Source organism: Amblyomma americanum, chromosome 3 (assembly GCF_052857255.1).
Source record: "Amblyomma americanum isolate KBUSLIRL-KWMA chromosome 3, ASM5285725v1, whole genome shotgun sequence".
Lineage (NCBI taxonomy): Eukaryota > Metazoa > Arthropoda > Arachnida > Ixodida > Ixodidae > Amblyomma > Amblyomma americanum.
Genome location: NC_135499.1, coordinates 108,986,023 through 109,092,097, shown reverse-complemented (window position 1 = coordinate 109,092,097; position 106,075 = coordinate 108,986,023). Strand labels below are relative to the sequence as shown.

The following is a 106,075-nucleotide window of genomic DNA, read 5'->3' as shown; positions in this document are numbered from 1 at the left end:
TCGTGAAGAAGTACCAAGTTCATCCTCGAAGGGGCTGTGAATGCACGAAGCGTCATTTCGAAGGTTCAAAACAGAACGTTACGCGTACGCCGAGATGACTCCCGGAAGGCATTGCGGGGCGGGAGCGTGGCTGATAGAAAAATATATAAGCAACGCTGAGAAATATTTGCTCTAGTTTCGCATAGCGCGCAACTGTTAACATTTGGGGACTGCATTAAACAAAGTATGACAAGTATGTGACAAAGTATGCTACGTCATTTCGAAGATATCATCTTAAAACGCCACGATAAAACTACGTCGTCAAGCCAGATACCCCCAAAAGGTGCTTTATGCACCGGCTATTACCCCGAATAGCGGAAGCTTGTCGTGTAATCTGGCATTTCCGCCGCGCACACTTTATTGCCTCGCAAATACTGCCATTCAAACAAAAAGCAAGGTTTATATTGAAGGCAGCCCTCAAACAGCGTACACGACAAATGACCCGCGCACTGTAGCATGCTATTTCGAGGTATTTCGTCCGTATCGCTGATTATATTGCCGTATTATTTGCAGAGTTTTCGGCTCTTGGTTTGGCTCTTCCCGAAGTTACTTGCTATATCACAGGTTATCATCCTTCCATATTGCCTCTCAGCTTAATATCTCTCGAAGCATTTTGCCAAGTGCCTGGAAGGGCAGATACTGTGGAAGCTTGGGCAAATTGGTGTTACATGTTTTTCAGCAGCGCAGGGGACAAAGGACGTCTGTGTCTGTGCACTTGTCACGTCCTTTGTCCCCTGCGCTGCTGGAAAACCTCGAAGGGCAGCAGAGCGAATCCGATGAGCGACAAAAATTAATTAGACCCTCGGTCGACGTGAGCTGGCTTGCGCTCGCCAACTCTTGTTGCTCAGTCCTCGATCTTCCACTACGCGAGGTCCTCGCTGTTCTCGCTGCCATCGGCCGCGGCGTCGAGTCCTGAGGGCGATCTCTTCGTCCGATCGTTGGGTGCCGTTGAGTGCGGCCTTCTCCAACCCATCACGTTTCTGATGTTCAGATAGTCTACGCTGGCCATCCCCTCTCAGTCTTGTGGCAGCGCTCCCTTTCTTCACCTTACTTGTAAAGGAGGTGGCGGGGATGACAGCGTACGGCTCGGAGACGGCAGCCCGGGTTCCTCCCATGGCGTAGAGGAGAACTCTGACTTCATACGGCGAGCAGGCTTGTTTGAAGCAATGTGACTGTAGCCCCCTGGAGGCGGCTGAGGCTCGGACGTGGGATGAAGGGAAGCTTTCCGTGCTCGGTTGGTTTGTCGCTTGGTAATTAAATCTGCCGCTGCATTGAGCTGCGCATACTCCTGCAGTCGACAAATATGAGTTGCTCAAGGTAGGCCAGTAATGACATGCATGGCTTCGTGGTTGAGTGCTTCAAGTGTGGACCAGTGTGTTTTCGTAAGTTGTTGAAACAGCCTGGTGTACGAGCCGAGGTTCAAAGACAACACGAACAATACCGCGAGCTGTATCTGAGCAGGGAGCTCCAGTACAATTAGCTATTATGCGGATAAGGCCAAATGTGTTTTTAGCACTCTTGAACATAGCTGACAACCGAGCCATGATTTTGCCTGACTCATGAACTTGCAGGCCCAAAATATTGGTATGTTATAATTCAGGACGTGGCGCATTGTCAATAGTGAATAGGAACGGAGTGGCTCTGAAATTATGGCAGCTAGTTTTATTGGCCACATGGGCATAGCAGGATTTGGAGAGGCTGAGGGAGAGGATCGTGTTGACAAGAAATTTGTGAAGATTGAGGGAATTTCGCAGGGTGTGTTGCTGCACCTGACCTGGGCGGTTTGTGGACCAGAGAGTGATGCCATCTGCATATGCTGGAACATGAACATTAGTAAGAGTGGAAAAAAGTGTGTATGAGATGAATGAATGCGATGTAAAATATAGTAGGGGCTAAAACGGAGCCCTGCGGTACTGTTCAATTAGAATTTAAGCGTCCGTAGGGTGTACCATTAACGAGGATAGCGTACACCTCTGTGAACGAAAAGCATGAATTGCTCGACAAATCTGCAAGGGCATGCCATGTGATCACATAGTGTTGAGAATAGCTACGTGAGGCCTTCGTGATATCTGTTACTAGGGCTGCGCGAACGAGATGGCTCTGAGGTGTGCGACACGTGTTACGTCGTTGGCAAAGTGGTCAAGACCATCCTCGGATCAGTATCCTGGTCGGAAACCAGTTTGGAAGGAAAAACGTTCCTGATGATGGTCGAGCCATTAGGAGAGTCGAGTGGGAAGCACTTTTTCATACAGCATGCGAATAGATGGAGTAAGACAAATCAGACGTAGTGCCCCAACAGTTGTGGGTGATTTGCCGGGATTTTGTACCGGAATTACCGCTGAATGTTTCCAACGAATGGCATTGCACTGAATATCCAGATTTAGTAAAAAATTCTGAGAACTGAAGTCTATGCTTCACCGTCCAGATTCCCGAATAGGCCATAAGGCCATGTGCAGTGTTAGAGCGGATGTCTTCAATGGCATCTGTAAGCTCAGCAATAGTGAACGGGCATGTGATCTTAAATTCTGCCTCATATTTGGGACTGACTGGAACAGGTGCAGTTGGGCAGTCATAATTCGGAAAGAACTGAAGGGCCACTTGCGAAGCGAATTTGTCTGGAGAAAGACGAACGACAAGGCAAATACTCTCGGTGTAGTCTTTGACGGATGGCTTGCGTTCCATGGAATGAAATATGGCAATGCTGCTTTCCGTAATTTTCATACGAAAAATATTGAAATATTGAATGCTGTCATCAGAAACAGGCCGCACAGGAGTGCGCAGGAGTAGCACAGGGTTAGACACAGTACTAGGCTAGGTGGTAGAGGGTGACGATGAATTGCCCCCTGCAAGTGAAGACGGCGACTTGAGAAGCGGTGAAATACCGGGGGCAGGAGGCTCTGAGGTGCTGAGGAGACATCCTTGAGGCTGAAGGGTAGACGAGACCGCGGAGGCATTGATAGCAGGATGTGATCTTTCCATTTTATAACTACTGTTCATGTCAATCGGCCCGGCTGAGGTAGGCCTAACCGCCTCTTAGAATGAGGCATTGTGAAGGCAACGTCGGAGGGATTGTCCTGAGATCCTCTGGCTCTCTTGGGTTCCTCAGGCAGCGTGTGGAGGTTACACTATGGGCAGGAAGGTAAACACAGCCCATCAAAGCACAAAAGTATCCGATCGATTGTGGTTGTTGTTCCTCAAAAGCGATGGTACATATACTCACGGTGGGGGATGGGCCAAGATTTGGTGCAGATCCAAACAAAAAAAAAACTCATCCAGGTTTATCTCAAGCGGGTAATGAATATAAATACAGGGATCTGGGAAGAAAAGTCACAAATTTTGAGAGATCTTGAGGAAATCGAAATAAAAATTGAGGAAAGAAAGCAGTGAGGATTGATTAACTAAATTTTAATGCAACATTCTGAAATAAAGTAATTTTAAGAGAAAACTAAAGCCAACGAGAAGTGAAGACAAAAATCTCCCATTTTCGATGACATACCTGTGAAGAAGCTCGCATACCTGCCTAATGGCATGCCATTTGACGGTTGCAACGAAGGAGAGGAGGACGGGATGAGTAAACGGCAGCCCTAATTGAGCAAGAGGATTTTGCAAAAATTTAATTCTCTGCCGTGCAAGCCGCCGGCAGAAGAGGATGAAATATGTGTCGTTTCAACGTCCCCGGCTGAAGCAAATAGATCCTACGTTGTGAACCATGAACGGCATAAATAATGATTGAGGCGATGAATCCTGCAGCGCAACAGCGTCATGGAAACCTCACATTGCTTTGATGAGCGTGAACATTTGTTCCATAGGAAGTGTCCGAAATCCGCTTTACGAACGATGGACTCATGGCTCAGGCTCCGGTAATGTTGGAAACGTTCAGTGCAGACAGGGCGACAGCCCTATTTCGTCTTCATCGGCATACTCTGTGTGCGCACAGTTGAGTGTGATTACAATACTGTTTTATTTGCATCTTGCATATCAGATGGCAAGGCGGCTGGAAGAAAGCTGCATGCAGGCAGCTGGACCATCCCACTGTTCCTGGTTTCTTTATACCGGCAGAAGGCGCACATCGAAAATATACGCACGGGTCTGGGCACTGGCATGAGCTGAGCCACAGTCGCTGGCACGTGCAGGCAGTTGAGGGTTGAGAGATGTGAGAGCAAAGATTGAAACAACAGACGAACATCGCAACAACCTTTCCTGCCCAAGCATCGACGCTGGCTGTAATAGATATCCCAGTTCCCTCCCACCCCAGTACTGGATCACAGACAGTACTAACCCGTTGTAAAACAGCACCTTTACCCTAAAGCCAGCACGTATACTAAGAGCCGAGGAGACTTTCGGAAAAATGTGTTCGAAACAGCTAGGAGATGCTAATTAGAAGGCTGGTTACCTGATATTGAATTGTATCTTTTTAACTATTTCTGTTAGGTTACTTCAGTATTGAGAGGTGTGTAGCCCACCGTAAGCAATATCCATATCAGTCTATAGAATTTCAAAAACACCATTAGCTTCGGCGCTACGGTCTGACAAATGTTGGATATTCCGAAGATTTCCGTTCACTGCAGAGGTTGCTTTCCTTGCAAGCTTCTCGAAAACGCATGCATTTTGGCCCGATTTGGGCGAAATTGGTTGGGTCACAGCGCCGAGGGTAACCGTGTTTTTCAAATTCTCAAAACTGATATAGATATTACTTACGATGGGCTATACGCGTCACAATAATTATGGAGCCTAATAGTAATCGATAAAAAGTTAACTATTCAATATTAGTTAGCCAGCCTGCTAGTCAGCACGTTTTAGCTATATTCTGATGTACTTCACACCTGACAATGCTATGTCGAAAAAGGGCCCTTTCAACTCAAAAAGCTAATTTTTAAAATTTTTGTAAAATCTTAGGTGAGACACCATGTATAAAGAAGCGCCCACTTGCAACTGATAATGTCTCATTTTCTACCATCCGCAGGATGCATCTGAAAAGCGGTACCAGGCTACTGTGCAGCAGTGCCAAAAAAAATGTGGTACAGATTGAATCTTCATGTTAAAAAAGGGATAGAACTATAGCAGAGCGTGGTTTCGATCCACGGACCTCTGGGTTATGGGCCCAGCACGCTTCCACTGCGCCACTCTTTTTTTTTCTTTATTGCCTGGATTTGACCCATAACATTTACACAAAAAACACTCAACAAAAACACACAAAACGCTATGTACATACGACACTGTCGTGGTCAGCCATCATGAGTCTGGCTTCGTCATACTAAAATTCACGAAGCATACAGAGCGGCTCTAGCCTCGAGAGCCACTCGGGAGGCTCCGCAGCTGCTTTCTGGATGGCCAGAAAGCAGTAGCGGTAGCGGGTTAATTGGTCCAAATGCCTCGGACTCTGGCATGGATGGTGGCTATCCCACCCGGACCATTTTGCCAACGTACCGTTGACGACGACACCGGGCAAGTATTTGGGCGAACCGCTCGATGCTTATCGCGAAAGCGAGGAGTATTGGAAACAGCAAACGAAAGAAGCACGTGACAGAGCTGGAAAATGGAAAGGCACCAATCTCTCCATTTTCGCCAGATCTACAGTCTGCAACCTGTGTCTTATTAGCAAGCTCTTGTATGTGATGCAGGTTTTGCATTGCTCTCGGGTGCACATTCAGAAGTTACACCGGATTTTTGCCGTCTTTATATGGGCTTCCGAATGGGAACGTTGCAGCCGAACGAACCTGTTCCGGCGGGTAAAAGACGCGGGGTTGGGGCTAGGGCACCTCTTTTTAAGGCAGCTGGTGAACCGTTTTTTTGTTTTTTCGCGACGTCTCAGACCCGTTCTTGCGCACCGTGTGCCAGGTGAGGCTGCGGCGATTGCTGCCCGAGTTTGTTGTTACCACAGAAGAGCTCTCGGGTGGAATTTTTGGTTACTACAAAGAGATTGTAGCAAGTGTTAGGTTTCTTTCAGCGCGTTTTTCTAGCGATTATTTGTATAAAACTAAAAGAAAGAAGTTGTACCATGATCTTTGTGATATTGTTTTCCCAGAGCCTATGTACAGGGCCTTGTACAGTGGAGGTCCTGGAGCTGATGTTTTAAAAAGGGTAAAGAAAATGCAGGCGCCACCAGGAGTAAAGACCTTCTTTTTTAAATTACACACCGGGACACTCCCAGCTCCACTGCGCCACTCTGCTGATTGCGCTGCATAGCATCGTAGCCTATGTTAGAAGGCAAATGGTAGTACAGATTGAATATTTCTGTTTGAAAAAAAATCAAAGCTATAGCAGAGCGTGGTTTCGATCCACGGACCTCTGGGTTATGGGCCCAGCACGCTTCCACTGCGCCACTCGGCTGATTTTTTTCTTTATTGCATGGAAGAACTTCTGTAGAAAGGAGGAAACTTCAATCAGACTAGCTCGCGTCTCAAGTTACCGGGCTGCTTAATATGAGCCCCCCATAGCCCTAACTCACCACTGCATCCCCATCAAAACATCAAAATTCAGGGAGGCACACAAAAGCATCTAGGCACGGCAGCCAGCTTGGAGGTTCGTCGCGAGCAGCATATACACTCCTCACCAACGCACACTGTTCCCGAAAAACAGATTTGGACGATCTTGGTGGCTCGGCATGTCTGTCCATCATACGGCTTTTCCAAAGACTGAATAGTCCCATCAACACAAACACGTCATAAGGCACAACAGAGTTTTTGTCAACAGGCAGAATCTAATAGTGTATGGTGTAATTTTAATGTCCTTCTTAAGAGTTCGTTGTAGTATGTCCCAAAAGAACATGGCATCACGGCACAGGATGAAGCAATGATCAATTGTCTCAGGCACGTTACACAGACGACAATTCACATTCCAGGGTACAAACATTCCCTTGTCAGTAAAAAATGTCTTCACAGGCAGCGCCGCTGTGTGTAGTTTGAAAAAGAACGTTTTAGCGGCTGCTTGAATGCACATCCGCCTAACACGCTTTAGAACACTGATGTCCAAAGACCCCAAATAAGGCTGCCGATACAATGGTGTAGGGAACAAAGACTCAGTGAGAGCCTGGGTCATCTGCTTTCTCGACAGGCTATACAGGTAATCTAAAGAGAAGCGCACAGTGAGAAAATTGAAAGTGTCAGCAACCTCCTTAAGAAATCCCCATAAAGTCCCCTCACGAGCCTGCACAGTCAGTGCGAATAAGTAAGGCAAATGAAAACTAAGCCGCCTAATGAGCACAGCTACCAGAAACGGGTCGTTTGCCGATTTGAAAAAGAAAAAACGGGAAACGAGTTGATGCAGGAACAGGTGAACAAGGCCCACTCCACCACCCTCTAAGGGAAGGAACAAGTTGTCACGCCTCATAGGCTCCCATTGAGAGCGCCAAACGAATGCTGCAAATATTCTATGTATTGCTTGCACCTTCCTCCTCGCACAATGCAGGACTTGAAGGACATACGCGAGCTTTGCAAACAAAAAAATGTTACAGACCTGTGCCCTCGCAAACACTGAGAGTTCCCTACCCATCCAAGCCTGTGTTTGCCGCCGTAGAGTTACAGTTTGTGAATCCCAGTAGGCTGTACTGTTGCGAACTTGGTGCAGCGGAACGCCTAGGTACTCAAGAGGGCTACAGTTCCAGCATATACCACCGAACTGGCTTGGCCTAGTTCCCCAATGACCCAACCAAAAGCCTTTGGATTTCTCTAAATTAAGAGCCGCGCCTGATACATCGCAGAACTGTTTAGTCAAGTTTAGAGCCTCGAGTACACTCTTTTTGTCAGAACAAAAAAGGGCGACATCATCAGCGTAAGCTAAAACTTTAACTTCACATTGAGCCAGAGAGAAACCGCGGATAGCTTCGCTGTTAATTATACTGAGACGGAGGGGTTCTAGATATAGGGCAAACAACAATGGAGACAGGGGACATCCTTGACGAACAGATGCTTCTAGTGGTACTGGTTTCGTTAGCTCCTGATTAACAATAACCCTTTTATAGGAGTTCTTATAGCACAGCCTTATGCCTTTGAGCAAGACGTCACCAATATTTGCATACTCCAAGACCGCGAACAAGAAATCGTGCCGAACTTTATCAAACGCCTTAGCCAAGTCAATTTGAATCAGAGCTACTTGGCCTATCTCATCTGATACTGTCTCTAATACTGAACGTGCAATATGGATATGTGTTTGAATACTGCGGCCTCTAATACCACAGACCTGATGCGGACCTATCAAGTCCATAATGGCGAGCTGCAGACGACTGCTAAGAACCTTGGCAAAAATTTTGTAATCAACATTGCAAAGGGAAATTGGACGATATCCCTCAACAGTTTTCAACCGATTAGTATCTTTGCTTTTGGGAATTAATATTGTGTGCTCAGAATAAAAAGTGGGAGGCAGGACACCCACATCATAAGATGCTTTGAAAACTTCCATCAAAACAGGCACTAGGCAAGACAAAAATGTTTTATAGAATTCGCTAGTAATACCATCTGGCCCAGGAGATTTCTGGCTCTGCAGGGCAGAAATGGCTGATTGAATTTCATCCAAAGTGATAGGTCCCTTCACTATAGCACACTTCTCATCATCAAGTCGAGTGAAGTTTCCGAGCAAGGAACTGTAATCGAAACCCTGACTTGGATCTTCGCAACTGCCAAACAGCTTCCGATAATAGTCGAAGAAAGCAGCAAGAATACCAGGCGCATCACTGTATTTGCAATCACCATACTGAATTTCCAATATTTCCTTCGCAAGAGCATTCTCTCTTTCATCACTCAGGGCCCGACGAGAAGGTTGCTCATCAAGAAACCTTCGGAACCTAGATCGTATCAAGGCCCCCTTATATCTGTCTGTCGCAAATTGTTGAAGCTGTGCTTTTACGTTATTAATCTCTTCGAGATAGGCACCCGGGCTTACCCTCTCTAGCTCATGTAGCTCCGTTAGGGTGCGCCCAAGCTCACGAAGGTGGTGTCTCTTCAGGAAAGCGATTCTTGCTGAGGCCTCAATTGCCAAGTTTTTGATCTCCTGTTTAAACAAGTCCCACTTTTGAAAAATGGAAAGATCACGGCGTGACCATACGTCCTTCAAACAAGTAGGTACAGCACGCTGAAAGATTTCGTCTGAGAGCAGACAGTTATTCATCTTCCACAACTCCCATCGAGGGTGAAGTACATGCCGAGTGTACTTTCCTATCTGAAGAGACACCATACAGTGGTCACTGAAGAAAATGGGCCGCACCCAGTAGCCAAACACACTTGCTAATGCGTCAACAGAAACGTAAATTCTGTCAAGGCGAGCATTAGAGGAAAACTGAAAATGAGTGAAATGTATACTGTCGCCTTTTTCCTGCCCCACATCCACAAGACTATATTCAGAAACCAAATCGGCAAGTAATGCAGCACTATGGTCGTATCTCTTACATACCACTGAACGGTCCTCATCCCTACAAACGCAATTAAAATCTCCCAACAATATAATTTTGCGGTCCGTGCACAAATGTTCAACTAATGACAGAAAAAAAAGCCTTCTTTCGCGCTGCTTTGTGGGTGCATAAACGCAAATAATCCGCCACTGTACACCTGAAATTGTGAGATCACAGCATATAAGTCGCCCCTCGTCATCTATGCAATAAGACATGGCAGTCATCTCTAGCGTGTTCGCCAGGAATAGCATACAACGTCCGGATAAGCCTCTCGCGTGGCTAACAATAATGCTGTATTCCGACAAAAAAGGCTCAACAGCAGCTGCTGTCTCTTCATCAGAGGACAACTTTGTTTCCTGGATAGCGGCTACACACACACTCCATTTCTTTAAGAGATGCCGTACCTGCTGTTGCCTCCTACGATTACGCATACCCCTAACGTTAAGGGTAGCGACTTGATATGCTGCGACGCTCGCCATTTTGGTGCCAGTCTTAACAAACGCCATCCCCTGGAATGTGGTGGCCCGCCGCCAAATTGGCGGCCTCTCGGGCAGACATCGCCCTCCTCTTTAACACCACCCTTCCCGTGGCCTCTACACATTGTGCCTTCTGATCAGCGCCATCGATACACACCTCGTCAGCATCTGCAGGACGTTTCAAAGGTGCGGTGCTGTCCATGTCTACCTCTGAGACAGCCAAGGCCTCGGCCCACGAACCCGAGGGGAACACATCACTCGCTGCCACACTGACAGCCGACAGAGAACCTGACACGCCAGAGATCGACGCCACACACGTCTCACCGTTACCCACAACGACGAAGCAGAATCAGCATCAGAGGAGGATCGGCGAGCATTCACTGGCTGTATCGCCTCGACTGACTCCACAGGAGGCATATCCGGACGTTGACCTGTGGCAACGAGGTGTTCCTGTGCAGCAAGCACAGCAGTCTCTGTAACACTCACGGGGGGGCCCGGGTCCGGCGGTTTTCGTCCTGGAGGCGTGGATGCTAGATGGCCAGTCGCTTCATATTCCGTGTTGTTTTGAGGTGTTGAAGTCTTCTGTTCCCCATCTATTCGATGCTCATGACTTAGTTCTCCGGTCGCGTCCACAACCTCAGACACATCCATAATGTGTTCTGATGCCACGTCATCTTCCCGTGACCACTGGCCTTGACGCAGCCTGTCAGCGTAACTCAAGACACAGTTCTCCGCAGTATGGCCAAAGCGTCGGCACTGAGTGCATCGAGGCGTGCGACACTGGCGCCGGACATGTCCAACCCGGCTACATCGGAGGCACAGTAGAGGTCTCCCTGGGATAAGGACTAATTCCTGCACTCCATAAACATTAAGTGTGTGTGGAATGGTGCTAGCTGACACTCCATCCTTGAGTGTGAGGGAGAGTTCACGGTTCGCCGTTTCCATATGCTCCATCCCTGGGCACCGCCACTTTTCACGCTCCACAGACTGGACCGTGCCATAAGGCTCTAATGCTTCCACAATCCTCCGGTGTTCTATATAGCGGGGAAGCCAAAGGAGCTTAACCTTGACGTTCTTAGTATCCGGGTCAAACACCATGAACCGCAGTCCTTTGACAGAAAACTCCGCTTTGTTAACAAGCTTCTGTTTGGAAGAACTACTCTCGCAGGTAACCATCCACACGTGGCTCATTTGGTATTGACCAATGCACAAAATTTCCCGGAGATCCAATATCTGTGCGAGTGCGTCACGGAAGTCAGGTGCTCGGTACGGGTGACCCTTAAGGTCAGCATGCAGGAAAACGGTATTAAGGACAACATTACCGGTTGGCAATCGGGGAAGGAAACTTTGTACGAGTCCGTAGTGTCCTGAGACGTCGGTAGACCTCGGCCAACGGCCGATGCGCTGTTTCCAGCATGGAGCATGTTGAAGCACAGCCGCTCAGAACCAAACTGCTCCACTCGGCTGACTGCGCTGCACAGCAACGTAGCCTATATTAGAAAGCAAATTGTAGAAGAGATGAAAAACTCACTGTTGAAAAAAAAAGAAGGAAAAAAAGGCCAAAACGCTAGCAGAGCGTGGTTTCGATCCACGGACCTCTGGGTTATGGGCCCAGCACGCTTCCACTGCGCCGCTCTGCTTTTTTTTTATTGCCGACTTTGACATTCCAAAAACACAAGATGAACAATTAAAACGTGTCGGCAGATCTTTGCCTGACACGGCATGTTAAAATTTTTTCAGTCTTGCCAAATCATCAAGCACATCGATCCATTTTGGCTGTTCAGGGAGGGCCTTATACGCCTCCCTAAATCGCACAACATTTTGAATGAAATGTTCCCGTACAGGTTTCACTTGTTCATCTGCATTGTTAAACTCCATTCTGGTTTTCCACAAGCTGCGAAGTCCCAGGAGCATTACTGCATCAAATGGAAAATCATCTGTTTTGTGAAAAGGTAGATATCTTATGCCATATGCACTTAATGGTAGGTCTTTCTTTAAAGTTCTCTGAAGGACATCCCAGAAAAAAAATGGGATCCCAACAGTCCAAAAACACATGTTCAATGGTTTCCGGTTTGCGGCACAGGAAATAGTTTGTTGACCAAGGGACGAAAAGACCTTTATCGTGCATCCACGTTTTCACTGATAAGGTATTAGTGTGGAGTTTAAAGAAAAAGGATTTGATCGCTGGCAATTTTGGCATCTTAACTCTTTTAAGTACATCAGCTCCTGGGCCTGCAATGAGTGGCAATTGGTATATCGGCAGAGGAAGCATTGTGTCCACTAAGTCCACGTACAATTTTTTTTTGACATTACACAAATATTCCATGGAAAACCGAACATGCAGCATTCTGTACGCGAGCACAACTTCTTTAAGGTACCCTCTTACCGCACCATTTACATGTACCGAACTTACAAGAAGGTCAGGAAGAAGTCGACAAAGCCATACTTGCATTACGGTCCGGAGGAAGACATCATTTTCATCCCGTAGGTACATGAAACGCGAGACAACTTGTCTCAAAAATAAATGCGCCAGGCCAAGCCCACCTTTCTTCACAGAAAGAAACAGGTTTGTTCGACTCGTCCTTTCCCAGGTCGAAGCCCAAATATACGATGAAGTTTTTGAATGCTTGCCCGGGAAGCACTGAGCACATTCATCACATACCACACTTTAGCAGTAAGGAACAGGTTGCAGATAATGGCACGCGAAAACATCGATAACTGTCTCCCTTGCCATGCATCACTTCTTTCCTTGGCCCTCGATGCTTGGTCAAGCCAGTACGGATCTGGGTCCCGGTAACTGTCAAGGGGTACTCCTAAATACAACGCTGGAGTGGAGGACCAGCGCATCCGAGAATAGTGTTCAGGCGTGACGTCCCAGCCACCGTGCCAGAACCCGTTGCTTTTTTCCCAGTTGATCTGAGCTCCAGTGCAGCTACAAAATTTTTGCACTACGTTCGTTACCTCAGGAATACTTTCTGTATTTGCACAAAATACAGCGATGTCATCAGCATAAGCCAAGATTTTTACGCGCGCTGACTGCAGCCTGAAACCCGTTATGCATTCATTATTCCGGATGGCCAAGCAAAGTGGCTCAAGGTACGCCGCGAACAGCAATGGCGACAGGGGACAACCCTGTCTTGCAGAAGATCGCACTTGCAGGCTGCCAGTGAGTTCGCCGTTCACAACAATCTGAGTCGTACAGTTTGCGTATGCCATTCTAACACCTTCTGTTATTATTCGGCCAACATTCGCATGCTCTAGTACGGCAAACAGGACGTCATGAGACACCCGGTCATAGGCTTTTGCCAGATCTAGTTGTATCATCGCCACTCGGTCATCAGAAGAGTCACAGCATTCTAGTATGGACCGCGCCACGTGTATGTTCGTAGCGATACTTCGACCTTTTATGCCACACGTTTGGTGCGTGCCTACAATCGATGTTATAACACTCTGCAGTCTATTCGCCAACACCTTCATGAAAATCTTGTAGTCGACGTTTGTGAGGCTTATCGGGCGATAAGACCCCACCATCAGGAGCTTTTCAGCATCATCGGTTTTAGGAATGAGCACTATGTGCGAAGTTGTGAAGGACAGCGGAACACGTTTTTTCTCATAACTTTCAACGACAATGACTTGCAGTACCTGGGATATTGCAGTTTTGAAAGTTTTCTAGAAAGCTGCTCCCAGGCCGTCGGGGCCAGGAGCTTTACCGGTTGGCAATGCATCTATCGCGTCCTCTATTTCTTGCAAGGAAATCGTCTGTTCGAGCCGTATTTTGATTTCTTCGTCAAGTTTCGGCATAAGTGGTAGAAATTCGCAATGGAAGCCCCTTTCCGCGAATGACCCAGCATATCTTTGAAGCGATCACAGATTGTTTCCTTGATTACGCCACTGTCTGCCGAAACCCCTGCCCCAGTGTTTATTTGTCGTATTTGCTTTCGGCACGAGTATCGTTTTTCATCGGATATCGCTCGTTTTGTTGGTGTTTCCCCTGCCCATGGCTGCTCAGTTCGCGCCCGAATAACTGCCGCAGTATACTTATCGGCGTCCATTTTTTCCAGCTGGGCTTTGACATCCCTGATTTCATTAAAGCATGTGCCTGGTTGTGCGCTTTCTATACACGTGAGGTATTCAAGCTGTTCACGAAGCTCTGCTTCCTTTTGTTTCTCGGCATATTTCAACTGCGTACCTTTTTCAATCACTCTTATTTTTACCCTTTGCTTAAACTCCTCCCACTCTGCAGCGAAGTTCGACGGTTGCGCTGTAATTAGCTTCTCTAGTTCTTGCTTTACTTTCTTAGCGAATCCTTCGTCCTCCAACAACTTAATATTTAATTTCCATAAATGCCAATTAAACCGCTTTTTGCTTCGCTGCCTGCCAAAGGTTGTAATCACTAGGGCGTGGTCACTGAAAGCCACAGGTCTGACATCATACAATGTGCATAGGGAAAAAAGTTCTGCCGACAAATACGCTCTGTCCAATCGGGCATGGCTATTGCCCTGAAAATGGGTATACCGTGTACAAGGGCCGTTGGTGAAAACACTTCCAATATCTTCTAAATAATGGCCATGGACCAATTCGTTCAAGACATCAGCACTCCTATCTCTCACAAACGCACTTCTTGCACGATCGGTAGCCTGACAGACGCAGTTGAAATCGCCCAGTAGGATTAGCACTTTGTCACAGTTTAGGTATGTCTCAAAGCGGTCAAAAAACACTCTTCGCTCGGACTCCGCATTTGGTGCATACACACAAATAAATCGGAACTCAACGCCAGAGTACAAAAAATATACAAGAAGACGGCCGCTATTACACGAGAAAAGTGACTGCACCGTAATACCGAAATTATTGCGAAGAAAAAATACGCAGCCGCCAGAGGCACCTACAGAATGACACACACATACTTCAAAGTGCGTACGGAAAACGGACACCATACGTTCTGTACCTTCCTGGCTTTCAATTTTTGTTTCTTGTATTGCAACTACGTGCAGATCGTTGTCTAGAAGAAGGCGACTGAGCTGGCATTGTCGCCTTCTTGCTGCAAGGCCTCGCACGTTTAAAGTGGCTACACGCAGTGCTTCAGTTAAAATGAGAGCCATATCGAGAAAAAAAACGCCTTATTTTATGGTGTCTGCCTTCGCGCCACGCCTAAAGAAAAAAATCCCCAGACCCCAGAACGGGCTCTAGGCATGAAACTACGGAGGCGGTTTCCCCGCCTGCCGTGTTTCGGACGAAGTGTTCGGCCGCGGCTTCAAGGTCGGCCGCCTCATACCTGCGGCTTTGGACGGCGGCTCGTCTCCGCCATTGCCGTCCTGTTGAAGCGCCGTGCTCTCACCGTCGTCGTGCGGGCGCTTTCTCGCCGCTAGGTTAGCCTCCCCGGAAGACATGTCCATGCTCACAGGGTCAGGAGGAATGGAAGGAGCCCCAGTAGCGACTGGGGATTTCACCTCGCCCTCCGACCTCGGCCCTGCGTCCTGGCGAGGCGCTCGTTCACGTATGGTTACGCCCTCCTCAGCAACAATTTTTTCCTGTTGCGATGTCTCCACGGCATTCGCCTCGCCCTCCGCTGTCGCAGTCGTAGCGGCAGACGTCTCTTCCATATACGCCGCATCCATGAGGAAGGCTGAAGCGTCCTGAGTGTTAACGGACCCGGTGACTTTTGTGTAGGTACGCTCGCACTGGCTGTCCTCTTGGCTGAACCGTCGACAAGCACCGCACCGCGGTATGCGGCACTACCGGTGTAAGTGGCCCGTGCCACGGCAGTGAAGGCAGAGCGGAGCCCTGCCCGGCACGACCACGAGAGCCAGCTCACCGGCGACGCTCACCTGTTGCGGAATGTCGTCGAGCTTCACTCCCGGTTTCAGCTTCAGGGTGACGAGCCTTGTAGTGGAGCCTTTGTCTGCCATACCCTGCACTCGCCACCGCTCGCGGGCAACGTCAGTCACCTTGCCAAATGCCGCGAAGGCGAGCTTCACGTCGTCGTCAGAAACACTGTGCAAAAGCCAGTGGACTTTCATGCGCACGTCTTGGTTAGCTGGGTCGATGACGAGACACCGGCGCTTTTTCACAGCAGCTCACCAGCACTCACAATATTTTTCACGGCGTCTTCATCCTTAAACGTAACCGCCCACACGTGGCTCATCCTGTAGGCTCCGATGGCGATTACTTACGGCAGGAGCGATAACTCAGCCAGAACATCGAGGAAATCTTCCACCCGGTATGGGCGTGCCCTGATATCACAGTGCAAAAAAACTGTGCTGGCAACGAAACGCCCTGTAGGCAAACTCGGTAGAACTACCTAGTATTCAGCACCTGTTGAAGAAAAAGCGCCAAAAGGCCTGTTTCCGCGGCCCTGCTGGGCCGCTGACGCCGCTCCGACGGAGGTCATGATAACGCGTCCGTTCGCTAGCGCGGCCGGAAGCAGAATCCGGACTGCGCCACTCTGCTGATTGCGCTGCACAGCACCGTAGCCTATGTTAGAAGGCAAATTGTAGAAGAGATGAGCAACTCACTGTTGAAAAAAAGAAGGAAAAAAATGGCCAAAACGCTAGCAGAGCGTGGTTTCGATCCACGGACCTCTGGGTTATGGGCCCAGCACGCTTCCACTGCGCCACTCTGCTTTTTTTTATTGCCGGGCTTCGACAGAATACAACAAAAAGCATCCACGTGTAGACAACCAAACTACAAGAAGGTAGCCTACAACCCCCCAGAGGGCCAGGCCTTGTCAGTTTAAAATTCCCTGAGTTCCGTCAAAGGTTCGAGCTTTGAAAGCCACTCAGGGGGAGATGCTTGTGTTTTCAGCACCACGATGAACTTGTGCATTGTCTCACGGAAATAATATCGCGCAGGCCGCGCATCCGGGTCACAATGAAAGCCTGCCATTCGGGAGCGCCATATGCTATGGAGGCCCGCGAGCATTACTAAATCCAACGGCATGCCATCTTCTTTTGTTGTAGGCAGGAATCGGATTCCATACGGATCCAATGGTAATTCTTTTTTGATGGTCCTTTGAAGGACATCCCAAAAATATACCCCTTCCCAACAGTGCAAGAAAACGTGATTAATAGTTTCTGGTTGTTTAACGATAAGGCAGTGGGATCCCCAAGGTAGGTAAAACCCCTTTTTTTCATGGAAAGATTTTACAGACAGAATCCCGGTGTGAAGCTTGAAGAAGAAATTTTTTGTTCCCGATGGTACCTGCATTTTTTTCACACGTTTCAGGACATCTCTGCCTGGGCCTCCGGAGCATATTACCCTGTACATTGGTTCCGGCAATAACACGTCACATACATCCTTGTACAATGTTTTCCGCTGAACACCACTTAAATAATTTTTAGAAAATCTCGCCGTCAAAAACCTGACGCTAAACACAACCTCTTTAAGAAAACCAAAAATACCTCCAGTCATAGTCTCCGTTCCAACAATGAAATCTGGCACAGCACGCCCGAGCCTGACTTGGCATACGGTACGTAGAAAGGGATCTTTAACGTCTCGGAGAAACAAAAATCTGTTTTCTATCTGCCGTATGAACAACTGCCCCAGACCAAGTCCCCCTACCTTGACGCTCCTGAACAAATTTGTCCGGCTGCACCTCTCCCATTTTGAGGCCCATATAAAGATAGCGAAAATACGGTGCAGCTTTTGCACATTTAACCGTGAGCAGTGAAGTACTTGCATCACGTACCAGAGCTTGCTTATCAAAAACAAATTGCACACAGTTGCTCTTGCAAACACAGACAAATTAGCACTTTTCCATTTTTCGGCTTTCTCACGCGTTTCTTCCACCTGTGTTTTCCAAAAAGGCTCAGTGTCCCTGTAAAACTCGAGTGGAACACCTAAGTATTTCACGGGTGTTGTCACCAAAGAAACGGTGGCGAAAACAGCTGGAGTTGACGGCCATTCTCCGTGCAGAATCCCAGGCACTTGCCCCAATTCACCAAACTTCCGGTGACCTCACTGAAACCCTTTACTGCTTCGATTGTCCTGCTTATGCTATCTTGGTTAACGCAGAAAACAGCAACGTCATCTGCGTATGCTAAGAGGTTCACTTCTGATGCCTGTACACGAAAACCATGAATAGCCTCATTTCCTATAATGTTTAGGCAGAGGGTTTCTATATAAATACAAAACAGCAGGGGGCTGAGGGGACGGCCCTGGCGTACCGATCTCTGCACACTAATGGGGGCCCCGAAGGTCTTGTTTACTATTAACCTCGTAGTGCCGTTACGGTAAGCCACGGCCACACCCTCTCTGATAACAAAACCAACGTTAATGTAATGTAGAATGCAAAGCAGCAATTCGTGCGCCACACAGTCAAACGCCTTCTCAAGGTCAATCTGAAGAACTGCGACCCGAGCCTATATTGCGTCACAACACTCAAGCACGCACCTAGCCTTGTGAATATTCTCAACAACGGAACGCCCCTTGATCCCACACGTTTGGTGAGGTCCGACTATTTTATGCATTACGGTCTGTAGCCTGCTTGCAAGAACCTTCATATAAATTTTGTAGTCTACATTTGTGAGGGCTATGGGCCTGTACGATGTTACCTGTCTGAGTTTTTCGGTTTGATCGGTTTTTGGTATGAGCACAGTATGCGAGGATGCATATGATGTAGCCAGAGCATGCAACACATACGCTTCATTAAATACCACTGAGAGGAGCGGTTCTAGTTCCTTCTTGAAAGCTTTGTAAAAAGCTGCGCTCAGGCCGTCGGGCCCCGGCGACTTTCCTGAGTTTAATTTATCAATAGCCTGTTCCACTTCTTGTTCGCTAATTGGCAGCTCTAATCTTATTCTGTCTGCTTCATCAATACGTGGCATGGCCCCTAAAAATATCTCCTTAAAACTTCCCATGTCAACATGCCTCGAAGCGAAGAGCGCTTGATAGTAATCAAAAAAAGCCTTTTCAATGCTGTCATCGTCAGATGCAGTGGCACCGCCCCATTGAATTTTCGCGACATGGTTTCGCCGAGCGTTCGCCATTTCCATTCCTAATGCCAGTTTTGTGGGTGTTTCGCTCGCAGCGAATTGCTCAGCTCTCGCGCGCACAAGTGCGCCGCGATATCACTCTTCCTCTATCGTTTCTAGCTTTTGTTTGGTTTTTCGTACGTCTTCACTGAAAACACCCGGTGCCTTGCATTCCCGAGCTAATAACTTGTCCAGTAAGGACTTCAAATGTGTCTTGCTTAACCTTTCTTGAAAACGTCCACTGCGCCACTCTTCTGACTGCGCTGCACAGCAGCGTAGCCTATATTAGAAGGCAAATTGTAGAACAGATGAGAAACTCACTGTGGAAAAAAAGAAGGAAAAAAATGGCCAAAACACTAGCAGAGCGTGGTTTCGATCCACGGACCTCTGGGTTATGGGCCCAGCACGCTTCCACTGTGCCACTCTGCTGATTTTTTTCTTTATTGCATGGAAGAACTTCTGTAGAAAGGAGGAAACTTCAATCAGACTAGTTCGCGTCTCAAGTTACCGGGCTGCTTAATATGAGCCCCCCATAGCCCTGACTCACCACTGCATCCCCATCAAAACATCAAAATTCAGGGAGGCACACACAAGCATCTAGGCACGGCAGCCAGCTTGGAGGTTCGTCGCGAGCAGCATATACACTCCTCACCAACGCACACTGTTCCCGAAAAACAGATTTGGACGATCTTGGTGGCTCGGCATGTCTGTCCATCATACGGCTTTTCCAAAGACTGAATAGTCCCATCAACACAAACACGTCATAAGGCACAACAAAGTTTTTGTCAACAGGCAGAAATCTAATAGTGTATGGTGTAATTTCAATGTCCTTCTTAAGAGTTCGTTGTAGTATGTCCCAAAAGAACATGGCATCACGGCACAGGATGAAGCAATGATCAATTGTCTCAGGCACGTTACACAGACGACAATTCACATTCCAGGGTACAAACATCCCCTTGTCATTAAGAAATGTCTTGACAGGCAGCGTCGCTGTGTGTAGTTTGAAAAAGAACGTTAAAGCGGCTGCCTGAATGCACATCCGCCTAACACGCTTTAGAACACTAATGTCCAAAGACCCCAAATAAGGCTGCCGATACAATGGTGTAGGGAACAAAGACTCAGTGAGAGCCTGGGTCATCTGCTTTCTCGAGAGGCTATACAGGTAATCTAAAGAGAAGCACACAGTGAGAAAATTGAAAGTGTCAGCAACCTCCTTAAGAAATCCCCATATAGTCCCCTCACGAGCCTGCACAGTCGGTGCGAATAAGTAAGGCAAATGAAAACTAAGCCGCCTAATGAGCACAGCTACCAGAAACGGGTCGTTTGCCGATTTGAAAAAGAAAAAACGGGAAACGAGTTGATGCACGAACAGGTGAACAAGGCCCACTCCACCACCCTCTAAGGGAAGGAACAAGTTGTCACGCCTCATCGGCTCCCATTGAGAGCGCCAAACGAATGCTGCAAATATTCTATGTATGGCTTGCACCTTCCTCCTCGCACAATGCAGGACTTGAAGGACATACGCGAGCTTTGCAAACAAAAAAATGTTACAGACCTGTGCCCTCGCAAATACTGAGAGTTCCCTACCCATCCAAGCCTCTGTTTGCCGCCGTAGAGTTACAGTTTGTGAATCCCAGTAGGCTGTACTGTTGCGAACTTGGTGCAGCGGAACTCCTAGGTACTCAAGAGGGCTACAGTTCCAGCATATACCACCGAACTGGCTTGGCCTAGTTCCCCAATGACCCAACCAAAAGCCTTTGGATTTCTCTAAATTAAGAGCCGCGCCTGATACATCACAGAACTGTTTAGTGAAGATTAGAGCCTCGAGTACACTCTTTTTGTCAGAACAAAAGAGGGCGACATCATCAGCGTAAGCTAAAACTTTAACTTCACATTGAGCTAGAGAGAAACCGCGGATAGCTGCGCTGTTAATTATACTGAGACAGAGGGGTTCCAGATATAGGGCAAACAACAATGGAGACAGTGGACATCCTTGACGAACAGATGCTTCTAGTGGTACTGGTTTCGTTAGCTCCTGATTAACAATAACCCTTGTATAGGAGTTCTTATAGCACAGCCTTATGCCTTTGAGCAAGACGTCACCAATATTTGCATACTCCAAGACCGCGAACAAGAAATCGTGCCGAACTTTATCAAACGCCTTAGCCAAGACAATTTGAATCAGAGCTACTTGGCCTATCTCATCTGATACTGTCTCTAATACTGAACGTGCAATATGGATATGTGTTTGAATACTGCGGCCTCTAATACCACAGACCTAATGCGGACCTATGAAGTCCATAATGACGAGCTGCAGACGACTGCTAAGAACCTTGGCAAAAATTTTGCAATCAACATTGCAAAGGGAAATTGGACGATATCCCTCAACAGTTTTCAACCGATTAGTATCTCTGCTTTTGGGAATTGATATTGTGTGCCCAGAATAAAAAGTGGGAGGCAGCACACCCACATCATAAGATGCTTTGAAAACTTCCATCAAAACTGGCACTAGGCAAGGCGAAAATGTTTTATAGAATTCGCTAGTAATACCATCTGGCCCAGGAGATTTCTGGCTCTGCAGGGCAGAAATGGCTGAATTTCATCCAAAGTGATAGGTTCCTTCACTATAGCACACTTCTTATCATCAAGTCGAGGGAAGTTTCCGAGCAAGGAACTGTAATCGAAACCCTGACTTGGATCTTCGCAACTGCCAAACAGCTTCCGATAATAGTCGAAGAAAGCAGCAAGAATACCAGACGCATCACTGTATGTGCAACCACCATACTGAATTTCCAATATTTCCTTCGCAAGAGCATTCTCTCTTTCATCACTCAGGGCCCGACGAGAAGGTTGCTCATCAAGAAACCTTCGGGACCTAGATCGTATCAAGGCCCCCTTATATCTGTCTGTCGCAAATTGTTGAAGCTGTGCTTTTACGTTATTAATCTCTTCGAGATAGGCACCCGTGCTTACTCTCTCTAGATCATGTAGCTCCGTTAGGGTGCGCCCAAGCTCACGAAGGTGGTGTCTCTTCAGGAAAGCAATTCTTGCTGACGCCTCAATTGCCAAGTTTTTGATCTCCTGTTTAAACAAGTCCCACTTTTGAAAAATGGAAAGATCACGGCGTGACCATACGTCCTTCAAACAAGTAGGTACAGCACGCTGAAAGATTTCGTCTGAGAGCAGACAGTTATTCATCTTCCACAACTCCCATCGAGGGTGAAGTACATGCCGAGTGTACTTTCCTATCTGAAGAGACACCATACAGTGGTCACTGAAGAAAATGGGCCGCACCCAGTAGCCAAACACACTTGCTAATGCGTCAACAGAAACGTAAATTCTGTCAAGGCGAGCACTAGAGGAAAACTGAAAATGAGTGAAATGTATACTGTCGCCTTTTTCCTGCCCCACATCCACAAGAATATATTCAGAAACCAAATCGGTAAGTAATGCAGCACTATGGTCGTATCTCTTACATACCACTGAACGGTCCTCATCCCTACAAACGCAATTAAAATCTCCCAACAATATAATTTTGCGGTCCGTGCACAAATGTTCAACTAATGACAGAAAAAAAAAGCCTTCTATCGCGCTGCTTTGTGGGGGCATAAACACAAATAATCCGCCACTGTACACCTGAAATTGTGAGATCACAGCATATAAGTCGCCCCTCGTCATCTATGCAATAAGACATGGCTGTCATCTCTAGCGTGTTCGCCAGGAATAGCATACAACCTCCGGATAAGCCTCTCGCGTGGCTAACAATAATGCTGTATTCCGACAAAAAAGGCTCAAGAGCAGCTGCTGTCTCTTCATCAGAGGACAACTTTGTTTCCTGGATAGCGGCTACACACACACTCCATTTCTTTAAGAGATGCCGTACCTGCTGTTGCCTCCTACGATTACGCATACCCCTAACGTTAAGGGTAGCGACTTGATATGCTGCGACGCTCGCCATTTTGCTGCCAGTCTTAACAAACGCCATCCCCTGGAATGTGGTGACCCGCCACCAAATTGGCGGCCTCTCGGGCAGACATCGCCCTCCTCTTTAACACCACCCTTCCCGTGGCCTCTACACATTGTGCCTTCTGGTCAGCGCCATCGATACACACCTCGTCAGCATCTGCAGGACGTTTGAAAGGTGCGGTGCTGTCCATGTCTTCCTCTGAGACAGCCAAGGCCTCGGCCCACGAACCCAAGGGGAGCACATCACTCGCTGCCACACTGATAGCCGACAGAAAACCTGACACGCCAGAGATCGACGCCACACACGTCTCACCGTTACCCTCCAACGACGAAGCAGAATCAGCATCAGAGGAGGATCGGCGAGCATTCACTGGCTGTATCGCCTCGACTGACTCCACAGTAGGCATATCCGGACGCTGACCTGTGGCAACGAGGTTTTCCTGTGCAGCAAGCATAGCAGTCTCTGCAACACTCACGGGGGGGCCCGGGTCCGGCGGTTTTCACCCTGGAGGCGTGGATGCTAGATGGCCAGTCGCTTCATATTCCGTGTTGTTTTGAGGTGTTGAAGTCGTCTGTTCCCCATCTATTCGATGCTCATGACTTAGTTCTCCGGTCGCGTCCACAACCTCAGACACATCCATAATGTGTTCTGATGCCACGTCATCTTCCCGCGACCACTGGCCTTGACGCAGCCTGTCAGCGTAACTCAAGACACAGTTCTCCGCAGTATGGCCAAAGCGTCGGCACTGAGTGCATCGAGGCGTGCGACACTGGCGCCGGACATGTCCAACCCGGCTACATCGGAGGCACAGTGGAGGTCTCCCTGGGATAAGGACTAGTGCCTGCACTCCATAAACATTAAGTGTGTGTGGAATGGTGCTAGCTGACACTCCATCCTTGAGTGTGAGGGAGAGTTCACGGTTCGCCGTTTCCATATGCTCCATCCCTGGGCACCGCCACTTTTCACGCTCCACAGACTGGACTATGCCATAAGGCTCTAAAGCTTCCACAATCCAACTGACTGCGCTGCACAGCGGCGTAGCCTATATTAGAAGGCAAATTGTAGAAGAGATGAGAAACTCACTGTTGAAAAAAAGAAGGAAAAAAATGGCCAAAACGCCAGCAGAGCGTGGTTTCGATCCACGGACCTCTGGGTTATCGGCCCAGCACGCTACCACAGCGCCACTCTGCTTTTTATTTTCTTTATTGCCGGTCTCCGACAGTGCCCAGTAACACATGATGGTACACAGAAATAGAAACAAAAAATAAGGCAGACAAAAATGCCGCAGCAGTCAGCTTTATACTGACGTTGTCATATTAAAATTATTTCAGCGCTGTCAAGGCTTCTACTCTCGGCAGCCACTGTGGTACAGGCTCAAGCGACTTCTGCACTTCAACAAATCTCGCTATGCTCTCGCGAAAATACATCCGTGCGGGCCTCGCATCCGGATCACAATGGAAACCGGCCATGCGGGAGCGCCATACAGAGTGGAGTCCGGCCACATTATGAGGTCGAATGGAATTCCGTCTTCATTGTTTATTGCTAGGTATGTAATGCCGTGTGGGTCCAGTGGAAAATCTTTTTTGACCGTTCGCTGCAGAACATCCCAAAAGTACACACCTTCCCAGCAATGCAGAAAAACATGATCTATAGTTTCGGGCTTTTTGCATATCACACAGTCAGCTCCCCACGGTAAGAAAAAGCCCCGTTGCTCTAGGAATTTCTTTACTGGCAGTGTTTCAGTGTGTAGCTTGAAGAAAAAGGAATTCATTCCAGGTTTCACCTGCATTCTCTTTACCCTTTTTAAAACATTCTGACCGGGTTCTCCACTATGCAAGGCTCTGTACAATGGTTCCGGAAAAATGCTGTCACACACATCTTTGTACACTGTTGTTCTTTTCACTGAAGAAAGATAATCAATCGAAAAACGCGCCGACAAGAATCGTACACTAGTCACGACCTCCTTGAAAAAACCTGAAATGGATCCATGCATCACATTTGTGCCAACAAAACTAGGCAACGCACCTCTTAATCTGACTTGGCACACTGTGCGTAAAAAAGGATCGCTCGTGTCACGAAAAAACATAAACCTATTAACGAGCTGTCGCACAAAGAGATGCGACAGGCTAAGACCGCCGTCTTTCACCCTTCTGAACAAGTTCGTTCGACTACAGCTTTCCCATTGCGACGCCCATATAAAGGTGGCGAACACTCTGTGTAGCCTTTGCACATTCAGCCGCGAGCAGTGCAGTACCTGCATCAAATACCACAACTTACTTACAAAAAAAAGATTGCACACTGTGGCCCTGGCGAAGAAAGAAAGGGGAACCCCCTTCCACCTGTCTGCTTTTTCTCGCGTTTCGTGCAGCTGGCTGAGCCAGAGGTCGTCGTTGTTTTTGTAGCATTCCAGAGGGACACCTAGGTACTTCGCTGGGGTGTTCACCCACGTCACGCCAGCAAATGTGTCTGGGGTTGTCAGCCATTCTCCGTGCCAGAATCCCAGGCATTTACCCCAGTTAATTAAACTGCCCGTGAGATCCCGGAAACACTTCACTAATTCAACCGTTGCTGTAATACTTCCTTGGTCGACGCAGCATACGGCGACATCATCGGCATATGCTAAGAGCTTTACTTCAGAAGCTTGCAGTTGAAACCCGCGAATCGAATCATTCTGAATAATAGCCAAGCACAGTGTTTCAATGTAAAGACAAAATAAAAGTGGGGTGAGTGGGCAACCCTGGCGTACAGAACGCTGCACGGCAATGGGGGCCCCCAGACTCTTGTTTATGATACGCTGCGTGGTGCAATTCCTGTACGCCATGGCCACTCCATCTTTGATAATCGAACCGACATTAATATGATCGAGAACAGCGAACAAAATAACATGTGGGACACAGTCAAAGGCCTTCTCTAGGTCGAGCTGCAGCACAGCGACACAAGCTTTCATGATGTCACAGCACTCAAGCACGCACCGCACCTTATGTATGATAGTCACTATAGACCTGCCCCTGATTCAACATGTCTGGTGGCAGCCTACTAGGTCTTTAATCACTGTTTGGAGTCTTCTCGCTAAAACTTTCATTAAAATTTTGTAGTCAACATTAGTTAAAGAGATTGGTCTGTAATATGGCACCAGTCTAAGTTTTTCTGCGGCATCAGTCTTGGGTATAAGAACAGTGTGTGATGTACTATAAGACTGTGGTAAAACTTTCATGTGGTACGCCTCATTGGACACTACCGTGAGCACTGCAGCCAGCTTTTCTTTGAAAAACTTATAAAACGAGGCGGATAAGCCATCGGGCCCAGGCGACTTTCCGTCGTTTAAGTTTTCAATTGCTAGGCACACTTCACTTTCACTTATTGGTCGCTCCAAGAATTCTCTTATCTCATCGTCCAGTCGCGGCATATGGCCAAGAAATGTCTTTTTAAATCCGTCCAAGTCTGCATGATGAAACGCAAATAGCGCTTGATAATGCTCACAAAACTGGCGCCGAATGCCCTCGTTATTATTCACCACGACGCCATTCCGCTCTATCTCGGCTATGTAGTTTCGTCGGGCGTTTGTCTTTTCAATCCCTAAAGCCCGCTTCGTAGGTACATCGCCTGCTTTCAGTGAATTTGTTCGTGCACGCACCAGCGCACCGCGATAGCGCTCTTCTTCGATCAACTGCAGTTTCCGCTTTACATTCCTGATATCATCTTTGAAAATGCTGGGCGTTTTGCACTCCTCTGCTATCAGTTTCTCCAATATTGTGCGCAGCTCGGTTTCCTTCATTTTTTCTTGGAAACGAATCGCACTGACCCTGTCAATTGCTGTGACTTTAATCTGCTGCTTGCATAGTTACCACTGCTGACCCAGATTAAGGCTAGTGTTTGGTTTTATTCTGTTAATTTCTTCTAATGCTTTTGTTACAAATTGTTCGTCGCCAAGTAGCATAGAGTTCATTTTCCACATGTCCGATACAAAGTGTTTCAGTTGTTTCTTCGTTCCTATTGCGCATTAACGAGGCAGTGATCAGTAAAACATATTGGTACAACATCGTAGCTACGGCACATCGGAATCATATCCAGAGCAACGTATATGCGATCCAGGCGTGCGTGGCTAGAACCCTGGAAATGAGTGTACTTTACCGCGCATGCGCTCTGTAGGCATTCAGCCACATCTGCTAATTCCGATTCAGCAACGACCTCAGCTAATAAGCCCGTACTCCTGTCTCGAAAAGCTGTGCAGCTGGTTATGTCCGCAGAAATCAGTGCGCAGTCCCCCCATAATAATGAGGCGTTTCTCAGGCATCATGTACTGCCTAACATACGCAAAAAAAATTATGTCTTTCCTCCAATGTGTTCGGCGCGTACACACAAATCACTCGATATTCCGCGTTACACAAAAGGAAATCACACACTATTAATCTCCCAGACGGGCATGACATGATGCTTTGAACAGTAAGACCGGGAAACTTTTTCAAAAGGTGTACACATCCTGCTGACAGTCCTACAGCGTGGCTAACTATTGCGTAGTACGTTGCTGTGAAACGCTGCACCATGCTCCCGGTCTCCCCCTCTCCCTCGACTTTGGTCTCCTGGACGGCGAGAATGTCAATGTCATTTTCTGTTACCAGCCGATACAATTGACTTTGTTTTCGTTTCTGTCCTAAACCTCTGACATTCAACGTAGCTACACAGAGGGCTGGTTCAGGAGCCAGTTCGGTTCGCAGTAGGAGGGAGGCCCGGAGCATGGTGCTCACCTTTAGCATCTAGCGTACCGCTAGACGTCTCCGGGGCCGTCCGGTTGTCTGCTCTCGCTTCTCGATGGCGGTGGCTTGTCGGCAGGCTTTCTTTCCGCGTTGACGTTTGGCCGTGGCTTGAAGGTAGCCCGCCGTCCTTGCACCGCTTTCACTGGCGGCTCGTCAACGCTATTTGCGAGTTCCTGGTCGTCGTGGTCTCCGGAGACTTCGTGGGGGCGTTTCGTTGCAGTCCCAGTACCCGTTGTAATGGAAGCGTCACTGGCTGGCGGTTCCTGGCCCTTAGACGTAGAGTCGGCAGTGCATGAGTACTCGCTCCGCTTTTGTCGACACTCTGCTGCACCAGTGGTGGACTAGACGACGGTTCACTCGGACGTTCCGCGCTTGTGTCCTGCGGCTCACCAGCGAGGGCTGCTTGCTCTGCCACACCGGTAGGCAGCGGATCGCCAGTTCCCTTCGCCGCGTCCTCTGCCTCGGTCGCGTCCATTAAGTGCTCGGCTTCATCCCTTTCTCCCGGGCCCATTGCTGAGGCATAGGTGCGGACGCACTGGGAGTCCTCGTGTCCGAAACGCCGGCAGTTGGAGCAGCGCGGCACCTTGCACTCTCTCCGGACGTGGCCAGTGCCATGACAGCGCAAGCACTGCATCGGACGACCGGGTGCCACGGCTAAGGCCAGTTCTCCTCCCACTTGTATTTGATGCGGCAAATCTTCAACTGTCATGCCCTTCTTGAGCTTCAGGACGACCGTCCTCGTCATGGAACCCTTGTCGCTCATACCTTGCACACGCCACCGCTCTCTGCTAACATCCATGACAGTCCCAAACGCCGCTAGTGCGCTCCGCACATCCTCGTCGGCCACGCCGTGCAGCAGCCAGTGAAGCCTAAGCCTCACCTGATGATCCTGCGGGTCGATGATGACGCAGCGACTGTTCTTCACCTTCAGTTCCTTAAAGGCCAGCAGCCGCCTTGTAGCCTCCGCGCCGTTCAGGGTGACTGCCCACACGTGGTTGACCTGGTAGGCTCCCAGGGCCACCACGTCCGGCAGCAAACCGGTAGGCACGAGAGCCTCCCTAAAATCTTCGGCCTCGCTCGCACGTCGCCATGCAAATACACGGTGTTCAAAACGATGCTTCCTGTTGGCAGTTGGGGCAGTATCAGCTGATAATCCGTGTCGTCGTTATCGGTGATCCTGTTTCCGCGGCCAGCGAGAGCCGCCGGAGCTCATGATTCTGCGTCCGTCACGTTCGGTGGCCGGAAGTAGAATGACTGCGCCACTCTGCTGACTGCGCTGCACAGCAGCGTAGCCTATATTAGAAGGCAAATTGTAGAAGAGATGAGAAACTCACTGTTGAAAAAAAGGAAAAAAATGGCCAAAACGATAGCAGAGCGTGGTTTCGATCCACGGACCTCTGGGTTATGGGCCCAGCACGCTTCCACTGCGCCACTCTGCTGACTGCGCTGCACAGCAGCGTAGCCTATATTAGAAGGCAAATTGTAGAAGAGATGAGAAAATCACTGTTGAAAAAAATAAGGAAAAAAATGGCCAAAACGATAGCAGAGCGTGGTTTCGATCCACGGACCTCTGGGTTATAGGCCCAGCACGCTTTCACTGCGCCACTCTGCTTTTTTTTCTTTATTGGCTGGCTTTGGCCCTTAACATTTACACATAAACACTCAACACAAACACACAAAACGCTATGTACATACGACACTGTCGTGGTCAGCCAGCATGAGTCTGGCTTCGTCATACTAAAATTCACGAAGCATACAGAGCGGCTCTAGCCTCGAGAGCCATTCGGGAGGCTCTGCAGCGGCTTTCTGGATGGCCAGAAAGCAGTCCATTCTTTCCCGAAAATAAATTCGGGCAGGTCGTGCGTCTTTGTCACAATTATAGCCTGCCATTCTGGAGCGCCATATACAGTGGAGGCCCAAGAGCATTATGAGATCAAATGGTACCCCATCCTCATTGTCAGTGCTTAAATAACGAATTCCCTGCGCGTCAAGTGGTAGCTCTTTCTTTATTGTCCTTTGTAACACATCCCAAAAATAAACCCCTTCCCAGCAATGCAAAAAAAACATGGTCTATTCTTTCGGGCTGTTTACAACTTAAGCAGTTCGATCCCCACGGTAAAAAGAAATCGTTTCCCTCCAAAAACTTTTTAACTGGCAATGTCCCGGTGTGTAACTTAAAAAAAGTCTTTACTCCTGGTGGCACCTGCATTTTCTTCACCCTTTTTAAAACTTCAGCTCCCGGACCTCCACTGTACAGGGCCCTGTACATGGGCTCTGGGAAAACAATATCACAAAGACCGTGGTAAAACTTTTTTCTTTTTGTTTTATACAAATAATCGCTGGAAAAACGCGCTGAAAGAAACCTAACACTTGCTACATTCTCTTTGTAGTAACCAAAAATTCCACCCGCGACCTCTTCTGTGGAAACAACAAACTCGGGCAGCAATCGCCGCAGCCTCACTTGGCACACGGTGCGCAAGAACCGGTCTGAGACATCGCGAAAAAACAAAAAACGGTTCGCCAGCTGCCTTAAAAAGAAGTGCCCTAGCCCAAGACCCCCGTCTTTTACCCACCGAAACAGGTTCGTTCGGCTGCAACGTTCCCATTCGGAAGCCCATATAAAGACGGCAAAAATCCGGTGTAGCTTTTGAATGTTCACCCGAGAGCAATGCAAAACCTGCATGACATACCAGAGCTTGCTAATAAAAAAAAGATTGCAGACTGTAGCTCTGGCGAAAATTGAGAGATTGGTGCCTTTCCGTTTTTTAGCTCTGTCACGTGCTTCTTTCGTTTGCTGTTTCCAATACTGCTCGCTTTCGCGATAAGCATCGAGCGGAACGCCCAAATACTTGCCCGGGGTCGTCGCCCACGGTACGTTGGCGAAATGGTCCGGGTGGGATGGCCACCATCCATGCCAGAGTCCGAGGCATTTGGACTAATTAACCCCGCTACCGGTGACATCGCTGAACTTGCGTACACACCCGACAGCTTCGCTTATGCTCCCCTGATCAACCGTGAATACAGCAACGTCGTCATCATACGCCAGCAGCTTAACTTCAGCAGCTTGTAACCTAAAGCCATTAATACTATTGTTTTCTATTATTTTCATACACAGCGTTTCGATGTAAATACAAAATAAGAGAGGGCTGAGGGGCCAGCCCTGACGCACCGAACGCTGCACGCTAATGGGGGCCCCCAGACACTTGTCAACGATCACTCTTGTCGTGCAGTTTCGATACACCATCGTGAATAACTGAACCGACATTCACATGGTCTAAAACGGACAACAAGATTTCATGAGAAACACAATCAAAAGCTTTTTCGAGATCAATCTGAAGCATGGCCACTCGCCCATTAATATCATCGCAGCTTTCAAGTACAATGCGCGCTTTGTGAATGTTCGAAAAAATCGATCGCCCTTTTATTCCGCATGTCTGGTGAGGTGCAACAATATCCGATATCACTGTTAGCAGTCTTCGCGCCAATACCTTCATAAAGATTTTGTAGTCGACATTAGTGAGTGCTATTGGTCGATATGCGGTAACTGATTGCAATTTCTCTATATCATCAGTTTTCGGTATGAGTACTGTATGGGACGTCCCAAAAGACGGAGGCAAAAAGTTTATTCTATAGGCGTCATTAAACATTGTACACAGCACCGGGGAAATTCCATGCTTAAATTTTTTATAAAATGCCGCACTGAATCCATCTGGTCCTGGTGATTTCCCGAGGTTTAATTCAGCTATCGCTTGCGCTACTTCGTTTTCAGTTATTGCTAGTTCCATTTTCTTTTTCTTTTCTTCGTCCAGCCGTGGCATTGCACCAAAAAACTGATGCTTAAATGCGACTGCGTCTACCGGATGCCATGAAAAAAGCCTCCCGTATAATTCTTTAAAGGCTGCTTCAATGTGGTCAGTGTCTGCCGATAAGATACCCCCCATTCTATTTTATCGATGATTCCTTTCAGCGTGGGCTTTTTCTAAACCGAGAGCACGTTTTGATGGCGCTTAGCCAGCAGCTGTGTCTTCCGCACTCGCCACCACCAGTGCTCCGCGATAACGCCGTTCTTCCATAAGTTCTATCTTTTGCTTGGTTTTCCTGACATCTATCCATTTCCCAGGCGCTTTGCATTCCTGCTTCAGAAACGTTTCCAGCAGTGTTCTTAACTCAGCTTCGTCATGTTTTTCCTTATTCCGGATACAAGTGGCCCTTTCTATTGCTTTGATTTTTAAAGACTCTTTGCTCAGCTCCCACTGTTGCCAAATGTTCAGGTGATTGCACGGGTTTATTTTTAATATTTCATCCTTTAATGCTCGGAAATACACATCGTCGCGAAGAAGCGTGTTGTTTAGCTTCCACATTTCCCATGAAAATGCCTTGCTTCGCTTGACACTTCCCAGGCAGCACTCAACTAAACAATGGTCTGAGAAGGACACTCCCACAACTCCGTACTGGCTGCATTCAGGGGCAAGGTCAACTGATGTATAAATGCGGTCCAGCCGTGCATGGCTTGAGCCCTGAAAAGGGGGGAACTTCACTGCCCGCGCACCCTCAAGACATTCAGCCACATCCTTTAGGTTTCCGTTATCAATAATTCTGATCAACATTTCAGTGCTCCTGCCTCGGAACCCCCGGATGCTTGACTTATCGCGCGCATTTAGGACACAATTGAAGTCGCCTAAGACGATGAGCTGCCTCTCCGTGCGAACGCGCTCTTGGAGGCTTTGGAAAAAAGCAACTCTTTCCTCTACCACATTCGGTGCATACACGACAACAATGCGCCACTCAATGCTATTCAGTGAAAAGTCAAGGACAATATACCGGCCAGACACACACGAAAAATAAGCTTGCACCTCTAACCCCGGGATCTTCTTTACAAAGAGCACACAACCAGCCGATGTCCCCACTGCATGACTGACGATAGCAAAAAATCTAGTCGTAAAACGTCGCACCATGCTGTCGGTTCCTTCGTTGCCGTCCACTTTCGTCTCTTGCACGGCCAATACATCTATCTCGCGCTCCGTAATAAGTCGATACACCTGACCTTGTTTTTTCCTGGTCGCCAGGCCCCTGACATTTAGCGTAGCGACTTTAAACGCGGGCGCGGGAGCCATTTTTACTCAAAAGGAAGGACCCAACAGCATGGCGCTTACCTCCCACGTCTAGCGCGCGGCTAGACGCCACTGTTGCCACCGGTATCACCCGGCGGAAGAACATCGGCCTGCTCGAGGAGTACCTTGTCGCCGGCCCGCTTGTCATCCGAAAGGTTCGGGCGCGGCCGGAACATCGGACGCCGGGATTGAGAGGTCTTCCCAGGGGGTTCCTCGACGCCGGGCGCTACCACCTTGTCCCCTTCGGGGCTGGTCTGGTCGTGGGGACGCTTCGCCGGGGTGGTGACGGGGGGCGTGACGCTAGTTGTGCGGGCGCCGCTCTTCCCGTGGTCGTCCTCATGCGGGTCGTTTGACTGGATGGCCTCGGGCTCTGTTGGGCTAGCCCCGTTCCCAGCTGTCACGTTATCGGCACCGATGGAGTCTGCCGTCGGCGGTTGGCTCGCTGGTTCGTCGGCCGCCTTGCTGCTATCCCGGAGCTCACACACGTGGCAAGCGTCGAAGCCGGCTTGCCCGCCTCGTCCGTGCCAGTCGCTGCTTCCTCCGCCTCGGCGACGTCCATGAGTTCCGCGGTGTCGTTCGCCGTTCCGAGACCGGTAGCCGACGCGTAGGTACGGACGCAGTCCGCGTCCGCGTGTCCATTGCGCCTGCACTGGGAACACCTGGGCACCTTTCAGTCGCGGCGAACGTGGCCCGTGCCGTGACAACGCAAGCACTGCATCAGTCCCCCGAGCACAACCACGAGGGCCAGCTCACCGGCTACTCGCAACTGGTGTGGCAAATCATCCACCTTCACTCCCGGCTTCAACTTGAGTAGCACGGTCCTGGTGGTTGAGCCTTTCTCCTTCATCCCTTGGACGCGCCTATGCTCCCGCGTCACCTCCGTCACGTTTCCGAACGCCGCGAAAGCAGCCCGGTAGTCTTCGTCAGCCACACCGTGCAGCATCCAATGCAGGCGAAGCTTTACCTGTTGATCCTCCGGGTCGAAAATGATGCACTGGCGTCCTTTCACTTGTAGTTCCTTCAACGCAGCAAGCTTTTTCGTGGCTTCAGCACTGCTGAGCGTCACCGCCCACACAGAATTTATCTGATACGCCCCCAACGCCACGACGTCGGGGAGCGCACCAGCGTTGCCGAGGGCGTCCCGAAAGTCTTCCACCCTGTAGGGCCTCGCTCGCACGTCACCGTGCAGGAACACCGTGTTAAGCACAACACGTCATGTTGGCAGAGTAGGCAGAACAATATCGTAGTCCTTATCTGCGTCGCCAGCAAGCCTGTTTCCGCGGCCAGCAAGGGCCGCTATCGCCGCTCTGCCGGAGCTCATGATCCTGCGTCCGTCACGCTCGGTGGCCGGAAGTAGAATGGCTGCGCCACTCTGCTGATTTCGCTGCACAGCAACGTAGCCTATATTAGAAGGCAAATTGCTGTACATATTGAATATTACTGTTGAAAAAGAAAGGATAGAAGAAAAAGAAGACAAAAACTACACCAGAGCGTGGTTTCGATCCACGAAGCTCTGGGTTATGGGCCCAGCACGCTTCCTTTTTTTTTAATGCCGGGCTTCGACAGAATACAACAAAAAACATACACGGGTAGACACCCAAGCTAAAAAAAGGTAGCCTACAGCCCCCGGAGGGCCAGGCCTTGTCAGTTTAAAATTCCCTGAGTTCCGTCAAAGGTTCGAGCTTTGAAAGCCACTCAGGGGGAGATGCTTGTGTTTTCAGCACCTCGATGAATTTCTGCATTGTCTCACGGAAATACAATCGCGCAGGCCGCGCATCCGGGTCACAATGAAAGCCTGCCATTCGGGAGCGTAATATGCTATGGAAGCCCGAGAGCATTACTGAATCCAACGGCATGCCATCTTCTTTTGCTGTAGGCAGGAATCGGATTCCATACGGATCCAATGGTAATTCTTTTTTGATGGACCTTTGAAGGACGTCCCAAAAATATACCCCTTCCCAACAGTGCAAGAAAACGTGGCCGATTGTTTCTGGTTGTTTACATATAAGGCAGTGGGATCCCCAAGGTATTTAAAACCCCTTTTTTCATGGAAAGATTTTACAGACAGAGTCCCGGTGTGAAGCTTGAAGAAGAAATTTTTTGTTCCCGGTGGTACCTGCATTTTTTTCACCCGTTTCAGGACATCTCTGCCTGGGCCTCCGGAGCATATTACCCTGTACATAGGTTCCGGAAATAAAACGTCACAAACCTCTTTGTACAAAGTTTTCCGCTGAACACCACTTAAATAATTTTTTGAAAACCTCGCCGTCAAAAACCTGACGCTAAACACAACCTCTTTAAGAAAACCAAAAATACCTCCACTCATAGTCTCCTTTCCAACAATGAAATCTGGCACAGCACGCCCGAGCCTGACTTTGCATACGGTACGTAGAATGGGGTCTCTAACGTCTCGGAGAGACAAAAATCTGTTTACTATCTGCCGTATGAACAAGTGCCCCAGACCAAGTCCCCTTACCTTGACGCTCCTGAACAAATTTGTCCGGCTGCACCTCTCCCATTTTGAGGCCCATATTAAGATAGCGAAAATACGGTGCAGCTTTTGCACATTTAACCGTCAGCAGTGGAGTACTTGCACCACGTACCAGAGCTTGCTTATCAAAAACAAATTGCACACAGTTGCTCTAGCAAATACAGACAAATTAGCACTTTTCCATTTTTCAGCTTCCTCACGCGTTTCTTCAACCTGTGTTTTCCAAAAAGGCTGAGTGTCCCTGTAAAATTCGAGTGGAAAACCTTGGTATTTCACGGGTGTTGTCACCCAAGAAACGGTGGCGAAAAAAGCTGGACTTGACGGCCATTCTTCGTGCCAGAATCCCAGGCACGCGAAGTATTGCGCTTGCGCACACTGTCTTTACAATGTCGGAAAACCGTGCGTACCTTCCGGTTCTGAACTCTGGCTCGTCTATCCAACCGCTCCCGCAAGGCATCTCACTCGCCACGCTGTGCCCTGCTGCCGAATGTGTCATATCAGTGGTGGACAGCTGCTTACCTTCCACTCATCAATGCATGTTGCCTGCGGCAACATCACCAGAGAAAACAACGGATGACTACGCCGACATGATCTGTTCTGACCTACCAGCGATGCAAGCTCACGATCTTAGGTGCCTCTTATCTTTTCGCGACATCTTCGACTTTGATGCCCGTGTTTTGACTCGTACCTCTGTGGTGACGCATCGGATAAACACCGGTGATGCCGCTCCTCTCCACAGACGTCCGTACCGCGTGTCCAGCGCTGAACGCACCGTCATAAATCAAGAGGTCGATAAGATGCTCGCAAAAGACATCATCGAGCCCTCGTCAAGCCCTTGGGCTTCTCCAGTTGTCCTGGTAAAAAAGGACGGCAGCTGGCGATTTTGCGTTGATTACCGGCACCGAAACCGCATCACAAAAAAGGCGTATATCCTCTCCTGAGGATCGATGATGCATTAGACTGCCTCCACGGCGCCAAATATTTCTCTTCAATTGATCTTCGATCGGGGTACTGGCAAATTTCCGTAGATGAAAAGGACCGTGAAAAGACCGCCTTCGTGACGCCTGATGGCTTATACCAATTTAAAGTCATGCCATTCGGACTCTGTAACGCGCCGGCTACCTTTGAACGAATGATGGACTCTCTTCTTCGCGGCTTTAAGTGGTCTACCTGCCTCTGCTACCTAGGCGATGTTGTGGTTTTCTCGCCTACTTTTGCCACGCACCTCGAACGCCTCTCCAGTATTTTGACAGTGTTTCGTAACGCCGGACTCCAGCTGAACTCATCGAAATGCAAATTCGGTCGCCGCCAACTCACTATTCTCGGACACCTGGTTGATGCTTCTGGTGTACGCCCAGATCCAGTCAAAATTCAAGCCGTGAAGGAGTTACCTCTTCCTAGGTCGTCGAAAGATGTGCGCAGCTTTGTCGGCTTGTGCTCATATTTTCGACGTTTTATCAAAGATTTCGCCGCCATCGCTCGCCCCCTCACAGACCTTCTTAAGAACGACATTCCCTTTATCTGGGGCCCTGCTCAAGAAAACTCATTTTCCTCCCTCGTTCTTTTGCTAACTCCTCCGCCCATCTTAGCCCATTTTGACCCGTCGTCTCCCACAGAGATTCGCACCGACGCCTCCGGAAATGGGATCGGTGCCGTGCTAGCCCAACGTCAACAGGGCCAAGATCGCGTCATCGCCTATGCCAGCCGCCTACTTTCCGCCGCAGAGCAAAATTACTCCATTACTGAGCGCGAGTGTCTCGCCCTTGTCTGGGCTGTCGCTAAATTCCGCCCGTACCTGTTCGGCCGCTCATTCACTGTATGGATGGATGGATGGATGGATACGGCTGAACCCTTTACATCGGGCGGTGGCTCAAGCCACCTAGCCATGTCTTGTGAAATTTTACTCCTGTGGATGGATGGATGGATGGATGGATACGGCTGAACCCTTTACATCGGGCGGTGGCTCAAGCCACCTAGCCATGTCTTGTGAAATTTTACTCCTGTCTTGCTTTTAGCCACCAATCAGATAACCTTCGCTTGGTTACTTCTAACCTCTTAAAATCCACTTTTCCTTCACTATCCCTAAACCCCAATGCCTTGGGTAAGTCAGCCCCGCTGCCTTCCACTGTAGGGTGAAGCCCTTTACAGAAAAGTATCAAGTGTTCAGCCGTTTCCTCCTCCTCTCCGCACGCAATGCACAAAGTGTCTATCTCCTGGTACCTAACTCTATACTTCTTAGTCTGCAAAACTCCAGTCCTGGCCTCAAACAACAAAGAACTTCCCCTACAATTATCATAGATATTTTCTTTGACAATTTCCTGTTTAAAGGTCCGGTATGTTTCTAGTGCCGATTTCGTCAGCATCCCTGTTTTCCACAAAGCTCTCTCTGTTCCTTTAACCTTTTTCTTAACCGATAATTGCTGATTTGCCCCCTTACTGCTGTCCAGATATTTGCTTGTCAATTTTCTAGTTCGCTTTCTCCATTTCGTGTCAACATTCTTTATATACAGGTATCTGAAAACTTTCCTAGCCCACCGCTTTTCCTCCATCCTTCTCAATCGTTCCTCAAATGCTATCTTACTGCTAGCCTCTCTGCTCTCGAAAGACGCCCATCCCATATCACCCTGTACCCCCTGATTTGGTGTATTGCCATGTGCTCCCAAAGCTAACCTCCCTACTCCCCGTTGCCTAATTTCCAGCCTTGCTTGAACATCTGGCCTCATACACAGGACCGCATTCCCGAAGGTCAGGCTAGGGACCATCACCCCTTTCCAGATCCCTCTTACCACCTCATACCTATTGTAATTCCACAGTGCCCTATTTTTCATGACAGCTGCATTCCTACTAGCTTTATTCATTACATATTTTTCATGCTCTGTCAGATACTCAACACTGTTATTTATCCACACCCCAAGATACTTGTACTCATTCACTACCTTTAGCACGAACTCCTGTATTCTATGCTCGCCGCCCTCTTCATTAAATGTCATGACTGCAGATTTTTCCTTACTATACTTGAAGCCTAATCTATCTCCCTCTGTACTGCATATGTCTAACAACTTCTGCAGGTCTTCCTTGTTGTCAGCCATTATCACTATATCGTCCGCATATATTAGTCCCGGTAATGTCTGTTTAATCAATTCCCCTTGCTTGAAAAAAGATAGGTTGAAACCTAGTCCGCTCCCCTCTAGCTTGGCCTCCAAACCTTGCAGGTACAACATGAACAACAAAGGGGACAGAGGACATCCTTGTCTAAGCCCCCGCTGTATCTCTACAGGCCCTGATACATTTTTTTCCCATTTTATGAGCACTCTGTTACCTCTATATATATCTTTTAAAAGATTAATTACTCCATTTTCCACATCCAATGTGCCCAATATTTCCCACAAATGCTCCTGAGTAACGTTGTCATAGGCTCCCCTAATATCCAGAAATGCTAGCAATAAGGGCCTATGTTCCTTTTCCGCAATTTCTATACACTGTGTCAATGAAAATAGATTGTCCTCCAACCTCCTTTGTTTCCGGAACCCATTCTGTAGTTCCCCTAGCACCCCCTCGTTCTCCACCCAAGCCTGCAGTCTATCCTTTATAATTTGCATCACCACCCTGTAAACCACAGACGTCACTGTTATGGGGCGATAGTTACTTACGTCTGCTTTGTCCCCCTTTCCCTTATATATCATGTTCATTCTACTTAATCGCCATTCATCGGGGACTTTCTCATCCACTATCATTTTGTTCACTACCTGTATTAATGTTTGCTTGGATTTTGGTCCTAACTTCTTTATCAACATAATCGGGATACCATCTGGTCCTGTTGATGTGCCACTAGGAACCTTTTTCTCTGCCCTTTCCCACTCTCCTTGCTCAAGTGAAGCTATTGCTGTAGCCGGTCTATCCTCCTTCGATAAATTATGTACCACGTGCTTTGCTGAAAATTTTTCCGTCATCCTTGTTCCTATGTGTTTTATTGCTTCATCCCCTTCTAGTCGAATACCCTCATCTGTAACAATAAACCTTTGTTCTAGCCTAGTTTTATTACTCATTGCATTTAGATGTTTCCAGAATTTTTGGGCTGCTTTTCTATCCTTTTTATTTACTTTTGACATCCATTGGGCACCCTTTCTTCTAATTTTCTCATTAATCAAATAGGATGCGTCCCTTCTACACTTTATGAAGGTATCCCATTTTCTGTCTACTTCGGGTTTTGGTTCCCCCCTCTTCTTGGAATATCTGTGTTCCCTGGATGCTTCCTTGCGCTTTTCTATTGCCCTCTTGACCTCCTCATCCCACCAACTCTTGGGTTTGCATCTTTTCCCTTTTAGCTTTACTCCCACCTTAGCTAGCTCTAGCTCCAGTAATCGAGTTAATTTGGTATAAGTCCATTCTGTTTCGCTATCCTCAAAAATTACTTTCTCGATTTGTTTGGCTGCTACTTCCAATTGCTTTTCTGAGTAAAAATTTCCCCCTGATTGTTTATCTTGATTCAGTCCTACATTGCTTTTTCTTCTGAAGCTCAACTTGATACGCTTGTGGTCACTACCTAGACTTCTGGAACCATCTTCATCTATGCTCATTACCCCTAATCTGTTATACATCCTCTGTGACATTAGTGCATAATCTATCGTCGAGTGCAGACTCCCCGCCTCCCATGTTATGAGCCCTTCACACTTCTCGGTGCTGTTGCATACAACTAAATCATGCCTGTCACACATGTCCTGCAGCATGCTTCCTGTCGAATCCGTGTACCCATCCAGGTCTTCTATGTGTGCATTCATGTCGCCTAATATAATTATCTCGCCCTGTCCTCCTAGCTCATCAATGTCGCTTGCAATACATTCTAACATTTTCCTGTTTTCCTCTTTGGCATTAACCCCTGTCCACAGGTATACAAAGCCAAGGAGTGTTTGCTTGCCTGCCACTGTTCCTTTTAGCCATAAATGTTCCCTGCATCCCAGTCTAACCCTTTGAAAATTCATACTTTTATGAATGAATGCCCCAATTCCACCTCCCTTTCTGCTGCCCTCTGTTCTATTGCAATATTCCCATGCGTAGTCTGGGTTACAGGGTGGTTGCTCCATGTCTCTAAGATGTGTTTCCGCTAAACCATATACCATTAATTCCTCCTGTCTTAACTGTTCTTCTATTTCCTCCCATTTCAGTCTATTCCTGCCACCTTGCATGTTAATGAAACCTATATCTGAATTAACTTGGCCCTGGCGCTTGCGTCTCTTTCTTCCCCTATGGTTCCATTGCCCGTTTGATCTTAATTCTTCCTTCTCTACACTGGTTCCTTCAGAGCTCTCTGTTGGCTGTATTCACTAAAAGATCCCACCGGTCGCCTTGGTCGGTGGGCTTTGCGTCTTCGAGTATTCATACTCTGTCGTGTACAAGTCCGGTCGTCACCACCAGGATGCTGACTGTTTATCCCGATACCCTGTGGAGCCACCTGACCTTGAAGACGCTGAGACCCTACTCTGCCTATCACCTATCACTGCTCTCACCGATATCGCCAACGAACAGCGCAACGACTCATCTTTACAACCTATCTTTGATGGCCTCCGCTCTGCAAACCGATCTCCGTCTCTGCAATTTTATGTGCTCCAGAATGGCATTTTGTATCGCCGCAACCTACGCTCCGACGGTCCTCCGCTGCTCCTTGTCATACCCCAACATCTACGTTCTTCTGTCCTTGAGGAATTGCACCATCTGCCGACAGCCGGCCACCTGGGCGTGTCCCGCACGTACGCTCGAGTGCGGCAACGCTTCTTTTGGCCTGGTCTGTATCGTTCCGTCAAGCGTTACGTTGCCGCTGGCGACCTGTGTCAACGCCGGAAAAGGCCCTCCACTTTTCCTGCCGGTCTTCTACAACCCATCGACGCACCTCCGGAACCTTTTCACCGTGTTGGCCTCGACCTTCTTGGCCCTTTGCCCACGTCCCTCTCCGGTAACAAGTGGATCGCTGTCGCAACTGATTATACGACTCGGTACGCCATCACGCGTGCTTTGCCCACCAGCTGCGCTACCGATGTCGCCGATTTTCTTCTCCAAGACGTAATTCTTCACCATGGCGCCCCTCGTCAACTGTTCACCGACCGCGGTCGTTATTTTCTGTCCAGAGTGATTGATGACATTCTTCGTCCGTGTGCCACGCAACACCAGCTCGCGACAGCTTACCATCCAACGGGCTTACGGAACGGTTCAACCGCACGCTCACCGATATGTTAGCAATGTACGTCTCACCGGACCACCGCGATTGGGACGCAGCCTTGCCTTATGTGACATTTGCATATAACTCTTCACGGCATGACACAACAGGCTATTCCCCTTTCTACCTTTTGTTTGGTAGGCACCCCCTATTGCCTTTGGACACACTCATGCCGCCTTCTTCAGTCCCCACCACTGCTTACGCTCAGGACGCCATCGCCCAGGCCACGCTGGCTCGCCAAATAGCCCGTAGTCGGCTCCGTGCCTCTCAAGATTCCCAGAAGTCCGCCTACGACCACCGGCACCGGGCCGTCGAATATCACCCCGGATCACTCGTCCTTCTCTGGACGCCGTCGCGCAGCGTCGGTCTCTCCGAGAAGCTCCTTTCTCACTACCGTGGCCCTTACCGTGTGGTGCGCCGAGTCACCGACGTGAACCATGAAATTGCTCCCCTTGCGTCCTCGTCCTCTGGCCCCTCTACCGACGTCGTCCATGTATGCCGCCTCAAACCTTATCACGACGCTCCTACGCCACCACTCTAACGCCGAGACGGCGTTTCATCAGCCGGGGGTCCTGCAGCGGGTAGACGACGACGACGACATTGAGTGAGTGAACGAGTGAACGAGGAAGAAGACGAGAACTCATCTCTGGCTGGTATGTGCCAAATTACTTGAGGAGAAGAAGAAGAATCTCTGGCTGTGTTCTGAGTGCCGCCCATAGCGGTTCATTCGTTTTTGTAAATAACTGTAAATATATTTTTTCCCGCAACAATATCGTCTGTAATGATCATATTATTTAATTTCCACACCTCCCAAGAAAACTGATTTCCTCTTTTCTTTGTCGCTATTCCACACTCCACTAAACAGTGACCAGAAAATTAAACCGGAAATAGTGTAGCTACAGCATTTTGAAATAACGTCCGGCGACACATAAATGCGATCTAGCCGTGCATGGCTTGAGCGCTGAAAATGTGTGGGACACTACTAGCGTGGGACACTACTGCAAAAAACCTAGACGTGAAGCGTCGCCCCATGTTCCCGGTCTCTTCTTCCCCGTCAATTTTTGTTTCCTTCACTGCCAGGACGTCATGCTCCGTTAAAATGCGGTATGCCTGGTTCTGCTTCTTCTTGCTTGCCTGTCCCCTGACGTTAAATGTACCGACTTTTGTGGGGGACGCAGGAGTCATTTTCATACAGAAGAAAGAGGCCGGGAACATGGTGCTTACCCTTCCCGTCTAGCGCGTGGCTAGACGACGTCCTTGACACCGGAGCCATCCGGTGCTGGTTCCAGGCCTGGCTGCCGGGGCGGTTTGTCGTGGGCTCTCCTCTCCGTTGACACATTAGGTTATGGTCGGATGGATGACCGCCTTCCTTGGGTCGTTTTTGCAGGCGGCTCCTCGACACTGGGGGCTGCCGCCTTGTCTCCTTCGGTTCCGGTCTGGGCGTGGGGTCGCTTCGTTGGGGCAGGAAAACTGGTAGTTAGGGCGCCGCTCTGGTCATGGTTCTCCTCGTTCGGAGTCGCTGGCTGGGTTTCTTGGAGCGCCGGCACGCTTACTTCAATACTCGACTCCTCCACCCATTCCTGGAGGATTCTGCCCCTTCAGGTTTCCGTCCGGCATCGCTGCTGGAGGGTCCCGAAAAGTCCGTCGCGCTTGCTTGCTTTTCGGGTCCCCTATGCCCTTTGCAGATTCCTCGGCCTCGGCTATGTCCATCAGGAGTTCCCCAGAGTAGTCTTTCGGCACAGCGTCCGTAACCACCGCATAAGTGCGGACACAGTCGGTATCCGCGTGACCGTACCGCCGACATTTCGAATTGCGGGGAACTTTACATTCACGCCGCACGTGGCTCGTACCGTGGTAGCGCAGGCACTGCAGTGGACGTCCAGGCACCAAGAAAAGAGCCAACTCTCCGGCGACGCGTACCCGGTGTGGTAGGTCACCGACTTTCATACCGGGCTTCAACTTCAGTAGGACAGTTCTTGTCGTTGAGCTCTTGTCATTGACGCCTTGGATCCGCCACCGCTCTCGCGTAACGGCGGACACTTTGCCAAATGCCGCTAATGCCGTCCGGATGTTGTCGTCGGCCACACCATGAAGCATCCAGTGTAGCCGCAGCTTTACTTGCTAGTCTTCCGGGTCGACGATGAGGCTGCGGCGTCTCTTAACTTGCAGCTCATTGAAGGCGAGCAACTTCTTTGCTGCCTCCGTGCTCCGCAGGGCAACCGCCCACACATGGTTGATTTGGTACGCCCCCAACGGACCACATCGGGGAGCGTACCGGTATCGGCCAGGGCGTCGCGGAAATACTCGACCCGAAACGACCTCGCTCGCACGCCTCTGTGCAAAAAAACTGTGTCCAAAACAACACGTCCGGTGGGCGGTTTCGGCAAAATGATCTGGTATTCCCTATCGTCGTTTCCTTCAAGCCTGTTACCGCGGCCGGACTGGGCCGCTATTGCCGCTCCGCCGGAGCTCATGATCCTGCGTCCGCATCGAACGGTAGCCGGAAGTTGAATGACTGCGCCACCGCTCTGCTGATTGCGCTGCACAGCAACGTAGCCTATATTAGAATGCAAATTGTAGTACAGATACAATCTTAGTTGAAAAAAAAAGGATAGAAGAAAAAGAGCAGCAGAGCGTGGTTTCGATCCATGAACCTGCGTGCTGCGCAGCACGCTTCCACTGCGCAACTCTGCTTTTTTTTTCTTTATTACCGACTTGGCGAATACACACAATCGCACAAAAGGCAACACTGCTATATACAAAAAGATAAAAGGACTAGTTTAGTTTTGTCTTGTGCAATGCAGTTAAAAATGCCTCATTGAGGACAGCTCGTCCAGGACCGGTTACCAATCGTGAGGTTCATTTTGTGCCTTGAAAACATGCCTGATGTACATCACACTCTCAGCAAAATACTGTCGAGCGGGACGCATGACCACATGTTCGTGTCTTACATCCATTCTTGTTTTCCACACGCTGTGCATGCACAGCAGCATCATCATGTCACACGGCACTACTTCAGGTGAAGCACATGGCAGAAAACGTATCCCAAAAGGTGTTATCGGCAAATCTTTTCTTAAAGCTCGCTGAAGAATATCCCACAGGAAAACTGCGTCGTGGCAGTCGAGAAAGATATGTTCAATAGTTTCTGGCTTTTTACAGATAATACAGTTAAAGCTCCAATGCACAAAGATACCTTTGCTTTGCAGCCATGGCTTCACTATTAGAGTGCCAGTATGAAACTGAAAGAAAAAAGACTTGGCCGAAGCTCTGGTTGGCATTTTTTTAACTCATATAAGGACATCACGTTCAAAAGCCAATTTATACACAGGACGATACACTGGTACAGGCAAGAACACATCACGTAGGTCCTTATATAACACCTTCCGCGAGACATTGGGCAAATACATTGGGCAAATACATTGGGACATTGGGCAAAAGGATGCGACAACTTCGTGCAAAAATGGACTTAACACCGTTGTGTTTGATACAGTGGACACTATATACTCAGGCAGTGAATGACATAATCGCACTTGTATTATTTTTCTTAGAAAATGATCACTTTGATCGCGCAAGAACAAAACCCGTGAAACTACCTGTTTGAGAAATAAATGCGATAGCCCGAGACCCCCGTTCCGTACGGCATGGAATAGGTTGCATCGGCCTGTACGTTCCCATGTAGAGGCCCATACAAACGTCGCGAAAACTCGGTGCAGCTTCTGCACCGCCGCTCTTACCATGCACAACGCTTGGAAAACATAAAATATTTTAGCAACCAGAAATATATTACACACAGTGGTTCTCTAAACATGGGAAAATTGTGCCCTCCCCATTTAGCTGTCAGAGATTTAACTCGTTGTGTTTCCTCGTCCCAATATTCTTTACTTTTCCGGTAAAGCTTGAGAGGGATTTCAAAGTACTTGCCAGGGGTTATCGTCCATTGCATCTGGCAGAAAAATTCTGGAGTGTGTTCCCAGTCCCCATGCCAGAATCCTAAGCATTTTGTCCGACTTACTGCGCTACCAGTTACCCTACAGAACTCCGCGGTTTCTTTAACAACTTCACGCACACTGTCCTGGTCGGCACAAAACACTGCGATGTCGTCAGCATAGGCGAAAACCCTAACTTCCGCATCAAAGAAGGTATACCCTCGAATGTTTGGTCCCGTAAAGAGTCTCAAACAGAATGGCTCCAAGTAAAGGGCGAAGAGGAGGGGCGAGAGTGACAGCCTTGTCGGGCAGAAGACAGCACTAGTATGCTTTCCCTTAAATCCCTGTTTATGACTAACTTGGCGAGACACTCTTTATACACCATTTTCTCGCCGTCAGTGATAACAGAGCCGACGTTCACATGCTCCAAGAGAGCGAACAGGTAATCGTGTCCGACCCTGTCGAATGCCTTCTGCAGATCTAATTGCAGCATAGCTACGCGATCAAGCATTGCGTCGCAACATTCCAGGACACTTCTTGCTGTGTGTATATATTTGTGAAAATTGACCTCCCTTTAATGACGCATGTCTGGTGCGGACCAACGACTGACGTGATAATATTCTGTAACCGACTGGCAAGCACCTTCATGTATCTTATAGTCAACATTTGTTAGACTTATAGGACGGTAATTTTCGACGCAGAGTAACCTAACAGGGTCCTCAGTTTTGGGTATTAATACTATATGAGAAATCCTGAAAGTCGGAGGTGTCGTATTGTGTTCTTAGCATTCAGCTATCACGCGCTGTAGGCAAGAAGCCATTTCAGCTTTAAAAAACTTGTATATGACGGCACCAAACCCGAACGGCCCCGGCGACTTACCGCACCTAATTCGTCAATGGCTGCTTCTAATTCTGACACACTTATAGGTCTCTCGAGAGTCTGCTTGACGTCATCATCCAGAACAGGCATGAGCGGAAAAAAGTCGGCTCTGAAGTTGCCAATAGCATTTAGTTCCTGGCTAAGCAACTCTCTATAATATTCGAAAAAGGCCCGCTCAACCAACGCCTTTTCACTGGTAACTTGGTTGTGATAACAAATTTTGTTTATCTCTTTTTTCACCGCATGCCGTTTTTCTTTGCTCAGCGCCCGTTTTGTGGGCGTTTCACTCTGCCAGAGCCTCTCGGCACGTGCCCTTATCACCGCGCCACGGTACCTCTCCTCATCAATAACTTCAAGTTTACATTTTTTTCTTTTATTTCTTGCGTGAACGATCCCGGCTTGAAGCTTTCTGCGCTTAACATATAGTTTAGTTGGTTATGGAGCTCTTTTTCTTGTCTTTGATTGTGTCTCGGTACACACGCTCTTTCTATCGCGGCGAGTTTAAGATTACATTTAAACTCTTCCTATTCATATATGAATTTTACCGATGTTCTCAGCAACAAGTCGCTGATATATTCCTTTGTTTAAGCAACAAATATTTCACCTTGCAATAACTTCTCAATGAATTTCCATAGCTCCCAGTTGAATTTTGCCCCTCTTTCCTTTCTACCAAAGGTGACCATAACCAAAGAGTGATCAGAAAAGCTTACATGTCGGATCTGATAACTGCAACAAACTGGCACCAACTCAACAGGGACATACATGCGGTCAAGTCTTGCATGAGAAACACCTTGAAAGTGCGTGAAATTTGCTTGGTCTTCTGGTTTCAGCACAATGCCAATGTCCTCTAGCCCATTTTCATTAACGATTTGCAGTAACAGTTCTGCACCAACGTCCCGTGAAGCTTGTCTAGTAGTTTTGTCTTCCGGTCTGCAGACACAATTAGTCTCCAAGCAATATAATACGCCTTTCACACGCCACGTACGATCGAATACTTTTAAAGAAAGCTTCACGTTCACGACATCTATTCGGTGCATAGACACATACAGCTCTCCGTGGCATTCCAGAAAAAAGAAAATCACAGACAAGCCGCCCCGAGTCACACGTTATCACGGATTCAACTACTGCACTAGAATTACGGATCAAGATAACACAACCCCCCGTCTTTTCCACCGCATGACAAACGCACACGTTTTATGTACCTATTACGGAAAACTTCAACCATACGTTCAGTTTGTTCTACACTTTCAATTTTCGTTTCTTGGACAGCCAGCAGATCGATATCGTTATCCAATAAAAGGCGATTTAGCTTTTGCTGTCTTCGTCTCGTTGAAAGGCCTCTCACATTCAGTGTCGCGGCCCGTAGGCTACTTTCTAGATTGGCCGCCATTGAAAGCATGTGGAAGTCGCCGAAGAAGTTACGCACGTCTAAATTACAGGAAGTCGTGTTGCAAGTCCGTAAATCTCTCGCGTTGTTCAGGTGCACGTCGCAGTAGCCGGAAGGTGACTCCAGGCAGACACTGTTCTCGGTCACCGACCGAGACACCGCTGCTGTGTTTGAAGCGTCACCCTCGCTACAGCGGAGGCGTTGCAGCCGTAGACCTCCGGTCAGGTGGCACATTAGGCTTCGGTTTGAAAGACGGCCACCGTACCTGAAGGGTCTTTAATGGGGGTTGCTCGTTGCCGTCCCCGTCTTTGATGGCTTCTCCGTGCGCTCGTTTTGCTGGCACGCTCGAATTCGGGGGCATGTCGACGTCCTCCGTTTCGCATGCGGTACTCTGCTGCGAATGGGAGGCTGGTTCTCCATCCGAGACGTCGCGTAGCTTTCCTACGTCTGTCGTCGCAGCATCGTCGGGCGTTACGTCCACCACGCCACAGTCCACATTCGGCGTTCAATCCGACTTCGGGAGTTCAGGGGGCGTGTCCTTCGGGGACCCTTTAATGCTACCTTCACGCGTGGCTTCCTCGGCGTCCACCTCATCCATCAGGTGGTCTGCCATCTCACCCTATCGGGCCGGGCCTGCCACACTCGCGAATGTACGCACACACTGGGTCTCGTTCGTCGTGGCCGAAGCGACGGCAGATTCCGCTGCGCGGCACACGGCACTCTCGACGTATATGCCCAGTGCCTCAGCACCGAAGGCAGAGCGGAGCTCTACCAGGGATGTAAACGAGGTCGACATCCTCGGCGACACGTAGCTGGTGCGGAAGGTCCTCAATAGTAAGGCCTGCGTTTAACTTGAGCGTTACGGAACGCGTCGTCGACGCTTTATCGACGCAGCCGCTCACCTTCCACTTGTCTTTAGCTATATCGGTCGCTTTTCCGAAGGGCGCCAACGCCGACCGCACGTCGTCGTCGCGCACACCGTGTAGCAGCCAATACAGCTTCAGCCGGACGCCCTGGTTGCTTGGATCTATGACCACACAGCGGTGCTCCTTGACTTCGAACGCCTCGGCCTGCAAAATCTTCTTTTTCCCTTTTTCGTCCATGAATGTTACCGCCCACACGTGATTCATTTGATAAGCACCTAGGGCAACTATTTCCGGCAGCAGTGACAAACGCGATAGAGCGTCTCGGAAATGTTCAACACGGAAAGGCCGCACTTGAGTGTGGCCATGCAAAAAAACTATTTGAAACTGACGAACCTGTAGGCAGATGTGGCAGAACCAACTGATAATCCTCGTTCGGCTTGTCTGTACACCTGATACCGCGGCCCGGCTGGGCAGCTGAAACCGCTCCTCGGGAGCCCATCGAAGCACGTCCGTCACGCTCGGTGGCCGGAAGACGAATCGCTGCGCAACTGTGCCGATTGCGCTGCACAGCAACTTAGCCTATATTAGAATGCAAATTGTAGTTCAGATAGAATCTTCCTGTTGGAAAAAAAAGGTCAGAACAAAAAACAAAACAAAACGATAGCAGAGCGTGGTTTCCATCCACGGACCTCTGGGTTATGGGCCTAGCGCGCTTTCACTGTGCCACTGTTTTTTTTTCCTTTATTGCCTGTTCTGCGGCCAACAACAATACATGTTTCCACATACATAAATGAAACAGTTGAAAAGGCGCTTGCCGCTCTTTGGCGTGCGCCGGTGTCTAAAAGCGCTTCAAATTGACGAAAGCGTCTAATATCGGCGGCCAGCTTGGCTGCTCGCTGCTTGCATTACACACTTCGCATATGAAAGCCACACTTTCAATAAAGTACTCTCGAGCAGGCCTCGGGTTCAGATCGGCATGATGCACAGCCATCCTAGTGCGCCATATGCTATGGAGGCATAAGGCCATAATCATATCACATGGCACCCTCCTTCATTGTCGGTAGGGAGCAAGCGGATGCCGTACGGCGTGATTGGCAAGTCCTTTTTTATGGTGCGTTGCAGTATGTCCCATAGAAAAACCGCGTCCGAACAGTCAAGAAATATGTGGTCAATGGTCTCCGGTCTTCTACGGTGCAAATAGTTTACAGTCCACGGGGCGAAGATGCCTTTTTGCTCGAGCCACGGCTTGACCGGGAGCGTCGTAGTGTGTACTTGAAAAAAGAAGCTTTTCACAGACGGCCTAACCGGCATCCGCTTTACCCTCTTCAATACATCCTTATTCCCTCCATATGAATACAATGAACGATACATTGGCACTCGCATGCACACATCAACGATATCTTTGTACAGTTTCTTCCGCTTGACATTGCATAGGTACTCTACCGAAAAACGTGCCTGAAGGAAGCGGAAGGACAAAACGACCTCCCGTAAAAATCCGCGCACACTTGGCCCGTTGGCCGGAGTAGATGAGACAACAAAAAACGGCAAATGATCACGCAGTCTGGTTTGAATTACTGTCCGCAGAAATCCATCAGTTTGGTCTCGCACAAGCAGAAACCTGGAAACCACTTGCTTCAAAACAGGTGGGCTAAGCCTAGCCCTCCACTCTTCACTACGCGAAACAGATTGGCGTGACTCGTGCGCTCCCATGTTGAACGCCATATACACAGCAAACACTCGGTGCAGTTTTTGTGATTCGGCGTGCGAGTAGTCTGCGAGGTAGGCCCCCTGAGTACCCCGAAACACACCACTCGGGTGTGGGAGCACGAACTGTGGGCCGGGATGGCGCGAATATAAATGATCCCAAGCCTGCCGTGATTTGGAGTGCTTCCCACCCTGGTGAGTCGTTTGTTGTTTTGCCTGTATCGTCGTCTCGCAGCCGGGCGGGCTTTGCCCCGCAGGCTGCTGAGCAAGACCTGCAGGGCGTTGCGGGGTGGTTTCCCCACGCGTTTTGCCGGGGCACCGCCCCGGTAGACGCGGTTTCCGCGCCTGCCGCTCAGGCAGACGCGGTTGTTGTTTTTTCTCCCGCCCCGGCAGCCGTGGTGTCGGGTCTGGACACTGCATCGGAAGCCAAGAGTGGGGATCGTCGATCGGACAAATCCCCTCCTGATCGGGAAGGATTGGATACTTCCGCCGAGCGTTCAGATTTCTCTGTTTCGCATAGGAGCTCCTTGAGGGGTGATGTCCAGGCCATCAGGTCCCATCCTCGTGTTTCATCGGATCGTGTTTCTCCGGCGGCGTCCGGATCTGTTGTGTCTCCGGCTTCTGGGTCGGATTCCGAGTTTCACTCATGCGACAGTGATGTGCATACGCGGCCCAGAGTGGGGCGCAGGGTGATTATTAGTTCTAGTGATGATAAGGACATTGAACAAAAATCTGTATGTAGTGTTGGCGATGTGGTGACTGCGAAACTTGACCGAAACATCGTTTCACTAGATGCTTCTGGCGCTAGGCGCGGGAAGCGTAGGCTTAGTGATGAACATGATGCATCTTGCCCTAGGCGCAGTGCGTGTAGGAGCGATGTTGAACGGGATGAGAGTGAACCCACTAGTGTGGCTGGGAACTGTTTAGGCCCGTCTACTGCTAGGCAGGACCCGCTTGGGAGATTAAGGAATGAGTTGCTCACCTCAGACTCGGATGATTCATCCTCCGAGATCTCACACAACACCTGCATTGACTTTAATAGGACATTCACCACTCGAGTGGGCCTGAGCCTTCACCGGAAGAGGCACCACCTTGTGGCATACAACGCGGATATTGTGGTTTCCAAAACTAAGCCGCGATGGTTACCAGAAGAGAACTACCGCCTTGCGCTCCGGGAAGCCCAAATCCTGAGGCAGGCCAAACAAGATGGTGTTCACGTTTAAAACATGAATGAACGATTACATGCCATGTTCAGGGGTCGTACATTTGACAGCCGGAAATCACACAGGCGCCACGACGCTTACAAGAGTTTAGTGAAAGAGCTCCTGGCCAGAGATCTCGATCCGATAGCCGAGCCGGCCGGAGCTAACGATACAATGAACACGACACAAAATGCTTCGGGTGAATTTGTACCTTCAAAGTCCGACCGGGATTTGAACTTGGAGGAATTACGAGCATTTGTAAATAAGCCGTGTCGAGGACTTTTGGGGCAGACACCCGCTGGACAATCGCGAAATTGTTTCTGGATAATGAAAATGTCCTTGTACCATTGAACAACTATGTTCGGGAGTACTTCTTCCGGGATGAACCACCAGCTAGAACGGGAAGCCAACCCCGACGACAAATTGTTTTTCACTGTTAAAACACATAAGGTTGACAAGCCCTTTAGGTGCATAGTAAGTGAAAAAGGTACTTGGCAGCGTGAAGTAAGTGTGTTTATTCAAAAGTGTTTGAAATTGGTGGTAGTGGAAGACCCATTCTTGACTAGGAACTCGGATGATATAGTCGCCTACCTACAGGATGCTCCACCTGTAGGCTACACCTTTTCAATTGACGTTGAAAACCTGTTCTTTTCAATACCCCACGATGCCCTGTTTTGCTCCATCAGGTCTTGTATTGAAGGTAGGGGTGTAATAGCTTTTCAGAATGCCTGCGGTATAACGCTGAACAATTTTATGTCTTTACTTGAGTTTTATCTTGGTTCTACCTTTGTATCTTTTAACGATCAGGTCCTTGTTCAGCGCAAAGGAATTTGCATTCGTTCCTGTGGGCACCTGTACTGGCTGACATCTTCTTGTCCAGCATTGACTGTGATCTGGTGCGCTATTTTGACGGTGAGACAACTCTGAAAATATTTAGGTACGTTGATGACTATTTAGTGTTTCTTAAAGATCGACCTGGCGCGACGCACACTGTGATTGTGGAAGAATTTTTGTCGATTTTCAGACGACATGGGAAGGGTCTGACCTTTACTCACGAGTTACCGGAACATGACAAGCTACAGTTTTTAGATATTAACCTGACTTTAACACCAGATCACGTTTGCTGTATGTACTTACCACGTGCACGGAAAGACCTGTTGCCTTTGAGGTCAGCACATTCCAAGACTGTTAAACGGGCTATCGGAACGTATTGCTTGCAGGGCGCCTTGTCGAAGTCTTGCGCTCACCTGGTGCACGAGAGCCTCAATAATCAGGTAATTAGAATGACGAAGGCTGTTTTCCCTGCTTCAATCATTGTTGCAGTGGCAGAGAAGCTTCTGCGCAAACTGAAAGATAGGATGTGCCGGGATAGTGACCGTTCTAAGGAAATGAGGCCAGTGGTTCTACCGTATATTCACAGAATTTCCCACAACTTGAAGAACGTGGCGAAACGCTACGGCGTGCCGGTAGTTTTTACCGCCCCATGCAAGTTGGCCTCATTGTGCCCTCAGGTCATGTCCGGAGGGAAGAGGAAAGCGGACTGCGAGAAGCGTCATGCCACTCGTTTTGTCAGGTGCCAGACGGGTGTCGTATACCAGATTCCCCTCACCTGTGGCAGGGTATACATCGGTCAGAGCGGCCGATGTCTGAATGAGCGCTTAAGGGAACACCAGCGTTCCATGAAATCAGGGACAGGGTCGAATTTACCCCTGCATTGTGGCGCATGCCCGGATGCTACGCGCAATAACCCTTGCCTGCCTTTGCTGACAGATACAAAAGTTTTGAGGAGGAGCCGTGACCAGGTGGCGCGTGAGTTGGCGGAGGCGTTTTGTATCAAACAGAAGGATACAGATTGCGTAAGTGACCCTTCTATAAAACTGTATCAGAATGAAGACAAGTTTTTGGTTTGCACATGTGTGTGATGTGACAGTTTGAAACTATTAAAGGAGTGTCGTGTTGTCAGTAAAGTTAGTCGCGAGTCTGCGCCTGTTGTGTTATCTTCTTGTCCTTGTCTTTTTGTGCGCAGTACCCCCCCCCCTTGTATTTACCATGATTGGCCGACTAGCCCAACAACGTACGCTCTTAAACAAAGGAAGAGCATGAGTAGAAGAAAGAGACTCCAGGATGAATACGCGAAGACTCAGGAGCATTTTAAGAAATGTCAATCCAGATGTGCCAGGGAAATTCTTGATGGCCCGAAGCAGTCGATTGTGAAAGATGTACCGGACTTTCTGCGTACGTGGAAGAGAGTCATGGAGTCCGAGCCACCGGCCTCCCAACTCGGATCTGTAGGGAAGGATGGGGTTAATAATAATAATAATAATTGGTTTTGGGGGAAAGGAAATGGCGCAGTATCTGTCTCGTATATCGTTGGACACCTGAACCGCACCGTAAGGGAAGGGATAAAGGAGGGAGTGAAAGAAGAAAGGAAGAATATGTGCCGTAGTGGAGGACTCCGGAATAATTTCGACCACCTGGGGATCTTTAACGTGCACTGACATCGTACAGCACACGGCCGCCTTAGCGTTGAAGTTTCCATTTTTCAACCCGTTACAACCGGTGAACTGAAGGCGGCATTGCCTCGACTGGACTCGGCCCCGGGACCGGATGGTTTCACTGCTCGAGAACTTCGGGGCGTGCCGGTTCCCGTGCTTAAGGTTGTTCTGACATTGTTGATGTTGGTGGGGAGGCTGCCGGTATGCCTGAAAGGGGCTCGAACCATCTTATCCCCAAAAAAGCAGATGCGAGTGAGCCAGGGGATTCCCACCCAATAAGTGTAGCCCCCATATTGCTTCGTCTGTTTCATAAGGTGTTGGCGACGAGATTGATGAATGCAATTCCTCTTGATCTCAAGCAACGCGCCTTTATGCCAGTTGATGGAAGCGCTGAGAATGTGCACCTTTTGGCTGGTGTAATACACGAGGCGAAGCGCAGCTATGAACAACCGTATATGGCAACACTGGACAAAGCGAAAGCATTTGACCGACTAACGACGGCAGCCATTCTAGAGGGTCTTCAGAGAAATCACTGGACGAGCCGTTCCTACGATATGTCCGTGACTTCTACGAAGGCGCCGAAACAGCCCTGACCTTTCAGGGGTCTTCGCAGTATGTCAAGCCAACCAGAGGGGTTCGGCAGGGTGACCCGTTATCCCCCATGTTCTTCAACTTGGTGTTAGATGGTTGGCTGGTGGTTTGCCCTCCGGAGGTCGGATTCAAGAGTGGCCCATTGACAGTAAATTCCATGGCATTCGCGGACGATATGATAATAATGGCATCGACCCCGGAGGGCCTGCAGGAACAACTTGATTCCTTGTACGCCTACCTGACTCCCAGAGGATTGACCATCAACCCCGCAAAGAGCCTAACAGTACCGTACCTTCCTGATGCTAAGAGGAAAATCACCAAAGTGGATACCTCAAGACAATTCACCATTGGAGGAGACGACATACCTGTGGCGGAGGTTGACACGTCCTGGCGCTTCCTGGGCTTGACATTTTCACCCATCGGGTTGTCACCAGCAGACATCATCTCTGAGTTGAAAGGTTTGCTGGATGGATGGATGGATGGATGGATGGATACGGCTGAACCCTTTACATCGGGCGGTGGCTCAAGCCACCTAGCCATGTCTTGTGAAATTTTACTCCTGTCTTGCTTTTAGCCACCAATCAGATAACCTTCGCTTGGTTACTTCTAACCTCTTAAAATCCACTTTCCCTTCACTATCCCTAAACCCCAATGCCTTGGGTAAGTCAGCCCCGCTGCCTTCCACTGTAGGGTGAAGCCCTTTACAGAAAAGTATCAAGTGTTCAGCCGTTTCCTCCTCCTCTCCGCATGCAATGCACAAAGTGTCTATCTCCTGGTACCTGACTCTATACTTCTTAGTCCGCAAAACTCCAGTCCTGGCCTCAAACAACAAAGAACTTCCCCTACAATTATCATAGATATTTTCTTTGACAATTTCCTGTTTAAAGGTCCGGTATGTTTCTAGTGCCGATTTCGTCAGCATCCCTGTTTTCCACAAAGCTCTCTCTGTTCCTTTAACCTTTTTCTTAACCGATAATTGCTGATTTGCCCCCTTACTGCTGTCCAGATATTTGCTTGTCAATTTTCTAGTTCGCTTTCTCCATTTCGTGTCAACATTCTTTATATACAGGTATCTGAAAACTTTCCTAGCCCACCGCTTTTCCTCCATCCTTCTCAATCGTTCCTCAAATGCTATCTTACTGCTAGCCTCTCTGCTCTCGAAAGACGCCCATCCCATATCACCCTGTACCCCCTGATTTGGTGTATTGCCATGTGCTCCCAAAGCTAACCTCCCTACTCCCCGTTGCCTAATTTCCAGCCTTGCTTGAACATCTGGCCTCATACACAGGACCGCATTCCCGAAGGTCAGGCTAGGGACCATCACCCCTTTCCAGATCCCTCTTACCACCTCATACCTATTGTAATTCCACAGTGCCCTATTTTTCATGACAGCTGCATTCCTACTAGCTTTATTCATTACATATTTTTCATGCTCTGTCAGATACTCAACACTGTTATTTATCCACACCCCAAGATACTTGTACTCATTCACTACCTTTAGCACGAACTCCTGTATTCTATGCTCGCCGCCCTCTTCATTAAATGTCATGACTGCAGATTTTTCCTTACTATACTTGAAGCCTAATCTATCTCCCTCTGTACTGCATATGTCTAACAACTTCTGCAGGTCTTCCTTGTTGTCAGCCATTATCACTATATCGTCCGCATATATTAGTCCCGGTAATGTCTGTTTAATCAATTCCCCTTGCTTGAAAAAAGATAGGTTGAAACCTAGTCCGCTCCCCTCTAGCTTGGCCTCCAAACCTTGCAGGTACAACATGAACAACAAAGGGGACAGAGGACATCCTTGTCTAAGCCCCCGCTGTATCTCTACAGGCCCTGATACATTTTTTTCCCATTTTATGAGCACTCTGTTACCTCTATATATATCTTTTAAAAGATTAATTACTCCATTTTCCACATCCAATGTGCCCAATATGTCCCACAAATGCTCCTGAGTAACGTTGTCATAGGCTCCCCTAATATCCAGAAATGCTAGCAATAAGGGCCTATGTTCCTTTTCCGCAATTTCTATACACTGTGTCAATGAAAATAGATTGTCCTCCAACCTCCTTTGTTTCCGGAACCCATTCTGTAGTTCCCCTAGCACCCCCTCGTTCTCCACCCAAGCCTGCAGTCTATCCTTTATAATTTGCATCACCACCCTGTAAACCACAGACGCCACTGTTATGGGGCGATAGTTACTTACGTCTGCTTTGTCCCCCTTTCCCTTATATATCATGTTCATTCTACTTAATCGCCATTCATCGGGGACTTTCTCATCCACTATCATTTTGTTCACTACCTGTATTAATGTTTGCTTGGATTTTGGTCCTAACTTCTTTATCAACATAATCGGGATACCATCTGGTCCTGTTGATGTGCCACTAGGAACCTTTTTCTCTGCCCTTTCCCACTCTCCTTGCTCAAGTGAAGCTATTGCTGTAACCGGTCTATCCTCCTTCGATAAATTATGTACCACGTGCTTTGCTGAAAATTTTTCCGTCATCCTTGTTCCTATGTGTTTTATTGCTTCATCCCCTTCTAGTCGAATACCCTCATCTGTAACAATAAACCTTTGTTCTAGCCTAGTTTTATTACTCATTGCATTTAGATGTTTCCAGAATTTTTGGGCTGCTTTTCTATCCTTTTTATTTACTTTTGACATCCATTGGGCACCCTTTCTTCTAATTTTCTCATTAATCAAATAGGATGCGTCCCTTCTACACTTTATGAAGGTATCCCATTTTCTGTCTACTTCGGGTTTTGGTTCCCCCCTCTTCTTGGAATATCTGTGTTCCCTGGATGCTTCCTTGCGCTTTTCTATTGCCCTCTTGACCTCCTCATCCCACCAACTCTTGGGTTTGCATCTTTTCCCTTTTAGCTTTACTCCCACCTTAGCTAGCTCTAGCTCCAGTAATCGAGTTAATTTGGTATAAGTCCATTCTGTTTCACTATCCTCAAAAATTACTTTCTCGATTTGTTTGGCTGCTACTTCCAATTGCTTTTCTGAGTAAAAATTTCCCCCTGATTGTTTATCTTGATTCAGTCCTACATTGCTTTTTCTTCTGAAGCTCAACTTGATACGCTTGTGGTCACTACCTAGACTTCTGGAACCATCTTCATCTATGCTCATTACCCCTAATCTCTTATACATCCTCTGTGACATTAGTGCATAATCTATCGTCGAGTGCAGACTCCCCGCCTCCCATGTTATGAGCCCTTCACACTTCTCGGTGCTGTTGCATACAACTAAATCATGCCTGTCACACATGTCCTGCAGCATGCTTCCTGTCGAATCCGTGTACCCATCCAGGTCTTCTATGTGTGCATTCATGTCGCCTAATATAATTATCTCGCCCTGTCCTCCTAGCTCATCAATGTCGCTTGCAATACATTCTAACATTTTCCTGTTTTCCTCTTTGGCATTAACCCCTGTCCACAGGTATACAAAGCCAAGGAGTGTTTGCTTGCCTGCAACTGTTCCTTTTAGCCATAAATGTTCCCTGCATCCCAGTCTAACCCTTTGAAAATTCATACTTTTATGAATGAATGCCCCAATTCCACCTCCCTTTCTGCTGCCCTCTGTTCTATTGCAATATTCCCATGCGTAGTCTGGGTTACAGGGTGGTTGCTCCATGTCTCTAAGATGTGTTTCCGCTAAACCATATACCATTAATTCCTCCTGTCTTAACTGTTCTTCTATTTCCTCCCATTTCAGTCTATTCCTGCCACCTTGCATGTTAATGAAACCTATATCTGAATTAACTTGGCCCTGGCGCTTGCGTCTCTTTCTTCCCCTATGGTTCCATTGTCCGTTTGATTTTAATTCTTCCTTCTCTACACTGGTTTCTTCAGAGCTCTGGGTCCCCCCAAAAAAGCTGTTGCCTGGCGACCTATCCTACTACCCACCTTCTTGCCAGTGGCACCACCGTAGTGGATGCCATCCTGTGCAAAAGGGTGGGGCCTAACCTCGTACACTTCCCTGTTGACCTCCATCACCTCGTATCTTAGTCGTCGACTCAATAGCCTAATTACCCGATTAGTCTCCACGACCCTCCTTTCCGTTTCGCGAGCCTGCCTCTGGACCTCTGGGATTGTGCATATGGTCACATGCACACTCTCAGAGGCCTCTCTAAGCCTACGCATCCCCACCTCCAACTGCGTCTCAAGATTCTGGCTCCTCCCCTGCAGTACATCATTGAGACCAGCATGGATGACCACAAGGTGTTCGCCATCCATGCTACCCACCACCACCTCCCGGGCTCTGGCCATTGCATCCACCATGCACTTTCCCGACTGAGCCTCCACCTGCACCCGCCTGTCTGCCTTCACTGCCGTCAGAACGCCTCCCTCAACCCTCGCTACATTCCAGTCCCCGACCACCAGAACTCTCCTGTGCCCCAAACGTTCGCTTCCTAATTCCATCTGTTGGCCTCCGGATCGCTCTAGCTGACTCTCCTGCCGCTGTACGCTATTGTCGCGAGTTTCCATGCCCGCTTTAACCTTTTTCATTTCGTTCGCATTTTTCTCACTAATTGCTCGCTGCACTACAGCACTGTACGATCGACGAGCCTCGTCCTCCACCTGACACTTCTCCGAACTGGGGTGCCCAGCCGGCCGCGACCTGAGCGCTTCAACCTGTTTTTCTAGCTGGGTCCGCTTTTCCCGCTCTTCTTTAATCTCGCCCACCATTCGCTTCAACAGGGCGGCATTATTCTCCTCCTTTTTAATCAAATCGGCGACCTGAGCTTCCAGCTTAATCCGATCCTCTCGTTCGACCTGCCGGTCCGCATTAAGTGCATTAAACCCAGCTTCCCATTCCCCTTTTAACGCATGAACGGCGTCCCCAAACCGCTTGCACATCTTACACACGAAGCTAGCCTCACCCGCCTCGGCTAAGCTCCCGAACCCTGTCTCATCTAAGTAACACCAACGGTCGCACTCCTGGCACTGTACTAACTCCCCGTCCTTGTCCTCCTTAACTTTCCTAGCTTGCCGACCCATCGTCCGGCCGACTATGCCTTGTGAAAGCCCGCCAAAATTCCTATGCGTAAAAACCCGCCAAGAATATTACACAAAACTTCGGCACTACGCAACGTAAAAGCCCGCCAAAATTCCTATAGAAGAAACCTTCGGCACTAGTCAACGTAAGAGCCCGCTAAAACTCCTGCACAAAACTTCGGCACTACGCAACGTAAAAGCCCGCCAAAATTCCTACAGAAGAAACCTTCGGCACTAGTCAACGTAAGAGCCCGCTAAAAATCCTGCACAAAAACCTTCGGCACTGCGCAACGTAAAAGCGCGCCAAAATTCCTACACAAAAAACCTTCGGCACTACACAACGTAAAAGCCCACCAAAATTCCTACACAAAAACCTTCGGCACTACGCAACGTAAACGCCCGCCAAAAATCCTACACCAAAAACTTTCAGCAATACGCAAGGTAAAAGCCTTCCAAAATTTCTACGCAAAAACCTTCGGCCCACACACTTCCGCTAGCCTTTCTACCCTTAACTCGGTTTAAAACTACTGCCCGAAAGCATGTACAAGCGCAAAAACCAAAAGGCACTTAGCTTCAGACGTAGTCGCTGGAGCTCCGAAAAAAAGCGTCCGCCTCCGACGGTGTCACGAGACGGAGATGGTGAGTGCAGCGCCCCTTAAACCACAACATGACTTGCATAGCATACCAAATCTTTGCTGCAAAAAATAGATTGCAGACAGTTGATCTAGCAAATATAGAGAGGTCCCACCCTCCGAACTTCGCTGTTTTTTCCTTGATGTGTTCCGCTTAACGCTTCCAGTATTCTGCGCTGTCTTTATAGTGCTGCAGAGGCACCTCGAGATACTTCGTTGGCGAGAGCGACCATTGCATATTTTTAAACACAGCTGGCGTGAGGCCTCATTCACCGTGCCAAATACCGACTGATTTGATCCAATTGATACCACTTCCGGTCATCTTGCAGAACTTGGTTGTCACATTTACAGCGTTGGTGACACTGGGCTTGTCCGCGAAGAAAATCACAATGCCATCCGCATATGACAAAAGCTTAACTTCGCTTGAACAAAACCTAATACCGGTAATAGCCTTGTTCTTTATAATGCTTAAAGAAAATGGCTCGAGCAGCAAAGCAAATAATAAAAGTGACAAGGGACACCCTTGCCTAACAGACGATTTCACTTGGATTGAAGGGTTGTCTTATTTATTATAATTCTGGTAAAATTATTAGCGTAACATAGCTCTATCCTCTCGAAAAGTATCTTGCCGATGTTGATGTGTTTCAAGACACTAAAAGGGACTTTGTGGGCGACTTTGTCTAAAGCTCTTTCTAAATCCAACTCAACCATTGCTACCTTTTCACAGTACGAATCACAGCACTCTAGAACAATTCCTGTCACGTGTATGTTATTCGAATAGAACGTCCTCTAATGCCACATGTTTGGTGCGGCCCCACTAGCTGTTGTACTACCCGTTGCAGTCTTTTACATAATACTTTCGCAAAAAACTTATAATATGTGTTAGCCAGCGTTACCGGTCAGTACGCACGCACCGACAACAGTGCAAAAGGGTCATCAGATTTGGTAATCAGCACCACATGCCTATGTCCAAAAGACGGAGGCAATTATTTTGTGTTCTATGCTTCCTCTATCACACAATGCAGGACCATTGCCACCTTATCTTTAAAAGCTATATAAAATTTTGAACCGAAACCGTCCGGTCCTGGTGCTTTTCCGGTGCTTAAGTCATCAATAACACTTTCTATTTCTGTTATGGTAATTGGTGCCTCTAAGCTTTCTTTCACTTCTTCTAGCTTTGGCATGAGCTTTAAGAACTCTGTTTCATATCCGTCTACGAGTTCAGGTTTTCGGCCAAACCGTTCGCAGCAATAACCTAGGAAAGCGCACTTAATCGATTCGCTGTCTCGCACAACTGTCTCTGAACGTTATCGCTCTTATTTCGTTGCGTGCAGCATAGCTCCTTTCGTCTGACATGGATCGTCGAGTAGGGGCTTCCCCCATGTACAATCTTTCAGCACGGGCCCGTATTTCTGCTCCTCGGTATCCTTCTACATCGATTACCTCAAGTTCGCTCTTCACTTCTTTTATTTCTTTATCGAACCGACCAGGTGACGAAGCTTCTTCGTTCAAATAGCAGTCCAACTTTTTTCAGTTCATTTCCTTCTTTCCTCTTATCTTGCTCCGTACGCTGGCTCTTTCTATGGCAGTTATTTTCACTTCTTGTTTGAATAGTTCCCACGCATCAGTTCAGCTTTGCGTCTTGCATGCAAGCACGTCGTTCATTTTGTCTTGCATTTTCTGTATAAAATAATCATCATCAAGAATCTGAACATTGAACTTCCACAGATCCCAATTGAATTTAGGTGGCTTTTTCGGACCCAACGTCAGAGTGACCAAACTGATCACTAAAGGAAACATTTTTAACATCATAATTGGTACACGCCGGAACCAGTGTTGCCGAAACGTAAACTCAGTCTAATCTGGCGAGGCTGCCTCGCGGCTGATTGGTAAGTAATGCGACGTTGGATTAGACAAAGTAATCCACATCTGCTAGTGCTCTGTCTTCTACACACTCGCTCAGAAACACTGAACTCGCGTCTGGAACCGGTGCCTGTCTCGCTCGATCATCTGATCTGCACATACAATTAAAATCCCCAAACATGACAATGATCCTTTCATCACTGTTTAGATGTCGATCAACACTTTCAAAAAACATTCTTCGTTCACTTTCACTATTTGGAGCATATAAACAAATAGCTCGGAACATAGTCACACACAATGAGGCGGCCACTGTCACTAGCGTAAACACTCTCTACGAACACTTCAAGGGAATTTTTAAAAAATAAAGCACACCCACCCGCTGTGCCAATAGCGTGAAAAATGTACAAATTATACAGCGCTCTGAAAGGCTCCACCATGCGGTTCGTTGCCTCTTCACTTTCAACTTTCATTTCTTGAACGGTAATTAAATCTAAGTCATGTTCTAGAAAAAGCCGGCTAAGTTGGTACTGTTTCTTACGATTAGACAAGCCGCGCACGTTGAGCGTGCCCACGTGTAAACTTGTTTCTAGGTTGACTGCCATTTTTCCTTAAAGAAGCACCCGAACCGCACAGTATCACCTTCACCATTGGAATCTATTATCAATGTAGCATTTCCAACAACCTGGACAGTCGCTTGCGCCCTTCGGCTGATTGAGGCGGCGCTTCTTATGTCACTGCAATAAAGTGTCTCTACCTTAGCCATTGTCGCTCGCCGGCGGGTTCAACACACTCACTTGGCGTCGGGTCACGTCGGCGGTAGCGCCGACGGCTTCCGCTCGGGCGGAATTTTGGTGGCCGGCTTCAATGTTGATCTTCGGGTGGGCGTAGTTTTCACAGGCGGCTCCCCGCCGACTTCTTTGCTTGTGTCGTGCGTCTCGTTGCCGCTATCGTCGTGAAGTCGATTCGCCGCGGTAGCTCCGACGCTCGACATCACAACGTCTTCAGTTGCCTGTTGCGTAGCGGTCGCAGTGTGAGAGGCGTTAGTCATCTTTTCGGGCTAGTCGTCGGCGGATGTTGTAGCGCTACCCGGCTTACCCTCCTCTGTTGGTGCGTTGTGTGCCTCTTCATCCGCAGGAGGAAGCGGGCTAATGGCGTCTTGAGCTTGCGGTTCAGTCGCACCACCAGCTGCATCTTCTGCGTCGGCCTGATCCATGAGGTGCTCAGCTTGGACTTCAATGCTTGTGCCGAGTCCTGTTATATTGGCGTAGGTTCGAGTACACTTGCTCTCATCGTGGCCATAGCGCTTGCACACGGTGCAGCGCGGCACATTGCACTCTCACCTGATGCGGCCTCGACTGTTACACCTTAGGCATAACGGCGCGCGACCTGGTACGACCAGTAGGGCAGTACTTCCGGCAATACGTACTTGATGTGCCACATCCTCGATAGTCAGTCCGGGCTTCAGTTTAAGGCCGACTGTGCGGGTAGAAGAGCCCTTGACAGCAGTGCCTTGAACGCGCCAGCATTCCCGAGAAAGGTCCGTCACTTTCCCGTACGGGGCCAGCGCAGAACGAATATCTTCGTCTGGAGCGTTATGCAGCACCCAATACAGCTTCAACCGCATATCCTGGTTGGTGGGGTCTATTACAAGGCATCGTTTGTCCTTAACTTTCACTTCGCCAACTTCCAGAAATTTCTTCGTCGCTTCTGGGCTACTGAAGGTGACGGCCCACACGTGGTTCATTTGAAACGCCCCCAGAGCTAGCACTTCGGGGAGCAGCCCCAGGCGAACCAACCTGTCGCGAAAGTCTTCAACACGAAAGGCCTGGCTTTCAAATCACCGTGAAGAAAGACGGTATTCAGAAGGGACGCACCTCTTGGAAATTGCAGCAGCACAAGTTGATAATCCTGGGAATCTTGAGCAAAAAACCTGTTTCCGCGGCCCTGCTGGGCCGCTGACACCGCGCCAACGGAGCTCATGATAACGCGTCCGTTCGCTAGCGCGGCCGGAAGCAGAATCCGACTGCGCCACTCTGCTGATAGCGCTGCAAAGCAACGTAGCCTATATTAGAATACAATTTGTAGCACAGATTGAATCTTACTGTTGAAAAAAAAGAATAGCAGAAAAAACACCAGCAGAGCTTGGTTTCGATCCATGGACCTCTGGGTTACGGGCCCAACACGCTTCCGTTGCGCAAATCTGCTTTTTTTCTTATTGCCGACTAGGCACGAAAAACAAATACAACACATTAAAAGGTGCTATCTTAACAAAGACAGCACTCGTAGGTTAAAACCGTTTCAGGGCAACAAGTTCATTCAGCAGAGAGTACCATTCTGGTTTGGCAACTTTTTCCTTATACACATCTCTCAGGTAAGCAATACTCTCAACAAAGTACTCTCTAGCGGGTCGCATATTTTCATCTGCATGATGGACACCCATTCGTGTCTTCCATACACTATGCAGTACCACCAGCATGAACAAATCATACGGTGCACCGTCTTCGTTATAAACTGGCAAAAAACGGATGTCATACGGCGTTATTGGAAGGTCTTTCCTTAGCGTCCTTTGTAGGATGTCCCAAAGAAAGACTGCATCGCAGAAGTCCAAGAATATATAATGTACAGTTTCTGGCTTGCGGCATATTAAACAGTTTGTGCCCTATGGGACATATATACCCTTCTCTTCCAACCATGGCTTCACGGGCAGTGTGCCACTATGTAAGTGGAAAAAGGAAGTTTTCACCGATGGCCACACGGCCATCTTCTTCACACTTTTAAGAACATCACCACCCTTACTATTACCATTCAGTATGCGATAAATTGGCACTTGTAGCATCAAATCTGACAGGTCAGTATAGAACAGCCTACGTTTTACGCCACTAAAGTACTGCATGGAGAAACGCACTTGCAATATTTGAAAAGCTCCAACCACTTCACGCAAATACCGCTGCACACCTCGACGATGAAACCATTGCGTACAAACCAGAAATTCGGGTAAAAAGTTTTGCAGCCGCACTTGTATCACTGCCCTCAAAAAGGGATCCTTTTGGTTTTGCAGGAAAACGTATCTCGAGACAAGTTGACTTAAAAACAAGTGTACAAGACCCAAACCACCATTCTGCTCTGAGCGAAACAAGTTTGTCCGGCTCGTGCGCTCCCATGTTGATCCCCACACAAACACAGCTAACACTCTGTGCAGCTTCTAAACATACATTCTTGTCATGAACATCGCCTGCAGCACGTACCATACTTTCGCGACAAGGAAAAGGTTACACACCGTTGCGCGAGCAAAATGGAAAAATCCCTGCCCCCCATTTAGTTGTTTTCGAACGGACATGCTCAGTTTCCTCTCGTCAATACTGTGTAGTGTCCTTGTAGTAATGAATTGGTACGCCCAGATACTTTGTAGGCACGTCTGACCACTGAAAACTTTGAAATACGGAAGAAGAGTCTTTCTACTCCTCCTGCCAGAAACCCAGGCATTTGTTCCAGTTTATGACACTGCCGGTACATATGCAGTATGCTGTGGCATCGTTCAGGGCCTCCTGGACACTTTCTTTGTCCTTGCAAATAACAGCAATATCATCAGCATACGAAAGCACCTTCACTTCTGTTGAAAATAACTGGAAACCTCTAACCCTTTCATTGTACAGTATTTTCAAGCAAAACGGCTCCAGATAGATGGCAAATAGCAAGGGGGATAAGGGGCACCCCTGCCTGACACAGGAATGGATTTCGATACTATCGGTGAGTTATTTATTTGGTGACTACAATATTGGCGAAACACCCTTGTATGCCACTCTCACACCATCCGAAATCACTTAGCCCAAGTTTACATATTCCAATATGTTGAAAAGTGTGTCGTGATGGACGCGATCGAAAGCTTTTTCAAGATCAACCTGTAACACAGCTGCGCGCATTGAGAAAACGTCACAACACTGAAATTCTCCTCATAATGTGAATGTTAGTGGTTATTGACCTTCCTTTGATGCCACAAGTCTGGTGTGGTCCCACAACATCTTTGATGACAGTTTGCAATCTCCTTGCTAGCACCTTCATATAGATTTTATAATCCACATTTTTAACGTTATAGGTCTGAAAGACGAAACCAATTGCTGCTTCTCGCGATCATTACTCTTAGGAATTAGTACTATATGCGCTCGCCGGAAAGGCGGTGGCAGCTCTTTCTTTTCGTACGCCTGCATTAAAACAGCGTGTAATGCCTCTGCCACTTCTCGAAACCGCTCATAGAAAGCCGGGCCCAAACCGGCTGGACCAGGCGTCTTGCCCGGACTAAGATTATTTATGGCTTTAATTTCATGAATCGTAATTGGAGCTTCTATAAATTATTTCCTTTCTTCCCTGAGTTTTCGCTTGAGCGCCAAAACCGTGCTTTCGAAACCCCCTGCCAGTTTTTTGCTGCACCCAAATAATTCGCTGTAGTGTTCCACAAAGGCTCTTTTAATCATTTCGTTGTTTCGGGTGACTGCATTTTCGAGCCTTATCTCTTGGATATCATTTTTCGCTGCGTACTTCTTTTTATCCGCAAGTGCCTGTTTCGTTGGCATTTCACTAACCCAAAGCTTTTCTGCCCGTGCCTGTATAACTGCTCCCTTGTACTTATCATCGTCTAGCACTTCCAGCTGCCTACGAACATCTCTGATTTCTGTATTGCGCAGTCCCGGCTGCGCACATTCTTGACTGAGTAACAAATTCAGCTGGCGTTGTAATTGCCTCTCAGCCTGTTTTGATTTGTGTTGTTTCGCAGTACTGTGTTCGATTGCGCTCATCTTAACGTTTTCTTTGAAACACTTCCACGCGCAAACAAAACTATTAGCCCCACTTGTCAGTACTTCTCGTATGCTATCTTGTGTCTTACTAACGAAGGTCTCTTCTTCGAGAAGTTTGTTATTCATCTTCCAAAGTTAAAGCGCGAATTCCTTTGTTTTGTACCTAATGTAAACATAATCAGGCTATGGTCACTGAATGATACGTGTTTCACCATGTAATGTGTACACAGTGGCACGAGGGCGACGGATCTGTAAGCTCTATCAAGTCTAGCGTGAGAATCGCGCTGGAAATGAGTGTACTGTGGCAGACTAGAATTCGATAGCAGCAAACCTACATCTTCGAACTTTTGCTCTGTGATCAACGTGTTCAAGTAAAGAGCGCTGCGTTCGCGCACAGGTTGCCTCCTTGCCGTATCTTCAGGCATACAAACACAATTAAAGTCACCGAGTAAAACAAAATTTCGCTCCGCACTGACATGGGGCACAATCTCCGCAAAGAAAACTCAGCGATCTTGTTGCTTGTTAGGAGCATATATACAGATCACTCGCCATTTCATCTGAGCAAAGAAAAAATTGCAAACAATAAGACGACCACTTGCGTCTACTTTTACACTCTACAACAATACCAATTGAGTTTCGCATCAAAAGCAAAGCACCCCCAGAAGTGCCAACAGCATGACTCACACAGATGCCATAGCAGGATCGAAAAGGTAACAACATGCGGTCAGTTTGCTCTTCAGATTCTACTTTTGTCTCTTGTACAGCCGCTATGTCGATGTCATTTTCTAGTAGAAGGCGATTTAATTGATACTACCGCCGCTTTGCGGCTAGCCCTCTCACGTTAAGCGTTGCTATACGTAATGCTGCATCTTTTTTCCCCTCCATCTTTTCTTTTTAAAGCAAATTGTACTGCCTATTGTTTACTTTGTGAATAAGGAGGCGACGTGCAGCAACGTGCCTGAACTCACAACAGTCTATGGTTGCGCTGACTAGGGAACTTGAAAGGCGACGCTGCCTGTTGTCCGTCGATGCTGCCGCTGCACGCGAAGGCACCCAGGTGCACGCGGCCGACCTAACAACGGAGGCGGCTTGGCCGCCTGCCGCGGGTCGGGCGGAACGTTAGGCCGCGGCTTGAAAGACGGACGCCTCACTCTAGGAGCTTTGGCCGGGGGTTCTTCAGCGCCTTCTTCAGGAGTATGTGGTGCATTGGAATTCTTTTCTCTAGGTCGATTTCCAGCGTGACTGCTACTCGCAGCCATGGTGACCACCATTTCCTCCTGCTGACTTTCAGCGTTCTCCGAAGTTTCGTTAGGACGGGCGGCGGCGTCTTCGAACCACAAGCCTTCTCATCAGGCAAACCGTCTTGCGGGACACTGGATGCAGGCTCAAGTATCCCGCTCCCCTCTGCGACACTGGTTGAAAGGGGCACCAGTGTCTCCAAAACGTTGCCTCCCTTTCCCGTCGCTGCTTCTTCGGCGTCAAGCTCATCGATCTTCAGCTCGGACGCTCCTTCGTTTGAAGAGCGCCCGGTCACTCTGGCATACGTTCGCGCACACTCACTCTCCTCATGCCCGAACCGACGGCACGCACCACACCGCGGAATTTTGCACTCGCGCCGATCATGACCCTTTCCTCGGCAGCGCAAGCAGAGGGGGGCCCTGGCCGGTACCACAACCATGATCAATTCACCAGCGATGCTCACCTCATGCGGCAATGGCCCAACTTGACTCCCGCTTTCAGCGAAAGAGACACCAGGCGCGTTGTCGACCCTTTATCGGTGACGTCTTATACCCGCCAACGCTCAGCCCTGGCCTCAGTTACTTTTCCGTACGGCACAAAGGCCGCTCGCACGTCTTCATCTGGTACTCCGGGAAGCAACCAGTGAATCTTCAGTCGAACATCTTGGTTTACTGGGTTAATTATCAAACACCGACGTTCCTTCACTTGCATTTCACCAGCGGCGAGCATCTTCTTGACAGCGTGAGCACTGTCGAAAGTCACCGCCCAGACGTGACTCATCCGATACGCCCCAAAGGCGGTTACGTCAGGGAGCTACTTGAGGTGAGCCAACGGGTCACGGAAATCTTCGACGCGGTACGGTCGTGCACGGACGTCAGCGTGAAAAAAAGTGTATTAAAAACTATGCTACCTGTAGGAAAACTTGGTAGGATGAACTCGTACTCGTTGTCAGTTTCAAAAAACCTGTTTCCGCGGCTAGACATGGCCGCTGTACACTGCGCAAATCTGCTGATTGCGCTGCACATCAACTTAGCCTATATTAGAATGCAAATTGCAGTACAGATAGAATCTTCCTGTTGAAAAAAAAACGGATAGAACAAAAACACAAAGCGATAGCAGAGCGTGGTTTCGATCCACGGACCTCTGGGTTATGGGCCCAGCACTCTTGCACTGCGCCACTCTGCTTCTTTTTTCTTTATTGCGCTGCGCCACTCTGCTGATTGCACTCCGCAGAAACGTAGTGTCTATTCTAAGGCAGAGCGTAAACCAGTTTCTTCAGAGGCATATTTGGGCCTCCTGATCTTAGGCTCGGCACCGAATGTCCTTCGCACAGATGCAAAAGGAGCCGGTCGCTGTATACCTGGGGAAGTGAATGGCCTTGATAGCAGCGGCCGAGCTGGATAGACTGCCCGCGCCATATCCGGCAACGCCAAGTCCAGGGCGTGTGGCACTGTTGCCGCTACTGTGTCCGCTTAATAACAATCGGACACTTCGTAATTGCTCTCTTTTCTCCATCAAGGTGTTCGTATTGCGCGAAAGCTATCGAGCTCGAAGCAGCAGTGCCAATGCAAACTTGCAAAACCCGAATGCGGGGCTGCATTCTCTACAAATGGCTTGCTGCGTATGAAAACAACCTGCCCGAAACATATTTAAACTAATTCATTGTTAAAACATTGTTATATTGTAGTGTTCCTTAAATTGTCGCTAGTTTTGCAGCCGCTTATTAAACATGGTCTGACTGCAATCATATTGTTTTATTTCAGTTATTTTCTGGTAGTGTAACGTTTTTTTTTCCTGTGGCTTCGGTGGCACAGAAAGTATTAACTGCAGACTATTGTGCCAGAGTGCTCATTTTTGTTACTGATGAATAGGTGTATTTTTAAGTTTCATTGTATTTTTTTTTTACCAAGCTTGCAGCCGCGAGTATTATTCGAGGCTGTACGAGAGCAAGTGCCTGAACGCTTCCTCGTGGGATGTCCCACAGCGAGTTCTGCCGCACAATTGTCGAGGCTTCTGCAACAGTATGGACGACTTGACGTCTCATGATTGGATGCTGTGGTGCTGAGGGAAGATTCGCTTGTTTCCCTCTCATCTTCGTTCTTGTTCTGATAGAGACTCTGGGGACAACTCCATTCAATTTCGTTCTTGATAAAAATCCGTTCTATTCCTTATAAAAAATCGTATATAGAATATCTATGGATTTTTATAGCCTCTAACGTGTTCCTAGAGATCTTTTGTTGCCTGTTCATAGTTATTAAACTATAAAGTACAAAAGTTCACCAAGCGTTTGCGGCCATGCATAGACAAATTTCCCATACACTGGTTATAGAATATCTATTCTTTAAAGACTAGTCGATAAGACATGTCTGTAGAAACTCTACACGCTTTACTACGACAAAATACTGCTGACAGTCTCTAGACTTTCTAAAGAAATTTTCGTAAGGGATGGCTCTCTGGCTATGCTGATCATTTCCCTTAGCAACAGATGCGTTTTTGTGGGCATATCGCGCTAATATATCAATATAAATCGAATTTAATTTATCATCAGTGTCATTTAACCAATTCATCTTTCATCGCCTTAAGAGCAAGCCTCGCGACAGAAAGCTTCCGCGGCCAGGGACGTATATTTTGTCCCGGAAGCCGATTCCAAGGAATCTAACCTCACATAGGGCTTCAAACCACCGGCTCCAGCAAACCTCTCTCCGTTTCCAAGCAACACGATACGAAGGGTTGTTCCACCTTTGCACCGCCTTGTGCGCCAGGCTGTCGATAGTTGAATATAATTGCTAGAAGATACGCCCCTTGTGCACCGATTTTGAAGGCTACCGATAAATCTGTTCATTGCTTAGAACGAATGCTCTTGACCATTCTTGATTTATAAATGATATTAATAAAATGAATATTTTAACTTCCTGCCCGATTGTCGCCTCGTAGTGAAGGTTTCTGGAATTATTTTTCAAAATATATGCGAAACCTGTGCAATGGTAACATGGTGAGTGACATTGATTCCACCACTGCCATTCGCTGCAAGCCTGACGTCCCGGCGACACCTCTGGTAAGCGGTTAGTCATTCTGGTTTCCAGTCGTCTGCGCGGCCGCCGGTAGCGCTATAACTGAAGGGGAGAGGGAACGACGCGCGTTCCACACAGTCGATTCCATACAGGGCATGTATGTAGTATGCGAAGACCAACACAGTGGTCACTTGCAGAAGTCTTGCTTTCAGATCGCAGTTCATGATGCACTCGCAATGATAGCGGTGAAACATGCATAGGGGATTGCACGGGCGGGAGAGGTAGATAGATAAAGAGGAGGAGGGAAAGGCAGGGATGTTAACCAGAAAGGGGTTCCGGTTGGCTACCCTGCACTGGGGAAAAGGGATTAGGGGACTAAAAGGAGGAAGAGAGAAGGAAAAAAAGGCGTAACACACACACACACGCACAACGCTCTCACAATTTGTCACTCAATCCAGTCGCTCTCAAGTCGGCAAAGAGTGCCTTGTATGCCTTGCGGTCAGTCGACTGCTGTGGCCACGGACCGAGGATCTTTTGCTCTGTTAATGGGCGAGGATCGAGGCGGTCCAGGGAACAACACAGTGTATGTCTTGCACTCGCAAATGCAGGGCACTCACAGAGAAAATGAGCGATGGTCTCCTCACAACCACAGCTCTCACAGGCAGGGCTGTCGGCCATCCCCATCCGGAAAGCATAGTAATTGGTAAATGCAACACCGATCCATAAACGGCATAACACTTTTGCATCGCGTCGTTCTAAGTTACGTGGAAGACGAAGGCGCAGTTCAGGGTCCAGTGCCTTGAGGCGGAGGTTGCAAAACTCTCCCGTGTTCCACGCTGAAAGTGTGAGCTCCAGCGGCAAAGGGCGAAGCCCACACGCTGCGTCATTTCTCGATATTGGGATCCTCACTAGAAGTCCGTCGTTGTGAGCAGAACGCGACGCCGCATCTGCCTGGTGATTACCGTTAATACCGCAGTGTCCTGGCAGCCACTGAAATATGATGTCATGACCTTTGGAAACGGTGCCGTGGTACAGCAGACGGATCTCAGCAACAAGTTGCTCCGGCGACCCACGGCGTAGCGCAGCTTGCAGGGCTTGAAGGGCTGCTTTAGATTCGGTGAAAACCGTCCACCCATGTGGAGGTTCTTGACTGATGAACTACCGCAGCCCGTAAGGCTGCGAGTTCCGCACCAGTTGAAGATGTTGGAGAGGTCGTCTTCACATTCATGAAGATGGATCTGGCCGGTATCACCACCGAACCCGCTGAACTGGTCGAGTGACCTGATCCATCTGTGTAAATATGTATGCGGTGACTGTGGTAAAAATGCAGGTGATTCAATGTGAGTTGTTTGAGAGCGGGAAGTATACACCAGCTTTCATTGTAATGCCAGGAATATAGAGGTGTACCCGAGGTTCATGACGACTCCATAAGGGTGAGCTCGGTCTTCACGCAGATGTGAACTGCGATGGAAGATATGCGCGATGAGCTTCAATGACTTTGGTGAATGCAGTACGTGGCCTAATTATTGGGAGTGTTGCGAGGTGATGACAGCGAACCCGTGTGAGGTGCCGAATATGTGTTCTCATGGTGTCAGCAGCAATGTATGTAGTAAGAGGATGTTCCCGGGCAACAATAACAGTTTCTGCTGTTGATGCACATTTAGGCAGTCCATGACAGATACGGAGAGCTTGCGCTTGCACACTTTGAAGAATCTTGATATTTGTTTTTCTAATGGAACTGAACATCGGAAGACTGTACCGCATGTAGCCCAGAAATAGGGAACGGTACAGTTGTAGCATCGAGTGCACTGATGCGCCCCAGGACTTTCCCCCGAGGAAGGAGAGGACGTGGACAAACGAAATTAGTCTCTTTCTCATGCCGTAGATATGTGGACTCCACGAGAGGTTCCTGTCGATGACAACACCAAGGAATCTGTGGCTTCTCTCATAGGGAATGGCTTCGCCATTGATGCGAATGGTGTAACGTGACATTATTTTACGTGTGAACGCCACAAGTGAACACTTTTCGGTCGAAATGTTCAGGTCCTGAAAGCGAAGATAAGATGTCAATATCGATGCTGCTTTTTGAAGTCTTGCACAAACTTGAGGACGGGTCACCCCTGATGCCCAAATACAGATGTCGTCTGCATATACCGATTTATGAGCAGATTGAGGCATTACGTCGACCAGGCCGATAAGAGCAAGGTTGAAGACAACTGGGCTTAGCACTCCACCCTGAGGGACTCCGCGCGAATTTCGGTGTAAAGATTTTGGTCCGTCAGCAGTCAGGACAAAAAACGACCTCTCTGATAAATAGCTGCGTATCCAGCAGAACGTGCGGCCTCCGATCCCAGTAGCTTCCATTGCGTCCAAATGGCCTGATGCTTACGTTGTCGTACGCGCCGTTGATATCCAAAAACAATGCCACGGTCAATCTTTTCAAACTTTTGCTTTGGTGCACCGACGTTACAAGGTCAACCACGTTGTCGATAGAAGAGCGGCCCCGTCGTAACCCAGACATAAAGGTTGGATAAATCTGATATCGCTCCAAGTACCATTCCTCGCGTGTGAGCAGCATTCTTTCCATGACTTTGCCGACGCAGCTGGCGAGTGCAATTGGACGGAATGATGAAAGGTAGAGCGATGATTTCCCCGGCTTAAGAAGTGGAACCAGACGACTGGCCTTCCAATCATGAGGAACTATGCCAGCAGTCCATGACTTGTTATAAGTGTCCAAAAGAGCCCGTCGAGCTTCTTTGCCAAGGTTGGCAAGTGCGGATTACGTCACACCATCGGGCCCTGGTGATGATGACCTTCTACAACAAGCCAGCGCAGCATCAAGTTCTTCCATGGAGAATAGTGCATCCATCCGATAATCCCGTGAGGGTGGCACATTGTTGCAGTTCAGCGTTGCGCCTGGATTCGGATGGCCTGTTATTCTTGCGCAGAAATCTTCGATTACCTCAACCACACTGCGCCTTTGGTGGAGCGCTACGGATTTGAACGGGTAGCGCTGTTGAGGGTACGTGCGAAGACCCCGAATTACCCTCCAAACGCGTGACAAAGGCTTCCGTGGATCAAGTGTTTGGCAATATGTCCTCCACCGTTTTGTTTGCAGTGCCTGAATTCTGCGCTGAATATTCTTCTGGATGCGCCTAGCATCTCTTAGGTCTAGGCGCGACTTTGTGCGTCGCTATCTGCGCTCTGCCCTGCGCCGTTGTGATCGGAGTCGCTGCAATTCGAAGTCAAAATCGGTGCAGTTAGCGACAGGGTTAAAGGGGCAGGTGGCGTGTTCCATGGCCTCCTTAACTTTTTGTTCAAGACCGGTAGAGAAGCCCTCTGAGCAAGCGGCCTCCATAAGTAATTTAAAATCTGTCCAGTCAATGCGCTGCCTGCACGTGGCTGGGGAAACTGTGGAATGGCCGGTAATAATCAGATAGGTTGGGATATGGTCGCTATGGTTTCTACATATATGGTTTCTACATATGGGTTCTACATATGGTTTCTACATCCGAAAACTACTGGACGCTGTTCCTAACGCCTCGCCACATGGTGTGATGAGCATTGAAGTCACCCATAATAACCCACGGAGCAGGTGTAGCTGCCATCAAACCACTCATCCTTCTGGCGTCGAAATGACTGGATGGCGCCAAGTACACCGCCAGTAGCGTAAACGTCAGGTCTCGGCTCTTCACAGTCAGGCAAACGTACTGATTGTCTTCGTTCCGAGGAACTGAATGTTGCACATATGTAAGTTCACGTCGAATGTAGACGATGATTTTGCTGGGTCTGTTGCACGTGGGTGATGAAAATGCCTCGTAACCGGATATTCGCATAATTGCCGGGGTGGCAAAATTGCCGGGGTCTTCGGCTCACAAATTTGCAAGAATGGGGAAGTGATTCTCGTAGACGTAGTGCCGTAAATCAGAAATCCGGGACTGGAGCCCACGAGCATTCCATTGGAAAATGAAAGCTTGCTTGAATTTCTTTTGAAAAGACAGGTCCGAAGAAGCCATGATGCCGTCTACTGTAGAGCCGCAAGAACTGGATGTAGCGCGTCCAGCACTTCAAGTGCGCTATTTGCTGCTGGCGTGCGTAGGCTGGAAAGCAGAGCACGCATGGCATTCATTAGTGACGTTAGCATTGCATTCACTTGCATATCTGGGCCATGGCCTTGATCGTGCCTGTTGGCTGGATCACTCGTAGGCGCTGCACACTGCCCTGAGTGCGCCAACATCCCTGGCGCAGTAGGCGTAGAAGGCTTTGGCAGTGGTGGCCAAGTTGCATCGGAGGCAGGAGGTCCAGCCTCACCAAGCACCGGGCTCCCTTGATTTGGTACGGTTTTTGGTGGAGGCGGACAAGCTGCAGTTGCGTTTGGGGCATTATTGTCAAATGTGACTGCTTTCTTTGACGACCTTCGGCGGCGCGAACAACGTCGTCGCACCTATGCGGCGGCTTGTTTGTGCGTAGAATGGTCTCGTACCATTTGCTTCAGTACCGCCCGCTTGGTCTTTAGACGGGGCAGTCTTTCGAGGAAGTGTCGTGAGGGCCGTGGCAGTTGGCGCACTTCAAGGCAGTCGTGCGGCAAACATCACCGCTGTGTGACTCGGAGCATCGCGGGCACACGATGGAGTTGATGCAGACGCCGCTCACGTGGTCGATCCTCATGCACTTCCTGCATTGAAGTGGCTTAGGCACAAAAGGTTGAACTGGATGACGAAAGTGCCCAACCTTCACGTACGATGGTATGCAGTCACGCTTGAAGGTCAGCTTGATGCATGTAGATCTTCCTAACCGCTGAACTTGAATGATAGAAATGCCGTTGGTTGCCGGCTTGATCAACATGGGTAAATATGCATCACAGATGGCGATGTGGACGTTGTAGATTACGCCAGCCGTAGTGCCGCTGTCCTGGAGAATAAGGGGGCGTATACACTGATGCTGCGGAGTTTGGTGATTGCGGTTAAATTCTCTAGTGAATTTCGCTTCACCACATCAATGGCAAGGACGTTTTTGAACGGGTTGATTCTGACATCTTTAATGCCTCCCGGTACGAGGCTCTCCAGATTAATAGAGATGGCTTGCCTGTTCAGTAGGTTCAAGTTTTCCGTTGAGTTCAACGGCACAAAGAAGGCTGTATGCGCTGAGGAACTTCGCGCCATGATGATCGTTGACGTGCTCGATGAGGACGATTCGGCTTGTCTACGCAGTCTGCGCTTGGCCTTCTTGCCAACAACCGGTATGAAACCGCCGTCGGCCGAGGACGAGAAGTCTTCACTTGGCACCGAGTACACAGCAGTGCCCTGGCTGCTCAAGTCACTCTGGCGGTGCAGGCGCTTCCTCTGGGCGGCTGCTGCCGACCAACCGGGTTCCAATAGAGGCACAGCAGCCTCCACTTCCATCGCCTTGGCAAGAAGGGAGCGGCGCCTCCCTGATTATAGCACAAATTAACAAACAACTGCAGAGAAGGGAAGGCAGCGTTCTGGCGGGAGAGAAATGGGTGCAGCCACCGGAAGTAAACAAACCGGTTGTCAATGGGTGAAGTGTTCTCGGGCGGGACGCAGTAGCAACCTGTTTTACTAGGGCGCGTCGGAGTGTATTACTTGAGGCAGGAGAGGACGAGTGCCGTTTTTAATCGCCGTTATTTTCGGTGTGAATGATGCTAGCTGGAAAATTCTTGCGATGGGGTGACGAATGTTGGAACACGTGTCATTCGTCTGCTTTACATAACCTCGTTAAATATCAATCACAAATAATCTTTATTTCCAACTCCAGGTTGAGGGGGAGTGCTGCTAGAAAGCAGTCGCTACAGACTGAGAGAGTCGGGGACCTCGCATCCATCAGTAGACGACAGTTTACATAAAAAAATGCAAAGACATTGTTCAAGGCATTCATTTGGTTGGAAAAGCAGCAATATAACAATTTAACTGGAAAGCACCGTTCACCAATATCGAAAAATGGCGAAACCTTTTCAGCGAATAGTTATATGCACAATTCTAGGGCGAAACAACAAATATGTAAAAATTACAGCATCATTGCGTCACAAACAACTGGCAGTCTGCCATCGAAAAAGTAGAGAAATCAACGCATAGAGTTTTTCCTATTTATTCAGCACGAAGGGTACCTTGTAGACAAATCACGGCAGTATATTTTCCGCACGGTGATGTCGTATGAGTCATCGGTTAGAAGCACGGGTTTGAGGATCACTTCTCAGTGCAGTTATAACGAAGCAAGCTGTTAAAAATTCTTTAAAAATCTATTCAGAGAGAAACAATGAGTATGCCAAACGGATTCCAAATACATGATGTTTCACCTAAGAATTTACACAGTTTTTCAAAAAAGGTTTTTTGAGTTAGAGGGCCGCTTGGTTCGGCATTGCTTTGTCAGAGGTGCAGCATATCAGAATACAGCTTAGATATGCTAACTAGCAGACTGTTTAACAAATATTGAAAAGATAAATTTTTACCTGTTACAGTTAGGCTCCTTAATTACTGAGAGGTGTGCAGCGCACAGTAAGTAACACCCAGGATTTCGTAAACGCGGTTTACATCGACGCTGCGACCCAACAAATAATGGAGATTTCGACGAATTACCTGCACTGGAGAGGCTGCTTTGCGCGCAAGCTTCTCGAAAACCCATGTATTTTGGCGCTATGAAAACAAAATTTGATGGATCACAGCGCCGAGGCAAGCCGCGTTTTCGAAATCTTAAAAATTAATATGAATATTCCCGCGAATACTGTATCGTTTTTATGTTCATTCTTTAAAGCTGCCGGCACGCCGCTTTATCGCTTTGTTTATGATGGAAGACGCGATCACATATATATCAATTGATCGCATCCAGAAGGAGGAAATTCTACGTTGTTCCTGAATGTTGCAGTTACTTTGCACGCTTCATCTCGAAAGTTCGCTATCAGCTTTAAATTCAGCACTGCCGAAAGCGGCGGAGATTCCGTTCGACGACCGCCGAGCACGCTTGTTGCTACGATGCCGCCGAGTGAGTCAGTCCATTGCAGGCGCAAGTCAGCCCAAATAAAGAGTTTTGTTCAGACGCCATTGTTGCTTTATTTTTACGGATGGCAGTCACTACTACATGACATCTGGTGGAGGTTCTGGGTAATCGTTTATGTTCCGGACACCCCCTTCAAGTCTTGACGCGAGCCCTCTGCGCTTCGCACCAGAGGACGAGCCACCAGTTAACCTAGCCAGCCGGCGTCTTCAGGGAGAGCAGCCTGAGTTCGGGACCCTGCCGGGCCGCAGCCGATAACCAAAAGACGCCGCAATGTCAACCATGGCCTCGTCACATACGTCAACCCCCATCGTCCTGCAGCGGCCGCGGATTCCGGCAACAATCAATGGCTCCCTAGGCGAAGACCCCGAAGATAGTTGCATCATTTTGAACGCGTGGCATCGTTCAACAGCTTGGATGATGCGAATAAAATAGGACACGCTTTTTTCTCACTGGAGGGCTCAGTACGCACGTGGTATCAAAACCACGAGTCTTCCCTAGAGACATGTGGGCAATTGAGGGAAGAAAGAGTCGAACGAATCCTCGACTTCAGGATTCAGCTTCCGAACAAGCACGTACGCGGTTCGGTGGAAGAAATGAAGCGCCTCTATCGTCGATCTGATTACAATATAACTGAAGAAAAAAGAATTCAGATTTTATTGCGCGGCGTCAAATAACTCCTTGCCAGCCTTGTCCGCCAGCCGCCAAAAACCGTAGAGGAATTCAAGCAAGAAGCCTGAACCATTGAGAAGGCCCTCGGCGTCCGGACTCCTCAGTACAACCGCCTTGCTTATTTCTCTGTAATTCGTTCGGACACGATGACTACCAGCAGCGACAGCTTGCGGGAAGCTAACCGCGAAATCTTTCTCGAGAAGCTACGACAACTGCTGCCATCCTCCCACAGGCGCAAGCAGCGACTCTCATAGATGTCGTACGGGAACAAGTGAAACAGGAACTTGGCACCCCGGCAGCCTTAGAACCCTAGGCCATGACGTACGCCGCTGCAGTACGCACACCTCAGCCCCAGAGACACCCCTACGTCCTCTCCCACATGAACCACTTGTTCCAGAACGCCGCCTCCCTGTCCCCGCCCGCACAGCCTACGAGCGGCGCTGAAGCCCCAGGAAATGCGACGCCTGGAGGACTTCCGACAACCGGCCGTAGTGCTTCCATTGCGGTGAGGCCGGGCATATTTTTTGTCACTGCACGTATCTGTCTTCGAGGATCTGCCATAGATGCACTACAACCACGCTTCGGCCAACGCCGGCAAGAAATCGACGAGTACCTGCACCGAGAAAAGTATGCGCCAAACCGCCTTTCGCGCTCACCATCGCCGTCAACCTCGCGCTTTGTGTCACCACGCCGCAGCTACGCAGCCGCAAAGAAGGTCGCCCAGCCCCGTAGAAGAAACTAAAGACAGCAACCTGCGGAGGTGTGGTTGCTCCCGAGCGAAACGCCGAAGATCCTCTACAGACCATGCCGCATGAAGACGCCGCCCCCCACAAGCCGAAACCGCATACAATAACAACCTTGACCACGACACAACGCGCCTTCAAAACGACGTCGCCACTCCGAAAAGCTCTCCCTACATGATGTACCAACCACTAATAAACCCGAAAGCAAGAGCCAGGACATCCGACTTAGAAGTGGTTGTCGACGGCCGTAAAGTTACCGGTCTGGTGTTCACAGGAGCAGATCACTCGGTGGACAATGGAACATTCGCTACACAACTGTGGAAAGTCACGACCGCTTGGGACGGCCCACAAATGCGCACCGCAGGAGGACACCTCATTACGCCTTCACGAAGATCACAGCGCGAATGGTTGTCAAGGGACATATCTATCTGCGACCTTCGTAATGTTATAGGAATGTTCCCGCGACGTAACATTGGGCATGGGTTTTCGAAATGAACATTAGGCGCTCATAGACCTTCAATCTGAACTCGTCACGCTTTCGATGGACGAAACCGTCCCTTCGATGACAATCACAGAGCAGCATGTTGGCCTCAGTGTCGTCGATGAACAAGTGAACGCCCCACCCTGATCAAGCGTCGTGGCTACCGTAGGTGCCACGGAGGCCATGAACATGGAAACTCTCATCGAGGAGAACAAGGAATTACTTCTAGAGCGAGGTATCGGCATCGTAAGAGGCATTGCACATTTCCGCATTGGTCAAGCTGAAGTGCTGCTGGCGAAAATCATCGAAGGATACCGGCACGTTAACAAAGGAACGAGTATTCCTTTCTTCGACGAACTGTCCTACGTTAGCGACGCCTGCGCCCTCTCCCATCGAGCCCCAAAAGATGCACCTAAGGAAATTAACACGAACAGATTCGACCTAAACCCATCCACGCCACGGAACAAACGAGACCAGATCCGCATTCTGCTTCGAAGCTACAGCAAGTGTTTTTTGTAATCGCCGAAGATCCGGCAAACGCCAATTGCCAAGCATCGCATTATAACCGACCAGCACTCCCGACCTCACCGTCAAAGCCCCTACCGTGTGTCGCGGCGAGAACAAGCCATGCGGGACGAAATGGAAAAAATGCTTCGCGACGACGTCATTCAGCCTTCAAACAGCCCATGGGCGGCACCGGTTGTTCTAGTGAGAAGCAAAGACGGCGCGCTTCGAATCTGCGTTGATTACCGCCGATGAACAACATAACAAAGGACGTCTAACCCCTCCCCCGCATAGACGACACACTGGACGGGCTCTGCAAAGCCAAGTAATTCTCATCGATGAAACACAAAAGCGCCTATTGGCAAATTGAGGTCGGTGAAAGAGATAGCGAGAAGACCGCATTAATCACTCTAGGCGGTCTTTTCGAGTTCAAGGAGATGCCATTTGGTCTCTGTTCCGCACCAGCGACGTTTCAGCGAGCAATGAATACAGTGCTGGCAGGCCTGAAGTGGCAAATGTGTCTGGTATATTTAGATGGCATCGTTGTTCTCGCCTTGAACTTCGATGAACACCTAAAAAGGCCTCGAACAGTACTAGACGCAATTAAGTCGTCCGGCCTAACCATGAAAGGAGAGAAGTGCCACTTAGCTTATTAAGAGCCACTTTTTCTATGCGACATCGTCCGGAAGGAAGTAGTACGCCCACACCCGCAAAAAACAGCTCCTATCCCATAGTTTACACCGCCGGCCGATAAGAAAGCTGTGCGCAGATTCCCCGGACAGCGCGGAGCATAGCTATCCTCCTCGAACTGAACTCCCTGGGATGTGGACAGAAGATCTTCGACTACATTAGAGCTTTCCTCACGGACCGCACTGCAACAATTGGAATTGGAAATACCAGATCAGATACCATACCAATGCCAAACAAGGGCATTCCGCGGGGATCAATCATCTCTCCCCTCTTATTCAACATTACCATGACAGGATTGGCTCGTCGGCTGCAGGAATTACCCGATATAGTACTTACACTGTATGCAGACGATATAACTATCTGGACGACTAAGGGATCCCTTGCACAGAAGGAACAAGCCCTACAGGAAGAGGCATCGATTGTCGAAACATTTGTCGCTAGTAGTGGCCTTCGCTGTGCACCGGAGAAGTCAGAAGTAATCAAGGTGCACGGTCAAAATTACAAAAACTCTGGACAAATAGATCTCTATGTAGAAGGCCAACAGATTCGAGAGGTCTCGGTCATTTGAATTCTCGGGCTTGGGATTCAAAGTAACCTACGCGCTGGACATGCCATAAAAACTCTCAAAACAGCCACGCACCAAATCACACGTATGATTCGTCGTATAACATGCCACAAGAAAGGCATGCGTGAGGAAGACACTCTTCGTCTTGTACAGTCTATGGTTATCTGCAGAATAGCATACGGCCTTCATTATCATCATCTCACAAAGGGAGAACTTAAGCAGGCCGACACTGTCATTCGCAGCGCGTACAAAACAGCTCTCGGCCTTCCTCCAAGCACCTCGACCGAACGTCTAATCAAGCTTGGAGTCCACAACACCATTGAGGAGATCAGAGATGCGGTCTTAGCATCGCAGAGAGCCCGACTCCATCAGACCACCACCGGAAGAGCCATTCTTCAGCGCATTGGTACACCACGAGATCTACAAGACCTCTGGCGACACACTTCCCTACCTGCAACCCTAAGAAGACAGATCTCGGTGGCTCCGCTCCCAAAACATATGCATCAAGAAATCCACAAAGGCAGACGGGAGGCTAGGGTCACTCATCTACGCCGGCGTCTAGAGTCAGATCGCAAAGCAGTCTATGTAGACGTGGCGGCGTAGACTGAACCGAGTATCTTTGTTGCAATCGCCCTTGACCACAATTTTTAACTACTGACGAGTGCTTCACTCCGGGCTGAGGATCCTGCCGCGGAGGAAGCCTCCGCCGTCGCCCTTGCCATAAGGCATTGTGATCTGGCGGACAAATCAGCTCACATAATAACTGACTCGAAGCGAGCTTGTCAATATTACGTTACAGGGAGAGTCGGAAAAATGACAGCGGCTCTGCTCATACCGTCGGGCCTCTCACCTACACTTCAACGCCCTCATAACACTACTTGGACCCCGGCCCATTCAGGTCTTGAAAGCAACGAGGCGGCAACCGATCTAGCTCGTGGGCTAACAAACCGAGCGTATCCTTGCCCGTACGTCACCCCTCTACCATCAAACTATGGGGGACGGCTGGAGATGCTTAGATTAGATCGTAGAAAATATCCCCCTCCCCATAATAAACTCACCACAGAAGAAGCCACATTTTGGAGGCGAATACAAACGAATACCTTCCCTAACCTGTACTTGTACAGCTTCATTCACCCTTCCAAATACCGCCCCTTCTGTCCATGGTGCGGCGAAAAGCCTACGCTGTTTCACATTTCCTGGAATTGTCCCCAAAAACTACCTCATCTAAAAACATTAAAGACATCATACGAGCAGTGGGAGGCAGCCCTGACCAGCAATGGCCTGCAGGACCAGTGTCGCATCATCAAACTGGTCCAAGCATCCGCCCAAGCCACCGGAGTCCTGAGCTCAGGAGTCCGCATACTTGACTCGTAGAACACTTCAATGAAATAATAAATGTTTTATCTCGCTCTCTCTCTTGGACAGTGCGCACATTACCGACGATTTGTGAAAAACTTCTCACGCATCGCCGAGCCCCTGACCTAACTGACGAAAGCAGACGTGCCGTTTAAATGGGAGGCACCGCAAGCAGAACCCTTCAAGGAACTTCAGCGTCGTTTACAGTCTCGTCGATTTTCGCGCAGCGAAGAAGATAACGTCGACGTGGCCCTCTAACTTCCGCGCGCATAAGAATTCCGAAGACTTACCCGATTGCGGATCAAAGACCAGCAGCGGACAGACGACAGTCATACAACCTACGAAGACGCAACGCAGAATACACGCCAGGAGACCGTGTCTGGGTTTGGGCGCCCATCGCGGATGTGGTGAAAACCTCTTGCGCCCCTATTTAATTCCTTACAAGGTTATTCGTCAGCTAGGAGAACTGCACCTAGAAGTCGTCCCTGACGAAATGACGGCATTCCAGCTACGCCGCGTACGACCAGAAGTTATCCATGTCGTCCGTCTAAAGCCCAATTTTGCGTGCTAAAGGACGCTGTGTTTCCCCACTGGGTGTTCATTTTTGCACAATCCGTTTTATTTGTTTCTATTCGCCTTATGTTTTAAATCTTCACTTTGATGCTTCTTTGAGAGGAGAGTAATGCTGCGAATCCTTCCAGTGTTTGTTCATTCTTCGAAGCTGCCGGCACGCCACTTTATCGCCTTGCTTGTGATGCAAGACCCGACCAAATTTATCTCCATTGATCGCATCCAGGCGGAGCCGATTCTACGTTGTTGCAGGATGTTGTAACTTGGCAAGCTTTATCTCGGAAGTTCGCTGTTAGCTTTATATTCAGCACGACCGAGAGCGGCGGGGATTATGTTCGACGATTACCCAGCACGCTTGATTAGTTGTTGATCTGCTCTCCGGATTGCAGTCACCACTAGGCGACAATATTACCTACGCGGGGCTACACACCTCTCGATAATTAAGTCACCTAATAATACAAGCTACAAGTTAACTATTAAGTGTTGGTTTTCGTTGTTGGGACCTTCATTCTGATGTGCTGAACCTCTGCCAATGCAATGACCAAAAAAGCGGTCTTCTAACACAAAAAGCGTATTTTTAAAAATTGTGTAAAATCTTACGTATATTTGCCATGCATCTTCGTACTGTTGATTTCGTTCACGATCAAAGCCACCGGCAGGCTGCTTCATCGTTTAGTTTGTGACGCCAGATGCAGCCAGACTTATCCCGATTGATCGTGGCCACACGCAACTGCTTCCACGTTTTTTCTGATTGTTGTAGTTGCTTTTGGTTCCTTACCTCGATGGACCCTTGCCACCTTTAAATTGAGCGCGGCAAACAAGTGCAGGGATTCTGCTCGACGACCGTCGAGCACGCTTATTGGTTTCGCCAGCACCGAGTCATTCAGCTTATTGGGGGAACAGGTCAGCTCAATAAACAGTTTTAATAGCTTTCACTCATTGTCTTGCTCACTGCCTGGACTGCTGTCACCACTATACGTGAAATCTGGTGCAGATGCTAACGGATGTCGTTGTCGCCCTCACACCCTGGAAGCCACCAAAGCATCCCAAGCCGTCCCGATGTAGCAGTTTTATTTATTTATTTATTGATTTTGTTCAGTTTCTTATATAATTTTTATTACATTTTGTTGGCCTCTCTTAGAGGCCGTGACAGGATTGGGCAGACACAAAAAATTCAAACGGCACAGGGAAAACAAGCAGCATAGTTAATCGCACATAGCGACAAGGAGACAGATCACAAGAAAGCCACAGAAGCCGTCCGAACCGAAGACGAACAGCGAAGCGGCCATCGCCTCCTGAGGCGTTCACCTGAATATGGGCTGCTACCGGACCGTACTTCCGTAAGAATTCCTGAGTGCTGAAGTCAACCATGGCTATGACAGCAGTCTCCATTATCTTAAACGAGCCCTGACTGCCATCCGCCCTGGGAGGTTCACAGGCTCACTACGTTAATCAGACAGCAGTAACTTGCGAACTCAAATCAATTTAAAGCGAGGTGCATAACAATGAACTCTCAACTTCTCCTGCATTTTCTTTTGTGTGTGTGTGTATGTGGCCCATTGCGTCGTTTACTGGCGAGGAAAATCGTACAGCGATCAAGTTTTTAATTTCATTTCTTGTTTCTTGCAGTCGTTTCATCCGGGAAGAACGGTTCGTGCATGCAGAATCGATAGCATGACCAACGCTATTGACTACGATGCGGTTACTGAACACGCCGCCCATAGACTCGTGGCTCGCTACACAGAACGTAAACTGCTTAAAAATGACCATATTCTAGAGTTCATCTCTTAAAACGTTGGTTGCTGTTACCGGTACCATGCGTATTGTCCCTTTGTTTTCTCACCTGTAGCTTTTGATTCTACGGTGTGCGGGGCCGCATACCTTCTTCTCGGGCCTCTGAGCCTTCAAAGGCCTGGATGGCTGTAAACGGCTGAGCAATTTTAATTCCCCATGCCATTCTCCTCGCGATGGGTAAGAATGAATTTCAGTTTGGTGCATTGCCTCTCCAGGATATCGGGCAAGACTATATCTCCTCAGGGTGTTCGTTATTCAATTTACCAAAGTGCGCCGGACCGATTCCAGGACGTCTTCCTTTCCTTACTCTCATTTGCATCATGTACACCACAGATCTTACCGCCAACCGTCCCATTCGCTTCGTACCATTCGACTCGTTAAAAAGCACATGATATTGCACGTTTATTTCTGTAGTGACCTCAAGAAACAGAATTTTCAAGCGAGGCTCTAATTTGCTCCATATATTCCATTTATTCTACTATGCGAGTGAAAACACAACATAAACAACGACTCGTTTCTTGTCCACCACACAAGACGCATTCTCAACAGAGCGCGGCTGCGATCAGGTTTCGCTGCAAGCTGTGTACATACAAATGGTCAGGTTGAGGTATATTTTTAAAAAATGCAACTACCGTTAGTGAACATGTCGTCCCCGTTTTTTGCTGCCCAGAATTCTCACTTTCACGATACGAGGCCCTTTCTTTTCGCGCTGCCTTCGGCCTCGGCGGACAGCTTTGATGGTGACCTCTAGTCAGTCTAGTCGCAGGGCTCGCTTTCTTGTGCTTCTCCGTCGAAGCCACGACAGTGGAGGACTGCGTATGGCTTGGAGACGGCATCCCGGATTCTTCCCATGCGGCATTTCTGTCGTCCACGAAGCTGTACCGGCACTAAGTGCCGCAGTTTTTTGGGCTCCAGAAGCCGGAGGAGACGAAGGCTCGAGGAGTGCGGGCACTTCTCTGTACTCCGTGAAGCGACCACGCGACACGTAATATGCGGCCACGACGCGCGCCAGGCCGGAAATTACCCCGAAGTACAGCATGCACAAGCAGCCGGAATGGCGGCGGACTTGGCGAGGCTGAAATGGGCTGAGGCCGCCGCGGGCAACGGCGCTTTCGGCTTCGGGCGCTCCCTTGAAGGTGGTGGTGCTGGTTTCGGCTACCGCGGTGGCGGCGCCTCTGCGCGGGGCCCGCGGCCGATGTTCGACGCCGATGGGCACCACGTTGGCCGATGCCGCTGGACGAGCATCTCCAACATCGTGCTGGCCTCGTTATGGTCCCGGGTGCCTGGTTGCCGACCGGTGTACGCATATTCGTCATGGGTGGCTGGCCTTGAGGCCCAGCCTCAGTTGAGAAAGCCTCTTGACGGAAGGTCATGCCGCATGCTCTCGATCAACTTCTTCATCTTCTTCGATGTCGGCAATCATTTCCATAGTGCACTGTGCCCCATGATCTCTGGCTATCTTGAAGATCCTGAAATATTGAGTTCAAACTAAATTTAAATCACTGGATAGTCTATGCGTAGACCGGCTAGAATCACAGCCGGTATGCCGTGTACTCCGTAGCAAGAATGTTGCTGTAACTAGGCACGGACAGTGTAATCCAGATACATAGTATACCGTGTACTCCGTAGCAAGAATGTTGCTGTAACTAGGCACGGACAGTGTAATCCAGATACATACTGAAGCCCACACAATCATTGAGCTTTAAAGGCTCAAGCACAGCCCGTACATAAGGCTCATACTGCAGCATCTCGGATGCCCAATCTCCAATGATGGATGCTGTGAATCTAAAAGGGATATCCCCGAACTGAAAGCGGAGATCACGGGTAGCCTAGTACCAAGAAACACGCCACCGAAATTCCACGAGGGTAGGCGCTATGCGGGGCAGAAGGCCTTAGCTCCATCTGGGGCAACAAACAAGAAACCCTCTATACGAACCACGTGACAATTCCTATGGCAATGTTAGCGACGACTGCGGAGGCTGACCGAAAAGATTACATAGCCACTAAAGCAACAGTACGCACTGAAAACACAATTAAATTACTATCATCGCCGACAATCAAACGTCCTGTCCCCAATCCTCACAGGGACGCATCTCCCCTATCGCGCATCGTATCCAGCATCGCACACACCATATCCCGCAAACGCGCCTCATCTGGGCACCACGACATATGCCTCTCCCTTGCAATAAGTGTTTCCATGCGACAGGAAACTATGCTGTCCTCTAGTGAGACGAGAGCCGCTCTTGATCTGTGAGTACCTGATTAAAATATTATCGCCAGCCATTCGAAACACTTTTCTGGTAGTGTTCATACCATTTATGAGTGAAATACTGGACATGTCTACCCTGTCGTATGCACTTATAACAAGGGGAGACTTCTATGCTGCTTCCGTGCTTTCTAAGGTGAACAGTCGCGAGTGTTTTGCATGCATGCGTCAGTTAAGCAGCGAGAAAGGCCTTCCCTTTTCAGTGGGAAACCTTCTGTGTACAGATCGCACTCTTCTTGCTGAGAATCTTTACTGGTGTTCGCTTAAATCAGGACCAATCAGTGCATCGCGGCCGTTATAACTCTAGTTTTGCTGTTCTTGGAGAATTGGTTTCTGAATAAAACCTTGCCGACCGCGCCCGACAAATAACAGGCAGTAATTCAAGGATGTGCAGTCTTTTGCACTCGCTGGACTTCACACGATATTCGGCCATTCCAGCGCCTATAGGTGGAGCGGCGGCAGTACGACATGGCGGACGAGGCGGTGATGGCTCTGCTGCCATGGTGTGCGCATAGTGGAAGCAAAGCGGCTTCTTGACGTTGTGACATCTTCCGTGTGCGATTTAGAGCCTATATAAGCAGCAGTTAGTCACTTTGAGTCATTAATGACAGCCTATGCTTGAGTTTAACTGCATTACAGGCTCGAAATAAACTTTTATCGACATGAGCTTGGCTAGCTCGCAGCTGATAAATATAATTAATGAAACTAAGGCAAAGAGGTTGCCCAGAAGGATTGATATCGTGCCTAGTACTATTCTGCATTGGGGTAGAAGAGGAGAAGAAAAGAGGGTTCTGATGGGTGAAATGTGCACCAAACTCATCACAGTAAAGTGCAACAAACATTTTGAACTGTAATATTTCTGTGCTTCCGCTTTCTGTTTCTTTCGGTGCGCTTCTTTGCGGTGATTAAACCCTCCGTCCGGGTAAGGGAGACATGTTTTTCCGTGATTTTGGTCGCTTTCGACACTTACCCGAATAGAAATTCTACAGGGCAGTTTTTAAGCCACCCAGACAGTCTGACGCTATATTTGGTGCCACAAGTGCGGTCCTTACCCGCAAAAATACGGTATGTGTTTATATGCGGACAGAATTAAAAAAAAAAGCAGTTGGTTGTGTAGGTAAAAAGAAAATGTTTTCGAGCGGTCTATATTTTCTAACAATGATGTGGGCGAAGCTTCACAGCAGATTGAGCTGTATCCGACTATATATAGTTTATCTTCAGCGTGCTTTGGTCACATTTGCGGTAGTAGAAGAGGCAGTGCATACTGATGTTTGGAGTGACAGCCAGAGGGTCATTCAAGCTTAATGATACAGTCGGAATTATCGCTAGAAATGTGTTTTCGACTAGTGGTAGAAAAGCGCTGTGATCAAAAGAGCAGGCGACACTGGATAAGAAATGTTTGCGGTTATTCAGCCACTTTGCATGTTATGTCAGAGAAATGAAGATAAAATTGACATTTTCTTGAAATTCATTTCACCATTTCGCAATCAATGTACGGCCCTAAAGCCGTGTTTGATCTTGACCTGACTGGATTGAGCTTGATGAAAGTTTTTCGTTTGCTGCAAACGTCCGCCTCAAAATATAATATACTTCACATTAACTGAGTCTTCAAGCACTGCACTGCTTTTACGTAACTGCGACATGCATACAAAGGTCGTATCAACAAAACTCCGAACTGGAAACCATTGAAGACGCGCTGTCGTAGCGTCCATAAAGTACGTTGCTGAGGAGCACACGGGTCAAGGGGCTGAAGCGCCTTAGCAACCTGGCGTATGCACCTAATGTCTGCGTTTTGCACTTTTTACGTGTTGGCAGAAAGTTGCTTGCTTTTTGGAATGTGCCAGCATTGTAGAACCGCAGAATACTTTCATTTTTGACACGTGTCTTCGCCTTCCAAACCACTGCGATCGCACGCGCCGCGCAGAGCGATCACCGGCTCGCTGCTTCCGCAAAAGGCCGCGTGGCGCCGCCGCCGTCACTGGAACGACCGAATAAGTTTTTAGTGACCTGCTATATAGTGAGTGCGTCTATTAGGAACTGCGCATATTATTCAAAGATCACTGCTTTGTGTGTACTTTAATAAAAAGGTATAGTCAGCGTATCCTGCAGCCTCGGTGAGCTATAACAGCTTTATTTACAGAGGTAGTTGCAAAACACGAGAAGAAACGGTATTTAGAAAGGGAGTTACAGAAGACAAGAAAAAAGAAGACGAACCACATGAAGAAACACTCCGGTGGCTGAGTGTTTAGGGCGCCCGGCTACTGATCCGGAGTACCCGGGTTTGAACCCGACCGCGGCGGCTGCGTTTCGATACAGGCGAAACGCTAAGGCGCCCGTGTGCTGTGCGATGTCAGTGCGCGTTAAAGACCACCAGGTGGTCGAAATTATTCCGAAGCCCTCCACTACGGCACCTCTTTCTTCCTTTCTTCTTTCACTCCCTACTTTATCCCTTCTCTTGCGGCGCGGTTCAGGTGTCCACCGATATGTGAGACAGATACTGGGCTATTTCCTTTCCCTATAAACCAATTTTAGTTTTCAGTGAAAGAAAAAGCAGAAACTGCGCAAAGTGGGTGTTTATTTTTTCTTTCTCTCTCACAGAAAAAGCACTTTCTTCCTTACCCGCCGCGGCGGCTCAGTGGCTAGAGTGCTCGGCTACTCATCCGGAGTTCCCGGGTTTAAACCCGAACGCGGCGGCAGCGTTTCGATGGAGGCAAAACGCTAAGGCACCTGTGTGCTGTGTGATGTCAGTGCACGTAAAAGATATCCAGGTGGTCGAAATTATTCAGAACGCCTCCACTACGGCACCTCTTTCTTCCTTTCTTCTCTTAGTGCCAACTTTACCCCTTCCCTTACGGCGCGGTTCAGGTGTCGGCCGATATGTGAGAGAGATACTGCGCCAGTTGCTTTCCACCCCCCCCCCCCCAAAAAAAAAAAACAATTTTTCTCTAGCAGAATATCGTGAAGAACAAAGAGACGTTCAAGTATAAGTGAGGGACAAATACAAGGTGAAGTCTAATAAATTTACTTTTCTTGAGCCATTTGGCCTAAAGCTACAAATGACGTCGTAACCGCAGCACCGCTTATGAAATTAATATTATTCTCCTACGTTTAACGTGTGTATGAACATTAGCGCGCAAGCATGTAGGAATAAAGATTTTTTGTAAAGCACTTATGTGCATGCCGTAACAAAAAATTATATTATTGCAATTCAAAAATCTTTCTTTCTGGCGCTTTTTCCCTATAGCGGCTTGAAAACTCTCACAGTTCAGAAAAAGTTAGAAAGTTTCCGTTTGAAAATTCCCTGCAACTCCGCAAAAATCGCTCTCGTTAAATTTTACTCTCTAAAATCACTGGACAAGATACAATTCCCCTAATTGAACATCACTGTTTAAAAATATTCAGAATTATTTTTCACAGACACTCACCCTTGACATCAAGAAAAGAGAGCAACCGGGAAAGGTGTCCCAGAAGTTGCGTTATCTTTTCCTATAGGTCATTTCCTATATACAGTCTCGAATCTAGCATGAAAACCCGTTTACACAAAATTAAACTGGATGAAAACGAGCGGCAGCAGAGCATTGTGGCAAATGATATCATCCCTTTCGCAGTCGATGATGTTGATGATGGATTTTTATGGCGCAAGGGCAGCTATGGCCAAAGAGCGCCATGTCACAAGGTATTTTTCTTTTTCTCAAGGTGGGGTCAGAGACCCATTTCCCAAGCATTTCACCCTAAATAAGCTGAGCACCAGACCAGGGGAAAGCTTGTACCTATTGTATCACCGGTGGGTACCCGGTGGCACTGGGGATCGAACCCCGCACCTCCCGCATACGAGGCGGATGCTCAATCACTCGGCCACCGCTGCGGTCTTTCGCAGTCGAGGTATAATAAGTACGTACGCCATATTAGCTGCGGGCACTCACGAAACGAAGACCACTCCTTACGACCTAGTGAAATAGCGTTGGGGACCCCATACATGACTGCACGGAAACACGAGCTCTGGCACAAAAACGTTTCCTTGACACAAAAACGTTTAGTCCTCGATCATTCCAGGAATTCTGAACCAGCGAAAGGCGCCGTCCTGGCGGGAGAGGTCCCTAGGGAGAAAGCGCACAAAAGCGTTTAAGAAACGGGTTATGTAGCGGATGAAATTCAAGACGCAATTTTCTGCCCTGCCAGTGGTTCAGCAAGGGGGAGGGGGGGACAACGAACTGAGCGGAGGACGCCTATCGCCCGGCCAACGCTGAAGCAGACGAAACTAAGCTCACAGGCGCGCCTACCTTGGAAGAACTTCCCGACGATTCGTCGTAACCAACGTCGAACACGAACTCATCGGCTCCAGAACGAACAACAAAGTCAATAACAGAATCAATAAAGGACTCGATCGGCAGCGACACAGCAGAGTCGAGTCCACCCCAGAGGATCTTAATAGCGCGTGCATGATCGACATGAAATTAATATGATTGCTTATCAACATGGAGAATGGGGGGTGGGGGTGGAAGTAGTAGTGTGGAGTACTGAAGGTTGTGCCCGTGCAGCTGGGAAAAAAGTTGGGGAGCCAGTCTGAGTAGCTCTCTCCTCCCCTAATGTAAACATATACAGTAAAAAACAACGGGCGGGCACTTAGCAAAGGAAAGCAGAACAAACGATAAGGAGAAACAAACAAACAAAAGGTTGGTTTGGTTTGGTCTATGATTGTTTAATGTCCCAAAGCGATTCAGGCAATGGGGACGTCATAGTCGAGGGCTGAAATGCACATTGAGCTAAAAACATGTTCGCATTGCTAAAAACAAGCACTGGTACAAACGACCGTGCAAGTCTACAGAAATGAGGAGTAAATCAGGAGCTGAGAGTAAAATCCTCGAAAAGGACATAACAGCAGGGGCCTATTCATCTGTGATATAGGCTACTTGTCATCGCAGCACTGCACTCCACGCCTCAGGTTCATTTAAGACGGAGGGGCTGAAGCAGTCGCTAAGGACCAAAGGAAACAAAAGCATACATCTTTAACGAACGCGTTTATTGACATTGTCGCTCGTATTGACTCGCTCGTCTACGGTACACCACCTGCAGACATGGCGGTCGGACCACGATGACGTCGGTCGACATGTCCGTCGTCACGCGCACGCTACTAAATCCTCTCGGGCAAACTCGACTGTGCTGTTGGTTCCGTCGCCGTCGAATGCTTGGTTGATTCCGTTATTGACTCCGTTGCTGGTTCTGTGGCCGATGAGTTCACGTTCGACGTCGGTGATGACGAATCGTCGGTAAGTTCTTCTAAGGTAGGCACCCTCGTGAGCTCCGTTACGTTCGATGGTAAATCTTCAGACAGGCTCTCCGTAGCCTCCTCCATGGTGGAGTTTTCCCCTTCTGTGGCCGGCGGCCTAAAGGGCGTCTCCTTCAGCGTCGGCCAGGTGACAGGCGTCCTCAACTCAGTCTCCGGCACTACTATGGAGTTGTTCTCGAAGACTACCTCGGTGGTCGTGGCTTCGAGGTATCTGCGCCCCACGTGCAGCAGCAGCATCAGCATGCTCAGGGAGAGCACCGCGATGACGCCTACCGTGGCCGCCCTCGCTGACTGGTGGAGCTCTTCGTCCGCTCTGAGGTCGGAGGGTGACCCCAGCACGAGGGCCGAATGGGCGCTCTTTTTCTTGCTTGAACTCGATGTGTCCTGCTTGACCTGTGGGCACACGAAGCACGCTGAATAACTGTCCTTATTTAAACAGTAAGCATTTCTTATGAAAATGTATGACTTGTTACAAATTAAAGAAGAATTGAGTTATAAAATAGATAACAAAAACTATATCCCCGCGTAGATTGCAGCATTATATGACAATATGTACTCCCTGGAATGGCTCTTTGAATATTTAGCTTATACATACCATATGGGATTCATTACCACCGTTGCGTAGGCGTTGCGTTGCATTCGCACGTGTAATCGGACCTTCTAGTGACTTCTTGGTCGCGCGTAGGTTTGATGACAACCTCACCTTGCTGCCGCTGCCGGTGGTCCAGTCGTGGCTGACGGACTTCGTGCCACCTTCTGAGGACGATGATGTGCGAACGGAGGTGTCATCGTTTCCAGAAGGCGCACTTTCATTAATAGCTGGCTCCATCTCAGTCTCGGAACGCTCTCTGACTCGAGACTCTAATACAAGCGGCCTTGATATCACGTCTGTGTGGTGCACTGAACAGAAGGCTTCAGCGGGCATGTCCTTCTTTGTCGTCTTTTTCCTCCGGCTATCGAGATCCGAGCAGCGCAAAATTGTCACGAGGTCAGTAAACTGAAGTTTTTAAATAAAGTATGAGCAGGAGTGGAGACCCAGCAATAGAAAAAAAGAAATCAGCGAGAAAATGGAAGGTGTTAGAGCATTTCACGGGTATTGAATCCTGGAGAATTTTGTGTCAACTTCTGGATGGCTTTACTTTCCTCTCAATATTATTTTATTTCTGATTAGTGCTTTAAAATTTAGTTACTCAACCCGCACCGATTTCTATCGTCGATTGTGATTTCGATTTCCCAACATCTCTCAAAATTCGTTATCTTTCTTTTTCTCTCAGATTCCTCTGTATTTATGAGCGGCTTGAGATAAACCTGGATGAGTTTTGGCTCTGCACAAAACCCTGGCCAATCCCTCACCGTGGGTATGTGCAGCGCCTCCTCCATAGTATGGACTAGGCGCTGGTATGTGCTATCGTTTTTGAGGCAACAACATTTAACGGGTGCCCAAGAGAAAAGTTGCGGATTGGTTTTGATCAAAATCAAGGCGCTGTGCAGTCAAAGAAGAACCTTTCGCGCGCTATCTAGCGCACGGTGATGCTTGCCTTAATCTCTCTGCTCCTCAGAAGCGATAGTGGCTGCTTGAATTGGAAATAGTATCTCATAAGAATTATTTTGGCATGTTTAAATTGCGAAATAGTAAGTGGTTGTGTTCTGAACCGCCCCCCCCCCCCCCTCCATTCTCCATGCAGGGTAACAATTCAGCGCATTTAAGTGCCGGCTAAAATCTATTTCTCAGTTAAAGAGCTTCTCTCTCTCCACAGTGACGGAACAGAGCCACCCATAGTTGCTAAACCCAGACTTCTTGTAAATAATTATCCACATAAGATTGTGATTTCAAAATCTTACTGATAATTAGTTTTTGGTAAAGATGCTAAAAATACGATTCAAGAAGAAATGCTGCAGTTTTTATGGTTTCGTCCGCCACCTACCTCTTTCTCCACATTTACCGCCTGTCCGCGCTCCCAAATTTCGATATCCTACCGCTCGAATTACATGCTGTGCGACACTAAATGCGCCGCGGTTGTCCATAAATGCGCCTCCTTTTGCCACCATTGGTAGCTGTTGTTAAGCAACAGGCCGTTTCACACCCACCCTGATTAACAGATGCGAATGCATTTCATGAAAATTTCGGACTTTCGCCTCCGTCCGCAAGTGAGCATTCTTAACAACGTTTCTCGCAAACATAAGCAATGACTTTGTCTGGGTGAACTTCTTGGACGTCACACGAATTGAACCGCATTTAAAGGAACAGTGTGCTAACTTCTCTCCACAATATTTTCTTCTGGAATCTAAATCTTGTTTCTCAAACAAAGGAATGCCTGGCTGCGACGCTGGGAAACTTCCGCAGAACGTCACCAAATTTTTCAATGTGAAAATTTCAATTTATCGTTGTAGTTGGTAAGGGGCGTACGCAAGCGTTAACATCAGTAACGCGATAATGGCTGCGCGGTCCAGCGGGCGTGAAATTTCACTAATGAACTGGAAATATATTCAGGTGCATAGGTTTACTAAACCTGTCTACCAAAGCACTAAGATGTCTTAATGTCTATAACTATAATGTCTTATAATGTCTTAATGTCTTAATGTCTATAAAAAAGGCTATAACAAAATGGGACTGGTTATATACATTCACATATCTGACCAGCTCTATATTTGCAGTAGCTGTGCTGCCGATGGCAGTGCTACTGCAAGTAAAGTAGCACTCTTACTTTTCGAACCATATTAGGAGGTGACGCAAAAGAGAGAATAGATCATAAAATAACCAGAGACAAGTGGAAAGAATAAAATTTAATATTTATAGGGAATAGGGGAACGTAGCCAAGAAAACAAGGATCTAGTTAAGTGTCTCAATGTCGATACAGAATATTTTAGAGACGGTTCCGATATTACTCTATCGGTGGACATCGATGGCCGCATCGAGGATCTGGATGGATGCATAGATTCTAACAGGAAATTAATACTAGATATCTGTGAGAGGCGCAACCTAGTTATTGCAAAGAAACATAATGTGAAGGACAAATCACTTGGCAATTTCGGAACAGGCAGATGATAATGGATGACTTCCTAATGTCGCAGGGATTATCTAGCATGCTCGCAAAAATGGAATCTGACGAAGAGGTGGAGCACAGTTTGGGAAGCGGTATTAAATTTATTATTCTGTAGATCTGATCACTGATCAATAGATAAATGAAGAGAACACAAAATGGAGTTTAATATTAAACAACGAAGAAATAGCGCTCATAGCTGCAGGCGTCGAGGAAGAAAAAGTAAAGCGGCCCATGGAAATGTGGAACAATAATTGGGACAACTGATCAGTACGAAAATTAAACAAGTGGCTTTTCACTGGAAAAAAAAGACGAAGCCACTAAATTGGTGGAATGCGACAATTAAAAAGGCCATCAAACCACGATGGGTGGCTTCAAGAGAACACGAAGAAGCAAAGAAGGCGCAGGTTTCTCCAAAGCAAATAGACCAAAATAAGAATTTTATCCCCAACATATAATCGAAGTAGTAATCCTTACCCAGTGTAAAACAAAGCAGTTCAATGATCGCTGCATGCTTGGAGTTCGTGGTGCAACTAAATGTTGTCCAAGGAAATTAAGTTACCATATATAACCTGGCTCGGTAAAACGAATCAACACAAACAGATTCAAGATGCCGAAGGAAGATGTTTACAGGGAGCCGACGCTATTAACTACATTACATCCGTTATAGCAGACTCATATAGGAGCGACGATAGGTTAATCTCCCCAAATGAAGAAGGAGCACAGGACAGCAAATTGTAAATGAGCTTAGAGCTCCGCAATCTCAACTGGAAAAAGGCGGAGTAAATATTTCAAAATTAACATACGTAGGGATCGACAAAGTTCCAGTAAATCATTTTAATTAGCTTGGTCCAGGAAGAAAGGAAACGTCGTTAAAAACGTTGCGATCAGTCATAACAATTCAGGAGTTTCCGGAAAGTTAGCGTGAAAGTAGAATCAAAGAGATTTATAAAGGAAAAGAAGAGAGGACAAACATAAAATCCTTGATACCGACTACTATAACGTCAGTCGTATACAGGCTGGTAGTGGAGGTAATGAAATTAAAATTCAGACATGTATATAAAGTAATAAGATACTCGGAGAACGTAAGAGCGGGTAGAGAAGCAGTAGGCGCTAGGATGATAGCCTGTTCGTGCCTACCTAATTGTAAGAAATAGCTTGGGGGGGAGAGAACAGATTTTCTCATTTATCCTTCGTGGCCGTAAGCGGTCTCTACGACAACATGAATAGGAAATTCCTGGGAAAATGCTGAAAGATGAAGATATAGGTAATTAGATGACTCATTTCCTGAAAGAAATATAGCTAGATAATAAAGCTGGAATTTCACATGAAGCGATAGGAAGTACTAAACAGTCGAAGTGCACAAAGGATTGAGGCATGGTTGTCCTTTTTCACCGTTGCTGTTCATGGCTTGTATGATATATATAGAAAGAAGGCTGCAAGAAAGTAATCGAGGTTACTGTCTCTCATACAGGCAGATGGAAACATCGTAGAGCAGCGGCTCCTCGGCTTAATCTATGCGAACGAAATTGTATTAACTGCTGGCAGCTAGGAAGAGTTTCACGCACAGTGGTCAATTCTAGTGAAAAAGAAGGAGACGCTTTAGGCCTCACTGTTAGCGCATCTAAGTCAGGTCTGATGTTAACAACAATTCTAGTGATCAGATGCTTACAAGGCCATCAAATACCCAGTCAGCGCAGAGTGCAAATATCTCGTTGTATGGGCAAATGAAGGAAACACATACATGGAGAAGCATGAACAGGTTCCTTGGGCAATAGGATCAAGAGATGCCGCGATAATGAAGCACAAGGCATTATGGGAGTACAAGTATGGGGTACTGAGAGGTAAAAAGGAAGAATGGTACCAGCACTTACATTTGGAACTGCCCTTTTGTGTGTAAGGGCAGAACTTCAGTCGGGACTAGAAATAAATCAGAGAGCTGATGGAAGATTTCTACTGGGTGCACATGGCAAAACCATCGTCAAGGCAGTATAGGGAAAATTAGTGGCGCATCGTTCGAAGCCCGGGAAGCTCAGAGTAAAATGTTATATGAAGAACGCCTTAGGACACTGGACGATGATAACAGGTGGACATCTAGATTGTTAAAATACTTATATAGAAAGAGTGTCCACTCACAGTGGCGGGAAAGGACTTTAAAACTACTCAGTAAGCATGCACGGATCAAGGGCACAGAAACTAATCTTTAAGCGACAAGTAAAAAGCTGGATTAATTCAATGGAAAAGAAGGAGACATTAAACTCTATAGAAGTTGGAAAAGGCACACCAAGTAGGAATCCTTCTATGATAACTCTAGAGGTACTGTCCTACTCTTCGAACGAAGTCTTAGAACACGAAGCTACAGGATATTTAACTTTGAAGATGACTAATGTGTAGTGTGCGCTAAATCTGTATAAAAAATTGAACTTCCTATATTTACAACAAAATACAACAGCTGTATATTACCGGTACTCACCCACGGGGCAGACGCTAACGAAAAGGGTTCAGCTCAAGTTAAGGACAACGCAGCATGCTATGGAAATAAAAATGATGTGTGTAACGTTAAAACATCGGAAGCGTGCAGAGTAGGTGAGGGAACAAACGCGGACTAGTGACATCCTTGTCGGAATCAAGAGGAAGAAATGGGCTTGAGCAGGGCATGTAATGTGAAGGCAACATAACCGCTGGTCGATAAGGGTAACAGAGTTGACTCCAAGAGAGGGCGAGCGTAGCAGGGTGCTGCAGAAAGTTAGTTGGGCTCATAAGATGAAGTTTGCGGGGTACAGTGGTCGCAGTTCGCAAAGGACAGGGTTAATTGGAGAGACATGGAAGAGGCCTTTGCCATGCAGTGGCCGTAATCAGACTGATGATTATGATGATGATGATGATGATGAAAGTAATGATGATGAAGTTGACGATCATGATAATACTTTAATGCAGCGGTGTCCATCCGGATGCGTGATGCAGGCATAGTGACTCTCCCAGAGGCGCTAAAGTTTAGGAGATAACAATCGTCATGTGAATGAATCTGCTGCAGAAGTCCGCAAAAAGCGATTGGGAGACTCGTGGCTCAAAAGCAGGGTAGTTACGTAGTTATAAGTGCACTATTAAAAACTGTATTTAAAGAAACTCGCAAACTTAGCGCCAAAATTTGAACGACTGCTTCAATTAATATGAAGAAAAAAATCCGAGCACGGTGGCAACTCTCTCCACCCCGCTTCGAATGAAACGCACCCATCCATCCACCGATCCTTCCTTCCTTCCTTCCATCCATCCATCCATCCATCCATCCATCCATCTATCCATCCATCCATCCATCCATCCATCCATCCATCCATCCATCCATCCATCCATCCATCCATCCATCCATACATACATACATACATACATACATACGTACGTACGTACGTACGTACGTACATACATACATACATACATACATACATACATACATACATACACACATACATACATACATACATACATACATACATACATACATACATACATACATACATACATACATACATACATACATACATGCTCCTTGTCCGGCGCGCTGCGTTTGCTTTTCTCCGCACCTGTACTTTGTGCAAATTCCGGACATAAGAAGTGGGTGATGCATGGTGTTTACAGAATACTAATATTCTACTCTAATCGAAGCGGACCGCTCCTCGTTTTTTACCACCGTGTTATTTGAGTTATAGTGTTCTATTTGAGTGTCATTTCCCATGTAAACCAATCTTCCCGCTCTATCTGCGCAATTTCATGCATGGGAAAAAAGCGTCTATTATAAAATGAAGTTAGAGAGACCCCCCGTAGTGGAGTACTTAGCCCAGGGCCCTGTCTGCCGCGACAATCCGGATGGCCCGGGTGATCAGGTAACGCTGGTCGTCAAGAGCCGTGCTAGACTGGACGGATTCTCACTGGCAGGGGTGGAGTATGATGGATGCTGCGGGAAGATGGGTGCAGTCTCTGTGGATTGGTAGCCCCGCAGTTGGTGGCGCCACAAAAAGGTGCACACTATGGCTATGGTGGCTGTGTAGTTCTTTCGGTCACCCACCATCACCGTGGCTACCATTAGCATAGCTTTGTCACATCGTGCAAGCAGAAGCTTCTTTGTTTTTTTTTCATACATGGAGCGCAGGGCTTCGCGCCTGCATCGCCTCTACCTTCCTTGAGTTTGGGTGGCGCGTCCGTTGTACTAGGGCCCTCGTGAAGTTCATTTTGATTTCCGGTGAAATGCTTTCAGATTCACAGGATCCATCAAAGGAGTTCGGGTACTCGAGATGCTGCAGACTACGTCTGAACTATAATATGGCAGAGCATCCGCCTCGCATTCAGGAAATGCTGAATTCGACCCCCAGTGCCCAGTGGTGCTGAGTACCCACCGGTTTTCTAATGGGTACAAGATTTCCCCCGGCCTGATGCCCAGTTTTCTTGGGGTGAAATGCTTGGGAAAAGGGCCTCGGACTAAACAACTGCGTTGACGGGCTAGTGATTCGTTCCGCCATTAAACTCCAAATCCTCCTTGCACGGCAAAAGTTGTTGTAGCTGCGACTGAAGGAAGGATGAAAAGCAGCGTGCACGGGCCTGCCCACTAGCTCGTGCTGAGCCACAATCACGGCCACGTGAAGAAAGAGGAGAGTTGAAAGATGTGAGAGGAAAGATTGAAAGAAGAGGCGCACGTCGCAACAACCGCGCCCACCGAAGCGGACGCCGGTTATACCATGGAGAGATACCAGACCCCGATAAAAGCCCACTCTTGGTCGTTTTTTATAGGACTGGTACTGATGCTGCTGCGTGCCAGCGGACAAAGGCTTGGCGAGAGTTGTGCGTTCGGTCAGAACTGCAGGCGACGCTGTATACATCCCGTGAGAGGAGAGGTGTCTTCACGGAGACACCGTGGCGCTGAGGGAGTAGCTGGACCGCTGACGCCGCGGATCGCCACCTTCTCTGCAGGTGCGGTAACTGCTCCCGTGTCCTCCCGGTTGAGGAGTGGCTGTTGCGCTAGGGCGTGCGGGCCCCCAGTGACAGCACATCGATGGTCTGCTCGCGTTCGAACCCCGTTGGCCGAAGGGTACCACATTTATCAGAATGCGAAGTCGTTCGAAACTGGGCATTACCCGCGATCGGCACAGCGGGGTTTACGCACCTTCTCCCAAGCGGACACCCTTAAAGAAAGCCGGGCGCTAGGAGGAGGATGCTTGTTCCCATTTTTACCACTGGGTGCCCAGCGGTGGCTTTAAAACCAACCACCTCTCACACCCGAGACTGGCGCCCAAACCAGTGGGCCACAGCTTGAAAAATTGCAGACCAATCAGCTCACTCTCTGTTGCCTACAAGGTATTTACCACGGTAATCTCTAACAGAGTCAGAAAAATTTTAGACTTTGATGAATTGAATGATCAGGCAGGCTTTCGTAAATGACACTCGATAATAGACAGTATTCACGCCATCAATTAAGTGAGAGGGAAATGCGCAGAATAAAACCAAACCCTATATATAGGCTTCATTGATTACGAGAAAGCATTTGATTTACTGGAACCCTCAGCAGTCATGCAGGCATTGCGGAATCAGGGTGTAGAAGAACCTTATGTTGAAATGCTGGAAGATATCTATAAATGGATGCACAGCTACATTAGTCCACCATAAACTCAGCACTATAATTCCAATGAGAAAGTGCGTCAGGCAGGGAGACACAATCTCGCCAATTCTGTGCACCGCATGTTTGCAGGAAGTATTCTGAGGCCTGGATTGGGAACTATTGTGATAAGAGTTTATGAAGAATACCTTGGTAATCTCCGATTAACTGATGAAAATACTTTGCTCAGTCTCTAAGGATATTAACTACAAAACATATTCAATGAGTTAGACACACAGAGCTGAACGATGGGTCTAAATATTAACATGCAGAAAACCAGAGTAATGTTCAACAGTCTAGTAAGGTTACCGCAGTTCACAATTGGTAGCGAGGTGCTGGAAGTGGTAAGGAAGACGTCTACTTAGGGCAGGTAGTCACCGCTGATCCAGATCATTAAAGCGAAATAACTAGAAGAATAAAAATAGGGTGGGGCGCATTTCGCAGGTTCTCTCCGTTCGTTAATAGCGGTTTACTAGCATTCCTCAAGTGAAAAGCACACAACAGCTCTATTTTACCGGTACTCAGATACGGGGCAGAAACGTGGAGACTAACGAAAAGGGTTCAGCTTACGTTAAGGACACCGCAACGAGCTATGGAACGAAAAATTATAGCTGACTGGTTAAGAGACCGGAACTGGGCAGAGTGGGAGAGGGAACAAACGCGTGTGAATGACATTCCTATTCGAAATCAAAAGAAAGAAATTGGCTTGGGCAGGGCATGCAATGCGAAGCCAAGGTAATCGCTGACCCTTAAAAGTAACGGAGTGGATTCCAAGAGAAGGCAAGCGTAGCAGGGGGCGGAAGAAAGTTGGAGGGGTGGATGAGATTAAAAAGTTTGCGGCCATAAGGTAGCCGCAGCTGGAAAAGGACAGGGTTAATTGGAGAGGCATGTCAGAGGCCTTTGGCTTGCGGTGGGCGTAGTATGGCTTATGATGACAAGGTGGGCAGGCAGCAGCTCAGTAATAGGCCAGCGGCTACTCGCGAAGAGCAACCGGCATCGCAACCCAAGTCCCAGCAATCTTGAGGTGAGCAGACTGCAACACAACCGGCTTCAAACAGTCAGACAAAGAAAGAGAAAAACAGAGAAACACACAACGGCTAACTGCAGGGAATGGTCACTATACGTCCTACCGCCCTAAAAAAAAAAGATCGCGCACAACACAATGTACATATGTATAAAGTAAGTACACCGGACAACGTTCTGATTAGACAGCCACAGGTGGGTTTCGTCGAATTAAAATTCACACAGAGGTAACAAGAACTCTAATCTTGAGAGGGATTCGGAAATTTCCGCAGCCTCTTTTCGGATTGACACTGCGCTGCGGAGATGGTTGCCGACAGCGAAGAAGATGAAGAAGAAGTAGGTCGAGAGCAGATGTGATGGCCTTCCGTCAAAGGGCTCTGTCCACGGCTGCAGGGGCTCAAGGCCAGCCGCCCATGACAAACATGCGTACACTGGTCGACAACCAGCCACCCGGGGCCCTGACACCCGCAAGAGATCTGCACGAACTCCGGGGTGCGTGCCCGGCAGCAGCAACCAACGTGGTGCCCATCGGCGTCGAACATCGGACGCGGGCTCCGCGCAGAGGCGCCGCCATCGAAGTGGCCGAAACCACGACCACCGTCAGGGGAGTGCCCCAAGCCGAACGCGCCGTTGCCCGTGACCGCCTCAGCCCGTCCCAGCCTCGTCAAGTCCGCCGCCATCCCGGCTGCTTGTGCATGCTGTACATCGGGGTGATTTCCGGCCTGGCGCTCGTCGTGGCCGCATATTACGTGTCGCGTGGTCGCTTCACGGGGTACGACCAGGTGCCCTCACTCCTCGAGCCTTCATATTCGACGGCTTCCAGAGCCCAAACGTCATCGGCACTAAGCGCCAGTACAGCATCGTGGACAGACGGAAACGCCACATGGGAAGAACCCGGGACGTCGTCTCCTCGCCATAGGCAGTCTCCCACTGCCGTCGCTTCGACAAAAAAGCACAAGAAAGCTAGCCCAGCGACTAGACTGCCTGCGGCTGCGCAGCGCAGAACCTCCAGACATGACAAGTGTTGTGAGACGGAAGAGGAGCCAGTGAAGGACGTCGAACAACCACACAAAGAGGTCGCCGCCAAAGCTGTCCGCCGAGGCCGTAGGCAGCGACCAGAGAAAGGGCCTCGTACTGTGAAACTGAGAGTACTGGGCAGGAAGGAACGGGGGCGACATGTTCACTTACGGTAGTCGTTTTTTTTTTGGGAAAATAGACTTCGCCCTGACCATTCGTATTTACGCACCTTTAAACGAAATTATTAATTAATTAAAAGACTAGCGCATAAAACTGGGACGCAGACAGAGAAGACAGGACGACCGCTCGTCCTGTCTTCTTCTTACTGCGTCCTAGTTTTATGCGCTAGTCTTTTAATTAATGAGGACATACCAACTAGCCCAGCTTTCCGCATTAATAGCATTAAAACACAACTTGATCTGGCGACGCGCTCTGTTCATAATGCCTCTTGCACGGTGCATTGGCAACGCGTCGTTGTTTTTCTATAGTTATAGATCGCATAGGGCACCAGATATAATATATATGGAATATATAGCGTTCGTGTCTTGCTGTCGTCATCATCTCTTCGTTTTCGTCTTTCTTTCTTGCGCTTGTTAACCATGAATGCGTGCCATCTATCCCAACTTCTCACGTTAACAAATAAATGAAGAAAAATAGAGCCTTGCTTGAACATGCTATGTTTCATGCGGTCGCGACTAAAATAACCGTATGTTATCATACATGACAGAAACAACAGTCACGGAAACTATGGCGTCTAGTGGGGAAATTAAGGAGCAGGGGGGTGTTCTCTTTTAAAAATTTGTGGTGTTCTTCAGTGGAATATAATATGGTAATAATTTTAGGCATAATTTATGAGCAAGCTGTAGAGAAAACAACCACATGCCACCAGGGGCATTCGAACTCACGAACTCCGAATATCGCACCTGGTGCTCTACTAGCTTAGCTAGAGAGACGGATGTCCAATCTTCTGCTGTCACGGGCATTCATGTGCACAACAGTACAACAGCTGTACACAACAGCTGTATCCTAACGGTGCTCATCAATGGGGCAGAAATGTGGAGGCTAACCAAAAGGGTTCAGTTGAGTTTTTTAAGCGAAATTTTTTGCCCCAGGGCCTCAATGATGGGTGAAGGTGTGATGAAACATGTAGTAGTAATTAAATTAATGAAAAAAGGCGAGATGATTTGATGAAGTCCAGTAGAGGACGATGGTACGATCCTTGAGTCCACGCAATGTATGAAGCAGGGTTGCTTGGTGAAAGACCCGCTACCTTCAGGTGCCAGATCCCTGTAGGCTTGAGAGCTGGGCAGTCCCACAATAAGTGATGAATGTCGGCTGCAATGTCCTCGTGTTTACATATCGAACACCCTGGCCGAGGAAACAAATCTTGGTACTGAGGCGGCTTCCGAGTGACGGCAGGTGTGAGGGCAACCCCGACCCGGATCCTCCTAAGCGCAACCTCCTCTGAACGGGTAAGACCGCGGGGGAGGGTTACCGCACACGGAGGGATGAGAGCACGTGTGTGGCGCCGGAGGAGTTCCTTTCTTGATGAAAGGAGGGTAAAGTTTTCATTAAATCTGCCCTGCTGAGAGGTGAGCAGATCCCGTGGGACCCAGTCAATACGTACTGGCTGCGGGACTCGTGCCGCGAGCCGGTGGATGTCCTGACATATCGTTGCACAGCGGCTAACACGTCGTAGGAACCGGACAACTTGAAGGGCGTCAGTGCGGATGACAACGCGGGCCGCAGGGAGCGTAGTTATGGCGACCACGGAGCAGTGTGCTTCTTGAACTGCAACGAGCTCAGCCCAAATGGACGAAGGGGTTCCGTAAGCTGAAACCTGGAGGTTTGATTTAAGGCAGGTCCGCACGGGCAGTATAATGCTGTTGTTGCTTCGCAAGCTTGTATTCTTGGATGTGTCGAGTGTCCGGCAAGGTTCAGTACCTAGCCATCGCACTTCTAGCTTAAGGACAAAGCAGCGAGCTATGGAGGAAAAAGATAGATGTAACGTTAAGAGAGCGGAAGCGGCCAGAGTGGGTGAGGTAGCAAACATGGGTTAATGACATCCTAATCGAAATCAAGAAGAAATCAGCTTGGGCAGGGCATGTAGTGCGAAGGCAAGATACCCACTGGTTCTTAAAGGTAACGGAGTGCATTGCAAGAGAAGGCAAACGTAGCAGTGGGCAGCAGAAAGTTAGGGTATTGTCGATGGCGCAACCGAACCTTGAGAGCCTTAAGCAGCGTCAGCCTCGCGCATAGCGGCCGACGTAGTACGTCCTGTATTAGCGCGAGTGCGACGTAGGAGCATGGTCGAATGGTGAGGGCGGAAACTGTGCGAGTACCCTCTTATGCTACCTCATGCTACCTATGCTACCATGCTACCATATGATGTTATTTTTAACAAGGCACGAAGTGAATTGCGGATGGTGAT

General features: G+C 48.4%; 4 non-coding genes and 4 pseudogenes across 4 annotated transcripts; all 8 read right to left on the bottom strand.

Annotated features, from left to right (window-relative positions):
- Nucleotides 1-7,871: 7,871 nt before the first annotated feature.
- Nucleotides 7,872-11,321, bottom strand: LOC144123976 (uncharacterized; annotated as a pseudogene).
- A 4,308-nt stretch (nucleotides 11,322-15,629) lies between these two features.
- On the bottom strand, nucleotides 15,630-47,950 carry LOC144123975 (uncharacterized; annotated as a pseudogene).
- Nucleotides 16,446-16,517, bottom strand: TRNAM-CAU (transfer RNA methionine (anticodon CAU)). The gene has a single exon. It is a non-coding gene; the product is annotated as a tRNA-Met (tRNA).
- Nucleotides 23,953-24,024, bottom strand: TRNAI-GAU (transfer RNA isoleucine (anticodon GAU)). The gene has a single exon. It is a non-coding gene; the product is annotated as a tRNA-Ile (tRNA).
- Nucleotides 28,955-29,026, bottom strand: TRNAM-CAU (transfer RNA methionine (anticodon CAU)). Its single transcript has one exon. It is a non-coding gene; the product is annotated as a tRNA-Met (tRNA).
- Nucleotides 29,128-29,199, bottom strand: TRNAI-UAU (transfer RNA isoleucine (anticodon UAU)). The gene has a single exon. It is a non-coding gene; the product is annotated as a tRNA-Ile (tRNA).
- A 144-nt stretch (nucleotides 47,951-48,094) lies between the features above and the next one.
- On the bottom strand, nucleotides 48,095-48,954 carry LOC144123974 (uncharacterized; annotated as a pseudogene).
- Nucleotides 48,955-64,233: 15,279 nt separating this feature from the next.
- Nucleotides 64,234-68,755, bottom strand: LOC144123972 (uncharacterized; annotated as a pseudogene).
- Nucleotides 68,756-106,075: the final 37,320 nt, after the last annotated feature.